At 31.5% G+C, this 141,726-nt stretch overlaps 12 protein-coding genes, 1 long non-coding RNA gene and 1 pseudogene across 25 annotated transcripts in view; 6 read left to right on the top strand and 8 right to left on the bottom strand.

Annotated features, from left to right (window-relative positions):
- The window catches only part of LOC105173627, a 10,389-nt gene extending 9,028 nt beyond the window's left edge, over positions 1 to 1,361 (top strand). For 8 of the 9 annotated variants that reach the window (XM_020698037.1, XM_020698036.1, XM_011095441.2 and 5 more), the window contains 2 exons: positions 757 to 959; positions 1,038 to 1,361. In XM_020698037.1, the coding sequence (XP_020553696.1) occupies positions 757 to 937 (181 nt within the window). In that variant the 3' untranslated portion in view covers positions 938 to 959; positions 1,038 to 1,361. The remainder of the gene's footprint in view (positions 1 to 756; positions 960 to 1,037) is intronic. The other variant, XM_011095438.2, reaches the window with a different exon arrangement.
- LOC105173625 (CRM-domain containing factor CFM3, chloroplastic/mitochondrial) lies at positions 3,755 to 8,491 on the bottom strand. Its single transcript, XM_011095436.2, has 9 exons — positions 7,334 to 8,491; positions 6,545 to 7,016; positions 6,328 to 6,458; positions 5,709 to 6,059; positions 5,466 to 5,622; positions 5,104 to 5,396; positions 4,957 to 5,016; positions 4,591 to 4,689; positions 3,755 to 4,240 (listed from the first exon to the last, which is right to left on the bottom strand). The coding sequence occupies exons 1-9, from the start codon at positions 8,408 to 8,410 to the stop codon at positions 4,217 to 4,219; spliced, it is 2,664 nt and encodes an 887-aa protein (XP_011093738.1). The 5' UTR covers positions 8,411 to 8,491; the 3' UTR covers positions 3,755 to 4,216.
- Positions 10,269 to 13,706, bottom strand: LOC105173823 (cytokinin dehydrogenase 3). Its single transcript, XM_011095704.2, has 5 exons — positions 13,104 to 13,706; positions 12,560 to 12,687; positions 11,537 to 11,794; positions 11,128 to 11,384; positions 10,269 to 10,701 (listed from the first exon to the last, which is right to left on the bottom strand). The coding sequence occupies exons 1-5, from the start codon at positions 13,663 to 13,665 to the stop codon at positions 10,407 to 10,409; spliced, it is 1,500 nt and encodes a 499-aa protein (XP_011094006.1). The 5' UTR covers positions 13,666 to 13,706; the 3' UTR covers positions 10,269 to 10,406.
- LOC105173822 (cytokinin dehydrogenase 4-like) lies at positions 18,499 to 23,709 on the bottom strand. Of its 3 annotated transcripts, none has more exons than XM_011095703.2 (5): positions 23,007 to 23,707; positions 21,919 to 22,046; positions 20,859 to 21,116; positions 19,830 to 20,083; positions 18,504 to 19,095 (listed from the first exon to the last, which is right to left on the bottom strand). In XM_011095703.2, exons 1-5 carry the CDS (start codon positions 23,617 to 23,619, stop codon positions 18,801 to 18,803), a joined length of 1,548 nt encoding a protein of 515 aa, XP_011094005.2. In that variant the 5' UTR covers positions 23,620 to 23,707; the 3' UTR covers positions 18,504 to 18,800. The 3 variants fall into 3 exon arrangements, with proteins under 3 accessions (XP_020553289.1, XP_011094005.2, XP_020553288.1); XM_020697629.1 differs by having other exon boundaries at positions 18,973 to 19,095; positions 19,768 to 20,083; positions 23,007 to 23,709; XM_020697630.1 differs by lacking the exon at positions 20,859 to 21,116 and having other exon boundaries at positions 18,499 to 19,095; positions 23,007 to 23,709.
- On the bottom strand, positions 33,295 to 36,479 carry LOC105173624 (cytokinin dehydrogenase 3). Its single transcript, XM_011095435.2, has 5 exons — positions 35,734 to 36,479; positions 34,619 to 34,746; positions 34,258 to 34,530; positions 33,923 to 34,185; positions 33,295 to 33,713 (listed from the first exon to the last, which is right to left on the bottom strand). Exons 1-5 carry the CDS (start codon positions 36,344 to 36,346, stop codon positions 33,401 to 33,403), a joined length of 1,590 nt encoding a protein of 529 aa, XP_011093737.1. The 5' UTR covers positions 36,347 to 36,479; the 3' UTR covers positions 33,295 to 33,400.
- Positions 48,834 to 51,411, bottom strand: LOC110012799. Its single transcript, XR_002287979.1, has 3 exons — positions 51,290 to 51,411; positions 49,846 to 49,985; positions 48,834 to 48,961 (listed from the first exon to the last, which is right to left on the bottom strand). It is a non-coding gene; the product is annotated as an uncharacterized LOC110012799 (long non-coding RNA).
- On the top strand, positions 55,226 to 55,618 carry LOC105173821 (LOB domain-containing protein 27-like). Its single transcript, XM_011095702.1, has one exon. The coding sequence runs from the start codon at positions 55,226 to 55,228 to the stop codon at positions 55,616 to 55,618; it is 393 nt and encodes a 130-aa protein (XP_011094004.1).
- Positions 59,510 to 60,498, bottom strand: LOC105173623. Its single transcript, XM_011095434.2, is given in 2 exon segments — positions 59,510 to 60,234; positions 60,236 to 60,498. Coding segments are annotated over 2 exon segments (687 nt in total). The 5' UTR covers positions 60,374 to 60,498; the 3' UTR covers positions 59,510 to 59,685.
- LOC105173622 (receptor-like serine/threonine-protein kinase ALE2) lies at positions 75,712 to 83,503 on the top strand. Its single transcript, XM_011095431.2, has 12 exons — positions 75,712 to 76,363; positions 77,323 to 77,556; positions 77,622 to 77,744; positions 78,137 to 78,265; positions 78,358 to 78,528; positions 78,634 to 78,702; positions 78,778 to 78,852; positions 78,927 to 79,298; positions 79,389 to 79,685; positions 80,142 to 80,522; positions 80,601 to 80,844; positions 82,428 to 83,503. The coding sequence occupies exons 1-12, from the start codon at positions 76,285 to 76,287 to the stop codon at positions 83,107 to 83,109; spliced, it is 2,856 nt and encodes a 951-aa protein (XP_011093733.1). The 5' UTR covers positions 75,712 to 76,284; the 3' UTR covers positions 83,110 to 83,503.
- LOC105173621 (transmembrane 9 superfamily member 7) lies at positions 86,656 to 90,565 on the top strand. The gene is made up of 7 exons (XM_011095430.2): positions 86,656 to 87,025; positions 87,590 to 87,754; positions 87,845 to 87,954; positions 88,210 to 88,318; positions 88,407 to 88,519; positions 88,831 to 88,981; positions 89,060 to 90,565. The coding sequence occupies exons 1-7, from the start codon at positions 86,897 to 86,899 to the stop codon at positions 90,212 to 90,214; spliced, it is 1,932 nt and encodes a 643-aa protein (XP_011093732.1). The 5' UTR covers positions 86,656 to 86,896; the 3' UTR covers positions 90,215 to 90,565.
- Positions 94,933 to 98,137, top strand: LOC105173620. Of its 2 annotated transcripts, XR_848760.2 has the most exons (3): positions 94,933 to 95,961; positions 97,240 to 97,304; positions 97,821 to 98,137. XR_848760.2 is itself a non-coding variant. In XM_011095428.1 (2 exons), the coding sequence occupies exon 1, from the start codon at positions 95,373 to 95,375 to the stop codon at positions 95,919 to 95,921; it is 549 nt and encodes a 182-aa protein (XP_011093730.1). In that variant the 5' UTR covers positions 94,933 to 95,372; the 3' UTR covers positions 95,922 to 95,961; positions 97,240 to 97,776. The 2 variants fall into 2 exon arrangements, 1 of the variants encoding a protein (XP_011093730.1); XM_011095428.1 differs by lacking the exon at positions 97,821 to 98,137 and having other exon boundaries at positions 97,240 to 97,776.
- LOC105173619 lies at positions 99,306 to 101,212 on the bottom strand (annotated as a pseudogene).
- LOC105173618 lies at positions 104,264 to 108,550 on the top strand. Of its 2 annotated transcripts, XM_011095426.2 has the most exons (6): positions 104,264 to 104,600; positions 104,726 to 104,915; positions 105,374 to 105,563; positions 106,285 to 106,488; positions 106,847 to 107,146; positions 107,235 to 108,549. In XM_011095426.2, exons 1-6 carry the CDS (start codon positions 104,409 to 104,411, stop codon positions 108,196 to 108,198), a joined length of 2,040 nt encoding a protein of 679 aa, XP_011093728.1. In that variant the 5' UTR covers positions 104,264 to 104,408; the 3' UTR covers positions 108,199 to 108,549. The 2 variants fall into 2 exon arrangements, with proteins under 2 accessions (XP_011093728.1, XP_011093729.1); XM_011095427.2 differs by lacking the exon at positions 106,847 to 107,146 and having other exon boundaries at positions 107,235 to 108,550.
- Positions 109,503 to 114,879, bottom strand: LOC105173617 (beta-galactosidase). Its single transcript, XM_011095425.2, has 18 exons — positions 114,700 to 114,879; positions 114,506 to 114,601; positions 114,282 to 114,394; positions 114,096 to 114,162; positions 113,929 to 114,021; positions 113,686 to 113,829; positions 112,678 to 112,766; positions 112,406 to 112,511; positions 112,206 to 112,293; positions 111,975 to 112,093; positions 111,696 to 111,860; positions 111,333 to 111,508; positions 111,098 to 111,207; positions 110,900 to 111,009; positions 110,682 to 110,792; positions 110,333 to 110,443; positions 110,029 to 110,234; positions 109,503 to 109,937 (listed from the first exon to the last, which is right to left on the bottom strand). Exons 1-18 carry the CDS (start codon positions 114,877 to 114,879, stop codon positions 109,829 to 109,831), a joined length of 2,193 nt encoding a protein of 730 aa, XP_011093727.1. The 3' UTR covers positions 109,503 to 109,828.

Raw genomic sequence — 141,726 nt, 5'->3', positions numbered from 1 at the left:
TTTTCAGGCAACCATAGATGGAAATAAGTCATATTATTTCTTTTTTAGACTTGAATGCAATGCTCGCTACAGTACAACTCTATGAAAGATCATGGTTGCATGGGGTTGCTACATTGTATCGCCCCTTGTGACTAATTGCAAAGACCAAAAGGATTCAAGGTTTCAGATGTGTTACTGATCTACAGCAAATTAGCTGGATGATGAGCATACGAGATCATTTGAACTCATTGGAGTAATTGAAATTGGTAACACCTTGAATGATGTTCTTGATCTGTGGCTATTTAGACAAGCATCTCCAGAAAGAGGCACATTTAAGTGAGATACTATCCCAGTGTTCTCCAAGCCTAGTTGTGATCTGACAGCCCAGATCCAATAGCTGGTAATGTTCATCTGAATTGCCAGACACTTGAAGTCAGTTCTGTGTTATAATTCTGGCTTCACGAGATTCAACAGTTCTATTTCATTGCAGCTAATGGACTCATTGCCCAATATCTCTTTAGTAGATAGAAACCTGCTTAGAAATGGGTAACGCCCTAAACCTGTTTCAAAGGCTTATGACTTACTTTGAGTTATCGAAGTATTTAGAAACATACGTATATCTTGGTTTGTCATCAGAGTGGTGTAACTCCATGATATTGGTTCCTTTTCTATCTGATAGTCCACGTTTCTGTTGTACCCAGTTATGTACTACTTTCCATAACATTACTGTAACTATATACAGAAAATTTGTGCTAAGTTGTCAAAATGTATATACAGGGTGTTAACAGTTCATGGATCAGCCGATAAAACCATCTCAGTACAAGATGCACTGGAATTCGCCAAGATCATACCAAACCACCAGTTGCAAATAATTGAAGGGGCTGATCATAAATATTCTTCACACCAAGATGAATTAGTTTCAGCCGTTTTGCATTTCATAAAGGAATGCTTGCAATGAGGTGAGGATTATCTTGCAACAGGTAAATTAATTTCTGAAACTCATATACTTCAATATGTGCTGTGATAATTCTGCAAATTTACCTCCCATTTGTGAACAGATGGAGTCTTGAGATTTGCAATTAGGCTCTCCATCTGGAAGGTCGTATCCAGTACTGATGGTTATCAAGTTCACCAACCATAAATGTAAGTTATTCTTTGATCAACTTCTAGCCGTTAGTTTGGCTGATCAGGGAACGAATGAGATAGAAATACTCTGCTGTGCTTAGCTGGCTTGAAGTTGAAGAGATGCTTAAACTTTTTCTTGGTTGTACCTACCTGCATTGTGCTTTCAAGATGCTCATCATTACCCCAGTTCCCATTGAGCGGGGATCATTCATCGATTAATTCATATTTGCCAAATCTTATGTCTTTTCCAGAGAAAAGGTATCTCTTTTTGTTGGTTAACTTCTCTTGCTGAGATCATGCCTCATCTTGAATTTTAGAAACTCAATTGGGGCACAAGCATATGATTGGTTGGTCATGTTATGCGACAATATTCATGTTCATGTATACATAGGTTTTTGCGATGCATCCAAATGAGTTTATACCCACATCAATTATGGCCATTTGATCGCAAATAATATCATCCCCATATGTTAATCTTACTATTCATAATACATGTGGGTACAAATTCATATGAGCGGAATCAAATTTCCCCGTATATGTATTGGAGATTATATTTGCATACCATGAAATGACATAAATACTCTGAATTTTTTATTGTTTAATGTCTAAAATGCTTTGGATCTGAACTTCATTGATTCAAGTTGCACCGGTTCGGTATTGAACCAATTTGAATTTGAGTATAAACATTAATGGCTCATGCATAAACACAATTCAATCCCGCCTATAAATACACGTTCTCTACGCTCAGAGATAATTTTAGCTATCCTTGATATTCTTTTGAGCTTTCTTCCTATTGGTATAATTTTGCTGACTTAAGCATTAGAAATTATAAGGAAGGCATTCTCGGGGTTGTTTTAATCTATATTCTGTAGACTGCATATGCAAACTCAGTGATACCTAAGCATTTTGGACTCAAATGTACATATAAAAGAAAAAAAATAAATAAGGAAGGCAATAGAAAATTAAATGTATCCCTTTTTCCGAAACTACTTGTTCCAAATATTTTGGCTCCTTTTCTTTTTACTTATCCCCAATTAAAGTTGATTTGAGCAAAAATTTATTGGTGTATTTAAAGGTATAATTGGTGTATTTCAACATTTAGTATTATGGTGTTACACATTGCCGCTAAAAATTAGGGACAATTATACGTTCCTTCCCTGAGGTTCAATTACGTAGACCCTCTATGGTTTGAGAAATTATATTTAATATTCCTGAGGTTTGTTTCCGTCTAACAACTAAGTTTTTTCGTTAGATAAAATTTATTGAATTTATTGATATTAATAAAAAAATGAATTGAAAATATTTTTCTTGATTGACTTATTATTGATTCATTGCAGGTAAAATAATTTTTTTTTTTTAACTAAACTATGCTTATAACGGTGAAGATATACCTTCTCACATGCATTAACGAGTGAAGACGTATGAAGGTAATTTCGATATAAAAATATGCATTTTAACATGCAATAAATTAATAATAAGTCAATCAGAAGTAAATATATTTTTTTTTATTTTTTTTTTGTTGATATCATGGAGGAACTTATTTGTTCATAAGTAAACTTTAGAGGTACTAGATGTAATGTTTTAAACTACAGAGGATTTATGTGTAATTAATCCAAATCTTAAGAGAGGGGAGTGTAATTATCCTTAAAAATTAAGTGGTCTAACAAATTTCACAATCATCTAACACTGCAATACTAAATTTTGGAATACGCCAATTATATCCTTAAATATAATATAGTTATTATGATTGTAATAATAAAAGATAATTGATGAAATTAAAAAGATAGTCAGCAATTATTCTAATGTTTCGTGAAAGCCGCCATAATCAACTCAAGAAAATAATTAAGCGAAGGTTTTTATGATGCAAAATCATATAACAAAGAAACAAAACAAGGTTTTCTTTTATACCATAATCGCCTTTTGTATTTTTCTAATTCAAATTTTGTTGCAACTTTTCACGTGTATTTTTTCTTTGGAAAAATAAAATTATTAATTTTTTTTTAATTTTTAAAAAAATAAACAAAATTATAATTCATGGGCATTTTGGTTAATTTACTATTTATCTATATACATAACCGAACCCACTCTTTTTATTTAAAATTAACCGTTGTGATACGTTGTTTATGTATGTATATAATAAATAATCTTTTATGTTTTAAAATATATTATAAGTAAAAGTCAAATATATAAACGGATACATTACAATTTATAAAAAGAAAGAAAAAGAATTATCAATTAATACAAATTTTAAAAAGTTGAAATAAATTATTTGTTTCATCATAAAGAGTATTTTCAACTTCATGAAAAATTGATATGGCAATATCATTAACTGCCGTTTGTGAAGGTGAAGGAACTTTTCTTTTTTTATTACTATAGATATTGACATTTAACAAAACTATCATTCTTATTACTCTTAGATGCATTTATATTAATAAGTATTCATATTTATTTTTTTAATAATTAAAATTATTTTAATATTAACTTATTTATTTTCTAATACAGAAATGGACTAGATTGTAAATTTACAAAATTAATCTTTCATTTGCAGTTTATTTTGTCCGAACCCAACAGATTAATGTATTTGATATTTATTTTTGTCTCCACCGTTCCAAATAATTTAAAAGAGAAAAATATATTCTTTCCCTTCGCCTTTTACTTTACCTATCCTTTCCCAGTTCCCAAACGAGGCCTAAATTAGCTATAGCAGAGGTGAATTAGTAGGGACCTTTTTTTGCAATTATCCCACCAAAATGAGTAGAATGCATCACTAAAACCACAAACATTCTGTGCAAGAAACTTGAAATGCACCATTTCTTTCAGAAAGATATGGCGATTTAGTCCGTTTCCGTTGCTCTATTCACAATAGTTGTAGTAAATCTCATTCAGAAATTGTGAAGAGCCAAACATTTAAGCTACCTGTCCTGATAGCCCAAAACATCGAGGCATTGGATGACTTCACAAAACGTTCCTATTTTCCAAGGACCAACCCTGTTAGAATGCATAAGAACGTGTCTTCGTTTTGAGCATGGGATTTTATGTACATCTTGTCCCGTATCTTCTTTCCGTCTCCTTGCCCAACAAAAGCGTCGATCTTGTACCAAGGGACTCGTCCTTAGGAACTCTCGTAATTGTACTCCTGCAACATGAACTAAAATTCTTTCAGGCAATAGCAACCATCTGAAAGTCCAGACTTACATTCTGAAAGATAATCGGCAATTGTGCTTGAACAACTCAATAAACAGAGGACCGATGAAAGCAGAATAACCCGGACAATCCAGTTCTAAAGAGGAGAGAAAAGCAATCAAACTAAAAAGCTAAAGTGACTCTCATCTACCAATTATAAGACAGCATTTGCCAAGGTTCAACTGCAAGAAATCAGATTTAGCTGTCAACTACTAAAAAATCTAAAGAACAATGTAGGAAGCGTTAACAACTAGAATCAGAATGAGTGCCTATAAGGACATAGAAGTACAAATTGTCTCTCACCGTCTCCTCATCTTCATCATCATTGCAATCAGATGCAGCTGCATCGGTCCTCAAAGCCAAGGCCTCCCCGCCATTATTATTTGCAGTCACCATTTCTTCCTGTAAGTTTGTTGCCAAAGTATACTAATTATGTGTCAAAAATCATAGGAATCATGAAACTTAACATTGTTAATAGATTTCTAAAGAATAGCAAGTCATACTAGCTCCTGCTTTAGCTTCTCAAGGTCCCCCCCCCGCCATTATTATTTGCAGTCACCATTTCTTCCTGTAAGTTTGTTGCCAAAGTATACTAATTATGTGTCAAAAATCATAGGAATCATGAAACTTAACATTGTTAATAGATTTCTAAAGAATAGCAAGTCATACTAGCTCCTGCTTTAGCTTCTCAAGGTTTTCTTCAAGTTCCAGGATGTGGTGCTTTAGTGCCTGCAGAAATTTTAATATAGTTTGGATCAAATTAGTTATCAGTACACACAGCTAAAGGTTTAATACAGGCTATCTAACAGATACTACCTCGCGTCGCTGAAGTTCAATAGAACGGGCTAAGGCCTGTCTTTTTGTGAGAAGATTTCTCGGCCTAAATGTAAGAGGGCGTTGGTAATTTTTTCCACGATAGACTATTATAGCATAGCCTTTGGTAGTTTTGTCCATGGATACCAACACCCCGCCACTCTCGGCTTCCAGCGAGACTGCAATATGCTTGACTTGTGAAAAAGTTTTGCGTTCTACAATTATTTTCACCAACTCCCGGTACTTCCAGTGTAAGTGCATATTTTCTATAGTACCATCAAAAACCTCTCGCCTCCCTAAGAGTGAATGAAGAAATGAGATACAGTCCATTTAGATGAGCCATAAATATAGTACATGAATCTTACCTAAAAGCAGATAAGGTTTCATGCTCAAACCAATCCGACGAAACAAAAATCTTTCCTCGTCGGTTAATGTTTCCAGATCTGTGGGTAGACTCTCTGGCTCTTGATTCTGTAACACTTTTTGCAAGGCCCTCTCAGCCTTCCCGATCTTACTTTTTGCCTACAGATATCATATTGGTAATTAGTGTGGCAACTGGATGTATTTGGACAAACTTCATTAACCATATCTTTTATATAACAACATACAATAGCTAACTTCCGCTGAAGAGAGTCGACCATAGAAGCATGTCTAGCTACAGCTGCATCTCTCATCATCTTCTCCTTTTCTGCACTGTTAGGGTGGGTCCCCCATCGTGAGGTTGCTGCGATAGTCTCAGCAAGAGTCCCTGCAACTAATGGCTGTTTAGATGCTTTGGCTTTTGGATCAATCAGCATTGCAGCTCTTTGCCGAGCCTGCTCTTCCTCATCCTGTTGGAGGGCCGTTGATCTCTCTGCTTCAATTAATGCACTAGAAACACCAGGAGGCAAGAAGTCATTGCCCCTGTAGAAGACAATAAATTCTTTATTCCTGGAAACTAGCGTTCCTCCAGTCAATATCTGCATGAAAATACAAGTTGAGAAGCTATTTAGCAAAATAATGATGGTCGTGAAGTATTGCTGCCGAAATTTGTTTTTACTCCCAATCACTTCCATTCCAAAATTTTCTGTGTTTTTTATGTTGTAGCTACTGTTGCTTTTTGTTCTTTATTTCTTAGTTCTTTTTTCTTTCCTCTGTTCTGCTTCCAGAAATAATTAGAGGGAAATGAATTGAAGAAAGTGCTAGTAATATGCGATATAACTAAATAGTTCTTTCTTTATTGCTAACCTTGAGTTCTTCGGCCATCCTTTCATTGGAAGTATTTGGAACACCACGCTTGATGGCTATTTTTGCAATAGCACTCTTTTCCCATAACTTTACCATGGCCATCGCAAGACCTTGCAGATCTCTGTTTCTCCCTAAATTAATGAGAAACATACAGCCACTAAAAAACCAAAACTAGTTAAATGAATATTACGAAATATCTTATATACTTCCAACATACCAAGGGCAAAATGTGGAGGCAGTAATCTTGCTGTCCTACGTAAATAAGTCATTTCTTTATCTCGCAAAGCTTGTCTAGTCCCATAAGGAAGAAGTCTAAATGGACTCTTAAATCCAGGAACAACAGCTGGCAGTAAGTCCGCATCAACAGGAAGTGGTTCACGACCCGACCAATCTATGAACCTTGGGCCAAGCTCATGCAACAGAAGGTCAAGCTCACTTAAATCCATTTGTTCTTCTTGAGATAAACTGTTATAATACTTTGAGTTATACACTCCGAATGATTCTGCAGCTCCATTTAGGCGTTTAACTTTGATGCTTTCAGGAGAATCTTCTTGAGAAGACCCTGATGCTCCAGCATCACCTTGAACATGCTTGCTATATGATTTTACACAATCAAGCTTGTACGTCATCCCTCTGTATAAGACTACTGAACTTCCAGATCTCCATATTACCAAACCTCCAGTTCTACTCTGACATATAGCACTCAAGTCAGAACAATATAAGAAACGAAGGATCCAGCACACAGATCCTAGTTGATGAAAACGTTATAGATCAAAAAGCAAAACAACTCTTTTTCATCCACAAGGGAATAAAACATTCTTGGCCGTGCACTCAATATAACCAGCAGCTACCGTATAAAGGTGATTCCACTAATATTTATGAACATGATAGATACTCAAATAAAATTCACCAACAAAACCATGAGCTCGAATTAGCCATCACTACTATACTTTTTTGATATAGATACAGTTATATCATTTTCCAATCAAGGATAGTGGAAACTGACCTCAAGAATTTCGTGTGTTCTCCTCATGTTCTTCGAAGGAGGACCTTCAAATTTTAATTTCACCACTTCCTCATGCTTCCACTTCTCATGGATAGCATCAACCAATGCCTGTGTCACACCAGCTGCTCCAACTTTCATTCTCTCCACCATTCTCAACGAAACATTTCTAAGCCTCTTTAACTCTGGCTCGGGTATTAATCTCTCTGCCAACTCTGTGTTCCTATTCCTTGACTTCTCCTCTTTCACAAATTCCTCATCAATCTTCCTCTCCCATGGTAATCTCATTAAATCATTTGCATCATTAGAACACTTCTCACTACTGATTTCTAGAGAGATAGTTGATAAGTCCTCCATAGCGGCAAAATCTTCACTCTCCTCATTACCCAAAATCTCATTTTTCTCCGACAATCCAATTGGGATATCATCAAATTCGCCAACTTCTTCTTCACTTCTGCCATTTTCTGTCACTTCCTTTACCAAATCCTCATAGCCCACGACAACACTGACCAAAGGGTCCTCATTCGGCCAATGTTCTTGAATCCCATGAAGGCCGTCGTCTTTTGGATGAACATTTTCTTGAATATTTCTCGAACCCTCAGAATTGAACACATTTTTTCTCCCATTTCCATGAACCCAAGGAGCTAAAATTGACTTATTAATTCTCTGAGATCTCTCTGGCTCACTCACACAACTGCTTTTTTCACTTTCTTCTTCAGAAGAAACATCCCTGGAAAACACTGACCTCTGTGCTTCAAATTCTTGATTTGTACCACCACTTTCTTCTTCCTGCCAAGGAAAATTTTCCCTCAAAGGCGGGGTTCTGATGGACCATTTGCTCTGAACTTGTTCAAGAAAACTTGGCCTGGGCTTTCTCTTCTTTTTCACCGGATAAGCCTTTTGCTTTGTTTCATTTTCGAGCTGAACCGTTTTCTGACAGCACGAAATTCTAAGTTTCCGAGGTCTGAAGCTTTGTAACGAACGGGTCTGTGCACCCAATTCAAGAAAGAACAGAGATTGTGAAGGAGAAACTCCAGAGGAAGGGGACAGGAAATTCGAAGCCACTGATGAAAAGGCCATCGCAGTGTTATAATTTTGGTAGCATAGCCAAAAACCAGAGAGAAATGACGCAACGAAAAACACCTCCCGGAGTTTGGCAGTAAAAATATCAATTTGCTCCTTTCAATTTTGTCCCTGTACTGATTTAGTCAATTTCTGAAAATCGGTGTAATGAAATATTAGATATTTGTTTTTATTTTAATTAAAATGTCACAAGAGTTGTAAAAAAATAAAAGAAAATTATAAGGTTAAATTTTAATCAAACTTTAATATATTCAATTTATTTCATATTATAATGGCATTCTAATATTTTAAAAGAACTTACTCTAATATGCAATTTCATTTTTATTTATTACTGCTAATTTATATAGCTGTATTATATTTAAAAATTATGAGTTTCCAATAAATAAACAAAAAAGGTAGATAGAGCAAATTAAATATGAAGAATCAAGAATTTAAGTTGTTAAAATAATTATAAAAAATATTATATAATGGAAAATTAAAAAAGTCCAATTTCCAACTATATATTGATGATTGGTTTATTTTTTTCATAGCAATATCTCGTGTTTAGCGATATATACGAATGTGGCTAATTTAGATGTATAATTCTATCATTTTTTTAAAAAGAATATTATCAATATCATAACATCTTCATATGCTCACGTCCGGATATCAAATATTATGTGTGTATATATATGTCCTAATGCTCATCAAATTTTCTGCAGAAAAGCATTTATAGTATGGGAAGAATGCCCTCCAGAAAATTAAGGGAGAAGGTTGTAGCATTTTGAAACTCAAGAATTAGGAAGAGAATTATGGGATAAACAAAATACTTGTGTAAAGGATAATGCGTGTAGAATTTATGAAGCACTATTTCACCTAATTATTTATGAATGAAACACTATTTTAGTTGAACAATTTCGATAAGAATATTTGAATTAATTAACAAAGAAACAATGGAGTAAAAAGTTGAGATGAAACTGCTGCCGTGCTCCTTTGGATGCTTTCAAAAGTACAAAAATTAAGGATTCAAACAATAGAGATCACATGTTAATATTGAAAGTATGATAAAATGGAAAAACAATGAAGAAAAGGCCACAGCTACACAACCAGAATAGAAAAGGCGATGGGTGGTAGAGCAACATTGTCTCCCTGCAATAACACAGAAAAATATATATTGTGGTTGTCCAAATGGAACCTCAGCATTGCAAGAATTTATCTATTATTGCATTCATACAATTAGTTCTCAGTAATATACCTCAGAGAATAATTGTGAAAAACTTCAATACTGAATATAAAGTATATTTATAATTATAATTACAATCTTAAAGCACCTACTTTGAACTCTCAAAAGGCAAATAATTATTTAATTTTGTAAATGTAATTCCTCATAAATATGACCTTATATATATAGGTTTTGCTTATGCTAACTTCTTGTTTAATTTTTTAATTTTGTTAATCACTTTGTAGTTGTAGATGTATTGAATTAATCATTAACCTAAATCTTGATACGAAAAATTACTTCTCTGAAAAAAAAAGAAATTTCCATTCAAGGGATTTTGGGTATTCATATATTGAGATAATTATATTTACATTTCTTGATTTATGATTTATTTATACAAATCAATCCTATTTTTTGCATAATCATGAAAACTGCCCTAACTGCCAAAAGCGAGTATAATTTTGTGTAATGTTGTTGATATTTTTTTAGATGCATGTACAATTTTTCAGAAAAGCAGCAGTGGTTTGTGTAAATGAAGTACGTTTTTTATGAGTGTATGTGTATAATTATACAAAAGACATGAATGCTTTGTAAATGAATCACAAATTAAGGGCATACATGTAATCACCCCTTATATATATACCATGATATCTAGAATGACAAATCATAGTTTGATTAATTAACGTTGTATGAAGTTACTATTAACGCATTAAACATGAGCCAAAACAAGTACACAAAGACCTTCAACCTTTTTATTCCACTACTTTAACCCAAATTGGCCTAAATCAATCTGAATCAGGCAGAGTTAAAAATTCTTTGTCCTGGTGATAATATGAATTTGGGGTCAAAGGTTGCTTTCCTTTGTCGGAAAGTTGGCCATTTGGAGCCAAAATGCTGTATCCACTCTCCCTGAGATTTGTAATTAGGAAGATACTGCTTCACCTTGATGCCAGCTCTTTTGCAAAATCCAAGAATTTGGCTGTTGAATTCATCATAAATCTGGTATGCATTGGGCGGGCTTGAATGCAGAACTCCAAGTGTGTAGAACACATCCTCCTCTGGTATTACTGCAGACATTCTATCATCCCATCTGCACAAATTTGAGATTGATTATTATAAGTTGATGATTGATGAATGTTATGTAATAATATAGGAAAATGGTATTTTTCATCTTCTATCTTAGGGTTATTTACATTTCGTCATTCTATTAATTATGGAAGTCTCATCAATAGTTCAATAAATTACTAAATTTCTCATTTTTAGCCATTTCCTCATATTCTATTAGTATTTCGATAGAAAAACACATGATCGTTAACTCTAAGACCTTTTGGATGACAGCCATGCATGTGCAGCTGCCTTCTCCGTCAAAATAATACAAAATTTGATAAAATGACTAAAATTGAAAATTTTTGTAATTTATGTCGGACTATAAAGTGTTCTAACCCTAAAATATCTAACGAAAAATACGATTTTCCCTAATAATATAGATGATCGGCATTTGAGAAAGGGGGCGTACTTATTCCGGTTGAGTGGATAGAAAATTAAGATGGGGGAGGACTCATTGAGTTTGGGAAGCAAGGTGGCCAAGACTCCAGCATTGAAGTCAGAAATTCGGGACTTGGGAATGAAGAGATTGAGCCATGGATGAGAGTCCAATGGCGCTGTCGGGCTGTCCAAATCTCCAACTCTATGAAGGAAGTCGAAGAGGGAGGTATCTGCGCTGAAGATGAATTCTGGATTGTAGTTCAACTCCTTAAGCAACGTCTCAAAGTCCTGCAAACAGCAAAAACAACGTTACGTGCATGTCGTCCTGCATACGGATTTTTCAAGACAACTGCACATAATGTTGAAATTGAACGAGTCGTACGTACATATTAATCATAGATGAAATAATTGACGATGAATGAAATATATATTGTGCACACCTTATCAATGGTTGAAGCCGTCCGGTTGTCGTAATACTTGACCAGTTCAATGGAGTAGAGGATGCCTTGCTTCTTTAACAATGCCGCGATGTCGGATTGACGGGAAGGGGAGGAGAAGGAAGACCTCCAATCATTTGTTATATTCTCATCTGTGATGAGGAAACCTTCCACATAGTTTGGGGAATTGCTGGAGATAAGATGTTCTTGGTCTCTTGAGAATATGGAGAAATCACTGTAAATCAATCTAACCCATTTTACCTATGGCCACAACAAGAAAATTAGTAAGCAGAAGACATGGAGGATTTTGCACAAAAAATTTCAAAATTTAGTGAATATAACTTATAGTTTGTTCGATATTTAGTTCCTCGCGTTAAGGCTGGGTAAAGTGTAGTTCTCGTTCTCTTCTGTATTTTTTGTATTTTGGCGTTTTAAGCTATTATTTTTGTAGGATAACAAATAAGTCATGTAACTATTTTATTTTTTGCGATTTTGATTTTTCAATCACCAGAGTTTGCAAATGTTGTTGCCAATCGCATAAAAATTAAAAGTTAGATGATTTATTAATTACTATCCTAAAATAGTAAACGATTAAACGTCAAAATTGAAAAGATATAGGAGGGGAATTGCATTAAGCTTGTTAAGGCACATAACATATAAAATGTAGTAGAATGCGGACTACGTTTCATTAGAAAAGATGTTTTGACCCGATTGATTAGGAAAAGTTTAGTAAAACCTACATTTCAGTGATCATGTATCAGCAGGATCAGATCTTCTATTACAAATGGATACTACGACTTATATTACAAAGCACATATATATATATATATATATATATATATATTATTATATGTATTAAATGTTGGGCCGGCTAGAACTCAGGTGATTTGACTTAGATTTATAATTAATATTTGGTAAATAAGTTGTGTTGCCCATGACTTGTAATAATAAATTTTTTGATACACATACACATATGTAATTGGCCTGGGATCATGAATATATATGTATATATACATTTATACTTACTCTTGTTGGTGCTTTCTGTAAGATAATTCTTGCTCTGGTTATGATGCCGAATTGTCCCAGACCACCTAAAACTGCGAAAAATAGCTCGGGTTTCCTCTCTCTGGAGCAAGTCATAAATTCCCCTTTACCTAATCAAAAGGGTGGAAAATTCCATTAGTTAAAACTGTACAAAAATTACTAAACCGAAATATATATATATATATATATATATCATTAATATCATATGCATTGAAAGAGAGTAAATGCATCACAAATACCTAGAGAGAATAAAAGATTTTCTCTTTGGTTTGATATGGTTGGATCTCATGATGCATTTTCATTTCATATATACATGCTTTGTATATTATAAAGATCATGTTATTAATTTTATTTAAGGAAAAATTTTATATATATGGCGTATATATGTGAATAGAATGGATGGTGCAATGACAGGAAATTCAGTCTGTTCAAAATTCTGAAAATTTTAATTAAGGTCAAACTTTAATAAATAATTATAATTTTCCTAAAGTCTGAATTTGAAATAATATATTTTATAAACTTGTACCAGTAATAACGTCAAGTTCAAGAACATTGTTGATCTGAGGGCCGCGCTGAAACGACTGCCCGCTAATCCCAGCATTAGACAGCGTTCCGCCAACACTCAAGTACAAATAATCCGTCCACGACACCGGCGCCAGCCCACGTTTCAGCGTCGCCCGCAGCACATCAATCCACAACTGCTCAGCCCCAACATCCGCGTACGTCCCCTTCCTAGAAACCGTAATCCTTCTACGGGTTTTACTCAGAGCAGTCATGTCCACCACCACCCCGCCGCGCGCCATCGCCTGTCCCCTCACCGAATGCCCACGCCCTCTTGCCGCCACCGTGAATGGAGGGGAGCGCTCGTTCGACGACCTGATGAGACCAGAAATCTCCTTGACGGAAGACGGGAAAAGAACTGCTGACGGGATTTCGTGGACGATGTTTCCGTAGTCGTTGGAGGCTTTCTTGATGGAGTCGGAATCATTTCGCAGCACCTTTTTGTCGTAGAATGATAGTGCAGAAGGGTTTGCTGAAATTCGAGTGAAACAGCTTATGATGATGAATAAGAGCAGAAAGATTCCCATTTTACAGGGAGAGAAGATCAGAGAGTTTCAATGCCTTTGATGAGATGCAAGACAGTTTTCATTCATACTGAAGAGGGTCTATATATACATATATAGTGCAGGAAATGGATGTATATAATACAAGAAAATCAAGATTAAACAATTATTTGACCTTACATGCTATAACTGATTTATAGATTGAAGAATTCTTTGCTACTTGCATTCGATAGCATTAATTCAAAGTTCTGCTTACTTATAAAATTTTCATGTATTTTAATTTTCAAACAATCAATATCAGATATATATAATTAATAAATGACTACTATATTACAAAAACTAATTAATGTATATTAAAGTTGACCAACACTCATAGGACAAAATTCTTTTTGGTCCCATTCAAAAATGTCATTTTTGTTATTATTGGATCCATAATTATTGCGAGTGTCGTCTTGGTACCATAAAATACAAAAATACATCTTTTTGGTCCCAAGTTAATGCCAGAGGCCTTTTGCCTCTCATGTAGCCGTTAACTCCTATTGCCTCACGTGACTTTGACTGATTTTAATTTCAAAAGCACTGTTTAATAGTATAAAAAAAAAAAATATTTTTTTGGGACCAATAAAAGAAAAAAATATATTTTCATCAACTTTGGCCACAAACTATAAGAAATTTTATTATTTTTTACAAAAATAAAAATGTTAAGAAAATTTTATTTTAATATATATAATAAATATTTCAAAAAATATAATTATTTTCATTTCAGATAATTTCTAGGATCTATTTTACTATTTTTTTAAATTAAATTATTATTTAATCTAAAAATATACTAATACTTGAGCATAAACTATTAAAAGTAAAATTCATTTTTTGACTAAAAGTATTAGATAATTTTTATTAAATAATAAATTAATTTTTACATTAAAATTATTTACATTCGAGATAAACTGTAGCAACTAATAATTTTTTTAAATTAAATTTTATAAATGATTTAATAGTATTTTAATAAACTTTGATCATAAACTATAAGAAATAAAATTTAATTTTTTAAAAATTTAAAAAATAAATAAATTTTATTTTAATATATATGATAAAATAGTTTATAACTTATTATATTTATTTTAGAAAAATTCTAGCATATTTTAATTATTTCTAAAATTAAATTATTATTTACTCTAAAAATATTTTAATAAATTTTGACTGAAAAAAATAAGAAATAAATTTTAATTTTATTTCTATAATTTATCTCGAATTTAAATAATTATAATTTTAAAATAAATTTATATTTAACAAAAAAATTATCTAATACTTTATTCAAAAAATATATTCTAATTTTTATAGTTTTTGCTCAAATATTAATATATTTTTAGATGAAATAATGATTTAATTTCAAAAATAGTAAAATTTATCCCAAAGATTATCAGAAATAAAAACAATTATAATTTTAAAACTATTCGTTATATACACTAACATAAATTTTTCCTAACATTTTCATTTTTTTTAAGAAAAATTCTTATAGTTTGTGGCCAAAGCTTGTCAAAATATATATTTTTTTTAATGGTACAAAGAAGATACATTTTTTTTATACCATTAAATAGGGCATTTGAAATCAAAATCAGTCAAAGTCACGTAAGTCAATAGGAGTTAATGCCATTAACGACAACATGCAAGGATACGAAAAGCGCCAGTCGTCATAATTATAGTATCAAAAATAAAAATGCCATTTTTTAACGAGCTATTAGAAATATATTTGACAATTTTATTAATATAAAGGATCTGAAAAAGCAGTAGTACAGGCTAAGTAATCATTGATTAAGCCTGTGATTCTTCTAACAAACGATTCAAGTAAGCATATTGTAATATCATATTTGAGAGATGTGCGTGGAACCTGGAAGGATACATGTGTGAAATCCTAGGCTATCTCCAAAAATCTATCTTTGACATTCGATAGATAATTAAATTCATTATAAAATCAAATGATATATAAGAAAATTAAGGTTGCGTTTATCCTCATTTCTAACTGCACATGACGACATGAGAGATTCTCACGCCAAAAAAAAATTCAAACGACGACTTATAATCTATATATATATATATATAAATAATTAATTAATATAATCAAATAGTCAGAAATTTGATGCGTTTACCCTTTATAGTTTTTTTCCCAAATGACATGAAATTTAATATATGGACATTTCAATGATTTTTCTCATGCCAAAATGAAATTTAAATGATTTTTCTTTGTTTGGTACTCAATTATTTATTTATATATATATATATATATAATATATGGACATTTCAAAATGAATAGGAGTTTCATGTATCTAACAAATTGTTTGAATATAATACACCAAGAGGGAAAGGAAGTATTAGTAATAAGATTTTATCTGAAAATGTCAAAATTGAACAGAACATTACTTTGAAGCTCTGTGTTGCAAACTGAAGCTCAAAACCAGCTGAGAACTCAACTCTCAACATTCTCTCCCTGTAGAATGGGAATCTTTCTGCTATTGCTCATCATCATAAGCTGTTTCACTCGAATTTCAGCAAAAACTCGATCGTCGTAGAATGATTGTGCACAAGGGTTTGCTGACATTCGAGTGAAACAGCTTATGATGATGAGTAAGAGCAGAAAGATTCGCATTTTACAGGGAGAGAAGATCAGAGAGTTCCAATGCCTTTGATGAGATGCAAGACAGTTTTCATTCGTACTGAAGAGGATTTTTATATACATAGACAGTGCAGGAAATGGATGTATATAATTCAAGAAAATCAAGATTCTTTAATTTTTTCATCTTACATACTATAACTGATTTATAGATTGAAAAATTCTTTGCTATTTGCATTTCATGGATTGGTTCTCAGATAGCAAATAACTGAATTTTCTGATTATTTCTTAAAGAATTTTCATGTATTTTAACTATCAACCATCATTAATATACTGATTATCAATATCAGGTATGTATAATTAGTAAATTACTGCTATATTACAAAAAATTCACTGATTTTATTATATTAACAAAAAAAAAAAAGAATAAACATTATATAATAACAACAGATATTGACTTCGCCACAATAAAAAATCTACACAAAATTTAATAGCAGGAGCATTTGTTGTGATTATTGAAAGTTCGAATCATAACTTTTGTTATTTCCTAAAATTATTATTTGAGTAATAAAATAGAAGTGATTATAATTTATTAATTATAATTGATGACAATCTCAACATTATTATATTTAATATCATAATTTATAGCTGATGAGATGAATCATCAACAGTTATTATGTCAAAATCAATTATTATAATTTAGACAGCAAGAAGTGGTAATTTGAGGTCAACTCACCTTTAATTATCTAAACACAATTCCACCCCTGAAGCAAGGGGATTGACTTTTTGAGTTTTGTCAAAGTAGGTATTTTTCCACATAAACAAATCTTATATTATTAATTAGAAAACACTTAATTCCTTAATTGTCTTTAATTTGTCTCATGTTAATAAAAATATAACTCCTTTTTTTAAGTAAAAATTATGAATTATTATTAATTGAAATAAATTTATCACAATAATTCTTGTCGGATATCAATATTTAACAACCATTACAATAATCATCTATGATCAATAATATCAAATACACTAAATCAAACCACCGTCTTACAGTAGAAACACCACCTACTATTAAGTAGAAACAACATTTGACACATAAAGTGGAGTTCGAACACATGACCTCTACTATCATGAATCGCAACTTTATCGGTTAATTTAGACCTCATTGGCTAATGAAAATATGCTGCCCGCGGTCAGATTTTTAATCATTTACAATGCTGGCCCGGGTCATTTTTAATGCATGAGATCTTTGCAAGAAATTATCTGATTGATTGATTGATAGTCACCACCTTCTGCTCAAATTCCCTGATCATGCTAACCTTTTGCTATACGCCTGGAAATGTGCTTACTTTCATCCTTCTCCTCTTTCTCATTCCGTGAATTTCCAGCTTTCCAGGTCCACTCCCCATGCAACCACCATTCTCCTGGAAGGCCACGCAGTAACTTGTGCCCGAGAAATCCAGTTCAATGATGTCAACTACCGTCGCCGTCTCGATCAAATCATCTGCAACGGAAAGGTGCCTCGTCGGGACTTAAACCTCTGGGGATATCCAGTTCATATTAGTGTCATCTATTTTATTGAATTTTTTTTGTAGTGAGAATATAAAAAAACCTTGATAAAGGCTTAGGTAAATTTATTTTTTCTCTTTTAAAATGAGTATCATTGAAGCGAAATGGCTTGTTGAGATCCCTATATTGACATCCGCTAGTGTTTCAACTATAATCATTTGACATTTCTTAAAATTATTGTAGAAATAACAATTACAGTTGAAAAAATACAAAATATCTTTTGGTTGACGCACGGGTATCTGGCTCTTTTTAAGAAGATTCAAGCCCACTGTAATATAATATTCTTATTAGTCTAGTAGTATTACTCTAGACTTCTCTCTTTCAGGATACAATAGTTTGACAATACCGTATAACTCTAACTCACTTTACAAATATTTTAGAGTTGAAAGCTGCACAAGAAAACAACTTTGTTCACTAATATCTCTCTCTTATAGCGTAATTGTATATAAACTATCTTGTATATATGTGTGAATCTCAAAATAAGGAAACTGATGCCTCCTCTTATAGGTGTAGAATTCATTCACTATTTCAATGTGAATCAATGGACAATAATGTGAAAGTTACAAGAGATAGTAGGATAAATGGATAGTAAGTGGATATAATATTGTGTATGATACGGTATAGTGGGATGTGGAATTGAAGAACAGTTACAAATATTAAGGCCATAATCATCCACCAACACCACTAACCAGAAAAATGAAGGAACGTATGTTACAATTTAAATATTAAAATGCAATCATGCTGACACAAATTTTAGTTTAGACAAGACAAGGTGGCTTCTTGGTAAGAACACCTTGCACTTATGACTTTGGCCATGGGTTCGAATTGCTTGGAGGATAGTTGGGCCTCCTTAAGAAAAAAAAACACAAATCTTAGTTTAATTAACGTTGCATGAAGTTACAATCAACGCATTAAACATGAGCGAAACAAAGTTCACAAAGACCTTCAATCTTTTTATTCAAACTATGGCCTAAATCAATCTTATTCAGGCAGAGTTAAAAATTCCTTGTCCAGGTGATAATATGAATTTGGGGTCAAAGGTTGCTTTCCTTTGTCGGAAAGTTGGCCATTTGGGGCCAAAATGCTGTATCCAGTCTCCCTGAGATTTGTAATTAGGAAGATACTGCTTCACCTTGATGCCAGCCCTTTTGCAGAATCCAAGAACTTGGCTGTTGAATTCATCATATATCTGGTATGCATTGGGCGAACTTGAATGCAGCAGTCCAAGTGTGTAGAACACATCCTCCTCTGGTATTACTGCGGACATTCTATCATCCCATCTGCACAAATTTGAGACCTTAAACTCTTTAGGAAATAGCACTATCTACCATAATAAAGCAAAATGCAATTTAACCCCACTGATGTATAAGAAAATGGCCTGTGAAGAAATGCCCCCAGGAAGCTTAATTGTTCTGATTATGAACATAATGGTAAAACTGAAGTCCCAATTTGATGTTATGAATTCAAGTTTCACTAAAAAGTTGTAAACTTACATCTGTATTATTACAATAGTTGGTTAGCATAAATTGATGACTACAGTTGTTTATTTATTAGTAGTTGGTTAGCAAAAATTGATGACTAATGAGTGTTAGGTAATAATATTGGAGAAATGGCATTTCTTGTCTGTTATATTAGGGTCAGTATAATTTTCATTATATTAATTATGGAATTCTCATTAATAGTCTCATAAATCGCGAAAATCTCACTTTTAATTAGTTCATCAGGTCTCATTAGCATTTTGACAGCGAATACTGATGGAAAAAAACACATGCTAAGTACGTGGCCATTATCCAGATGGACAAAAATTTATGGCCATATGCTTAGCACATGCCTTTTTTGTCAAAATCCTAATAAAATTTGATGAATGATTAAGTGAGAATTTTATAACTTAAGGAACACTTAATAAGAATCCCATAAATAATGTGATCAAAAGTATACTGACCCTAAAATACCTCACGAAAAAATGATTTCCCCTAATAATGTAGATGATCGGTATTTGAGAAAGGGGGGGTACTTTTTCCGGTTGAATGGGTAGAAAAGGATGGTGGAGGACTCGTTGAGTTTGGGAAGCAAGGTGGCCAAGACTCCAGCATTGAAATCAGAAATTCGGGACTTGGGAATGAAGAGATTGAGCCATGGATGAGAGTCCAATGGCCCTGTCGGGCTGTCCAAATCTCCAATTCTATGAAGGAAGTCGAAGAGGGAGGTATCTGTTCTGAAGATGAATTCTGGATTGTAGTTCAGCTCCTTAAGCAACGTCTCAAAGTCCTGGAAACAGCAAAAACAACGTTACGTGCATGTCGTCCTGCATACGAAGTTTTCAAAACAACAGTGCACATAATGTTGAAATTGAACAAGTCGTACGTACATATTAATCATAGATAATGTTGGGTGGATAGCAGAAATACCTGTTCGACTACTGCAGCGGAATATAGAGTACAAAACTCTTTAATAGACCAAAATAATTACACAAATTATAAAGGTTACAAAAATCATTAGATATGAATAAATCAAACGAAAAGAATACTGCAGTATCAATTAGGCTCAGATTCAAATCAGATCCTCTGAATACATAAGAGTGTCACACCCACAACCTGATTCACGGTTGCACTACTACCCAAAGAACACCACAAAAGTTTTGTCCCTCGATCACACAGATCTCTCTCTTTCTTGGTCACCGAGATCTTAATCACAAAAATTTCACAAAGAAGGTTGGAGAATAAGAAAAAAGGCTATTCAATTTTTCTCTCTGTTTTTTGGTGCCTCTTAGTTGAGGAGGAAGAGGCCTTTATATAGGATGAAGACACGCTAGATAAGGACAACAATAGAGTCATTTCTTAAGTCATTTCGTTGACTAAGGAAGACTCCCATGGAAGTTGGACACCGATTAAATGGTGGAGCAGTCCGGATTGGGTCGAACTGGGTCGTGGGTTGGATAGTGGGCCATCCGAGTGAACCGGATAGTGGGTCTCTAAAACTTGGCCACAAAAAAAATATAACAGATAAAATAATTGACGATGAATGAAATATATATTAATGAGACCTTATCAATGGTTGAAGTCGTCCGGTTGTCGTAATACTTGACCAGTTCAATGGAGTAGAGGATGCCTTGCTTCTTTAACAATGCATCAATGTCGGATTGGCGGGAAGGGGAGGAGAAGGAAGATCTCCACTGATTTGTTGTATTCTCATCTATGATGAGGAAACCTAGCACATAATCTGGGGAATTGCTGGAGATAAGATGTTCTTGGTCTGTTGTGAATATGGAGAAATTACTGTATATCAATCTAACCCATTTTACCTATGGACACACAAGAAATGAAGTAAGCCAACAAAAGGAAGAAATGCACAAATATTTCCAAAATTTAGAGAATATAACCTATAGTTTATTATAGGAAAAAATGCAAGCAACCGCAGGTAGTTTATTATAGGGAAAGTTGCAAGCAATCGTCCCGTGATATTGTAAATAAGCAAATTACTCCATATGAAGAAAAAATAACAATTTTTTCCCCTTTATTTTTTAAAATGCAGCAATTTATCTCTCTGTATTTTTTAAAATGAAGTAATTTACCTCCCTGTTGAGAGAGGTAATTAAACTGCTTCATTTTGAAAAACATAGAAGAATAAATTGCTATTTTTTTTATAGATGGATAATTTACTCGTTTGCAATATTACATGAAGATAAATTATATTAAATCCGTTTATTATATCATTAGTCTCTCACCTTGAGGCACGTAATAAATTGTAGTGGACTGTGGACGACGTTTCATTGAAAACGATGATTTGACCAGATTGATTAGGAAAATTAGTGAAACCTACATCTCATACTCATATATCAGGAGTTCAGATCTTATAAATTATTACAAATGGATATTATGTCGGCTTATATTACACTGCATTTATAATATATATATATATATATAATATGTTTGGCCGGAACTCAAGTTTCCGTTGGATTAGTAAATGATTTTACTTAGATCTATAATTAATATTTGGTAAATAATTTGTGTTGCCCATGACTTGTAATAATAAATTTTTTGATACACATACACATATGTAATATATTGGCCTAGGATCGTCAATATATATATACATATGCTTACTCTTGTTGGTGCTTTCTCTAGGATAATTCTTGCTCTGGTTATGATGCCGAATTGTCCCAGACCACCTAGAACTGCGAAAAATAGCTTCGCTTTCCTCTCTCTAGAGCAAGTTATAAATTCCCCTTTACCTAATCAAAAGGATGGAAAATTTTATTAGTTATAAAATGAAAAAAATGCAAACAACCCTTATGATATCGTAAATGAGCAAATTATCCCTTAAGAAAAAATAAATAATGATTTACTTTTCTATATTTTTTAAAATACAACAATTTACTTCTCTATGTTTTTTTAAAATTAACCAATTTACCTCTCTATGTTTTTTTAAAATTAACCAATTTACCTCTCTATGTTTTTTTAAAATTAACCAATTTACCTCCCTATATAAGGAGGTAAATTACTTCATTTTAAAAAGTATATGGGAGGTAAATTGCTATATTTTTTTCATAAGAGATTAATGTGCTCATTTTCAATATCACATAGGAGTAAATTGCTATTCACTTATAACTGTACAAAAATTACTAAACATATAATTATATATAACTATTCTCATATGCATTCAAAGAGAAAATTTAATTTTTTAGGAGGTTTTTGAATTCGGATTGGATTCATGAATTCTACAAAGATTATTTTATATATCAATTTTATTTGTAAAAAAAATCATATATATAGGGTGTATGTATAAAATAAAATAGATAATGGAACTAGAATCCAATTCTTTCAAAATTCTCTGCATTTTAAGCTAGAACTTTCAATGAGTAATTATAATTTTTTCAATAGTTTGAATTTGAAATATTATATTTTGAGAAAAATGCAAGCAACCCCTTTTTAATATTGTAAATAAGCAAATTATTTTTTATGAAAAAATAAATAGTAATTTACCTCCTTATGATTTTAAAACTACAACAATTTACCTCCCTATGTTTTTCAAAATGAAGCAATTTACCTTTTTAGATAAAGAGGTAAATTGTTTCATCTTAAAAAATATATTGTAATAAATTGTTATATTTTTTTCATAGTAAAATAATTTGGTCGTTTAGAACATCAAAAGGGGTAAATTCCTATTCACCCATTATATTTTATACTTGTACCCGTAATAACGTCAAGTTCAAGAACATTGTTGATCTGAGGGCCGCGCTGAAATGTCTGCCCGCTAATCCCAGCATTAGACAGCGTTCCGCCCACACTCAAGTACAAATAATTCGTCCACGAAACAGGCGCCAGCCCACGTTTCAGCGTTGCCCGCAGCACATCAATCCACAGCTGCTCAGCCCCAACATCCGCATAAAACCCTGACGACTCCTTCCCAGAAACCCTGATCCGGCTCCGGGTTTTATTGAGAGCAGTCATGTCCACCACCACCCCCCCGCGTGCCATCGCTTGCCCCCTCACCGAATGCCCACGCCCTCTCGCCGCCACCGTGAACGGAGGGGAGCGCTCGTTCGACGACCTGACGAGACAAGAAATCTCCTTGACGGAAGACGGGAAAAGAACTGCTGACGGGATTTCGTGGACGATGTTTCCGTAGTCGTTGGAGGCTTTCTTGATGGAGTCGGAATCATTTCGGAGCACCTTTTCGTCGTAGAATGATTGTGCAGAAGGGTTTGCTGAAATTCGAGTGAAACAGCTGATGATGATGAGTAATAGCAGAAAGATTCCCATTTTACAGGGCCTTTGAGGAGATGCAAGACAGTTTTGAATCATACTTAAGAGGGTTTATATGTATATAGTGCAGGAAATGGATATATATAATACAAGAAAATCAAGATTGTTTAATTATTTGACCTTACATACTATAATGTATTTCATAGATTGGAATATTCTTTGCTACATGCATTTGATGAATTGGTTCTCGATTGCAATAATTGAATTATGCTTAGAACATGTATTTCTATAATCAACAATCAATATAAAAAATAAATTAATACTATTATAGACAGTTATTATATATTAAAATAAATTAACACCTATATATTGATAGGATTCAAATTCACGATGAGTTTCATCGACTAAGTCTTGTAAAATAGCTTACGATGAATGGAAGTAGAGAAATCTAGCTAGATCATGTTAAAAGGGAAAGAATGAGAGCTAGTAATTTTACGTGATTGTAATTGTTTGATCTATATCTTAATTGTAGCTGATTATTGACTCAACAAATCAATAATTATCATAATAATCCAAAATTTTCAGAATAGTGATTTAAGGCTGTAAATGATTTGAACCAAGTCGAATATATCATTATGCAAGTTGTTTGAATTATTATCAAGCTTGAAAAATTACCTCTGAATTTGGTTTGAGTATATATTAATTTAATCAAGCTCAAACGAGCTTTAATTGAATCAAACATTAATTGAACCTGAGTAAATTGATATTTTTAATTTTTTTTATTTATTTTTTTTACACTAATTAATTGAGCTTGGAAGCTTATCAACAAAAACGACATTATTTAAAGTTTGGTTTTATGGATTAATATTCAATTAAAATTGTGTGATTCGATTTATTTTTCGACCCTAATTACTTAAACTAGAATTTACGGCAGCGCTAGCTATATATAATTTGCATGTATTAATTAACGTTTTTGCCATAGAGATATATTTGACACTTTTATTAACTTAAGGTATGTGAAACAGCAGTAGTACAGGCTAATTAATCATTAATTAAGTTTGTGATTAATTCTTCTAACAAACGATTCAAGTAAGCATATTGTAATATCATATTGTGAGGGATTTGCGTGGAACTTGGAAGGATATACGTATGAAAATCCTAGGCAATCAGGAAAAATATATATATATTTGACATGCATTCGATACATAAATTAATCATGAAATCAAATGAATAAGAAATTAAGGTTGCGTTCAGGATGAGATACTCATGCCAAAAGAATTGAAACGAGGACTTATAATCTATATATGCATAAATAATTAATTATATAGTCAAATGATAATACATTTGATGCGTTCACCCTTTATATATACATATATTTTATTTTTTTCAAATGACGTGAGATTCTCATGCGAAATAAAAAATGACTTTTACTTTTGATTGGTAGTCAATTTACACATATATTGACATTACACCTAACAAGTTTGACAAATTGTGTGAATATAATACATTAGGGGCCATGACACCTGGTTCAATTAGTGAAATTAGAGTCTCTAAGGGTAAATTACATTTTTTGTCTTATAAGTAAACCTGTTTTTAATTTTAGTTTCACACTCAGGTCAATTCGCACATTTAGTCTCATATGTGATTTTTCTTTTTTTTTTTATTTCAGGACCAAAGGGGGGATTCCATTAAAAAATTAGACTAAATGTGGATTTTTCTTTTTTTTTTATTTCAGGATCAAAGGGAGGGTTCTGTTAAAAAATTGAGGCTGACGTTAAGTTTTTAACGAAATCCTCCCTTTGGTCCCGAAATTTAAAATAAAATCCACATATTGGACTAAAATGTGCGAATTGACATGAATGTGGAACTAAAATTGAAAACAGATCCACTTATAGGACCAAAAATGTAATTTATCCACTTGATGGATAGGGCATTTGACAATGGGGTAAATTACATTTTTGGTCCCCATAAGTGGACCTGTTTCTAATTTTAGTCCCACACTCAGGCCAATTCCCACATTTAGTCCCATATGTGGATTTTTTTTTCAATTTCAGGACCAAAGGGGAATTCAGTTAAAAAATTGAGGCTGGCATAAATTTTTTAACGGAATCCCTCCTTTGACCCTGAAATTGAAAAAAAAAATCTACATATGGGACTAAATATGCGAATTGGCTTGCGTGTGAGACTAAAATTAGAAACTGGTCCACTTATGGGACCAAAAATGTAAATTTACCCTGATTCTAAAGTTATGATTTTGAATTCTACCAACTTATGGGATCTCATTCTATTTGAATAGTATGAGTTATTCTATTTTAATAATGGGTGTTGATTAAATATAGTTATTTGATATTGATTAGTATATGTTTGTTATAGCTCTCATAATATTAGACATAGATATTTAATATTAATGATGTGATCGGCTTTATGTCAAAATGTCGAAACTGAATATATTTTAGGGTAAGTTACGGCTACCTTGTCTAAATTTTGACATAATTTTAAATATATCTTTCTGTTTAAAAAATTATAAATGCCCCCTTAAATAAAAAATAATTATGTAACCCCTAGATGGTGAGGTAAAAATTACTAATTTACCCTTGCAAAGTTCTTTTTTTTTTAAAAAAAAAAAGTGTTTGAAAAAATGTTAAAAATTCTGAGGGTAGGTAAAGTAAATAATCCATATAGCATATTAGTCCATGAAAATATTTCATAAAATTATAAAAATGTATACAAAATTATATTCTGAAAAAGTTATTTTGGGTGGTTCACCATAAAAATTAGATAAAAATCTAACGAAAATTAATAGAATAAGCTCATTATTGTACAAGCGTTAAAATTAGGGGTATATATGTAATTTCTCAATTTTTTAAAAAAAAAGGTGATTGTAATATAACCTATGTTTTATGATTAAGTGAAAAGGAATATCATGTTGTTGATCATAAAATTAAACATTGTTATTACTGAGTACAAGTGATCACAAGCGTAGATAAAAATTGCAAATAAATATTAATTGCTAATAACTAGATAGATGCTTGCCATGGCTTATATCTTTTTGTTGAGCGTCTCACTGGTCTTGTTTTTAGACAATAAATAATTTTATTTTTAAATAAATTTATTTAAAGATCGAAACACAAAAAAAAGTATATATTTTTTAATAAAATGTATAATTTAAATTAAGAAATTAAATTAATACCACAGTACAAAAAATAATATAGTAAGTTCATTTTTAAAAATTTAAATATTTATTAATATAAGTATTAATGAACAATAACAACAATATCTTTTAACTAATTTAAATATATTTTGATAAATTATTTACTATAAGTAATTTAAATTTTATAAATGTATTTACAATTTAAAATTTTAATACTTTCTTTTACTATTTTTAAATTTTAAAATTTTAAATCAAAATATCTTATTATTTTTAAATTTTGTTTTTTTCTTAAATCAATTTTTAAATTTATTAAAAATATAAAAGAAAAAAATTGGGCGACGGCCAAATTAGCTTAGGTGACTGCTACAACGCTGTCGCTCAGAGATGATCAGGGCGACCGCGACCCCCACGTCTCACCCCTGTACCTTTGACGACGTGTGGGGTTAATTTTGTTATTTTTTATTTTTTATAAATAAAAATTTATATTTTATATTTTATAATTATAGATATAATGTATATCAAAATTGATTAAATCTTAACCCTTAATAATTTAGTTGTAACGGTTGAGATGTATTGATTAAATTCTAAAGCTATTATGCTATCAAACAAATCCAACGGTCATGAAAATAAGAAATAATATATAATAGATAAGGATATAATGGTGTTTTGACCGCAAATTAATGTTGTTATCTTCAACTAACGGTGAGGGGCAAATGTGTTATATTTAAAAAAAATAGAGGAACTTTTTTGCTTATTTTTAAATCATAGGGAGACTTTTAGCTGAATTTTGAAAACACAAGGTAATATTCAATTTGGCCGAATGTATTCATCTGTCATTACTCTAAAACGCGCGGGATGTTCACAGTATGAAAGGCACATCAGTCGGAGTTGCAGCGCCTAAATCAAGCGAGAGCTGAATCATCAACTCAAGTTGGGGAGGCTGCCGGGATACTGGCAGAGATTATGGATCGAATGGTTCCACCGAAAGTCATCAATTTTGGGTGGTGAATCTGTCACAAGGCTCCTAAATCATCGCTAGACGAAGAGGAATCCAACCGAATCAGTGCCCATTATGCAAAGAGGGAAGTGAATCCATCCTGCCAATCCTGTTGCGGTGCTCTTTCGCCCGACAGGTATGGGCATTATCTAACACCCCTGGCCTTGGGCTGTAGTCTCCCTCGAGCGAAACCACATCTTAATGAATCATTTACCAAAGGAATTACTTTATGCGTTGGTGTCCAAATCCAGAGCGACGTTAAAAAGGAATTGCCAGGAAATATTTAGCTTTATACAAATGGAGGAGTGACTGGTCATTTTCGATGTGTATAGGATCGCGTTGCTAACTCAAGTTTGAAATTAATGAAGAGAAATGGGTAAAATATAGATATATATTACTGGGTCAACCCGATAGCAACGCTCATGGGTGATGGATCTATTTGTATCTGGGTCAAGTGGGCCGGGTCCTTATTAGTGCATTCAATTGGGTCGACGTTTATCACACATACAATAGATCTGTTCAAAGTGTTTAATATGTAATTTGCCCTCCAAAGTCAGTGTAATTGTGCTCTCTAAACGTTCGGAAACTTGTCGGGCATGTTTTTTTAAGAGCACACTTTAACTCAACACACATGAACTTGTATTAGTAATTGTGAATTAAAAGATTATTATATATTAGATTATTGGTTCATACGAAATTACACTTTTCGCCAATTCTTTTTTAAAAATTATATTTGCATCTCTTTTAAAAAAATTTATTATATCATTTTCGTTAGTATTTGAACGAAAAAATACAGAAGTTAGCAAAATATTTACATAAATTTTTAATTTTATTCATCTTCAGCATTTCATATAATTTATTGATGAATATAATATAGTAATAACTTTATATTTGTAAGCGGATAAATATAATATATATATAGTCAAAAAAGTTTAACCATAATAAAATACTATTCCCAAATTATTACTGCTGAGTAAAATTAGCAGTTGATGAGTAAAAAGACAGCTATGTTGTTAATAATTAATTTATACGAAATGCTGAATGAGACATATAATTATAAATTTATGTAAATTTTTTTAAATATCAATATTTTCCATCCAAACTTCATGAAAACGATACGGTTATAAATGAAATTTTTTTGAAGGGGTGTAAGTATAATTTCAATTTTTGAGGCCATCTAATGCCATATTTATGATAATTTTGGTCCCAGACCATATATAGAGAAAATAATTATTTTAAACATTAACTTTGAGATTTGATAAATATTTCAAGAAAATTTGAAAGATTTCTATCTAGTTATTCGATTTCTTATCCAATTTTGAATAATAAGTTAAAATGAGTCCAGATTAATGAACTCTTTATTAGGGTTTAATATAATTTATTCATGATAATATTATAAATAAGTAAATTATACCCTCTATCGAAAAAAATATCAATTTATCTCTCCATATTTTTTAAAATAGAGTAATCCACTTTTCTGTCTAAGGAGGTAAACTGCTTTAATTTAAAAAATATAGGGAGGTATTTTGCTAATTTTTTTTTATCATAGGAGTTTAATTTGTTCATTTGTAATATCAAAGAGAGTTGCTTGCAGTTTTTCTTTTTTTATGAAAGACGTTGGTAGTTCTAAATTAAGTGACATATTATTATTACAACATTCAATACACGATACATTAATATCTCTAAATTATTATAAAAATCTATATGCCGATGATTGCGATTCAATTTTTGAAAATTAATTGGAGAAAATGAAATTAATGCCTATATGATAATAGTTAAGAAGGAGGTGAATAATCACCACATTAGAAGAATTATAACATTTTAATTACAGTTAATTGCCATGAATAATAATAAATAATCGTAACATTTTAACTACAGTTAGACACATTTTATTATTAATAAAAAATATATATTTTTTAAAAAAAGAGATAATTACACTACCATCCTTTACGATTTGATGTAATTAATTACACGTAGATCTCCTGTGACGTTTATATTTGTCCAACAATTAGATTTTTTTTGTTAATCAAAATGTACTGAATTGTAATGAAAAAAATCGAATAAAAATTCAAATTTATCCACCAATTGACTTGTTACTAACATAATGTAGGTAAAAAAAAATAATTCTGATCAAACTACCCTTATTATAAGGGTAAAGATGTACCTCCTCCGTTCATTAATTAGCATGTGAAGATGTATAAGAATAGTTTAGTTAGAAAAGATTTGTGTGACTTGTAATAAATTAGTAAGAGGATAATACGAATATTTATTTAACTAATATCAGCAGATTAAATTAGTAAATTTTGATTAATAAAGTGATATATTTATTGGATGAAACAAACGTTATGAAAACTATATATAATTGGAAAACACAAAAAAATTATATCATAATTATAGCAAATAGCAGGAAGAAGAGTGTATAATTATCCCTTGAAATAATATCATCATAACAAATATATATTACATGGAAATCATTGCACCTATCACATTAAAGTTGATAGATTAATCATACCTCTAATCACTAATCACGTGTTAACTTAGCAAAATCATTATGCACCCAATCCAATTACTTTAATTTATTTGCAATCTTCCGTTTTCTGTCTTGTGTGGTTGCACCGCACGCATGCAGAAACCAAAAATCATTATGTTGTTGGAATCATTTCTTCGTTGCACGAATGTCTAAAGTGAAATATACTTATATAACAATTTTAGCAAAAATACTTAACAAGAAAAGAAAAAAACAATAATTTGATTGCATCTACATATCTCTTTTTAGCCGCCTTGCAAATCAAATTCGTGGACGACATCATTAGCATGAGCTGTTATAAAAGAGACAGCTATGTCTTTCACTATGTTAGCCCTGCACGAATAATCATCATTCATGATGCATGATGACCAGAATTCTTGCAAATTGCAGCTAACATATATATATATATATATATATATATATATGTATGTATGTTAGCTGCAATTTGCAAGAATTCTGGTCATCATGCATCATGAATGATGATTATTCGTGCAGGGCTAACATAGTGAAAGACATAGCTGTCTCTTTTATAACAGCTCATGCTAATGATGTCGTCCACGAATTTGATTTGCAAGGCGGCTAAAAAGAGATATGTAGATGCAATCAAATTATTGTTTTTTTCTTTTCTTGTGGAGTTCTTTGAGAATGCGTGTGATTTTAAGTCGGATGTATAAAAGGAATTTTCTTTTAGAACATATGGAAAGGGAGCCGCACGATTAGATTAAAGGAAAAAATGCGAGCAATTTACTCGTAATATTAAAAATTAGCAAATTATTTTCTATGAAAGAAATAGCAAATTTATTTATTTATATTTTTAAAAATACAATAATTTACCACCTTATATTTTTCAAAATGAAGCAATTTATCTTTTTAGGCATGGAATTAAATTGCTCCATTTTAAAAAGGATAAATTGCATAAAACCCCCCTGTGTCTTCAAAATTTAGTTAAAAAAACCCCTTATGTTAAAAGAATAGGCAAAAAACGACATGTATTTTTTAAAATATTGCATACTCTCCTCTTTTGTTAAGTCAGCCTACGTTCACTTTTTGCTAAATTGTTCGTTATCCCCTTTTTATAACAACCATTCAGCTCTAATCGTAAAAAATAAATGGTTCAATTGTTTTATTATTTTAAAATATATTTTATTATTTATTTATATATTTATATATGTATATATTTTATTATTTATATTTTTTATTATTGTATGGGATCGAAAATGCAATTTTTTCACTTATTGACATGATCATTTTGAACGAAAGTTTATAATTTTCTTAAAATTTGAGTTGGACTTATTAGAGACATCAAAGGAGTCAGCACAACAGTACTCACACAAACTTATGATTGTCTTGATGAGAAAAGTTTCTATCTTATTGAAATTGAGAGTTATGAACTTTCTTCGCCAAATACAACAGCTTCAAAATGAAAAGGCACATTTAGTATGAGCCCTTGGTCACAGCGGATAACTCGGAAAGCCCTAAGATGAGACGGGTTGGCTCCTGTTGAATATATATGTTTCATTGTATTTACTGTCCCGTATATTAGGGGGTGGCAAAACAAGAGCCCTAAATATAGAGATGGAAAAAAGTACCTCGAATTTTTTCTTTTGTAATTGTAGGACTCTGGCCACCGAATTTTTAAAACCCCCACCCCACTGCCCCCTACTAGGCCACCACGTTCTCCCCCAATCCCCGTCTCCATGGACGTCGCGTTGCCTCCTGAGGCCAGCAATGCCGTCACCCCCTTCTACTAGGGGACGGTGGTGGCGTCGGGCCAGATTGGGGATGGATTAGGTAGGTGGATAGCCGATTTGGGGATGTTTAATTTTTTATTTTAATATATATTATATAAAATAATAATATTATTTTTATAATTATAGACATAATACAAAATTCTATCATTTTACTTTTTTTTCATGCAAGTGCTTACATGGAAAATTTAATTTTGAATACTTTTTATCATCCCTATATTCAGGATTCTTATTTTGCCACCTCTTAATATACGGAACAGTAAATATAATTAAATATATATATATTCAAATGAATTAAAATTATTGACGCTACTTAAATTGTATGTGAATCATCAATTCATAATACATTCATCATATAATTAATTTTAATTTAATCAAAACCAACATGAACTAGAAATTCCATTAAGATAATAATAATAAATAGAAGCTAAATAAAAAATATAAAGTAAACAATAAAAATCATTTTTCCATTTTCAACCGAATTCTCGTATCAATGAACAGACTGAATTGATTCATCACTTTGAAACTCCAAATTCCTAAAGATAAAAAAGTGTAAGGGCAAATATTCCCATTTATCTCACGGGTCATTGTTGTGCTTTAAATGTCAAAATTATATCTATATATATATTATATGTATGTATATAATAAAGAGCAATTTGATTGCACCTACTGATCTACATATCTTTTTAGCCGCCTTGCAAATATAAAAATTGTGATAACGCGACACAATCATTAGCACGACCTGTTATAAAGGGACACCAATGTTTTTCACTATAGCGATATATACATATATTATATATATATATGTACTTTGTAGGTATAATCATCATCATGACCAGATTGCTTGCAAAATTGCAACTGATATACGCACCCTTTTTGCATAAGAAATAAGGAACAATAGATAACGGCTTGTCTCTCTATATATTTTTACCCCGTGTGAACAAATTTTTTTTCCTAAAATAAAATATGGACAATAAAAAAGTATAAGTAATTTACAATGTGAAATGCATTATTTAAAAAGGAAATGACGAATATTTTTAATATATAGTGAATTTTGAAATAAATGTATTTTGTTGTATGAAGTGGAATTGAAATTAATTATAATAATAAAATTTATATACATTATATTAAATATTTACTTTTAAAAAATATAAAAACTTACTATGTAAATTTTTTGGTATTGCCAGCATTTTCCATCAAAACCTAACAAAATGGCATAATTATAAATCGAGAATTTTCAAAATAAGTGCCAGTATGACTTCAATTTTTTTTTAAAAAAAACGATAATTTCACATTTTCAAAAGAAATTCATGCAATTAACCCCTTTTTTTTTGGGAAAAGAGTTAGACTCTTGATAACAAGTGTGACTTTAACTAATTAATGCATGCCTGGAATAGCTAGACTATTCATACAAACCTACTTATTCTGCAAATCTAAATCCTATGCTCAACTCATGATCATACATCAGAGTAGGCTATTGCAGAAGTAAAAATCCTCTGGCCCGGAGATAAAATCATTCTTGGATCGAACTTGTTCTTCCTTTCCAGAAAAGTGTTCCATTTGGGACCATAATGCTCCATCCAATCTTCCTCGGATTTGTAGTGGGGAAGATACTGTTTGATCTTGATTCCATCCTTTTCACAGAATTCAATTATTTCATTATTTAGTTTATCATACTCCCCCGGCTCCTCGGCCCCACTCGACTGCAGTAGCCCTAAAGTGTAGAAAACATCCTCGTCTGGTGTGACAGCAGACATTCGTTCATCCCATCTGCAAACTCAACATGTTACCAATATTTTACAGCTAAATTAAAGTAAAAAATACGACAAAAGACCTTCTAACACATTTTCGAGCCACATTAATAAATGTACATGGCTTTATTTTTTTTGATTCCAAAAAGAACATTTGTCGCGTTAATGCGTGACACAAAAATATGGCAAAAGATCCGCACAGAAAAAGTGAAGTTTGAGAAAGAGTACTTCTTTCTGTTGAGTGGGTAGAAAAGGATGGGCCCTGAGGTGCTGTTATGCCTCCCAATTATGTCGACGAAAACGCCGGCATTGAAATCCAGTATTCGGGATTTCGGGACGAATAAATTCAGCCATGGATGAGCTTCCAAGTGATTATTCTCGTCGGAAGCCGCGCTTCTCCCAACTCTACCAAGAAAATCAATGAGGGCGACGTCTTTCTTGAAAACGAAGCCCGGAATGAAGTTCAAATCCTTGAGCAACACCTCAAGTTCCTGAAATCAAACCAAAATTATGAATTTGTTATTGTATATCTTTTATGAAAACTAATCAACTAATTAAAGTACCTGATCGATATAGTCGGCAGTCTGATCGTCATAGTATTTGACGAGTTCAATGGAGTAGAGGAGGCCTTTCTTGGATTTGAGTAAAGAAGCGATTTTGGAGCGATCGGAGGGTGTGTAGAAGGACGATCTCCAGTTATTTGGAGGGCTCTGGTGCGTGATCAGGGAACCCTCCACATAGTCTGGAGAGGGATTGTCGACAGTGCTGGAGATGAGGTGTTCTTGGTCTCTTGTGAATATGGAGAAATCACTGTAAAGCAATCTCACCCATTTTGCCTGTGCGAAATTACATATCATGAATAGCCAGCTAGCAATATTACACACTACACGCACTCATGGAAACACGATATATGTTCTTACGTACTCTTGTTGGTGCCTTGTCCAGGACAATTCTTGCTCTGGTGATGATGCCAAACTGGCCAAGCCCACCAAGAACTGCGAAAAAGAGCTCCGAGTTCATCTGTTGGGAGCAAGTGACCAAGTCCCCTTTGCCTATATGATGGGAAAATTCGTATATGAGTAATTCAAAGTGTGTGTATTCCTATGCCTAATACCATACAATTATGATAACAATACATCTAAATTACTGTTTATTCACAGTTTAAAATTTTATTTTAATTTAACTGAATATATCATTCTCTCAATTAATAAGCATAAAAATTTCAATTTTCCCTTATATTATTATTGATGATTAACTGCGCATGCACTACATGTGATTCTACTTTACTAATTAGAAACAATATTATTGTTTATATATAACTAAGATATAGTTCGATGTGCTCAACTGTGTTAAATAATATTAAATAATGCTCTTCTCTATGAGTTTAAATTATTAGATTAGTTGATCGTTTAACATGACGTCAAAGTTAGGCCGGAAAAAAAGTTTTGTGTTGGGTGAATCTTATTGGCTCCGTTTAAAGGAAAAGAAAAAGAAAAGTTAAGATATTAATATTAAATAATTAAATTTTTTATTTTAGTTTGAATTTAAATCTAAATTTAGAAATATGACAACCTCAATCTCTTTTGCAGCCTATGACATATTCTAAAACCAAATTGGCTTACACCTATAATTAAAGATTCTATCACTCTCGTGATAAATCAGACAGACTGGTCAAGGTCTGATATAGTTCTATATGTTGTTGTGTTCTGTACCTAACACGTGGTGTAATATTACAATTGAAAAATCTTACCTACAAGATCTCTCAACTGCCCAAATGGGCCTCAAGAGCATAAATATAAACTGGTTCCTATATTCTTGCAAATATCATAAAAAGAAAAGTACTTTACTGTAGAAACTTGTGAACGTAGGTCCACAGAAAATGCTGATCCTAATCCTAAATAAAGTTCCAAAAGCGACAATTTTATATGTTATACTATGTAATCTGGTTCTGTACCTGATACCTAGTATTCTCGATGGTATGCATGATCATGTCTATTTACACAACGAAAGAGAAAGATGCAAACACATGATTATAGTACCAGTAATAACATCCAGTTCAAGAACATTGCTGATTTGAGGGCCATGTAAGAACGACTGTCCACTGATCCCAGCATTAGAGAGTGTCCCACCCACACTCAAGTACAAGTAATCTGTCCAAGAAACGGGCGCAAGCCCGTGTTCCAGCCCGGCCCGGAGAACGTCGATCCACATCTGTTCTCCACCAACATCTGCATAATACCCTAAAGAGGGGTCCCAAGAAACCCTTACTCCAATCCCATTTTGGCTCAGGGAAGGCATGTCGACCACGACACCGCTACGGGCCATGGCCTGCCCTCTAACGGAGTGGCCACGGCCTCTGGCGGAAATGCCGAACGGTGTGGAACAGTTGTTGGAGAATTTGATGAGATTAACAATGTCATCAATTGATGAAGGGTAAAGAACCGCAGAAGGGCTTTCATGGACAAGATTTCCATAGTCATTAGAAGCTATGTTGATGGAATGGGGATCGTTACGGAGTCTAGTGGCAAGATCGAGGGAAACGATGTCGTTAGGGAGTGGACTAGTGAACTTTCCCAAGCTGCACATTGAAATACAGCTGAGAAGGATGACTAGAATAGCAACATGAGAAGAAATGAGACAAGGGTTTGGCATTTTGCAAAGTGATTAGAGGGAGAAAGGGGTTGGTGTTGTGTGTATGGAAGAGATGAAGATGAGGGTTTATATAGAGAAAAATTTGCATGAGGACAGAGATCTTTGACATGGGGTGCATGAAATAATTAGCATAGATACGAAAGGACAAGCTGGGCTTGTAACATTTCTCCATTTGCTCCAAAAGTGAGTATATTCTCCTCATAAAGATTGAAAACCAAACCAGCTGTGTTCACATTTCATTACTTTGGAATTACAAGAAATTTACACTCTTGCATATGTGTATTGCCCTCTATTACCCTCCACGCTCCACCAATTGGAAGCAAGCTAGTATTTTATTATATATATATATATATATATATATAAGTATAGAATGTTTTGAGATATATAAATCACTCAAACTTTTCATTTATATCAAATATGGGACATTTGTCTTCATTATATAAATATAATGTGTGTATGTGTGCGGTGCATTGGTTTCTTTCCCAATTGGGATGAAGCTATGATGGCCACAACTCATAATTACGTACGCCGCGAAGAATCTTTGATGTTAGCCAATTTAGATTTGACATAAGCTATTTATGTATGAGGACAGTGTTGAGGGTTAAGATTCACAATTAATATGCTGGAAAGGAATTGGGAAAGCAGCAACAAGATTTTCTTTCTTCATTGTGAGATCATCTTTGTAGGTAGAGGAGGCAACACCCAAATCTCTAAAGTCAAATTCTAACTATCATTACCAAGCCCGTGTAGCTAGTCATAAAAAAATTCTAGAAATTATTGATCGAACCGAATTTGGTTAAATCGGAATTAATCATATGATAAGTATAAAACATTTATTGTATAATTAGTGTACAATTTAAAGATTGTGATTAGTTATACAACAAATATATTATACTTGCTATGTGATTGATTTAATTCGATCAAACTTGATTTGAATAAAACATATACTTAAGGTTTGAGCCCTCAATTTTCTCCATGGTTGCATTCGAAATGGAGAATGTTAATACCTACACGTTGGTGGCTTAATTGCAATTCGGATCCTATGATTATTAGGGGTTAGCATTTATGTTTAATTCGTAGAATATATATAATAGAGAGTAGTGTTAAGGATATTAATATTAAAAAAATGATAAATTATAGCCATCTTTTCCCAAGTTTGGTATAATTACCAATATTCCTTATTGTTTAAAAAATTATAAATATCTATTTAAATAAAAATAATTATATAGCTCCTAATTAAACAACGAAGGAGAAATTACTACTTTGTCTTTGTTGATTTATTTTATAACAAAACAGTGTTAAAAAAATTAAAGAAAAATCTGATGGTGGGTAAATTGAAAAAATACATAAGGCATTCGTCAATGAAAATAATTTGCAAAATTAAAAAATATTATATAAAACTATAATTCATCATCCAAAATGATGTTTTGTCTTTACCACAAAAATTGAATAGAAACCTATAAAGACTAAAGGGTAAAAGTCATTCTTAAACGAACATTAAAATTATAAAGGTATTTGTAATTTCTCAAATTAGAAGTAGTGTATCACACCTACTTAAGAAAAGACCTAAATAACCCCCTTTCCAAGACAAAATAACACTTGGACCCAGGATTCACATCCCCAGCTTCGGGTCGAGTCACTTGGTCCAACCCGTCACATCGACCGTATTGAAGCCCGCTCCAAGGACTTGAGATCTTGACCATACAGTGTCTGACAGTTCAAGGCTTAAAATGATGCCACATGAATCAAGCATGTACAGACATATGGTCCTATAAATACCCCCATGTTATTGTTTTTATGCTGAGACGTGTTTATTACTCGCTATCCCATTTAATGCTTGAGATCGATCGCTATTCACCATCTCAAACTTGAATTGACTTAGACATCAGAAGGTCATTGCTGGGGACCATCCCGGCTAGCCTAACGTGCTTTCCTCTTCTCAGGAACCACCAAACATTTGGAATAATCATTCAGAATTCCAAACCTCCATCTCTTGAAAAATCGTCCGTCCAATCTTGATCATAAACAACGATAAAATATTTATAATTCACAAACTTTAGAGGAAGTGCCTGCAATGTACTCTTAAAAAACTGCACAATTAGTACAAATTTCACCGAAAATTGTACAGCTTGCTGGAAAATTGTACAAAATGAAGAATTTGGATTCTCCGGAAAAGATGTTGGATGGGGCCTTTTGAAAATCCGAACAGTAAAAATTTTATACTGTCTATATATATAATATTCCACATACGCATGCATGAAGTGTCTCATCTTTAATATTTAAAAGTCCACATTAACAGTGTATGGTCGGAAGATCGGAAATTCCCAATCCAATGATCAATTTTCAGTAAGTTGTAATTTTCTAGAGAAATCGGTCCTAAATGTGCCCCTTTTATTTAATTGGTGCCATCAATCCAATCCCTATGTTTCATTCTTTTTTTTTTCTTGGGTAAATATAAATATCATAAGCAAAAGAACTCGCATCATAATAGATTGATATTAAATAAGATAAATATTTATACATCTGGCGAGACTCGATAATTCCTTTCTTTTTTAGAAAGAAAAATACTTTCTATTTTGACAGGACCAAAATTATAACTAAGCATGCTCTATCGTGATGATTTTACTAAAATAATGGACCAAAATGCTCATCTGTCTTGATAAACAATTTTAGCATTATATCTCTATCTAATAGAGTAAATTACATCGACAAATTCTAAGTTTAGGTCTATTTACATAAATACTCCTTATATTTCTCATCCCATAATTCAGACGGTGTACACTTTTAATCACATTGCTTATAGAATTATTGAAAATATTCCTCTACCATTAAAAACTTTTCACTTTTTGTACTCCACTAACTTCATTATTAAATTGACGGAAAAATAAGGTGCAAGTCATGTGACCATTTTCCTCAATTCTAAAAAGATAACTACGATATGAGTTGCATGTGGCTTTTTTCCATCAATTTCCTAATGAAAACTAGCAGAAAAACTAAAAATAAGACATTTTACAAGTTATGGAGTTGTTTTAAAAAAAATTTGTGAGAAATAAAATCAAAAAATATAATAAGCCTAAGTTACGAAAAAAAAAAAAAAAAAAAAAAACACGACTTCCCACCTTAGAAGAACCAAAGAAAATTATCCACTGCCAAGTTGCTAGTCATGACCAGTTAAAATAAAATAACAAATATCATACATAAAAAGATTATAAAGGCAAAGAAAAATCTCCTACATTCATTGTTCCCATTCTACTTTTAATTATATGAAACAACAAATAATTTAGTTAGCTCCATATTTTCAAACACACACACATACATATATATGTATAATATTTGTGAATTAATTAAGGAACAACACATATATATTAGTGTTATATATATGTATAGATATTAAGATAAAAATAATTACATAATTACCTGATTAATTAATTGGAGAATGCAATTGTGAAATGGACAAAAGAAGAAAATTCAAAGTGGAGCACATTTCATGAGTTTATGACTGCAAACATCATGTCCACAACACTTTCCAAAGTTTAGTACATGAGCGAGCAATGGTGTGTAGTAAATTACTGACATGCATGCATGGAAAATCTCTCCTTTTCTCCTTTTCCTCAAACCACCATGCATCTCACACCATTATGAACTGTATTGTCAATAAATGGCAGTGCCCATTAATTTGGATAGAGCCAGCCACACATATCCAACTCATCACTAGCTAGTACTCGTGCAAAAATCTTACATGTGTGTGTGAAATCTTGCACTCAGCTCGATCTCATGTATGTGTGTGTGTGTGTGTATCATGCTATATTACTACTAATTTGTGCAACTACAGTGTTGCAATAAATCCCTTGGATGCTATATGTTTATCCAAAAATAAACAAGGCATGGATATATTCTCAGGTCCCAAGCAAAGATTTGGGCTGGAAGTGGACAACCTATGTATACGTATTGTCAAATTAAAATGATACTTGTGGATTTCAACCACATATAGTATATACATATATATATATATATATATATTACAAAAACAGTGCATAATCATGTGATTTTTTTTATTCATGATTACACAATTTAATATATTTAAACTCAAGTGCTAATTTAATATATAAATATTTTTAAATCAACGAACATATTCAGATGAAATAATAAAACAAGACACTACTGTTACAAATACACTGTATATACATTCATGTGAAATACTATTGAAAAAGGAAGTTCAAGAAATGAAATTTGGAAAATTTGAGGCGAAATGTGACTCCTTTGGCTGATTGAAAACTACTTTAGCTGGAGGAATTTATTTAGGATATTAATTTTACTTCCTTAAGTCTTTTAGTTCTAGTAGAATTAGGTAACTAGTTAGTATATATATGTGATGTAATTCACAATGTAGATATCTTTTGATCTCTCATTATGGGGGATATTCTCTGCGTTTTTCTATAATATTTTCTCTTCTTCTTTTATTTGTTCTCTCATTAGCATGCTAGACTAGTTCTTTTATTTCCGGTTAAAGACTTGGTGAATGTTTAATTTCGATGAATTGTGAGATCTAATTTATGCTTTCTACTTTCATTTATATTGGTATTTGTGTTGGTCTCTGTGCTTTTATTACAAATAATCTGATTTATGAATAATAGGTATTGTAATTCATTGTCAAGAATATTTGCCTAGACAATTGAAGTTGTAAATTTGTAATTATTTATTTAATTCAATAACTAGTGGTAACAAAATATAATTGATCATGTAGAAGTTTTCGATTATATTGTGGGGAATGCACAATCTAACTCAAATAAATTATTGTAGGAATTTATTGGTTAGAATTGTGTATTTCTTAATCCTTAATGTTGTTGGTAAATTAAATCTTGAGGACGTTCCAAGGTTATTTACTGACTAGGAATTTAGTCAACGGGCGTAAGAAAATGTGAGGTTGTTAAGTTGTACCAATAACCATAACCAATTTATCTATCATGAATGATTTTCGTCTTTGCATCTATGATTAACTGTAGAATTGAGCATAGTTCCATCTTTAAATTGAAATGTCTTTCTCATATTTATCCTCTCTCTTTCTCCTATTTAGCTTTAGATTTTAAACAACCCCCCCTTTTTTCTACTCTTAAAAAGAATTAATTTGAAACCAATCTCTGTAAATTCAACCCTACTCATCACTTTCACAAGTTTTTAGTAGAAAAATATATCCGGTAGATTCGACACTCATTATTTATCATAATATTAAGAATTATAGCATTTCTTAATTTTACCTGATCAATCTCTCCATATTGATATTCTACCTCGAATCTTGATGTATTTTAGACATCTTACCGTATTTATTGTTGAATGAGCCAAGTATGTTCAAATCATTTATTGAAGTAGTGTGGTTGGAAGAAGTCCAAAAAATCGAGAGCGTGAAAATGACGGTAAGCGGTCAAATCAAGGTATGAAATTTATGAAAGTTTAATTTTATTTCATAAGCATGTTAGGCCTGAATAAGAACATGCGATAAAACTATTAAGCTTTTTTCTTAGTTACACTTACAAAAGGACTGGAATACCCCCCTCCCTGACCCCAGTTAAGCTAAAATATCTGAATAGGACTGAGATTTGCATATTATTTATCTGGTCAAGTCAGTCAACAAACCGAAATTAGGATCGTTGATCGCTCTGTCTTGAGAGCTTGAGATCATGCCACGTGCACCCATACAAGCATTTTATTACTTTTACACTAACATTATAAAGTATCAAAAACTTTTTTATGAAGATTACCCGACAAATCTAACGATCTTTTTAAATTCCAAACACCTGATCTGGACTATCCTCAAAATGACCTCGGTCCCTCGTCCGGATCAGTTACACTCAAAAATTATTTCAAAATTGTGTTACACATGCAAGTCCATGTAGAAAACTAGCACCGACAGTATAGAATAGGTTGTTTATTGAATTAAAGAAAAATAGTAAAAACGTGGTGGTATTAATAATTGACTTGGGGTGACATTTCGTTGAACCTTAAACAAAGAACTTCATGAGACGAACTCATAATACTATAGAAATAGTGATGGTTAGGTTCGATTCAGACAAAAGAGAAAGAACCGAATAAATGGGTATGGAGGGTTGGTCTTTCTTTGGTTCCATATCCAATAGGTTGTACCAAGAAAATCTTGGCAATGGAAAGAGTATCATGGCTGTCATTGTGCACGTGAAACATTGCTAGTTAGAAGACATTTGAAATTTTATTTGGTTGGACTTTAATTATCTGCACCACTTGAAGCACAACTGTGCAAAAAGAGAAAAGAGTAAATAATGTTGTAACTAATTTATATGTATTAATTAAGCAATAAGAATTTATGATTTGTCACTATGGAGACTGAGTTTTTTAATTTTAATAGTTATAACTAATTAGTAAATTACAACGAGCTCTTCAAAAGTTTGTTGTATAATTATAAAAACTCTCTCATTGTTTGAAAAATTACCAATACTCTCTGATTTTAATGATCGTCTAACATTTAGTCCCATCCGTTAGTCTTCATTTGCTTTTTATTCATTTTTTATGATGAACTGACAGAATATTCTCGTAGACTATAAATTATAATTTTATTTATTATTAGAATATTTTGAAAATTTTACGACTAAATAATTATTTTACAATTATAAAAATTTCCATCTACCTTGCCCGATATGTTTTCAAATTTTTCATCGAAAAGAAAAAAAACACCAATACAATAAAAATAAAATTGACAATTCTGAGCTTCCATCTAAGAATTACATAATTTCATAAAATATTAAAAAAATATCATCCATAATTTTTTAAAAAATAAGCGGGTATTTATAATTATGCCAAATTTCAAAGATGCTCCATGTAGTTCACCTAATTATTTTGTAAAAGTTATCATTGGTTAGTAAAAATTAGCAACAAAGAAGATGTTGAACAAAAATTATAAAAACACAACTAATTTGTGAAACATAAATAGTGGCAACCAATATTGTGGTGTCACTATAAACGTATCACCAATTGTCCATAGTGATAATTTTATACACAAGTTTTATCGTTAATGATTATAGTGTGACGTATCAAGATTCTTATAACTTGATATATATACTTCATAACAATTTTAAGATTGTCACTTGATTTTTTCACCAATATTTTATGTGAATGTATTATGAATCAATCCATAATGCTCGACTCAATGGAGATTAGGTCTAATATACCTATTGTGCTGGTGGCGTAATTGTAACGAGACACTATTCTGAAACGAGAAATAAAATAATAATAATAATAATAATAATCTTACAAAAACACCTTTCAACTTGCTAAAACTTAACAAATTCACAAATCTCAAAATATAAATATAAAATTATGATATATAATTAATAAACTCATAGTTATAATTTATTTTACCTCTTTAACCTCACTCAGCCTTTCTTTCTTCTTACGGACTTCTCTTTTTCTTCTCTCATCACAGCATATTTGTTTATTTTTCACAATTCTATATCACACTATAAATTTTTTTATATACTCGCAAATATCGCATGTGACGATGACCATAATTACAAAAAAGAATACTTAAACAAGTGGACGTGGGTGCATCTTATTTTTGGTGGGTCATAAAGGTAGCTTCCGACTTAGTTAAAATCTTTCAATATGTTTGGTTTTATTTGTTAGAATCATTTTCACAATCCAAGTTAGGTCATAAAGTTAGCACCCAACCTAATTAAAATCTTTCACTATATGTGTTGGGTTTCTATTGTCAATAAAATATTCTCACTTTCTTATATAATGTTTTTTCTCAAAATATATACTATTAAAACACATAATCATAACTATATTTATATTTAATTATTATTTATATTCTTATATAATTCTAGTACGTTTTTAATTTAACTATTTCTTAAAAAAATATCTCCCACAATTCCTTCATATTTAAACAAAAATGACTTCCTCAACTAGGAGCGACCATGCATCAGAAGGAATATGACTTGTCATAGTCAGAAGTAAAAAAATTATAATGAATATTAATTAACCATAATTGCATAAAGATTATTAATCGTTGTTTTTGTAAGTAGTGTCAAATTATTTGGCATAATAAAAAATTATGATAAATATTTTAGCCATAGCTAAAATTATAACAAATTTGGAATGATCGTGGTCAAAATCTAAAATTTATATTAATTTTGTTTGACTGTAATAAGTCGTTCTATAAAATGCCTAATCCTATGCTCGTTTTGTTAAAGGAAATGTTAAATATGTTGATTAAATTTGGTTTACACTAAAAGAAATTTAATTTCTAATCATGATTAATTATCATGATTAAAAATAAATAAATCTAGCAAATAGTCATTGACTCTGGTCACGCAACAGTTGTTGGGCGTGATTTTTATGAATATGACTAAAATATTTATCATGAGTAAAAACTAGGACAAAAGTATTTCCAATGGTTCATAACCATGGCAAGAACATAGTTTTCATGGTGGATATATAATTTAAATTTTTGTATTAATTTTATTTTATTATAATTAATAATAATTATTTACCACGATTTAATCCATAATAAGTAAAATTGAAGTAAAATATAGCTATCTCTCATGAGATGTGACATAATTGTAAATATTCCCTTATTGTTTGAAAATTACAAATACTCCTCAAAATAAAAAATAATTATGTAGTTACAGATGGTGAGGTAAAAATTGCTACTTTACCTTATGATTTTTTTTTTTAAAAAATAAGTATTTGAAAAATAAAAAAATATTATTAGGGTGGGTTAAGTAAATGATTCATTAAGAATATTAATTTATAAACATATTTTATAAAATTATAATAAATCATTCAAAAGGGTATTTTAGATATTTTATCATAAAAATTAAATAAAAACCTAACAGAATAGAATGAGTTTATTGTTACACGAATATAAAAATCAGAAAAGTATTTTTAATTTTTAAATAATAATAAAATATTTATAATCATACGAAATATTTGAAATTCATACATAAAATTGAAGTGAATTGCAAATTTTCTTTTAGTTCAAACAGTATTTTTTTTAATGAGTAGATAGATATATAGATAGTGCATATCTTTATGGGGATGAGATGATGGAGAGGTGTAGCCCACAAAAGCTCATCAGTGATTCAGAAACAGTCCCATCACTCACACACAGCATCAAAATCTATTCACAAGATTTTTCACATTAATGCACATGCCATCCTCTTCCTTCTCATGTCCAACAAAAGCAACCTAAGTACAAAAATAGCTTAGACACACTACCACAAATCTTTCCATACTTCCACACAATCTCCACATACACACCTCTTCTTGTTTTGTATACATAATAGGATTATATATATTTTTTGTTATCGTAATTTAGATTAATTCATATTTTCGTCTTTTAATTTTTTTCAGAGTAGCATTTGATTCTACGTACTTTTACGTTTTGCGATTTCAATTATTCTGTTTGTCGAAGTTCAATTTCATTGACCAGAAGAGTGAATTAAAAAAAAAGAAAAGGATTGAAATGGCAAAAATTTAAAAAAAAAAAAAGTACAAGATCAAAATTTTACCCGAAAAAGTCAAAGGATAAAAATGCTGGTAGAAATGAATTAATAGGAACAAAAGCCCAATTTTAAAATATCACATGAAAGACATATGTACTTTTCAAGCGAAAACAAAACTAAAATCACCAATATTTTAAAAATATTTATAGGAGCAAATAAACTATTTTAAAAAATTAGATGACGAAAACGTTAAATAACTTATATATTCAAATATGTATATGTATATATATATACGCAAAATGGTGCAAAAATAAAGAATCTACGTATATAACTATAGATACAGTAAAACAGGAAAGAAAGCATTGCAATAAAATATAATATTCATGATAAGGTATCTAGTATATTTTTAGTTTTATCACTAAATGTATATACAGATATATATATATATATATATTGATAGTAATTTTGATTTTTGTCATGATATAATTATTAATAATAAAAATTATATATGAAGTTATTACTATAAAAAATAGTAACATATCTATAATGATAATTTACTATAGTACAAAGTATATTGACAATAAATATTTATTATCACTACATCTTACGTTATTGTATATGTGTCACAAATTATATACACAACTAATTATCACATATTAAAAAAATGAAATTCATTATCAAAATTCTTGTCATTAAATATATATTATTAGTATCAAAATTACCACTTAATTTGTTTTATCACTAATCTTCTCCTTTTTATAATAAAACTTAAATATATGTATATATTAGAACACATAATTTCTTCCTTATTCATAATTACTCGAGTTTCTTACTAAAACAAGTGGTTTTTTATTGTTTTTAGTGAACGTCCACATCAACATTTAAATTGTCATTTTTTTTTTTACTAAATAAATTATAATAACACATCTCAATTCATTAAATAATATTTTAATTCAATCAATACATTAAAATGACTAATAATAATAAATAAATTACAATAACTCACAAAAAATAAATACTCACACATTCGATGGAACTCAAATCCATGATCTTGAATTAATTTACAAAACTTTAATATGAACCTTAATCACTAAATTAGAATATTATTGATGAATTGTCATAATTGAAAATTACTAAAATGACGTGGCAATCTTGTCCATACGACAATTTTTGTCACTATCAATAGTAATTGAACACTAACTTTTGTCACTACTAAACTTGTTCATTATGATCATATATTATCATTTAGTACATAAATAAATATATGGCAACACTTAGTACATAAATCAGTGATAACTTTTGGTGGATACCTCATATTTCGATAAAATTTGTGTTTCAAGCAGATTTTGTTATTAATATACTATTTTATTTTAAAATTACAAGGCTTAACCATAAAATTGAAAATCAAACAAACAAAAATTATCACTATTTAAGTTACACAACCAAAATTACAATTTTTCAGCATTTAATATTACTACAAAGAAAATGGTTTAATAGTTGCGGAAAAAATCAGCATGGAGCTATCTAATAAGTAAAAATCTTCGTACTAATTTATATTGTTTAATGCAAAATATGTATTTACTTGCTAATAAATTTAGCAACAAATTGTTTAAAATATATACTAAATCATGTAGGTTAGCCATGAAAATTTTACTTGCTAATTAACTCGAAATTGATTTTAACACTAAATTTTTGGAGCTATTGAGTCATTTTATTATAGTGTATTCTACCATAAATGTTCTGCTCCCTTGTAATGTAAAATTTGTATTATCTTCTGTTATACAATTATCCGGTATACATCTCAAAAGAATTAATTATAATTTACCCGAATATGATATGTGAAATAAGTAAAAATTCCCTTGTAAAAAGAGAATGAGCAAGTTATCTCCATGTGTTTTGAAAAATAATGCAAATTACTTCTCATCAGCCATTTAGATAGGGAATAATTTGCTTTATTTTACAAAACACGAGGGATAATTTGATTTTTTTTTTTTAATTCATTTTCATATCATAAAGGGTAACTTGCATTTTTTTCCTATCTCACAATTATGCTTCTTCTTCGATTATGCGAACATTCTTAATCGAAGGTAGACCAAACCGACATGAACTTAGTACCTCATAATTTAAAGTTTTACTTTTACTACTAAACTAAAACGACAACTTTCATATTATTATTTCATATATTGACAGTAGCTAATATTTTCTTTCTTGTAGTATTATCTGATATCTTATCTCATGTGAAGGGTGTAAGCTTTGACCAATTTATAAAAATAGTAAATATACAACATACGAGTAATAAGTATTTCTTGTCCGCGAGTTGTTGTAATCAAATTGTACGTCATGTTCAAAAGTGTTAGTCGAAAAAAACAGGGTATTAGAGACTAAAAATTAGGGACGGAAAAATATTTGATTTTAATTTTGATAAGGTTGAGACAAATTTAATGTGGGGAAACAATTTTTTTAAATTATTAAATAAAATTTAACCATGGACCTTCAGCTACAAAGTACGGCGATGAAATTTTCTACGGCTATTTATTTTAAAATTTTCTACAATTATTTATTTTTAGCGACGGTATAAATTATTGTTTTAGAGACAAAAGTTTCCATCTCTAAATCCTGATTTTCGTGTAGTGATGCATGATCCACGTAATAAGAATAATTAAGTATGTGTAATATTTTTGAGAATTTTCAGAAAGTTTAATTGATTTGTTTTTCATGTTAGTGAAAAATGAATGTAATAAGGTAAAGTACCTTAAACAGAAAATCAGACAGACATTTGTGACACTATTTATTATTTATGCAAGAGGTAATAAAAAAAAATAGGAACTCACAAAACGCAAATGTCTACAAACAGAAAACGTACTACAATGTGTGGAAATTTTAATTTGGACTGTTTGACCAGATTTGAACTGTCAAGTGTAATATATTTGTCGTTCATATACTTTATGTATAATTAAAAAAAATATAATTAAAATTAAATTGAATTTAAATAAAAGATTCTTTATAACGTGATTGAAACACATGTTGAATTCATAGGAACACAAAGGAAAAATCCAATAAAGCTATATCTTTTGAGTACAAATATGTAAAATCTTGATGCCCCACTACCCAATCTTGAACTTTGTCATCTTGTAATTAGGTCCTACATCGTTAAAAGACATGTGATTAATAATAATAATAGTAATAATTTTTGTTTTCTAACACAAAAAACAATTGCATAATAAAGTAATTACCTTAAAAAAATCACATAATAATGTAATTATACAAGTAACGGGATATATTTGACTTAATAATACAAAAACTTAGAAGTTTGAGCATCCATTTTACCATGTTTGATGTGTGTATTTTATCTATATCTATACTATTTATTATGTGTGAGGAGGTTAGAGTTATTAAGTCTTTTTTTTTAAAAAAAAAGATATTATAATAAAAAAAATTAAAATGATGTGGATGAAAAAATTTTAAAAACATTATAAAAAAATAATAATCCACTTAGTCCATAAAAAATTCATAAAATTTTAAAAAATAAATAAAATTACAATTCTTAGTCTACAAGGGCATTTTAGTCAATACACCATATAAAATAGACGAAAACCTAACGAAGAGTAAGGAATTGGGCATTGTCAATTAGACGGTCGTGAAAATCACGGATGTTATAATAATATAATACTGTTATAATAATACTATTATGATTTATTAACTTAATGTGAGAAGAGCTACCAAGTAAAAGGGCTACGAAGTGGGAGTGTACGAGGAGAACACAAAACATCTATGGCCTGAGAGAAAGCTAGAAGTATATGACCTGAGCAAACACAAAAACATCTACTACCTGAGGGAGAACAAAACATCTTCGGCCTAAGGAAGAATTAGAGGCATACGAACTGAAGTGAGAACGAGAAACCTATGACCTCAGTAAAAGCAAAAATTTACGACCTAAGGAACGTGATCAAGTGGAGAAGGTCTTACAAACAGAAGTCTACAGAGAAGCAGGAGTCTACAACTTGGAGAAAAGCAAGAGTAGCTCACCAACACCACCAAAAGAAGATCTCTCTTGAAGATTTGCATACGAGCTGCTCGCTCCAAGCCCGTCTATAAATAGCTCACCAACACCACCAAAAGGAAGGAGAGGAGAAAAACACTAAGCAAATAAGAAAAGAAAGCAAGACCTGTAAAAGAAGAAAGAAACATTTTTTCATCACCATTTTTCCTTGAGAAACCATTTTTTGTAACATCAATAAGGTATTGATAATTTGTCAATAATAAAATAATATTTATAATTATACCAAATCTCAAAAATTCTTGTTGTAATTTACTCTTCATAAAAACCAACTACATTGTCCCAAACTAGAAGAATATAGCTTCAATTAGCGTAGCATTCCAAACTAAAAAAATGTATTTTTTTTTGTACAAATACGAAAAAAATCATAATAGCTTGTAATTAAGATATTTTATTTCAAAGTATTCTTGCAACTCATATACTATAATATATAGAATTAATTACATTTAAACTCCCTCTAAAAATATAAAATTATATTTTTTAAAAAAAATTATAATTATATTTACACCCTTTTAGAAAATTTAGAATTGACGCTTGACTTTCTTTCATTAGGAATTGGACGAAAAATGCTAACGTCAACAAAAGAATTATATAATTTACTAATTTTGACAATCAAAGGAATAATTGGAACAAAGGTACCGAACAATGCCATGCACTTTACCCTTGAATTAATTATACTTCATCTGAATCCTCCGGGTGGATTTCCATTAGAAATTTATGAATGCAATCGTCAATACATAATACAAACCTATCATTAAGATTCCTTAGTGGGGCTGCTACGTTCATCAACTTTTATAACATTAAGTATTCATTATAAATTTGTGAAAAAAAAAAAATTGCATAGTATTTTAATCTTGAATTTTTAGCACATATTTTTCAATGTGTTTATTGATGATTCAGCTATTAAAATTTTTAATTCAAGAATTATGATGAAAAGTGAATGAAAACACAAACAAACAGGCACACAGTGTAACTTGGATAAGGCTTAAATAGCAAATAAACATCACATATAGCAGTGAAATCTCAACTTCACAAATCAGCCGACACGATGACTTGCAAGTTCAAACCAAGTGTTTTTGTTTTTAATTCATTTAAGTCATTCAGTATTTAATAAGATTGATTACATTCAAACAAGAAACTATGATAACGGCAGACATACGCGGATATTGTGGGACTCAAACCCACAACCATACCAATTGAGTAAGTTGGACGAAGTTGTGGTGATCTAAAATCAAAATGTTACCAAGTTAGTGGTTACTCAATGAGGATTGAGCTAAGAGAAGTGCTAATTCACTTTAATTAACAAAACATTAAAAGAAGAAACAATGATATCGCAATAGCAAGTCATAGAATGTAGCATGATGAATATGAGGTGCAACAACTTACATTGAAGTCTAGCAGTTTAACACATACCCGGAGCAATTTCAATCAGCAAATTAAGATCAAAATCTGGGGATAGCACTGTATGTCACAAGACATTCGCTTAAAACTTTGCAGAGGCAACTCCCACCACTGGAAAAAAACCTACTTGATCTTTAACCCCTGAAAGTTGCAACATTAAAGAGCTATTTTGTACTAATTAACATATAAAAAGAAGCAAAATGCACACAAATTCAGAATACGATGCAATCGTAGATGTAGCCTTTCACAGTAGTGATGCATTTCCGCTTGTTTGGGATCGTCTTTTCAATAATAACTTGCAGCTTCTCCTACAAAATCATCGTTTCCGCTTGTTACTTCAACCAGTATGCTAAGTTTGTTAATCTCAACGGTTACATGCTTACAAGCCGAAAAAGCCTAATTATACTTTATCAATTCAATGATCTCAACTGCGCCTGGTACTATCTTGAATTTCTACATCCAGCTTAAATACAGCTGAGACCGGAATGGGGAAGTCAAGTTTGGGCACAACTCACAAATTTCGTGCTTCAGTGATAGCTTGAAATCATGAGCAGAGGAAGACCATGAGTTATACATGCTTTGGTAGCTTGCAATCCTATAAGACATAGGCTACACCAATTTATCATGAGCTGCTCACAGATGCCATAGGCCCGACAGGCATAATAGTCCTCAACTTCTCAACAACTCAAAATAGAGCCATATCATCTTTAGCAAAAATCCAGGAGGTAATTGCCAGGACAAGAAGGCTAGAACTTCTATTAATCCGTGTGTTGCAGGGTCCTGTAAGGATCCCACAAAATCACATTGTGGAGGTACATCTTCTTAACTATTGTACATGTGATAAACTGCTGGTGCAGATACAGGCAACACCAATAGTGGATGTGCCAAATCCCAGAATTTATGGACTATGGTTAAAATAAAGTCCATACATGATATCCTATCTCCTAGAGAATGTGCGGAACTTGAAGCTGATCGGAGGGGTGCGCTCAGTCTAACTTCTAAGGCGGATCCAAGGAGATAATAATTCATAGTGTTCCTGATTTCAATCCCCGTGAATAATTCTCAATACTTATTTCATTGTGTTGACAAGAATTTGTAAAAGAAAAGGTACAAATTAAGGCCACTTCTCTTGCTACTCAAATCAAATCCTGGTTATATTCCTACAGGTACAATGTTTTCAAAGAACTAGAAGTGATCTATATAGCGACATGACATGCAAAGATTCTTCCGGAAAAAAATGAATACACAGTTTCAGCAGAGTTCCGTATCCATTTAATTCTAACAAAGAACGAAAGAAAGTCTTTTTCCACCTAAAAAGCCTTGGTTAAAGCAAGGGGCTACCCACTTGATCAATAATGTTCAACTTACTCTGTAGATAAAACCACAGAAGGTGAGGTGAACAACATCAATTGCAAGTCCCACCACAAGCCACACAGCATGCAGGCGTAGGCAACCGAATTACCCTCCTCTTTCTATTCGTACAGACAGAAAAATGATGGAGAGGCAACCTCATTACATGAAGGTTGTATAAAGCTTCTCTTAACAGCAGACTACACAAAATCTTATATTATTCGGGTGCAAAATCCTCATGAATTAGATTGAACATCTTCTGGATACTAAAAATCAACTAAATTCAAACACTTGTTTCATGACTCTCTACTATGCTGTAAAGAATTCCAAAATATAACTGGGCATCGGATTATCATATGTGGTGGTCGACCCCCAACATTAGCAGCAAAAGTAAGTCAACTACTACGGATAAATACATCAAAAGAGAAAACATTAAACACAAACCAGAAATTCCAAACGCGCACACACACACACACCAAGCATGTACATATGTGAGGGTGTGGATACATACATATACCCATCCACGTACTTTATGTGTGTCCGTGATATATATACCATGGGAGACAGAAGTGGACCGGAGGTGTTCGGATAGTTTATCAGCGTCTACGTACGTCACCAGCCTCTTAAAATCAACCACCAATTCAGAGTTAGGAAATCAGATCAGAAATATTTCCACAATAAATTATCAGCTGGCAGTAGTTTTGGGGAACTTTTGAGAAGATCCGCGTAAACATGAGGCGCATTATTGATCAACCAGGGCTTGCATTTCTCAAAATCGGGTCCAAACTCACAGTACTCAGCGGGTAACCCACAAACGTCGCAGTATAAACCCCGAACCGGTCGGGGCTTCTCTGCCGTTACTGACGAACTCGCTCTCTCTTCCTCTCTTGCCGGTTCGGAAAAGTTTCCTGTGTTCGGAATATAGTTAAGTCGTAGAGATTGCAGTTCTAGTCTAATTAAAACAAGCCCGAAACAGACTAAATTTTGAACTATTTAAAAAATAAAAGAATTTCGACCCAAAAATATCCTAACATCCTAACAATAATTTATACTATTATAAAAAAAAATATTTTATGGCATCAATTTTTGAATACTTAAATTTACCCTTTATTTCATTTATTCCCTTTGAAAATTTTGGTCAGATTAATAATTTCAATATTTTTTAATAATCTTATAATATATTTTTTTTTCTCTTAACTATACCCAATACTCCACATTTCTCTCTCAACTTAGTTCTCCATATTCATTACAATTTATAATTATAATTTGTTCTTTTTTCTTATCATCTTACACCAAAATTCTTTTTATATGTTTGCAGGAACCGTATGTGTGACGGTAACTAGCTTGTTAAATATGAGGCCCGGAAGACAACTATAAAAAGTATGAAACTTAATTGAAGTCAATTGAAAATAAAAAAGTTCAAGGACTAACGTCCATCAGTAATCGAAATGAGAATTTTGTGACTAACAGTGGCCCCTCAACCAAGGATTGGGTTCTCCTCGAGAAGATGATCGAAACAATAGGTGAATCACGTTGCAACTCCTTTCAGATCAAAAGTTATGATCGTTTGAAGTTCCATCTTCAAACCACGCAATCAAGGCACTTCGCTTTCGACTTCCGTCCCAATGCTCTTAAAATATATCCATCCTTTATTCCATACCACAAACATTAAGAAAATAATTATAGAAATCAGTATTACATAACGTACTTATAACTAATTAATAATTACTATCAATATTTATTATTAAAATAGAACAACATTCATATGTTGACAGGACTATCATGATAACCTTATAATTACTTACCGAGTTTCAGCTTCGGTCATTTAAGTTATACCTCATTGTCGCAACTGGCATGAAATCGTGTCTTCACCAAGCTCATGGAATTGCCCAAGCTCACAAACTTAATAAGAAAATTAAGAATACAAAATTCAATTCGTATTTCTGGTACTATTGATGACTTCAATCTATATATATGTTACTTAATTGTAGCTATGACTTAATTTCTACCATTTGATATTCAGTCAATAGGAGCATACATAACTATTCCCACACAACTCCTTAAATGCTTCTCCTGCATATCTAATTCTTGTTAGAATATTATTATCCCCATAATTCAAAATTTCATCTCTGTTTTACCATACCCCTCTCAATTTTCTTCAAGCTTAAATAGTATTATTCCTAATTATTACTGTTTCCACCACCCACTCCCTTTCAAAAAGTTAGCAGCCCTCTTGGTTTGAACGCAAATTTCTTCCATGCAAGTGTCATTTATTATTGGTCATTTTTCATGAACTATACATCCATCACATTATAAATATATTACACTTGTTATATAATTAATTTAAACTTAGATTAAAATTTCTCCATATGCATTTTACATGAAAATTGCATTTATTTCTCTAGAGTGCATGTCTTTATGGCCAGACATTCAAGAATTAAATTAAATTAATTAGCTGCAATTATTACAATGACGCTGTCTCCGCGAAGGAAATCAAGAAAAGAGAAAACCAGGATTCCTTTACAGCACAACGCAATCTGTCCATACATATAAAAATCAATTCTCCGCAGAAGAGAAGAAAAACGTACGTGGCAGAAAATGAATGGGGAGTTTGATATGCCGGCCGGCGCTTGCGCTGCGTGCAGGTACCAGCGCAAGAGGTGCGACGAGAGCTGCGTTCTCGGGCGGTACTTTCCGCTGGAAAGGGCTGAGGATTTCGAGAACGTGCAGAGGCTGTTTGGGATTCAGAACGCCGTGAAGATACTCAACTCGGTGGCGGAGAATGAGCGGGAGAAGACTGTGGAAAGCCTTATTCTGGAGGCGAGAATGAGGAGGGAGAATCCAGTGCACGGCCCCATCGAGGTGGAGATGAGGCTGCGGGCCGAGATGGAGAAGGTGAAGAAAGAGCTGGACATGGTCAAGAAAGAACTGAAGTTCTTCAAGGGAGATGATGATCATGATCATCATCAACCTGGTTCTTCTACTGTTTGATGAATGGTTTATCAGTACAAATCTCTATTTTTGTGTGAGTGTTGATGTTTGTTTGAACATTGGATCTGCATATGTTTTGCAGCAAATGGATCATGGAAATGTGTGTAGAATCTGTTGTTGAATATTTTATGGCGTATTCTTGATTTGATTGAGTAAAATTTTGTACTTTACTTTCTATAATTGGTCGTATCTTGTTTTCCAGAATTTGCTTGTCTATTTTTTTTTTTTTTTTGGGCAAAATTATTAAGAGTGTCAAGAATCTCAAATCCCGAATGATCATGAATAGGACCCACAAACGGATCAAGCATATAAAAACTATATACAACGTTTCCGGATTCAAAGTCTAGATTGTTATTAAGAATAACATTTAATTATGTTAGTCCGTTGTGCATACTTTTTTGTCAAATTAATTTAACAATTCAAGAACGTTTACGAATCGTTTCATAAAAATTTTTATTTTATAAAATTCTTATTCAAAATAAATCTGAACTTTAACGTGGTGACCCCACTCAAACTTCACTAAACTACCAAAACGTCTTTTAATATAATGTAAATAACTAAATTCTATTAGGATCATAACATCTTTTATTCAGGCTATTATAACTCAGTTCTAAATTGTTGACATTATAAATTACGACCGTTTAAAGTCAACGGATTTCAATAAATTTTAATATTTGATGATAATTAATACACAACCCCAAATGCCAGGTATAGTACCACAATTGCTGTAGATAGTCGAGTAGTTCTGTGTCAAATCCTTTCAGATTCCATTTTCATTTATTATAAACATTACTTCGATGTTTCTACATTTCTGTGTCCTTTTATTGCCAAATATTTTCTGGCTTGTAGTATCTCAAAATTGTTGTTTAGCTATTTTGAGATAATAAAGTACGGTTATATCTTGATAGACAAATTATTAATAGATTAACACAATTCGTACAAGATAATATTATCTTGACAGTTGGAAAAAGTGTTTTGACGTCCCACAAGTTAGTTTCATTGCAATTTGGTCCAATTGTTTATGAACTTGCCACATTGCATCTCAAAAGTTCCAAAAAACTTGCAATTTCAATCTCAAGCTTTAATTCCGTTAAATTTCTTACGGGAACAACACGTGTATGATACGATCTCTGTTATTGAAGAGAATTAAGGTTGTTTCCTATCAGAAATCTAACGGTATTAAGACTTGAAATAAGTTACAAATCGATTTTTTTATATTATAAAATGCTATATTGTGGTGAGTTAAAATATAACGGAACTAAAATTATAAATGAAATAACTTTTAGGATGTAATATGCAATTTTTCCCAACAAGTTTAACTCTTACCTACACTTATGTGGATATACCATTCAAGCACACTTCATTTTTACCAACAGTTTTGGCCTGAAATCATACTTGCATATACATATTCCATGTCTAGAAGATCCGACACTTGACAAAATATGTGATAGTGGAATTTACAGAAAATTCTAATCCAAATCGATTCAGTCAAATTTAAATTAATTATATAATAAATATAATATATACTCGCAGCGTCCACCCTTCACTCCCTGCCCTCCCGGCGCCCAAATCCACCCCCATCCCCGGCCCCTCCCCTTCGCTTTCCTCCCCAACCCGCAGCCGCCACACCCCTCCCCCGGCACCATCTTTCCTTCTCTCTGTTTCTAAACATACATACATATATATATATATATTCAAATTTAATTATACATAGTTTTAATTATTATTTTAGTTAAATTTAAACGGTTAATTCCAACGAATTGAAATCTAATCCATTAATCTATTAGTTAAATTTGAACCTTAAAATTAAAATCAAGATTCAACAACCTTTAAATAAAAGTATAAATGTCATTTTAAATTTTAAATTAAAAAACTAAAAGTAATTAACAAACCCGTGCGTGATTCACAAAACGCATCGACGAGTATTTTACTTTATTTTTTATAACAATAAAAAATAAATAATTATTTTATTTTTCATAAGAGAATAAATTATTCATTTTTCTTTAACACAAGGGTAAATTATATTTAACCCCATTGAGATATATAAATGAAGAGTGGAGTGGCAACCATAGACATTAGGAGACAAACCGACTGAAATATAGATAGATGGAGACAACCAGCTTTCCACCCATGTTCTAACCTATGATGAACCACTCCGGACAGTGCAAAGCTCAGGAAATATCGCACCTCAAACCCCCCACCGCCCTCCTCTATCCTTGCGACCTTAACCAATGCTACCTTGATCACTGCAACACAAATCTGCACTGCTCGGCATGAGAGCTCTCTCTCTCTCTCACTCTCTCTCTCTCTCTATATATATATAAATAACACTACTGGTTTTGTTTTTATATGTATATATTAAATAAATTTTAAAATATATAAACCAACATAAATTGTTATCACAGTGTTATAAATCAATATCTGTAAGTGAATCAATCTTTTTTCATTATATTAATTAGCCGCTGAGCACACTGTTTTTGAGTGTACGTAATAGATAATTTCTCATACTTTAAAATATATTATAAATAAGTGTCAGATAAATAAAACAATACATTACATTGAAAAAAAGAAAGAAAAAAAGAAACAAAAATTATTTAAATTAGTTATCTTATCAGTTGAAAGGCATTTTTTATTTCACAAAAATTTAATGAAATAGTATCATTAGCCATTATTTATAATTCAAAAAAAATTAATTAATTTAGATATAAATATATATAGAAGTATAGTATATACTCTCAGCATCTCAACGGCCTAACTAGCCAATGTCATCGTACGGGATATTATTACATGAAAAACATTAGACAACTTCCTTTCTCATTGACCCTTTCAATTTCAACTATGTTTTATAATTTATTTTTCAAATTGTAATTTTAAATTTTGAGTAAAATCATACCGCACTATTAATTTAGTTTCAATTTAGAACTTAAAAAAATCGTAAAAAATCGAATCGTAATAGCTAAATATATAATTAATTTTTTAAATTATGTATATAGTTTGATATATAATTCCAAAATTCATATATTATCAAATACCCTCGTTACAAATCCATTTTCGTAAAATTTATATTTGAACTTTATACGAAATAAAATATATTTAATTCTTTAAACCTATACAAATTTTAAGCGCATTTGAATATGCCCCAATTTTTTATTCATTTTTTCTCCCCCTTTTCCTCTTCTCTCTTTTCTCTCTTACCACATTCAATATTCAGTCTTTCCGTCATTTTTCTCTGTTCTCTTTAAAATCGATCATTGATCTTTATTTGATAAAATTTTTGTTGGATTAGTATATATGCTCTTATATTTTAATCTACTTAAAAATTGTGAAAAATGTTGGTGGTCTATGTACATATTGTTCGTATTTTTTGGCTTGTTACGTACAAACACTTATTTTATTTCTTGATTTTTGTTAGCCTCGACGTCTTATTTTTATTATAAATATTGAAATCGCAAATCACCAGAAACTACCAAAAAACGCACCATTGATTTTAATTTTAAAAATATCAATTTATATAATTATTTAATAAAAATCACCAATAACATATTTGAAAATAACTTTCAAAAATTAAAACCGCACCGTGAGATCTTTAAATATAATTTTAAGATTGTTAAATTACAGATAACATCAATCTCTACTATAAAATTATGTACTCAAACAATTTGATTTTTTATTGCGAAATATCTTTGCATTTCACATTAGCATTTGTTATATATATAGATCTATATAACTTAATATTATCTATGTATTTAATAAAATATTTCACATATATGATGTGTATATATTAAATAAAATGCGGTATGCAATACCACTATGTGTTTAATAAACATACTTGGTATTGCATTTTCGGCATTTTACTATACCAAAAAATTAAAATAAAAAAAATAAAAAATCAGCAATAACGAACTTGCTACAAATAAAAATGTTTGTGAAAGAAATGCATGACATCTTATTTTATGCAATGTTGTACTGTACCCTGAAGGTGAAAGGACCAATACACCCCGGAGGGCATTTTCGTCAACTACAAACGAGGGGGGTTTCCCCTCCCTGTTCCTGCATCCTGCTCCTCTTCACCTCCCCGTCCCTCTGTTCAGCATTTCCCTATACCTCAAAATGGAGTCCAGCCTCTGCAGCTTCAACTGCTGCCTAAACCTGTTGATAAAATCATCCGCCTTCGCGTCCACCGCCTCATCTTCCCCGCCCGACGCCGCCGTCCTCTCCCTCGTAGTCGCCGGCCTCCGTGGATCCTCCTCCACCTCCTCCTCTCCCTTGCCCACCTTCTCACTCGCGCACTTCTTCAACACCCTCAATGCCGCCGTCGCCGATGCCTGTGTCGCCGTATCAGACTTGCTCCTCGTCACATGATGGGGCTCTTCAGTTTCGTACTCAGGGTCCTGCTGATGAGCCTCTTGTTCTTGAGCTGGGACGGCGTGGTGGACCGGGTCGGACTGCTCGGCCCTGTACCTGGAGAGGTTAATGGACTTGACCCGTTCGAAGAAGGACGGAACCCGGACGAGCTGCGGCGGCTGTTCGTCGTCGTCGTGGCCTCCGATCTTTTCTTGTTGCTTGTGCTGTTGATGACCCTCGACGGCGTAGTGGACGGGGTCGCACTGCTCGGCAGTCGTGGCCGGCGAGCTTTTCTTGCTGCTTGGGAGGCTTGAGGCTGGACGTAATGAATATGGTGCCGATCATTAGATTCAGAACGCAGAAAAGAACAGTAGGCGTAAACCAGCTCGCCACGAGCTCAATTCCGTTCATGGCTCCCGATGCGATGTCGTTCTTGGAATAGGACGCTTTATAGTTGCAGGGGAATGAGAGAGAAGACTCAGAAGAAGTGGAAACTAAGAGGACCGAGTAATGGAGGAGAGATGAGCGACTGTGATTTATAAGGGGCATGTGGTCAAAATTGAAAGAGTAATAAAATGGATGTCCTTGTTTCAAATAAAAGAAATGAAGGTCGGTTACTAGTAGTCTGGAATCAAGTAGGAATAGAGAGTGAAGAATTATAATTTGTATAATATATTTCGATTTCAGTAAGCATTACGTGAAGTTAGCAACAATTTTAATTTCTTTTGTTTTTCTTGTAATAATTTATGTTAATACTTATCATGAAGGGAGATTATCAAAATAGCTCGTTGGTTACACCAAAATAAAAATATTCATAAAAGCTCGTCAATGTATGATACTTATGTTTAAGCTCAAACTCAAATTCAAATTCAACTCCTATAGGAGCAAAAAGTAGTAATGTTCGGTTCATTTGGAGTAGAAAGTAATAAAATAAGTTGTTAAAAAATAAAAAAGTGTAAATAAGTAATGAAGAGAATATTATTTCTTGTTTTGCATGATAAATGAGAGATTGATATAAAAAAAAGGTTTAAGTAAGAAAATACAACGTTTCTTTCAATTAAGGCAATAACTTGAAGGTGAAAATTATAGTATGTAAGCTCAAAGTATAAAAACATCTAAAACATGTCCTCTCTCTCTCTCTCTCTCTCTCTCTCTGAGAGAGCTCTTTATTTATAAGCAATTCTAAGTTGGTTAGAGAATGACACAAATTGGAAGAGCATGATCTCGAAGTTGTCAGGTAATGCTAAATTCCCCTCAAATTCAGTGGAATCCTCAGATGATCCCCTCCAAATTCGGGTAAGGTTTATCTTTTGGCGGTTGCAGACTTGTGATTCTCAGAGGACAGTTAGAGTTTACTGTGGATGAAGACATCTTCTAGGGATAAAGATGTCTTCCAGGATTTTCCAAGGAGATGGTTTAGGAGACCCCTTCTCCCATCAGAAGTGCTTTTAGAGTTTATAGATTATTTCTCTCTAAAGGAGCCACGTGTCCCTAAGAGGATTGTTGGTCTTTATCCGATTTTATGAGGTGTGTCTCCAGAGTTCCTACGTGGATGCAACTTATGTGAGATAGACTTTGACTTTAGCTGGGAGATTTCAATTCCCTAAACTTTTTTGTGGGCATGTGACACTTCTTGGATTGGGGCCCTCGTAGATTTGAACGGATTGGGATTCTTTTGGCAAATTCATTTTTGAGGCTATCTGTCGAACTTTGTGGGAGCTCTACCTGGATTGGGTTTTTTGGGTTTGGACCTCCCTAAACTGGGTCCTGCATTCATTTCTTCTTTTCGAACTGCTTCGGCTTTTTTGGGCGGACTTTTTTTATGGGCCACATCAAACTTCATTCAACCTGATTTATTAGAATTTTGTTTGATAGAAGCAATGTGATAGGATCGCATTTTGTGCTTATTTCATGCAATATTTTGACCTATTTTATGAACAAATGCTCCTAATTAAATATTATTTTGCAGCATTATGACAAATGAAATGGAAAATGAAGAAGAGCACCAAACTGAAAATTCAGACAAGACTCAAACTCAATTTTTAGCAAGAATTTGGAGTTGCTTGGAGTACCTTTTGATGAATGAGTTTAACTAGGATTATAATTTTATTTCCATAAGTCTTTTAGTTCAATTAGGAATCTACTTTTAATCTTAGTAGAATTAGGTATCTAGCTATTATAAATAGGTGATGTAATTCACTTTAAAAGACAACTTTTAAACTCTTTTATTTCTCTATGTTTTTATAATATTTTCTTACTTTGATTTTCATACGTTTTTCCATTAGCATGTCTAGCTAGTTCTCTTATTCCGGTGGAAAATTTGGTGAATGCCTAAATCCAACGAGTTGTGAGATCTAATTCATACTTTCTACTTTTATTCATATTGGTATTTGTGTTGTTCTCTGTGTTTTTATTATAAATAATCTGATTTATTGTCAAGAATATTTGCCTAGCCAATTGAACTTACGAATCTGTAATTGTTTGTTTAGTTCAATAACTAGTGGTAACATAGCATAATTGATTATGTAGAAGTTTTCGACTGTATTGTGGGGAATGCACAATCTAACTTAAATAAATACTCGTAGGAATTTATTGGTTAGAATTTGGTCTTTCTAGTTCTTAATGCTGTCGGTAAATTAAATCTTGAGGACGTTCCCAAGGTTGTTTATTGATTAGGGATTTAGTCAACGGACGTTCCTTGACTATCCACAAGGTAAGGAAAGATGAGGCCGTTAGGTCGTACCAATGGCCATAACCAACTTATCTATCATGAATAATTGTTATCTTTGCATCTATGATCGACCGTAGAATTAAGCATGATCCTGTCTTTAACTATAATACTTTTCTCTTATATTTATCTCTTCTAATTTTATTAATTTTTTAGTTTAATTTAGTTTTTATTTTTATTCTTCTTCACAATCATAAACCCCTAATTATTTTTATTTTTATTTTTTTGAAGGAATTAATTTAAAACCAATCCCTGTGGATTCGACCCTACTCATACTTTTACAAAAATGTTCGTAGGAATTATTGTTGGTGGATTCGACACCCATCACAATAATTATATAATTGCATCAATGTTCCAATAAATTCAATAATTGAGTTAACATTTGATTAGATCAATACATTAATATAATAAAAAAAATATTGAACAAAATAATAAATTCACATATTATGAGACGAAAAACCTACACTTTCAGTGAGAATTGATCTCAAATTTATTCATGATATCATTGGTAATCCAACTTATTAGATTCATGAACAAACTCTTTTGACACTACAATCCTGATTGATAATTTTTTGCTCAAAATTGCACCGAAATCAGGGTAAAATTACAACAAGCTTCCATGAGATTTGACATAATTATAAGTACCTCATTGTTACTTAAAAAGTTACCTATACTAATTTTAATGTCATCCAACAACTAACTAGTTCCCATTAAATATCCATCCATTTTTTACTGTGAACTGATCAAAATATCTTTGTGAATTATGAATTATAATTTTACTTACTTTTTAAAAAAATTTGAAACTTTTTTTATGGACAAAGCGAATAATTTTTTACAACTTTTTCTAATTTTTTCATTTATCTTGTTCGTTTTTAAAATTTTTATTCTTTTTTAAGATAAAGAACAAACATTATAAATATATTAGTAATTTTTTTAAATAATTAAATATATATATAATTATTTCAAATAAAAATAAAGTTGGTTGTAATTTACTTCTAAAATGATAGAAATGGTGTCTCTTTTGAGTCTTGAACAATGATATTACACGACTTTGCAACCACTTGAAACAAAGTGAGGTTGATACAAGGAGGGAGTTTTTCGTACACAGAATTTTCCAGATCCAAACAAAAGGATATTTATACGAACCAATCCTAAATTCCCCATTATTATAAATAAATAAATAAATTGAGAGAGAGAGAGAGAGAGGGTATTGGAAAGAGACAAAGCTACAGGAGTTTGCAAAGCACAATCTCAAATCAGTGTTTGCATCATTGAACGTGAAGGAAGCAAATTACCAACTAATCTTAATTAATTTTGATGCCTATTTACTTTTTCCACCTCATTTTTGTCTATATTCCCATAAATTAAATTCGTAACTGTGATTGTTTGTAATTTCATTTTGTTTTTAATTAAAAAAAAATGCAATAGAATAAGTAACTCGAGATAAGATATTTTTTTTGGTTTGTTTTTGATTGAATGTGAAATAAAAATGATAATATTTTATATAATATGCAAAAAATCTTAGGTAAAAAAGAAATATTACATTATAGGAGATGCGATCGTTTTTTTTTAGAATAATGAAATATTTTCTAAAATTGTATTTTTTTTTTGTACGAAAAATATATTCCTACAATCAAACACTACGTCGACTTGATAGGTGGAGCGAGATGGAATACACGTCACAAGCAAACACAATTTATTTTCGTTTCTTTTGCTTTTCATTTGTGTTTTTCTTCTCAATTCCTGATTCAAACTAATATATATATATATATATATATATATTATGAGGAACATACTTTACAAATATAATATAAAGAATTTATTTTTTTAAAAAAAAAGAGGATATATGTATATGGTATTGTACAGCTTGATATTGCATAATTAATAAAATGATGTAATATATAAATAAATATAATTAAGGAATGATTAATTATTGTGGAGGGAATGGAATTGGGTGATTGAAGTCACATGGATGAGGCAGAAAACCGCAGCATATGTGCATGGAAAGCCGCAAGAGGCCAAAAGGGAACAGTGTGCAATGTGCGATGTGCGTGCCTGCGTTGCCTGCCTAGGTATCGTAAAGCAATCGCAGAATTACAGCCTTAGAGTTGCTGCAACTACCAAGTGGTGAGTGGTGTCCAATTTTCAAAGGAAAAAGTGGTTTGGAAGATAATGAGTGATGCCCAATCAACTCTTTTCTCTCAAACACCACAAATAATATGACAAATATGTACATATATGCTGATGTGAGGGCCACATTTGAGTTCCGACCACCTAATATGCACAGTTGTCTGATCAAAGATGGATTAACGGTTTGTAAAATCGTACAATTTGATAATGTTTATAAATACATACACTTCATGTTAAGTTCAAACTTTTACTACCCTTATTGTAGTTTTTCCTCTAAATAATCTTACTAACTTAAACTTTAAGGTCTCCGTTACTTAAAGAGATTAAACTTGATATCCTTGTCGGTCAAAGTTTATTTTTTATTTACTTTATTTGCTTCAAGTTCGGTATTAATGTGATTGATCAGTCATTAATTGTGATAAAAATATGATTAAAATTATAAAGTTATTTATCTTATTTTAATCTCATCATACAAAGTAAAAGAACCAGAAGAAAACTATGAACACGACCTTCTTAAAGTTGTTCTAGCTTTGTTTATAGTCGCGGAAGTACTTGAGGGGAGACTTGAACTCGTACTTAGGAGACATGCTATATTTACCTAAATTGATCAAATCAATATTGGTGTCCCTTAAAAATATAGAAAAGAAGGGATACTTATATCTTGTCATTCGGTTTATGATTGCTTTTATATTTTAGTATCTAAATCTTTTTTTGTATCAACATACAATCTCAACTTAACGAAATTTTGGACTTTATCATTTATAATTATTTTTTAGTCAAGATTTTTATCGAAAAAAAATCACATGTGCAATATTCATATTGATTTGTTGTCTATGTAACTTATTTTCTTGAATAATTTTAATATACAATTTACTATCAATATTCATTGTTAGTCCATCTAATGCTATGGAATCAGTGTTGTTGCAATATTACTTAGAAGTACGTAATTCCCTGTTCTCTTTTATTGAATCTCTTTATATATATATATTATTTTTTTCCTCGCAAGAGTTGCAAACGAATAAAATATCCACCAGAAAAAAAAATAATTATATTTTCGTGTCGGACGATAGCCTGTAAAATAACAATAAAAAAATAATGTGAACCCTGATTTCTTACAAAGATAGTGAAAGAAATATTTGATTTTTTCAGTACAATTTAATAGTGACTGATCAATCATATTGATTTGTTTCTATATGTTTCCGTGAATAATTCATGGTAAAATGAGGACTGAAAATATGGTGTTTTTCATGCTTTACGATTGTTTATTCAAACTTCATCTCAATATAGCCAACGACACTAAAACAAGTAAAGTCGTCAATATTTATTTTTCCAAAAAATACAAATAAGAAACAACGGTACGGTGCATGGATGGATCGGCCTTCTTCTTCTTGGTACTTGAGTTCACATGTCAATACTCTATTTTCTGATAGATTTATTAATTAATTAATTAAATATCCACTTATTAAATTAAAGTAATATTATAATTTAGTCAAAAAAAAAACAACAATTTGAAAACAATTATTATAAAAATAAAGAAGCACTTGTTCATCCAACCCCATATATTATATATTTTAGGGTAAAATTACAATAAATTTTTGTAAGTTAATTTTGAAAAATTACCAGTATTTCTATCAAATTAAAGTTGTCTAACAAATATTTCACTGCAATTTGTTATCATGATAGAGTATTTGTTAGGGAGATATTTATAATTTTTAAAAATAATAAAATATTATAATTATGTCAAATTTGAGTAGAGCTTCTGCAATTACTCTATTTTTTGAATTATTAAGATAAGTCCTCGTTGTCCTAATATATTTTTTTTTAACTATAATAATAAGAGCATGGTTTAACTCGTCTTCATTAGTAAATTTCGTTTGACTCCAACTCCTTACCCATTGTAGTTATATATATATATATATATATATATATCAGATTGAAAATAATAATTTATTAGAATGCAGGTATGTATGAACATGGATCGCTTAATTATTACATTATTATTATTAAATACATGTGTGTGTGAACACGAACCACTTGATATATTAATAGAACAAATATGAATAGGATTGATTGACAGTCAATGTGTATTTTTAGTATGAATGAACTTTTATGCTTTGTCCATCTCTTTATTTGTGCATTGCAGTGCCACTGCTCCTTTCACATGGGATCACTTAAATAGACACACATGGAATATAAATTTTAAAGGAGTTTCGCATGATTACAAATATTATTATTATTTTTGTTGTTTTTGAATAAAAATAAATATTTTTTGATTTAACGTTCATCTAACAATGAGTCTATTTTATTAGGCTTTGTTAGATTTTCATTCATTTTTGGTGATAAACTGATCAAAATGTCATTTTAATTTAGGAATTATAATTTATATAGTTTGTGGAAATTTTTAAAATATTTTATGGACTAAGATTTCGAATGGATTATTTATGTTACCCATCATCAATTTTTTATTATTTTTTTTTAAAAAATTCAATGAGTCTCATCGTCAAATGACTACATCATTATTTTCCATTTAAAAAGGTATTTATATTTTTTTCAAATAATAAAAAAATATATTCATAATTATGCCAAATTTTGCAAAAGTAGCTGTAATTTACTCTTATAAAACTGATAGATACTTTTACATTTCAGGTTTTAGTAATTAGGAACTCATGGATTCGTTTGAGTATTTTAATACAGAAATTTGTTAAAAATTTAATTATTTCAAGCTACACTTGAGTAAATTTGGAGACGATTCTTGCATGCAATTAGATTCTGAACATCGAACATGACATTGAAAATTCCTGACGCTCAATTGTATAGTTTGGGTATGATTTGGTAGGAGATTGGGTGAAAATATTTAATGCTGATACAAAAGTAATTACTGATAGACGTACATGAAGTAGTTTAATGTATTTATAGGACCAAATATATTCATTTATTCGGGTCACATGGCGTAATCCTAAGCCTAGCATTCTCAGATAGTCAACGAATTAAATGTCGAGTTGCTAAGTTGGGTCATTGAATCGGGTCGGGTCGGGTCGGGTCGGGTCGGGTTGAGTAGCCCAAACAGAGAATGGATATTTTTGTTTATTGGGGAAGGGGTATTTTTATCACTTTATCGATAAATAAGATGTATCGCTATCAGGGAAAAAGAGAAACTATAAAATATACTTGTAAAGATTTATGTTTTATGCAGAATATGAGACGAATGCATTGTAAAAGCATTTAGATCGACAGAGATTCAGAATATAATGTTTGAAATACATGATCTTACGATGGAACTTTTATACGACCATAACTCTTAATTCAAAAGGCATTATATGCAATCTACCTATGCACGTAATCAAGGAGAATCTAATCCCTCATGACTCCAAAATTCCATCGTATCATAAAATTAAAACCTTTTTTTATGCTTACTTAAACTTATACAAAAAAAAAAAAAAATGCTTATTTGTAATTTGAAAAATTATATATAGGACTCCCATCATTTGTTTCATCTAACAAATAGAGCTCCTCATTTGTCAAAATTCACCAAACTTGTTAAATTAGAAAAAAATATTCGAATGAAAATCCATATTTACTCCTGATTGACTTACTGCAAGTTAAACAATACATTTCTTATCAAACTAGCTACGCTTATAAGGATGAAAATATACCTCCCTGTATGCACTAGTATATGAGGATGTATAAGAGTAGTTTGATCAGAAATTCTTTTTTGTTTGATATACGACAACTCAAGAATTTTGTTTGATATACAATAATTTAGTAATAAGTCAATCAGGAAAATATAATTTATTTAATTTCTTTTTAATTTTACAAATTCAGTTAATTTTAACGAATTGAGTGATCTATTTATTAGGCAGAGACAAATATAAGGAGTATTCAATATAATTTTTCAAATTATAGGAGATCCATATATAATTATATCGAACTTCAAGAAGAACACTGTAATTATTATTTTTTAATAGGTGAATAATAAGTATAAAAAATCTTTTTCTATTTCGGGAAAAGAAACACTAGTTATTATTATTATTTTGGGAAACTCTCTCTCTCTCTCTCTCTCTCTCTATTGCGTATTATTTAATGTGGACAGGAAAAAAATGTCAATTTTAGAAAAACTTGCTGGAAATATTAAATAAAGACACAACTAAATTATAATAGTTAAATAAGCGCATGCTGCAAAAATATGAATTTCGTTTCTTGTAAAAGTCAACAACCATTTGGAGGAACCAAAGGCCAATCTAATTATTATATGCGATAATTACACGCCATCCCCTATTTTTTAGTGTAATTATACGTAATTTGAAAAAAAATATCTAGTATTCCTGATGTTTGTTTTCGTCTAACAAATTGAGTCATTTACTAACTGCAATTCAATGAATTTGTTAAATTAAAAAAATTATATTTAAACCCGATTGACTTAATACAGGGTCAAATAAAATTTTCTCTAACCAAATTACTTTTATTCATTTTCATACGCTAATGCATGTGAGGAGGTACATTTCATCCTTATAAGATGAGTTTGGTTAGAAAAAGATTTGTTTGACTTGTAATAAGTCAGTACTAAATCAATTGGAGTAAACATGAATATTTATTCAATCTTTTGCTAATATCAGTAAATATTCAATAAAATTTGATTAATGAATGGATTTATTTGTTAAATGATGTTTAATTATATTATATGAAATTTTATGAGAGGACAACGAAATTATCCATTACTATATATAATAAGAGTAAGATTTGTTTTTTTTAATTAAGTTAAGTATACAAACAGTCCAATTGGTGATATGGACCACTCAGTTACAATAAATATTATAACTATTGTTTGATGTGAGAGAGACTTTCTAATTTTTTAAAAGATAACTTAAATAATAATAATAAGGAATAATAAATTAAAATGTCAAACACAATTAATTAATTCAAGTGTTAAATAAATTAAATACGATTCCGTAGCTAGTACAACCAATTAATCAAACATACAAATATGAAAAGAGGAGTCATTAGACAAAAATAATAATAATAATAATAAAGATTATTTTCTATATTATGAATAATTTTTATTTAATAATTATAATAAATTAATATTACCGACCACGGTCAATAAAATTATATGAAATTTAAAATTTGATTATAATTTAACAACATTTGTCACGATTAATCTACGACTAAAATATTTACTTATAGTTTTTAGTTATAATAAATACTATTGTCATATTTCTAAACGTAGTTGTTGGACAATTATAATTTATTGATATTTATCATAATTTTTTATTTTTATTATAATAATTAATCATGCCAATTATAATAAAATATCATATCTCTTATAGACTTATCTAAAATATATATTATAAAGAAATAAGGTGTTATGAAAAAGCCCTTCGATTGATAAAATAAATAATTTATTCAACCTCTTAATTTTTACATTAATTTAATAGTTGAATTAATGTATTTTAATTTTATTTATGATATATTTTAAAATATAAAATATTTTTTATTATATGTACATAAGGAACTGCATGAGTTAATTAATGAGTATGGTTTCCATATAAAGTCCCATCAAACTGATATGTAATTACAGCTGCACTTTTCTAGCAAATTGTTAGGTTTGATGTTAACAATGGTAAAAGGGACACAATAACAACCCATACTAAAAGTACTATGGTTGTTGTGGGCTGTTTTCATCTAAATTTTTCTTTTTTCAATTTTTAATTTTTTTGCAGTGAGGTGTTCCCACGTTCGAAGCCCATTAAACTAAAAATTAATAATTTGTAATTGCCACGTTGGCGTCACGAGTCTTTTCACCAAATATACCATACGAAACATCAAGATTTTGATTACGTATTATGTAACACATAAGGTGAAGTTATGTGGTTCAATTCACTGATATTTTTGTGGTTGGATTTTCAAGTCAAGAGTAAAATCGCCAATTTTTCTATTAATTTCGAATATGTAAAAAAAGTCGGATCTACAACACTAATAAATATCTATTATTTACCCTTTTGAAAACGTAGAGGCAATTAATACGCAATTTTGGTGCAAAATTGTTTGAACAAAGTAAGCATATCCATTTAAAATGCGGACATATTTATCTTGTTGTAATGATTGTGGTGTTGATTTTTTATATCTAAAATAAGACCCTAATCTTTTGATGAAGAGATCCAACCACATATCTCACTTTCATGATAACTTATAGTTTTTCAATGGGAAAAAGACAAAAGCAAAGGTTGTTTCCTGGAAACTTTGAATATTAGCATTATGTCTTATGCTATAGATTTGTTCACACATATGTATAGCTGGAAACAAGTCATGAAAATGACTCGATTTTAAGAATTACACTTTTGGTCAAGGTCCACTCCTTCACACTTCATTTCTGGGCCAACCTCTCTTTCTACACTTGACTCTTTTCTACTTAGGTTCAATGAAATTAAACACTTGTTTTCAATTGTATATCAATTATATGACAAGTATATCATATTTGTAAAAAAAAATTATCTTTTCATCAGACGAGATGCGGATCTATATTTTTGGCCCCTTTTTTTTATACATTTAGTCCAACGGCCCAACTCTTATAAAAATATAGATAAGAACATCATGTGTTTTGCATGTGGTTGTTTTGTCGAGACGAAAAATGTATACTCCTGCCTGTAACTTTCCCTTGCGTAGTCATTTTTCATTGACTGGTTCATTTCTGTTTGAGTTAAATTCATTTTGACTCTCTATGATATGAAAAAATATCGAAAACCCCATATAAAAATTTAATATAAAAAATCACTCATTTATTATGAATAATGGCTCACACTACCCTCTAATCAATCTAAGTCTATTTTTCCTTGTCAACCTAGGGCTATTAAAATATATTTATAATATATCTATAATATATAAAATTAAAATATTATTTAGAAAAATTATTTATTTAGTCCGTTAAATATGCTTAATAATGATTTTAGTCCGATAATTATGCTCATTTTTTGTAAGTTCATTAATTTCAAAATTGATAAAATTTCGTCCTTCGATGGCCGAAATTTTGATTTTTAACCGAAAAATTACATGACATGCCAATTAAATATTTTTTTGGAGATTTTAGTCTTATGTCACTTTTAGAAAATGAGTTGGATGACATATTGGATGTAATTATATTACATGAATTATTATAATTTATAAAAATAAAATTATTATAGTTATTATATAATCATTATAATTTATAAAATAAAATTTTTATTAAAAATTAATAACCAAGGGCAGAACGAACGGCAATGGTGAAGAATGAAATGATCACTTTGGAGTAGACTTTATGGTGCTCCAGCAAAAAATGGGGAGAAGAGAAGGGATCACGGGCAAGAGTTATGCGGTCGGGAGAAAGCCGAGAAGGTGCCGATGGTGGGCTAATTGGCGATGGGTAGGGGCGCAATATGAGCGTCGATGGATGGGCTCTCAAATGGGGTAGTGGGCAGACAATATATGGTAGTGAATTTTGAGGAGAGAGAAAGTTGTTCATTACACAAAAGGGAAAAATATTATTTTAGTCCGCTAAATATGCCTAATTTTAATTTTAGTTCGATAACTATGTCCATTTTTGTTTAGGTCCAGTAACTTACGAAATTGCTTACTTTTAGTCATCTGATAGATTTTCGGACAATTTTACCCATATGCAACTTTTGAAAGGCAGTTTTAGCCATATGCACTCATAAGGGTAAAATTATCCGAAAATCTGTCAGATGACTAAAAGTAAGCAATTTCGTAAGTATAGAATTCAGTTTGTGCCCTTTTCAAAAAACATCAGATAGAAAGTCATTTTACCGAAACGAGATAAATAGAAAAATAAAAGGGAGAGTAAAATGAACTCATTTTAAAAATAAAAAATAAATTTCAAATACTTTTCCAATTTCTCTAGTTCATAATAATGTTTCTAAATCTACCAATTACCACATTCCTATTGTATATTTTTAGATAATACCGTAAATAAAAATTGAGATGAGGATATTTTTGTCTTTTGGACCTTATACTCTGTTTTTCAGTGTTATCTCCAACAGATAGATAGAGTAGGCCCAAAATCCTTCCAGCATTGCTTCATCAAACAAAGCCCAGAAGCTTTCTGGCCCAATTCCTTTTCTCTCCCGAACACTATTTGGGTTTAGGAATACATTTCTTTTCATAAATAAATAATAATAAATAAATAAATAAATTACATTTATCTTCATAATTAAAAAACAAAAATACATTTTTTTTGTTATAACTAAAAAACAAATATATTTTGTTTTCATAAGAGAAGGTTTTCATTTTATAGAAAACAAATCAATTATGAGAGTCATACAAATATTAATTTGAATTAGGTTCTACTAAATTAAAATTAATGTCTAAAATTTGAGTTACAACAATCATAATTTAATCTTCTATTTTATTTAATACATAAACGTCAAATGTATATAATTTTTTTAATAAAATAAATAACACAGTTTATATATATATAAATATGTATATATTAATTAATAAAGTAAATAAAATTTAAGGTAGAGCTTAGGACAGATGAGGGACCAAGATCCCATCACTATATAACTGCAAACCTGATAGTTATACCACTTTTTTCTAAACAGGAACTTTACCCTCGGCACAACAATTCATCTAGTAAAATTAAGTCTATATTTTTGGGGAGGGTAGAATGCAATTTAGCCCCATGTATTTTAAAAAATGTATAAAATTCCCCCTTGTGAAAAAAACAATAGCAAAAAAATCCCTTGTGATTAAAAAAATGTAGCAGACACCCCCTCTATCTCAAAAGCGTATTACACGCTCCAACTCTTTTTCTAATTTTAAAATAATATTTTTATCTTTATTTTAACACCGTTAGATCTTATCTTATATAAATATATGGTTCATATCTTGCCAATATTACTTAAATATATAAAATATTTTAAAATTATATAATATATTTAAATATAAAATATTTAAGTATATGTATATATATTATATTTAATGTGTACATATATATACATATACAAAACAGTAAAATTGGCGCCGGTCGTTGCCACGCCGGTGACAGCGGGACATGAGGGGAGGAGGGGACGCGGGGATGAGCGCCAAGGTTCGCAGATGGGGAGGAGGAAGAGGGCGAGAGGATGGGAGACGGGCGAACGAGGAAGAGGCGAAGGCGGAATCACAGATGGGGAAGCAAGGACGAGCATAAAGGAGGAGGCGAACCGAAGCGAGTGCGTGCGCAGATTTGCCCGTCTGGGAGGAGGAGGTCGGCGGTGAGGAGCGTTGGTGTGGTTAGGGAAGGAGACAATAATTTTTTTTATATATTTAATTATTTTTTATTTATATTTAACAAATAAAATATGATAAAATTTAATATTAAATCTGGACCATTAATATAAATTAGGTGAAATTATTGAATTGTATATTAAATCTAGACCTTTGATTCAAATTTAATGAAATCTAACCGTTGATTTATTTTTTCCAAAATTTCAACCGTATTAAGTAAGATCTAATTGTTCATAAATTAAGATGTAAAATTAATTTATTGTAAAAAATTAAGCCCAAGTTACATGAAGGGCGCATGTGATACACCTTCCGATCTGAGGGGGTGTTTTGCTATATTTCTGAAATCAAATAGGGATTTTTTGCTGTTTTATTTTTTACAAGGGGAGTATTTTAAATATTTTTTAAAACACAATGGGCTAAATTGCATTTGACCCATTTTTAGGAGAGTGTATTGAGTAGTCAAATCAAATAAATAGTAATTTGATTTAAAAAACAGTATATGAGATATTTATAATAGTCTTGAGAGTTTTAGGTATTGTAGGATGTATGTGTTTATTGTGCGCATATATGCAGAATTTTTTTTTTTACCATTTTAAATAAATTGATATTACCAATATATACATTAGATTTTTTATCAATTTTTATTTAATTTTTAAAATTTATTTAATTTAGAGGGGTAATTAAAGAAGAAAACATACTTCATGTACGCAAAATGTATCTCCCTTGGTATAATATAAGAGACTATCACCATCTAAATAAATGAGTGACGAGTCTGATGACATGTTGTGGTAGGGGACGAAGACTTGGACAGGTTAGTGAACAAGTCCACTTCGATCACCTCAAAGGTAGGAATCGGTTACGTATCGGTGTCAAAACATGAATCTACACGTGCACAATGTTCACTTATGCTTAAGAAGTGTCAACATCCATTTTAGGGAAATTATATTTTTAATTTCATACGATAGAATGTGTTATATTTTTTTGTCGCTTGATTTATGAGCTTAGTATATTTAATTTTATAGAATAAATATTATAATATTTTTGGTCCTACATAATAAAATTGTGGCACATTTAATCTCATAAGATATAAACAACTTCATATCCTATGAGACCAAATGTCCTACAATTTTTATAATTTTTTTAAGTTTCTACTTTTTAATATTAACAATTTTTATTTTTAATTTTATTTATGACTATGAAAATTGCTTTTGGTCTATATCAATGAGACAAATTTTGTGGACCAAATCGATATTGTAGCAATTGACCTCCATATTTATAATTAGTAGTGAAAAATAAATAATTTTTTAACAATAATATAATTAATACGATAAAATACTATTGGGATATTAATTTTATTGTCTTAAATTATTTTTCTATAAATAAGATGACATATAATTACAAATAATAAGTTTATTATATACTGCGTCATTGTAGTGCTACTAAATTATAAAGGAAAGAATAATTAAAATAAGTACATATACATATATATTCAGATATGGATATTTAGAATTATCTCCTCACGTGTGTGCATGTGAGGGTGCAGGGACAGAGACAGAATTGAATTCAGGTAAAAAACCAAAAAAAGAAAAGAAAAAAACAGTGATGTCTGGTTCAGTATACCAGTTATTACCACTGTTTGGCAAGAACAGTTGCTTGTTTTTCTTGTTTTTTAGCCAGAAAAATTTGGATGGTTAGCTTTAATTACACTTTTACCAGACCTTAATTGTTGAGATTTCAGTGGAAACGCTTGTTTGTTCTGCAACATGCCAATCTCGCTCTCTCTCTATCACTGCTCTGCAAAAATTCCCAGGATTTCTTGTTGCTGTTCCTCTCTTATTCTCTACACCCCTTTAATCAGAAGGAAAAGTTCGATTTTCCCTTTTTTTTGGGGGGGTATTGCACATGCTTCTTTCATGGCATCGCCCAACTCATTTTGGGCTTTCCAAGAAACCAAATGCCTCTCTCTCTTGCGTTTTTGCTTGCCTCTCACTCTTTCTGCTTGTGGGTCTCCATCTTTAGTCTAAACCCCTTTGTTATTGCTTCAAGAAATCGCCTTTATTGAATTTTTGTTTGAGGGGTTGATTCTTGGGAAGAGGAGAACGTGTTTTGGCCCTTTTAGCTTGTTCTGATTCTGTGATGTATGTGTGATTACTCTGCTTGAGAGGAGGTTTTTTTCTTGAGATTGTTTCTCCTTCTTTCTGGGTTGGGGATGGGGATGCTGCAAGTGCTTGGGTTGGTGCTTAAACTCTTTGCCTTTGCTTGTTGTATGGTGATTCCAGGATCTGCTGGTAATGCTTTCATATATGTTGGTTTAATTGAATTTTGTTGTCAGATATAAGAACCCTTTGTTCTCTTGATTTTAAATTTGCTGATTCTTGTTTGGAATGCCGGTAATGCTTGCACGGGGAGTCATTCTTGATTGGTAACAGTAGCTGTAGGAAAGGAACTGTGATTTGTGAACTCGGAAACTTTTGGTAAAATTCTAAGATCTGGGAGTTAGTTTTCTGATGTAATGTAACAGTTAATAGTTATCAATGCATAGATTGCAGCATCTGTTTCTCAAGTTTGTTTGCTGACAAAAAGCTGATCCGTGCTATTCATTGAAGCATCAGAGAGTCCTGCATAAGCTTGGCTTTAGAAAAGTTCATTTGGATGATCCCACAAAGGATTAGCCTCAAGTTAAGCTGTTAGGGTAACTAATGCCTTAATTTCACCTAATTGAATATTGGCTTGAGGGCTGCTTGACAAATGAATTTTCTGCTGAGTACATTGTCCATTCGCTGATTGAGGGAAATGTTTCTAATTGAAATATGTTCTTCCAGTGGCATAAGTTATCTTATGGCTGAAGTTCAATAACTAAGTTGTAGAGAAAAAGGCTCCCTTTGATCTGTATATAACTTGCTTGTTATCTCTCCCCCGGCCCCCGAGTATACGAGTTTGCTACTACTCCATTCTTGTAAAAACGGAATTCTTGAACGTATGAGGCAGTAATGGTATTATATGTTTGTGTTGTGAATTGAAAGAGGCAGCCACTTGAGTACTATCGTAGCTTTCCTAGTAAATATTTACCTTAGTTTTTTTTTTTTTGGCAGTAAATAATTACTTTATAGTTTATATATGTTTTTAATCTGTCAATTCTTAGACCATAGCAATCCTCCAACTCTATCTGCTTTTCTAATAGTTTTTAATCATTTTTCAAGTGTGACCTTGAGTCTAAACTCAATCTGGTTATGATTTATCATTTCAGGAGTGAGTTTGCGGTCTCAAGTCATAATGCCTCCTCTTAATTCTGCACCAGTTCCTCAAACGACAAAAAGTCGTACGGCTTCCCCATGGCCAAGTACTCCTTCAGTGCCACCTCCATATCTTCTTGTCCCACCACCAGCATCTCTCAAGGACACATTTCCAGCCATGTCACCTGTTCCTCCTCATTTGAAGCCTTGGCATGCAGGATACCCTCCGTTTCCAATACAAGCTCCAGGTAGCTAGTTGATCATCTCATCAGGATGTTTATGGTTCAAATTGATTCAGATTTTCAGTATGCAGCACCCAGTGAAGCACCATGGAACGAGCAAATTGTGCATTCATTGGCTCCAGGATCCATGTCACCAAATTCCCATCAAGCCAAAGGACATGACAGTAATGCTCATGTCTCTCCAATTTCTCCAGGTCCTTGAAAGAAAGCTGAGAAATTTGTTCTGCTATTTTTGTTATTTGTCCTGTGTGAGGTTTATCTCTAAATAAACACTTCATCTGTATTACCTGATCATAACACTTTACAAGTTAATTATACTGTGCAAATGTATGAACACTTTAAGCATTCCCTATAATTCGCCATCTGTAAACTAATATTACCTGAGGAATCTCCATCCAGTCTTCCTGGTGAATATGAGAGAGTGTTTTTTATTTCAGATATTTAACACAGTGCTACTTGAGAGGCCTTATGCTTGGTTTTACTAAAATCTTGATTTTGGATGGTTCTTCTCACTGTTATTATTACATTTGTTTTCATATCGGTACATCTCATGTACAAATGCTCACATTGCTAGTCTTTCTAATAGTACAAAATGGGTCACCAGTGTCGACGCCCCATCCGAGCATTAGCCAGAAAATTGCCCCCGTGCCAGTTGCAGCACCAGAAAGTAGAATTGACAACCCTTATGCACCTATAAGCCACTCCCAAACAGAAGGTTTGTTGAAGATCTGTGTGCTACTTTTGTCAAGATATCCTTCATGAGCAATGGACATGTGAGTAATGTTATTTGCTCTCTTTCTAGTTCAGCTCCTTCTGCAAGTAAACCTCGGGGCCATCCTAATTCTGCTCCGACTCCTCATCCATTTTCCAAGTCAACCCCAGGGTTCTATTCCCCTAAGAAACATCATCATGGTAGGAGTCACAAGATCACTCCGGCCCCATTGTCACATATAATTCCTCCTGCTTCAAGCAAACAAGGTTTATCTTTCACTGGAAAGCTCATTCACGTAATTACTTCACAATATTTTATGAATGTTCATATTATTTCTCATATATTCTGATGCTTATCACTTCACCATTCAGGTCCTTATCACATAAAATCAGATCCAAAGGCTAATCTTAGGCGCAGTGCTCCACCGCCCACAACTGCAGGTATCAGTTTGTACAGAGTCAGAATATAGCGTAATACAATGTTTCATTGTCAAGTTCACAGTTTGATAATCCCAGGATCATCACCAACTAATCCCAAAATGCCGTTGCTGCCACCGGTTCAAGCACTACCACTTCCACCTCCTCATAAAGGTAGAAATTCTTCTTTGTAGGTTATACGTCCTATGGTACTGACACCAAAACTCAAAATTTGTTCGATTTTACAGATTGTGCGCCACTTACATGCACTGAGCCATTGACATATGGTCATCCGGGATTTTCCTGCATCTGCGTGTTGCCAATACAAGTGGGGCTCCGTCTTACTATGGCGTTGTATACATTCTTTCCTTTGGTTTCAGAACTAGCAGCGGAAGTTGCTGCTGGAATTTTTATGAAGCAAAGCCAAGTTCGCATTATTGGAGCAAATGCTGCTGGAGATAATCCAGAGAAGACCATCGTCCTTATTGATTTGGTACCACTTCAAGAGAAGTTTGATGATACTGCACCGTTTTTAACATTTGAAAGATTCTGGCACAAACAAGTGGTTATAAAACCTTCACTTTTTGGTGATTATGATGTACTATATGTTCGATACCCAGGTAATGATATCAGCCTTCTTGTCTGGAATTCAGTTCATCTAATACATGTTCATAGCTCAACCTGACTACCTGAGTTGACCCAAAACATAGGTCTTCCACTGTCTCCACCTTTACCTCCATCTGCCATTGGCATTATTGGGAGTAAGCCATACCCAGGTCATGATAATAGTTCAAGGACTATTCAGCCCCTCGCTGTTGACATAAGGAGAAGGCAGCAGGGGAATGGGCTTAGCAGAGGCATGCTTGCGGCAATAATCGCTTCTGCTTCTGTGGCCATTGCCTTGTTATGTGCTATTGCATGGGTGTCATTGCACAAAAATAGAGACTCTGTCCACCAAACAGATCCACCTCCACCAGCTACAATCCGTTCCCTTGCAAAATCATCAGGTAAAATATCTTTTTCTTTTTTCACGTATATTCATTTTGTTGTTTCTGATGCATGTTATCTTGTCATCCTTTGTCTTTTTACAGTGCTTGAACAATTTAATCCCCTAAAATTTTAGACTTCTTAGTCACTTCAAAATAATGCTAAAAAAAGCCTCTAGCACGAAAACTGAAAATTGAAGGATTTGGTCGTTGACTAAAGCAGAGCATTTTCAGCATGGTGATTATTGGTTATAGTTCTAGAAATCTTACTTGGTTAAGCTTTCTCTTAGTATCCAAGCTGAGGATGAAAATAAATGCTGAATATGAACAAAAAATTTAGTGGGTTGTACTTGTGCACCTCCACCATGTCAAACTGACACGTAAATCTCCATTTCAATGGCTGAAAAGCATCTATAAGTTTTATCTACCACTCCAAATTTAAAAACTTTGCTGATCTAAATGTATGGTGCATGGCAGTAGCTATGCTTGGAAGTGGTCCCAGTTCTCCTTCATTCTCCCTAGGTTCAAGTATGGCAGCTTATACTGGCTCCGCAAAGACATTCAGTTCAAGTGATTTAGAGAAAGCAACAGATTACTTCAACGAATCAAGAATACTTGGTGAAGGTGGCTTCGGACGTGTTTACAGTGGTCTGCTTGAAGATGGTACAAAAGTTGCAGTAAAGATACTCAAAAGATATGATCAGCAGGGTGGTCGTGAATTCTTGGCTGAAGTTGAGATGCTCAGCCGACTTCATCACAGAAACTTGGTCAAGCTGATTGGTATATGTGTAGAGGATCGCACTCGCTGCTTGGTGTATGAACTAATACCAAATGGTAGCCTGGAATCTCATTTACATGGTATGAATTTCTGACTCTTCAGTCACTATTATTTTTCCTTTCTGGTTATATAATCTCTACCGATGATTCTTGTTACAGGCATTGACAGAGAAACTGCTCCGCTCAACTGGAGTGCCAGGTTAAAAATTGCGCTTGGAGCTGCTCGAGCTCTAGCCTATCTGCATGAAGATTCAAGCCCCCGTGTCATTCATAGGGACTTCAAGGCCAGCAACATCTTACTGGAAGATGATTTTACCCCAAAAGTTTCTGATTTTGGTTTAGCACGTACAGCATTGGATGGGGAAAACAAATACATCTCAACCCGTGTCATGGGGACCTTCGGGTAAATCTCCTTCCTTATAGCTCACAAATTATAACTTTGTCACTATTCGAACTGAAAAGGTGGAACTTCAGACTTGCCCATGTTTCGACTCATTCTGGTGACGTCCCTCTTCTTAAAATCCTCCTAAGTGCACTTAGTGCATTGACTTTCACAAATAAGATGGGGTGTAAATTTCTGAATAGGGAAATATTTGCATTATTCACCACAATCCTAACACTCTTCACAGAAAAGGATAATACTGAACAGACATGGTGTTCTAATCATCCTCTACTTAGTACTTTTAAGTAAATAAAGATCGAACTTAAGAATGCATAGAATTAGTTGTCCCTTTATATTTTGATTTGGTATACAGAGGGATAGAGGAACTTGAAGTTTGAAATCCACTAATAGTTGCTTGACTACCACAAGATTTTTTTACCATCAGAAGCTATAGATCATCCCCTATTCGGTCTAAGATTACATTTTTAAATATTAGATTAAATAGAGATGAGAAGTCGACTTCACTATATTAAATATTTGTAAAGATTAAAAAAATAATATTGAAGTTTCTTAATGGTAATCAACAGCGTAAAAATCTATGAGAGAAAATGGTAATAAAAAATTTGTGTGAAAGGAAAAACGTGCAATAAAAAGAAGAAGGATTAAACTAATAGGTCTTGAGGTATTAGAACAATGTACAAATTATTTTCATAAAATCAGAATGACGATATAAGTAAAAATTGTCTCTAGAGGGAAATGCAACAAAGAAATTAGGGCCTTTACTTTATTTTATCTTTTGGATAAATAAGATCCTGATAATACAAGTCTAGAGTAAAAGAAATTATGAGAGATGTTTGGTACTCTGTAGATAACTAAACCAAAATAGAACAAGTCTGTCTAAAATCAACTAGAAACTTGAGGATAAATTTGGAGAAGAATAATAGTAGGAAATTCTTTAAGAGAGTTTCTCTTTAATTTTTCTGTTATTGCGTTTATATCTTATTTTGAAAATTTTCAATTTTAAATGTTGGTCTATTGAAAATTTAGCGATAAAAGACCTTTCGGCCCTTGAAAAAATATCTTCATTCAGACTCCTCTTGGCCACTCGACAATCGACTTGGGGCTGCTTTGCTGCAATAAGCGCATGTACCCTCTAGTGCTTGAGTATGTGCTTGGGCTTGTGCACTGCATGAAAAATGCTGCTTTTAGTACCTTGAGGCATTTTGGCGCACCTTGCCTCATGGTGCGTCCACAAATGTTTTCCAGAACAATAATGCTTAAAAGGTCCTTAAACTTATGAGTGTCGTGAGGGAAAACAGTAAACTGACTGGCAAGAGATTCGGTCACAGTCCCCACAAGGGCTTTGCATTTACTCGAATTTACTTAAGTTTCAGAGATTCAGTCACATCGTTGTTTAAGATATTAGAGCTGAGAAGTATGCGCAATTTATATGACTTCCCCCCAAACCATGGAGCTAGCACCAAACATTCAGCCAATTTTTATGGTCAATTTAATGTTCTTTCTTGCTCTTTTCCCCATATTTCAAATGAATTTCAACCATGAATCTTTCATATTCTAATCTTTGTCTTCATATGTCAAACCAGGTATGTGGCTCCAGAGTACGCAATGACAGGGCATCTTCTTGTGAAAAGTGACGTTTACAGCTACGGTGTAGTCCTCTTGGAGCTCCTAACTGGAAGAAAACCAGTAGACATGACTCAGCCGCCTGGTCAAGAAAATCTAGTTTCTTGGGCACGACCTCTCCTAACAAGTAGAGAGGGTTTAGGATCGATCGTAGACGCATCCTTGGGGCCCGATTTTCCATTTGATAGTATAGCAAAAGTAGCTGCTATTGCTTCAATGTGTGTTCAACCAGAGGTATCACACAGGCCTTTTATGGGTGAGGTGGTTCAGGCCTTAAAACTCGTACGTAATCAGTGTGATGAAACGAGAGAATGGCGTTCTGGAAGTTGTAGCCAAGAGGATATGTCGATAGAAATGGGAGCTAGGAATAGTACCAACTCAGACCAACTGCCAGATCATTTACTTACTCAATCTCCTGTCTCTAATTATGATTATCCAGTCGATGTCGAGATAAATCTTTCCATGTCAGAGCTACTGAGTTCTTCCGCTAAGTTTGATAGACAAGATTCCGAGACTTTTAGAAGGCATTCTAGCTCAGGACCTCTGAGAACAGGCAAAGGAAAACGGCTGTGGAAGATGATGAGGCGATTGTCCGGGGGCAGTGTAAGCGAGCACGGGGTTCCATTCAGGTTCTGGAATTAATCCCACTAGTGTTGCGTCATACGAACGGAACACATAACGCCTGTTACCTTCAGAATGTTGTTAGTGCAACAAAGCAATGAGATAGCGACAAGAGGAACGATTTTCATTCCTAGAATTGGCAAGTACTGCCCTTCTCACAGGGGTTGAAGATGAGTCTCGTGTAGGATGCATTGGATTGCAATGCATGGCATGCAGCCTGCTAAAGCAGACGTCGCCAAGATGCTTGAGAGTTTTTGGAAGGATTTGAAACTGAACTTCCATCGCCCGCCTCTTCTGGCAGTAGTAAGTGTGATTTAATGTAATAATTTTGAACTTCTTAAGCATAATTGTACAGGAACTGGTCCATAATTGTCTATTCTCTGTTCCTTCAAGGCATGAGATGTTCTTGTCCAAATATGCCTTCTTATGTACATCACATCTACTAATAAATAGTTCAGATCTCTCACATTTCTTGACTGCATAATATTCTCGCCGGAATCCATAGGTTAAGACAGCAGATGGATGGCTGCAAATGTTGCATTTTTGGAAGGGATCTAAATGTAATTTCCAACATTTGACTGGGGTAAAGTATAAATATGTTATTTAAGAGGATGTAATTAACCCAAATCTCTTATTATCTGTAAGGTTCTACTGGGACGAAAGGATTTGGATTTGAACGAGTGATCAAACGGTTTCAAATTAAACCATATTAAATACAAATGAAATTCATTGCAGTATTTTTTTCTTTTTCTTTTTTTTGGAAAGGAAATCATGGAATACTATAAATGAAGTTGGGCATCCGCCCTCAAAGTATCAAATAAAGACATGGGAGGTTCGGCACCCTCCTGAACAGGACATCGTGCGAGATAGCGAGCAACCATATTAGCTGACCTACGCACAAAAGAAAAAGAAAAGCTCCTACAAGCAGGAATAATAGGACTAATATGAGATGAATCCAATTCTGTGGAGCGAAATCTTTTGGATTGATGCAACCAATGTTCTAAAACTCAATTCGGACCACTCGAATCGCTGGCTCGCCAACAAAATGGGTCCGACAAAAGGCAAAAATGGGTGGAAGCCAAAAACTGTGTTATTTTGAGAGAATCGGCCGACCCGATGGTCCGACCGCCGAATCGGTACCAGGTCATGCGAACCAGTTTGGTCTTGGCCTGTTTTAAAACATGCTTAAATCCCAATTTTCTTCCACTTTCTTTTTATGATTTTGATAATTAGAATAATTAGTGTTGGACGCTTATTAGCTTTTTAATGTTTTGGAACTTGTATTTTGAGTGTGCCTTGACTTTTATTATTTGAATTTTTTGTATTTTTATGCTACATTTATTGTATTAGGCTATTACATATCTATTTTATTTATTTTATAATTATTTATTATATATATGACATCATTGATTCGACCACGATCGGACCAACGGTTGAATCAGTAACTCGTAACCCACTGAATTTTCTTATTTGATGACTGGTTCGAATTTTAAAACACTGGATTCAACAATCCCATTGAAATTCACAGCATAAATCCATAGCTAGCCTAGCACTGAGGGCTTCTCCATGTTCCGCGTATTACTAAAATTACCTCAACTAAGAGCCCTTGGAATAGTATGTTGAATGCAATTTACCTCCTGTAATATTTGAAATGAGTGAGAAAAGAATTAATAAATAACTTTCTTATGTTTCAAAAAATGAAGCAAGTTACTCCTTTATCAACAGTTTAGATATGAACTACTTTGCGTCATTTTAACAAATACAAGGGATAATTTGCTCTTTTATTTTTTTATAGAGAGTTTTTTCCGCTTATTTCTCATATGACAAGAGGTTAAATTGCATTTTTTCGAATACAACTACTATTGAAAAAATCTCTGAGTCATACTTATGTTTTGAAATCAACAGCTAACAATATTAAAAAATTACTATTAACAATTTTGGAAATCAATTTGCAAAACAAACATGGTAGAACAAATCAAAATAACAAGAAGTTAGATATGTCGTTTAATAGAGATGTAAATAGAGAGCTTAGCTAAAGAGTTACAACTCGTTGTTCAATCCAGACATCAACCAAATCAGAAAAAATTCTGTTTACCTTGAAAAAATCATACTCTTGTATAATTGTGCACTGGGTATGAGACAACTGCTTTCAGGATAAAAAGATTTTATTTTTAGTATTGCACTATACTGAAAAACCTCTAGAACAGTACCACTTCGCCACAAGAGCTTAAGAACAACCTTGGATTTGTAAAGAAAACCTAGTAGTAAATGAAAGAGGATTTTCGGGTGAGTTTCATATGTTGGTGTTTGAGTTCTATTTTTCAAAATTATTTTGAACGTTGGTTGAATTAGTGACCTGATTCTAAATTAAGTGAATAAGCCAATTTCTTAAACTCATAATCTTTCATATGAACATTGAAAGAAATACCAATATCTCAATGAAAATTCTTACAGATCGAATTTAGCAATATTTAAAATAATTATATAATAGGTATAATTACGATATTATTGATCTAATCGTTGTTCACTCGATAATTAAATTTGTGACCCTTCATCCAATTAATTTTTTGATTCGATGATCGGTATAAGGTCCTTGACTATTCATGCACTAATTCAACGTCTTATATTGTAAGCTAATTGAATCGAATTCATTTTCTACTTCTACAATCTTTTAATTTAAATAATTGAGAGTTGACTTAACTATTAATTTTACCATATATATATATATATATATATATATTGTTGCCCTAAACCCAATGCCCCAAGTTGTCACTTGGTTGGCTTCAAAATTTACCAATATCAATATAATTTGTGCACATTAATTACGAGAGTGTTTAAGTCAATTTATAAGCTTTTAAAAATATTTTATAAAAATATAAAAAAAATTATAGATTAAAAATATGATGTTAATAATTTATAAACTCTTTTACAAAAATATAACATGTTCCCATTTTTTTTTAATATTTTAATAAGTTACCTCGATTTTAATTCTATTCATTGTAAAATTATCATTACTAATATTTTACAAATTTTATGATTTTATTTTATTCAAATACTTTAAAAAAAATTTATTTATAAATAAAATTTAACTTCTTATATATTCTAAAAATATCTTATTAAATATTTATGAGTTTATAAAATATTTTAAATAATTTTACCCAAACAACCTGTAAATTAAAAATACCCTAGCACCCCAATGATGAATTTTTAATTTAAAGATTATGGCTAAGACGGAGGTTTTATAAACAAGTTTGGGATCATGTATTTGAGTCCCATCGAACGTGTGAATATTGTGAATTATTCTATATATTATTTTCAATAATATTGATATATTAATTGAATAAAAATATTACTTAATATATCGAGATGAGTTATTATAATTTATGTAAAGTTATTTGTATAAAAAAAAATACCCAACACCTTACAAACGAATATAAAGGAATCAAATTGGCAAAAACTTACTATAAAATAATTAAATTAGTGAAGGGAAGGGAAAGACGTAATAGTTACAGTAACATGGAAATGAAAGAAAAAGCGCGTTTCCCCATATTCGCACACACCAAGACAGTGAAAAGAAAACGCCGTTTACTCCACGAAGACACCAGCCCACCAGCAGCTTGAAAACTGGCGGGGCGTAAGGCTTTCGTACAATTCATTCAATGCTAACTGGGCTGGCTCCAAGAAATTCCCGCATAAGCATGCTTTACTTCCACCCGTAGCTGACCAGCCCACAAATTTTCTTCCCCTTTTGTCACGGTTATATACACTCCAACTCCTCATTGCTGTTGTGTGTGAAGTGAAGTTGGTAATGGGAGAAATTGGGCGGATGATGATGATCAACACATTCTGGGTAGTAGTAGTGGTGGAACTACTGATCAAAGCGTCGCCGGCAAATGGGTTTTATCTTCCCGGCGTTGCGCCGCGTGATTTTCAGACGGTGAGTCTCCTCTTCTTTTTATGCACGCCCAAAAGGCATTTGCATAAATTCTTGGTGTTCTCGATTTCAAATGTGGGCTAGTGTGTGTGTGTGTGTGTTTTATGATATCTGTTGTTGATATGTGGGTAGTTGTTTGCATATTGAGAATAGAGTGCGAGTTTTGGAAATTAATGGCTGTAAGAGTGATATGTGTTTTCAATTTTAGTAGAAAATATGTGTTTTAATTTTGTATAGGTTTTCATGTGAGATGAGAATGTGTTTGGATTAGTTAACAAGATTGTAGTTTATATTGAAGAGTAGTGTTAAATTAATATATTGTCAGTGAGAATACATATTATGTATATGATTTTACTTCAAGTACTGTCTGAAAAAGAACACAAAAAACAGGCCCGTGTTTTCACTAGTCATGCGACGCCGCATTTCACTGAGCAAATAAATATTATCAGCTTGATGAATCGTGTTTGTGGGTGCTGATGCTGCTTGTGAAGTTTCTTGATATCAATCTATTGATTTTTTCCGTTCATTGATAATTTTGATAATGATTCTATTTTAAATGATATGCAGGGGGAAGCTCTTGAAGTGAAAGTGAACAAACTTTCCTCAACAAAGACACAACTGCCGTACGACTACTATTTCTTGAGTTATTGTAAACCTCCAAAGATTAGGAATAGAGCAGAAAATTTAGGAGAAGTTCTTCGAGGTGATCGGATCGAGAATTCTGTATATAGTGTGAGTATGCTGTTTTATTCATAAAAAGGACTTCTCTTTATAAGCTTATGGTTTCGTTTTGTATCTAATTTTGTTCAATATCTACTCCAGTTTAGCATGAGAAAACCAGAATCATGTAAAATAGCCTGCCGAGTGAAACTTACTGCTGCATCTGCAAAGAGCTTCAAAAAGAAGATTAATGATGATTATCGAGTCAATATGTAAGTTCTTGATCATTCTGGAAACATTTAGTTGTAGAAGCGTGTATAAAGTCTCTGTCATTGAACTTTTCATTCTTCTTTTGAAAAGGTTAAACAGTCTAGTTAGTTTCCAATGGACAAGCTTGCTATGAATTTCAGTTTTATCACAATAATTTTCACTTCCCAATACACGTAGATTGGTAGCTCAGGTCAGATTTTTGTTAAATTCATTTCTTACAGTTTTTGTATAAAGTTTATTTCTAAATTGCCATATAGGATTCTGGACAATCTTCCAGTTGCAGTTGTTCGGCAGAGGAAGGATGGAGGTGAGCGGAGAATTTATGAACGAGGGTTTCAAGTTGGATTTAAAGGGAAATATTCTGGAGTAAGATTCATTTATGTTTACCAGGACTCTTATTATATGAACTTCTTGTATTTTAATCTTGATTGGTGATTGTTATATTTGGCACCAGAGCAAAGATCAGAGATATTTTATAAACAACCATCTGAACTTCAAAGTTAAGTATCACCCTGATCCTGACGCTGACGCAGCTCGTGTTGTTGGTTTTGAGGTCACTCCTCTAAGGTTTGTTCTATATCTTCAGCTGTTTCCTTGGACAATGAAATGTGTGTTGATTATACATTCTTTTTCAGCCATTCCGAGTGGTTCTCCTATCCCAATTCTGCTTTTATCTTTCTTATGTTAATTTGTAAAGAACTGCCGCAGACTTCAAGTCTAAACAAGCAGCATGATCAAGTTATATAATTATGAATCTATCTTTTGGTAGGAAGTTTAGAGAATTGACTCCGTTCACCATATAGCTAATTGGAGATTAAAGCTTCTGTTTAGTATTCAAACTCCTTACTTTTCATTTTTTACTTGACTATTGCCACCAGTATCAATCACCACTACAAAAAATGGAATGAAAACAACACAGAGTTGTCAACATGCAAACATGGTATTCAAACAGTACTTCAACCAGGTATACTTCCTCAAGAAATTGATGCGGACAAGGAGATAGTATTCACCTATGATGTTTCTTTCGAGGTTTGCCATCTTAGTATTTCCAGTTCCAATAATTCCTTGTTTTCCTTTCTCAAGTTCTTAGAGTTGTTCCTTTGGCAGTCTAGTGATATCAGATGGGCATCTAGATGGGATATGTACCTTCTTATGAATGATGATCAGATTCATTGGTTCTCCATTATCAATTCCTTGATGATTGTCCTTTTCCTATCTGGCATGGTTGCTATGATCATGGCAAGAACACTATATAGAGACATTGCCAAGTATAATCAGCTGGAGCAAGACGAGGTGCAGGAGGAAACCGGGTGGAAGCTAGTGCATGCCGATGTCTTCAGACCACCATCCAATTCCAGCTTATTGTGTGTGTATGTTGGGACGGGAGTCCAAGTCTTTGGAATGACCTTTGTGACTATGATATTTGCAATGCTCGGATTCCTTTCACCTTCTAATAGAGGGGGGCTGATGACGGTTATGGTTTTCTTGTGGGTTTTTATGGGCTTATTTGCTGGCTATTCTTCTGGTTACCTCTACAAAATAGTCAAAGGCACAGACTGGAAGAAGATCTCTCTAAAAACAGCATTCATGTTCCCGTCTGTTCTTTTCGCCATCTTTTTTGTTCTGAATGCCCTGATATGGGGGGAAAAATCTTCTGGGGCTGTGCCTTTTGGGACAATGTTTGCTCTTGTACTGTTGTGGTTCGGCATATCACTGCCATTGGTTTTCTTAGGCAGTTTCTTGGGGTTCAAAACCCCTGCACTAGAGGACCCCGTCAAAACCAATAAAATTCCTCGGCCAATTCCCCTGCAGCCATGGTATATTCACCCACTTTTCGCCATGCTTTTTGGAGGAATCCTTCCATATGGTGCAGTCTTTGTCGAGCTCTTCTTCATACTGACATCTGTGTGGCTGAATCAATTTTACTACATCTTCGGCTTCCTCTTCCTAGTGTTTGTAATTCTTTTGGTCACTTGTGCTGAGATAACCATAGTATTATGCTACTTTCAGCTATGTAGCGAAGATTACAGGTGGTGGTGGAGATCCTACTTGAATTCTGGAGCTTCAGCACTATACCTTTTTTTATACGCAATCTTCTATTTCTGCACTAAGCTAGAAATCACAAAGCTCGTCTCAGGCATTCTCTACTTCGGCTACATGTCTATCATTGCTTATGCCTTCTTCATTCTTACCGGGACAATTGGCTTCTGCGCCTGCTTCTGGTTTGTTAGGAAGATTTACTCGTCTGTCAAGATCGACTAGTTGGCTGGGCAACATATCTGGTACATTGTTGATAGAGTAAAAGAGCAGATGTTTAACTAGGACCAAAGATGGAGGAAGCGATGCTGCATTCAGTTTCAGATTTTTGGTAAGATTACACCATTACAGCAGATTAAAAAATCATCTTTATCTCTCAAGAACCTGCAGTTTTTCCAATGCGTTGAGGATCGCTTTCTGTTGTCGAATTGAAAACCCTCTGTTGGCATACTGTACTGGAGTATCTATTTCTATTCATTACATGAACTTTGATAACGCTTTTCTTGTAGACTGATTAAGTGAAATAGTTGCAATTGAGAAGGCTTCCTTACTCAATGAATTCAGGTTTAATGATAATTTTAAGCTATATTTGTATACAAGGATTTGAATTCGAGGTAAGAATTTAAAAAACGTATTTTAATTGAGTTCATATCACAAGAATTTGAAATTTATCATTATTTCACGAGACATACTTCAAAATGGAGTTGAAGAACAACTATATTCTTCGTAATATAAAAAATTATCCAAACAAAATCGAATGATTTCACATTCAAAACTTAAAATCTACATCTTTAGATCTATCAATCTAAGTACAATCTAAAATTAGGGATAGAGCGTGATGTGAGGAAGGGGCATCAGGATATCGAAGTAAGCCATACTTTAGCTATTGTATCTCATCTTTTCTATGCAGATTAGTTAACGATTTGGGTAAATTACAACGAGCTCCCAAAGGTTTGATATAGTTTTTAAATATCTTTTGTTGTTTGAAAAATTATCAGTACCCCTGTTTTTTATGATTATTCAACATCTAACTCAATTTCTTAGTTTCCGTTAGGTTTTCATCCACTCTTATGATAGAATTGATCAAAATGCCATTGTGGGATATAAATTCTAATTTTACTTATTCTTTAAATTTTTTTAATGGATTACGCGAACAATTTTACAAATTTTCAAAATTTTTCATCCACCTCATTAGATTTTTTTTTATAATTTTTTATTCTTTTTAAAATAAAAATAAAATATGACAAGGGCAAAGTTTATAATTCAAAATCTCAATCCAAAGATTATATAATTTTATTAAATATTAAAAAATTATTAATACTTTTTAAAATAATAAAATTTATAATTACATAAAATCTCAAATTAAATTGTTGTAATTTATCCTAGCAATTTTTGTGGAGCAGTGTGGGAGATGCCATTAAATTATTTGTTGGGTTCTCTTTTTGGGGTTCCCAGAGAGGCCTAAAACGTTCCAATTAACAAAACATACGCATTCCTTTTTGTCAAATATCTTCCTCCAAATGTTGTTTTAAAAAAAATCCTAATCATAACTCATCTTCTGATTATTTTATATTCTTAATTATATATTTAGATTAATCTATCAATTAAAAATATATTTTAAAAAAATTTTATATCGAGAAATTTGATATGACATTAATGGATTAAAAGATTTCTCAAAAACAATTTAAAAAATAAACAAAAATCACTAAGATTTTTTTAATAATTTCTTTTAAAATACCATGTGTAGAACAATTAAGACTAGCTGCAATTTAATTGGTAAAAGTGAGGCCTCTTGGATTTGATCCCACCAATATATGAGTATTAGTTTACATTAATATTAAATAGTTATGATATTTTATATTGATACAATGTTATTGATGTTAATCATGATATATTAATTGTTAATAAATTAAAATTGCGATATAATTGTAATCGATATTGATGTACACAAAAATGGGCTGACTCAAAGAGGCTTAAGTAGTCCAAAAAGAAGAAAGTGATCATAAAAGTCCAACTGAATACAAGGCTGAAGCTGCCCTTGGAAGGCCTAGTTCGAACAAGGACCCAGGGTGCCCTTAGGTAGCCTAGTCTGAGTAGAGCCTTTAGGGAGTTCAGCAGAATGCTTATGGGAAATCGATTTTTAAAAAAAATCTAATCGGCTCAGACCCAAAAGAGCTTCATAGAGCTTAAGTATTTGGAATCCCCTAACCAAATTCAAGCCTCACATGGAGTCCACGAGTAACATAGGTGGCGTCCACGTAAAACCTCTAAGGGCATACCCCATAGAATCAGATAAGGACGTGCCGCCTTAACAGTGACACGTTACACCCCCAATTGGAAGTAACCTCTAAACTCAAAAAACTTGGACTCTGTCATGAGAAAGACGTATTCTCAGCCACCTCACCGAAAATTTGGAAAGGTATTCTTCAAGATACACTTATCTGCATCGGGCTCGCAACCCCCTCCCCCCCACCTTCCCCCGAGCACCAACGGATCCTCCAATCGGACCAACCTTTTGGAGATAACCTTCCACCAAATTTGTAAGGAATTTAGCGTTACCTATGCTACAACTCTAACTGAAAGATAAAAAATATTTATCTACTAAAAAATATACTTTAATATTAATCTCTTATTTGTATATAAAAAAAAAAGGAAAAAGAATAACACTATCGATTTCACTCATTTGCACTCTCTTAATGCCTAACATTATATTTCCTTACTATCTATTTCAAGTGTACCCAAATATTATTTTTTTTCCTCTCGCATCAGATATAAGAAAACAAAAAAAACAACCAAAACTAAAAAAATTATAAAAATGAAACCAAACCGGGCCCACAAGCTCTCTACTAAAACGGATATAAAATTACGTATGGATGAAGTTAAATAGTCCAATTTGACATAGAAGAATAGCAGGAATAAGTTGTACTTTTTGTCGTTTGTGCTGCAAAATCCCGTTATTGTAAGTTGCCACATTGAACACGCGTCTTTGGTTTCTTTTAAACGCGCTTCTAAGTGATGAATTTGGGCGGTGCATGTGAGCAAGAAGACAAAAGAAAGAACACAAAGCACAAAAAGAGAAAAATAAGCATTACAATGGGAATATGACATTATTTTGGATTATGTATAATTACTTTATCAAATCTCATAAATCATTTATTTATTTATTCTTTTAAAATAAAACTGACAAAATCATACGGAAGTCGCGTTTCCTCTTAAATCTGATATAAATTATTGAGATTCCATATATTTAAAACAAGATAAGAAATTATTTTTAATTGTGCATTTAATTAAATAATAATACCAATCGATCGTAATATATGAAACGTGTTGAATAATAAATTAAAATATTGATGCTACCTATTTTATTTTTTTTAATAATGAGCTGTTAAATTATATTCATATAAGAATCTGAACAAATAAATATATATTTTAATATATATATATATATATATATATATATATATATATATATATATATATAAAAATATATATTTATTTGTTCAGATTCTTATATGAATATAATTTAACAGCTCATTATTAAAAAAAATAAAATAGGTAGCATCAATATTTTAATTTATTATTCAACACGTTTCATATATTACGATCGATTGATTTTACTAAATTTACTGATATTAATAAAATAAAATATATATTTACCTCCGGTTGACTTTTTACTGATTTATTGCAGGTAAAATAAATATTTTTATGAACAAATTACCCTCATGTGTGTTTACGCATTAATGCATATGATGAAGTATATCTTCACAGTTATAAAGAGAGTTTAGTTTGAACAAAATTATTGACCTGCAATAAACTAGCAATTAATCGAGGATAAATATCAATTTTAGTTCAATTTATTTTGTTAATATCACCAAATCTGATGAATTTAACTAACGGAGGAACTTATTTGTTTGACAGAAGTAAATATTAGGGGTTTTAAATATAATTTTTCAAAGTACAAGAGATCTACGTGTAATTACACCAAATCTCAGGAGAGAGGAGTGTAATTATCCCTTATTTTTATTCTATTTTTACAAGATCCATACATAAATTATATTCATTTATATATATATATATATATATATATGTTTATCTTTAAATTTCGGGAAATATGCTTTTTGAATAAAATGCATGTTTTTAGATTCCTCTCGATATAAGACCTATAAAACAAAAAGAATTATAAGAATCATATTGAGATGATCCTAATTATACTCCTTCAATACCTAAATTAGATAGCTAAGTTAGAATAAACGTAAAATGGCTGAGGTCGTAAGAAATAATAAAAATATTAAAATTGTAATTGAAGTATGAAAAAAGACGAATATTTAGGAATATTTTAAAATTTTATGTGAACTACAAACTTAAAAGTTGCTCAATTAATTACTGTCAAACCATACAAATTTAGATTTGGATCTTATCAAAGCGGTTTCGAAACAGACACAATAAAAATGTGACTTAAACCTATCCACAATTTGAAATAGGTTAGGAGTGGTAGATTATTGTACGACATTAAAGAGATTATTCCCACGTCATGTACACTACTTTTTTATTTTCAAATATAATGTAATTTAGGGTAAATTATAGCTACTTCTATCAAAATTTGATATTATTATAAATACCTCATCATTATTTAAAAAATTATAAGTACTCTTCTGATTTTAACATAGGGTCCATTTTGTTAGCTTTTATTAGATTTTCATAGAATTTTTATGATCAACTAAGCAAAATGCATTTTTGGACTATAAATTTTTTATCTACCCTTAAATTTTTTTATACTTTTAAATATTTTTATTTTTAAAGTATTTCAATTAAGGTAATGATATTGGCCAATTTACTATTTAGGATTTAAATAATTATTTTTAATTTAAAAAAAATACTTATAATTTTTTGAATAATAAAAAAATATTTATAATTATATCAAATTCAATAGAAGGTGACCACAATTTTACTCTATAATTTAATTTTAAAAAATGATACATGTCGTCAAGGAGATACACTAGGGTGAGTGAGATCGCCACTTCTTTCTCTCCGTCTTCCCGCCATTTTGCGCCTTTGTTGCCACGTCATCACATCGCCATCTGCCCGGACACGTGGCAATCCAGCGTCCACCTGCTCTCTGACACTCCATAAATGAATAACTCCCAACCCCACCCCCACCCCCACGCAGACGACACCCACTTTTGTATTTTGCACTCAAACCGACGCCGTATGCTCCCAGTGCCGCTGCAGCGCCATTCTCATTTCGAAAATGCACACCCCCTCCTCCTCTGTATGTATTTTGCGTGAGAGCTGAAACCCCAACTCCAAGATTCAAGAATCCTCTCTCTCTCTCTCTCTCTCGCTCTCTCCCACACACATACACAGAGAGAAAGATCGCACGCGGATGGAAATGGAAGAGGGTAGCTGTAGTACTACCGGAAATGGGGTTGTCGTGGGCGACGAGGCGCAGGAAGACGACAACAGCGTGATGGATTCGTGGCTTATCGTCGACGACGACACGGCTTCGGAGCTATCGAAGCTTCTAGACTTGTTCGGGACGCCTCCGCCCCCCATAAAGGTGAGGTTCATCGACGACCCCTACTCCACGTCACTGATATTCCAGTCGTCGTCGGCTTACGTCACCATCAACGGAAATGAGGAGTCATGCGGCTCCTCCTTCTCCGACTCCGATTCCTCCGTCATGGCCAGCATAGACATCGGCGGAGCCAGGAGGTGCAGAGGCCCGTGGGTGCTTGACTGTGCGGAGGCTCGTGAGTGGTGGATGGAAGGGGGTATTGTCGGGGAGGCGGACTGGGACGTGGAGTTGGAGGGGTTTCTCCCCGGGGGATGCGAGTATGCCGATGACAGTGAAGATGCAACGTGGGTAGAGTTTCTTGAAGAAATATTCGGCCAACTGAAAGAAGAAACAGCAAAAGAAAAAATAGTTGACTAGGGTTTTGACCCATTTAGGGAGAAGAGGGCAGAATCAGAATGTGAGTACAGCATTTGTTGTTAGTGGTTTTTGCTTTGAATACGCATTTTGAGCAAACGAATTTGTGAAGACAAAAGTTGAAGTTTCTACCAAAAGGGCCCTTTCATTTGGTTCATTCTTTATTTCTTTTTAATCTTTTCTTTTCTTTCTTCTTCTTCTTCTTTTTCTCTTAATCAATTTAACATATCAAAATTCTTCATATTTTGGGTTTGCTAAAATATACTGCTCTTGGGATGATTGTGATTTTGATCCTTAAACTAATTTGAGATTGTAGCTTTGATTATTAAACTATTGTTTTTTTTTAGGTTTTTCATTAATAAAATCATTAAAATTAATGAAAATTTCATTTGAAAGAGAAAAGATAGCAATTTTTCCTTTGTTTTGTGGTATTTCTTAAGTTCTCGTCCAATGAGCCATTCTTTTCCATTTTTCTTCAAGTTTTAAATAGAGAAAAATCACAACAATGAATTTAAGCAACAAATTAATCTTAACCAATTTTCTATATGCTCTTAACTTTAACTTTCTTTTATTTATTTTGTCTTTTTTTTTAAATTTTTAAGGCCAAATTATTTTATCCCCTTATGTTTTCCCAAATTAGTTATCCCAGTGTTTTAAAAATAAGTTGAAAGACCCCATGATTTAGAAAACCCCGCATAAAATCCCTCTTCAGAAGGTGGATTACACGTGCCCTTAATGCAAAATGGATTGATTTTTGACGGATTTTAACCCCTTCTTGGAATAAAAATGACTAATATACCCTTTTTGACTTATAATCCTAATTCAAGAGGCCGCTACAAATAATCCTAATTGTCAAATTCAGTGCCTACAAGTTGGAAGAAAACTCTCCCGACCATGAAATGCCTAAAATTTCAAGAAGTTCTACTCCTAAACCCTTTTCTTACTCGAAATTTATTACTTCATTTAATAAGCATTACTATGTTGAACTAAGAGTGGTATTCGTTCCCGTGCTATATTTTGCACTAATAAAAAGTTGATAATTCTACTGGCTACGAACCTTAATAAGTTGCTCTCAGGAGCACTCCTACTAGTTTCGAGCCCTAATAAGCCACCCTTAGAAGATGCACTCGGGCCTTAGTAAGCCACCCTTAACTGGCATCTTCTAGGTTATAAACTTTAGCAAGTTCCCATCGAGCAACACATTTTCTTAGCTTTGAAGGCTGCAAGTTACTAGCATACATATGATGGATTACCAAACCGTATTATCTTTATACTCGTATTTTTCGCGCTCTAACATTTGCTTACTTCAATTTTACAACAGACTAGCTAAGCTGCCTGGAAGGGAAGCCCATTACATTGTAGCTTAAGAAGGGAGGCTTGAAGCAGGTAATACTCCTGGATAGAATTACCTTGAGGATGCTGGCAATCCTGCTTGAACAACATAGTAACGCATACAAGAAAGCATTGCTTCAAAACATCATACCATCTGGCAAGTCATGCGATGTTGCTCCTAGCAAAAATATGCTGCCTAGCTAAACTTAGCTAAGTGTTGCTTGTTATATTACACCAACTTATTTGCTAGGAATACTCATCGAATGGAAACACCTAATATCTACTTTAAAGAAAAACATATTTTGCATGCCAGATGGGCATATTTGACTTTTTATTTGATGAGTTTTTTATGCATGTATTAAGCATATTGAGATATCCCAATATCCTACTGTTGCAGAAAGTAGTACAAAAGGCATACCAACTGCCCCCATATTTATATAGAAAATACATCAACAACATAACATGGAGATAAAAACACAAGTAGCAAGGCATGTTTACAACAAGTGAGTAGAAGAAGTAAAATTAGTCGGGCATAAACTAGTTATAAAAATAAATTGTTTTTCATGACAGGAGAGAGGCTGATCAAGAAGACCCTGCTACCAACTTAGTCCCCTTCATTTCGGAAAAGGGAATATTTTCTTCACCGGCAGGAGGTGCAGTCCTGCTTAGCACTCTAGCACCAAAAGAAAGACGACTTCATCTACAAGATGGTCTGCTCCAACTGAACATGCTGCTGCCGATTAACCCTCTCTAGCTCCTCAACTCTCTTAAAAACATGCTCGGGCTAGGGACGATATTCAGGCCACAAAGCATTTGACTTACACTTGATTGAATTAAATTATTTTGTTGTCAATTACCTTGTTGAGGTGGGAAGGTAAGAGAGTAAGAGCTTTGGCTCAAGCCAAGTCGTCCACATAGGTCCTACTAGTGGATTTGGACCCTTTCACACGTGGGCTGCCACTATTTAGTGGGTGGCAAGTGGTGTCACGTTTTAGTATTATAATATATATAATAATAATATGGGTATTATATATATATAATAATATAAATGAGAAAAGAAAACAGTACGTATACAACCTTTGGAGAAATAGAATTGTTGAAACAGTACATGGATTATGTGCATATTATATGTATGTATTAACATGATTTATTTTAAGTGTAATATTTAGAAAAGATATAGTTATAGTTTCATTATAGAGTGTTACACCTTTAATCTTAGAATTTTCGTGAAAACCTTTTAACCATTGTGGTACGGGTAGATCTTGATAACCATCAATGTGAATATATATATATATATATATATATATACTTCCATATATATATATATATATATATATATATACTTCCTCCAATTTACTTTCAAGCCCTATTTTGAAGTTTAAGGAGATATATGTCTTTCTAAATTTTTTTAGATTTATTCATTCTTCCAATTTGAAGTAAGATATATCAATTTTTTCTTTTAAATTACAAGCTATTTTCATCAATAGAACTCTCAAAAACATTAATTATATTTCAAAAAGACTCTGTTTTAGAAGATCATAAAATACATATCAGCCAATATATACATATATATATATATTGAGCGAATCAAATATAATTACAATATGGAATTCATTTATCAACAAGCAATATATCAATTATCAATATAAAATAGGGATAGTTTGGTTAGGAAAAGAATTGTTTGACCTACAATAAGTCAGTGATAAGTCAATCGAGAAACAATATGGATTTTCATTCAAATTTTTTTTGCTAGTATCAACAGATTCAATAAATTGTGACTAGCAGCGAGATCTATATATTAGACAGAAACAAACTTAAAGAGCATTAGATGTAATTTTCTATATTACGAGAGCTTTACGTGTAATGACACCAAACCTCCGAAAAAAACAATGTAATTATCCCTATAAAATATTTATAACTAACAAATAAAATAGACCAACGTACACACGTTGATAGCAGTAAAAAATCAACAACAACAACTAAACTAGGCCTTATAAAGCATATCAATCATTATATTCAAATTCCAAATTTACTAAGCACTGAATATTTATATCATTCACAATATCATGATATATATAAAAACAAAAGCGAAAACGAACAGCATTTACTAGTTTCTGATGTTGCATCAACATGCTATTCATACAACATCACAGTTACAGTGTCTAAGAAGCCTGTTGGCTTCTCTGATCCCACTAAGGTAAGCTCCATGAGTAGTGGAGTAGTGTGTTCCGTGTGTGGCTTCTCCTGCAAAAGGAATTTGCAATTGTGATGGAAGGGAATCAAGATAACTGCTGTTTTGTGGCAATGGCTCTGCCAATGCATCCATATCATCTCTACTTGATCCAACTGCTACGTAGCTGTATGATCCCAAGAAGAGAGGATCACTCCCCGACTCACTCATCAATACTTTATCAAACTTCACTTGCTTGCATTCTCCAGAATCCTCACTTCCATCTAGTGATTTCTGGCAAGTGGAGTTCACTTGGGGATGTGATTTTGATGATAACAGGTTTGAGACGGTGGTTGAGAACCCGTTGATGATCTCCTCGTTGCTCAGAGATTCGACTTCAAGGGCCTTCTTCCCTGCAAACCATGACAGCACAACTCTTGAATTGCAGTAAATTGGATACAGCCAAGATGCCGCCCTCATCCATCTGGGAATCTTGGGGTCCCTTGACTCAGAATCTGGTGGATGAAAAACCATTTGCAAGAAGGGGAATTTGAAATCATTGGTTTCTTGATAATCGGATTGCAGTTGCAAGAAGACCTTATCCACAAGCCCATATCCAAGCCTGGAAATCGCTTGAATCTTGTGACTACGCAATGGAGGAATGAACATATTGCAATCTTGGCGAATCCCACGTTTGAGAACTCCAAGTGAGACAGTAACTATTACATGATCAACCGATATACTTGATCCATCACTAAAACGCAGCTTCACCGGCCTACCGCCGTCCCCATTTCCCATTCGCAATTCGTGGCTGCAGCCACCCGGTTGCCATTCGATTTTCTCCACTATACGGCCTAACTGAATCGTCCCAGCAGGTAAAACAGAAGCCAAAGAATCAATCACTCTGGAGTAACCTCCAGCTATAGTTATCTCTTCCCCTGAGAGCATTTCATACTCGGTCTCTGCATTGTAATCCAGAGTTCCCAAATCATCTGCTGCCGAATAAGCCTTGCGAGCGCGTTCATGCATGGCAAAAACCCCTTCTTCCAGCGATTTCCTGCTCCAATTCCCAACCCCATCGAGTGGTTTCTGATCTTTCACAAAACCCCAATAAGCCTCCAGGCCCCCCCTAAGGAAAGATCCAACACTCAGATTTCCAGGGCCACAATTGCTCCAACAACGCTTCACTATTTCAGAGCTTAAACCATCTTCATCAACGGATCGTCCTTCAATGAATTTCAGCAGATTCTTGAAAAGGGTCGAGATCGGTTGAAGAAACGACGGATCAAGCTCATATCCACCTTCTGCTACGTGATTTGCTTATGAGAAATAAGCCATCCATGCCCTCCCAGGGCTGGTGAGAGTGGAGCAAGGCTGATTCTTGAGCGATTTTGTAGACTGGGCTGCCTTGGATTCCGTAGATCCAGGTTGCCCCTAGCTCAATCCGGTCACCGCAGAACTCCGACGAGTTAATCCGGCCGCCGACCCTGGTTCCACCCTCCACGACGCAGAGCTCGAAGAGTTGCTTCGAGTTTGTACATTTGAAGAGCTTGTTAGCGGCGACGAGCCCTGCCATTCCGGCGCCAATTATCACAATTCTCGGCTTTCTGCTCACCATTTTTTGATCTTTTTCTTGGTACGCTATCTCTGACTGGCTTTGCTATAAAGTATACATATCAGAGACGGCAAAAGGGACTTTGTAGAGGTGAACGCTTATTGCACCATGACTTGGGTTTTAAAATTTAGCTCCATCTGTGCAGTAGACGTCAACGAAAAGGGTGTTTAGCTTATTTAAATTACTTCATCGTCATAGTTATATGATAGTATTGCTTGATATTGAGTACCATAAATGCCTCCCGAACTAGGGGTCTAAGAGAAAAACGAGGCAAAGTATCTTGAATATTCCATATTAATGGAAGTAGCAATTGTTGCTTATCTTGCTAGTACATTCATGGGCTCAGTTGGACTTCAGACCTACTAAGAAATATGATTTCTCGATACCCCATAAGAAGGTGACCGAAGTTTGATAAAATAGTGGGAGATATTTAAAGAATAAAGATATTTTTATAAATGAATGCTTACACTATGCTATTTGTCTCTTGTAAATACTTTTTGAAAAAATTAAAATATCCACTTGCATCAATTCTTGACACACACTAACTCACGAGCTCTAACTATATTGATTGGCTTTGAAATCTGAAAATTCTCATTGAAAGCAAAAAAGGAACTTATGTCCTCGAGTCCACACCAAAGCCTAATCCCCCTGAAGGTTGATAGGAGGAAGAGCTTAGAGAATATCACAAGCAAGTTGATGATAATCTTGAAGCTCGGTACTACATGCTAGCATCCATGTTAAATGAGCTTCACAAACAAGTGAATTATAAGCTTGTTCTCTTGGTTGGTTCGTCATCAACCCCTAAGGCCTTAAAGACGAAAAAGGAGAAAGTGAAGAAAGGGAGACATTCTCTGAAGAACAACAATAACAAAGACACTCACGCTAGGGTTAAGAAACAGAACTCACAAGAAAAAGTATCACAATTGGGGAAAATTTGGGCATTGGAAGAGGAATTCCAAGAGTACCTTGCAGACTTCGGATTTTTCTGATATATTCTTTATTGAAATTAACTTATCAGTTAATGATGCTTATAGATATTAGATACTGGTAGTGGAGCTCACATATACAATGACATGCAGATGATGACAAGGATAAATGAGTGATGTAAAGGAAGCACCATCCTTAGGCTTGGAAATGGCGCAACCTTTGTTACAGTACCCATAGGAATGGTTTACTTAGTAGTAGGAGAAAATATGAGTTTAGTTCTAAATAATTGTCTTTATGCATCGAATTTGATTATAAATATAATCTCTATTTTCATTTTGAATCAAGAGGGACTCTTTTTCTATTTCTAATGTAAATTGTTCCATATATAAGTCTAGTTCTTATTTTTGCAAAAACACATTAGACAAATAATTTGTATACTATTACTCCTAACATCGCCATGTTGTAAATTCAACAAAAAAAAAGATGTATAATCAAAATAACACACAATATGGCATGCACGACTTGGACATAGTTCCATTCAGAGGATCACATGTTAGTCACAAATATGTTGCTCAATATTGTCCCTTCAGTAAAGAAATCTCGATAAATGAGCTCCCCATCTAGAAGGAGCCCAATCTGTCGGAGTACGATGAAACCACGGATCCGAAGGACACATGTCCTACTTCAAGAAATAAATTTCAAAATATTTGAAAAAAGAATATTAAAGCTTATAGAATATTTAACATCTTGTGAGATGTGATGAGGGTGTGATATGGGAAGCTTTTTCTATTAAAAAATTAGTCGTCGTTTCACGCAGTCCTCAGTTTGATATCTAGTTTTTGAAAAATATTTTTATCAATTTTACATATTAGCTTATTTTATGAAATATTAATCATACAGAATTTATAAGATCATTTTAGAAAAAGTTAAGCAAAGTTCATCCGGATTTTATAATAGTAAGTTAGTAACCCTCATGAAATAGTTACAAGTCTTAATAAAAAAGAAATGACAAAAGTTCAAACTCCAAATATGCAGAATGGTTTCCTTCAGGTTGTGAATTTTTGGTCAAATTAAGAATTACTCTAACATTTATTTATAAACTTATCAGAACATCTTATAAAATATTAAAAAATATTTAATTCGAGCCCTAAGCAGGTTTGAATTTTTTTATCATTTTTTTTTAAAAAAATAAAAATTGAGTATCAAGTAACATGATACCCAATTTTAAGAATTCGGATCAAGACTGGGTAGTAGAGTCCTACTCGAACTACTCGATCAAGTACCCAATATTAAAAAAAAATCTTTTTTTTTTCGCCTTCCTTCAAATATTCTTCTTCTTTCTTCCCAACAAAAAATCCTTTCCAAATATTCTCTTATTTTCCTTTTCTTCAATAATTTGTAGTTCTCTATCCCCAAAATATCTCAAGAAAAAGGTTAAATCAATCTATCAAAAATCCAAAAATTAATATTTGATGTTTAATTTTCTTATATTTTAGTTTACAATTATTAATTTATTTTTTTTCAATTTATTTAGTATTTTATTATTTAATTTAGTTGATTAAAATTAATTCTTTTAGTTTTAAAATTTTCATTATAATAAACTATCCATCGTGGCGTGTCGTTCCTACATACTTATAATAAATAATTTTTTATATTTTAAAATATATTATAAATAAGAACAAATCATACAAATTAATACATTACATTAAAAAGAAAAGAAAAAACTAATTTATTAGTTAATGTATAATTTAGAAAGTGGAATGAGTTAGTTATTTTATTAGTTGAAGGACATTTTTTTATTTTACAAAAAATTGGTCAGCAGTGTCATTAACTGCCATTTGTGAGTATGAAACCCCTTTCTTTTTATATTAATATAGAAATTAAAATAATATATTGAACGGCCTCTATTTTGTAAAATAAAAAAGAGTACTCAATCTACCCGATGACCCGATTAAATCGAGTATCCAAATTTTGGGTACCGCAAACTTCAAATCGAGGTATTGTGGGTTGTAAAGGACCCGAAATTGGTTTGGATCCTAAGTTTCAGTTGGAAAATAAATTAAATTATTCAACTCTCACTTAAAATCAATTGATAAAAGTGTATTTAATTTAATTTGTTAAACTTAACAAACTTAACTCGAACATATATATATATATAATTCAATTAAGAATTAATTTAAATTTAATTTAAGTTAATAATTAAATCAAATTCAGACATAAATTCGTAAACTTTTCAATAACTCAAATAAAATAATAATACATTTTACTGGACTCAAATTATTTGGCGCCAAGATAGGCTAAAGTTGGTTGAGGAGCTAAGCCCGTCCGCAGCGTCTCAGACCGAGGCGAAGACTGCCCTAAGCTCAAATTGCTCGCACTGTCACTCCATTCTTCACCTTTTTTGGCGGGAAACTCTCTCTCTCTCCCTCCCTCTCTCTACGATCCAATGTCGAGATTTGCAGAGATCACCTCTCTCTTCGCGGCACTAGCATCCAATCTCCAAACCCAAGATCCGACGGCCACAAATGAAGTCGACCTCTCTATCTCTGATCTAAACCGTTCGCTCAACCTGAGTGAAGCCCCCAGGGTTCGCATTCTGGACACCGCCCTCTCTCTCATGTGCTTCACTGCTCCACAGGTATGCCCCTCGCCCCCCGCGCGCGCGCCTTATCCGCCACTAATTTATCGGAGTTCAATGCTGTAAGTTTTTTCTTTTTCATTTTTTTTTCTTATTGTTTTTTGGTTTTGGATTTTTTTTTGTAGGTCTATGATTCGGTGATTGAATACACAGTAAAAACAATTGTCACTATATTATCTTCTTCTGTTGAGTGTACGGTGTTGAGAACCAATGAAGAGCGGGTTTTGAGGGTAGGCGGATTGGTTTCCAGAAGCGATTGTGCCAATGTTATGGAAAGGTGTGCTGATATTTTGGGGAAATTGGAAGGACGTAAAGGTTAGTGATGCTTACATTTTCCATGCTTACTCAGTGCTCCTATCTTTGGTTGAATACCACATTCTATGCTTAGATTAATTTCAAACTGACTTTCTTGGTTTTTGCCTGGATGATTTGGGTATTTCTTACATTATGTTTGGCATTCAAAGAATTTGGTCACAGACGGAGATTGGTTGAACAGGAAAACTGCCTTACACAAAGCATTTTGTAGATCACATGATTTGTATGAACTCCTATACATCTCATAACGACCAAAAGGGAAATGGAAAATTGAAATCATAGCTTGTATAATCGCTCTTGAGATTTGGATTGCATTAATTTTCATTTTCAATGACTTAGAATTTGGAGCATGCAAAAGAAAAACATAAATGCTTGAACTGTGTATTAAAGATGTCTATGAGTTATGCATATACACAGCACTCTCAAAACTAGAAATTTATTGAACTTATGTGCTGCAGATGATCTTTGTGCTTTGCTTTTGTATGCTGTTATCAGAGTGGCAGCTCTTAAGCCCTGCTTTCCGCGTCCAATACGATCAACTTCTAATCTTGAAGTGAAGTTTAGTGATTCCAGCACTTCTGCTCTTGCAAACTTATGTTGCCATTTGCCGGATGAATTCAAAGTGAAGGATGGAGAAGTACCTTTAAGGTGCGGTGCATAAGTACTTTCATAATGTATTACCATTCAACACTGGTTTTCGTTTCTTCTAAACAAATGTCATTGCTAAAGTATATTCTACATGCTTCCATTCAAGTTTCGTGCTCATAGGAATCTTATGCTTTGGTTATTTTCCTGTTGCTTCTTAAGTTATGCTTTCTGATTGCTTTATTTGATTAGTAATCCTTTACTACCCAGTCAATGAGATCAGGTTCCTTTTCTGCTTGATCATTTCTCCTTGCTATCCCATGCTGTACCATCTGTTGATGCTTTAAGTTTAGGGTCAAGTATTAGCATTCAGTGAACAACCTCCCAGAGTGCCTCTATTAGGTCCCTTTTCATGTCCTCTGAATTTTCTCCTTGATGGACCTTAAATATTGTTTTGATTCTACCTTTCTGTTTTGTGGATATCAGAATCTTGAGGGGTTGTGCATTCATCCTTTTCTGTATTGGAACAGGGACCTAGTAGTATTAAGCACCCAATAGCCATAACTTTGCCAAATGGATGTGAATATTAAAGGCTTACTCAGGGTATCTCAAAGTGGCTCCTAGAAGCAATGACTAGCAATTGGCCTCTTGCCGAATTTTAACCTGCTCTTAAATCTGACAAATAGATATATTTTAAGTCTTTAATATGCCCTCATTTGGTTTATTTTGACTGTACCATGAGGTAAGGATGAGTAATTATCACAAGCTTGTTATTACTTTGCAGGTTGTTGTTATGGCACTTAGATCCCATGATTTTGAAGCAAGACGTATTGCAAATTCTGGAAGAAATCATTAAAAGGCCGTTTCTTCCACTAAGTATGGAATTTTATGATAGGACAGAGTGGAGATCCAAAGTAATTTGCCTTGTACTTTCCCCATCAGTGTTTGTTGAGACAAGAGCCTTGTTGCATGGGTGGTTCTTGATGACGTAAGTATTTCATCCCTATATTGAATTTCTTAATATTTGTACCTGAGTCATCCATCCTCCAATTACTTTTTACTGGACAATTTCTGAGCATGAGCTTCAGTTTATGCTATTTTTGCACCAACATCGTTCTCGAAATAGGTAAAATCTAGTAACCATAATGCATATCGCATTGTCTGTGAAGTACTTAACCTTGTTCTTTGGGAATAAGATGGGTACAAAGCATCTCTTGGCGAGTCCAGAATCTTATAGTATCCTGTTTTATTTTTCTTTTTGTAGTAGTAACGCTCACTAAAATTATAGTCAAATTAGAAAATCTGATTACTGCCACTCAATTGGTAGGCTTGGCTTTACATAACAGGGGTTTGGCTTCTGTAATGGAGCTTCAGATTGAGTTTGTAAGGCAAGTGCTAGATGTAATTTCGAGACCAATGTGGTGGGGCATATCCATGGAAGTTGGGTCAAAGCTCCCATTTTCTCATGCATATTTTCCCCAGGAGCATCATTTATTGAGAATTTTGGCTGGACCTATATCTCAGGAATATTTTCAGAATTTGATTGACAATATAAGTGCTGCACGTTCTCACACTGGAGTTCATTCAGTCACATCTTTTAAGAAAGCTGGAACCAAGATCAATATAGTAGATCACAAGTCTATGTGGTATGTTATTGTCCATCCCATAATAACCATATCATTTGAGCTGAAGTTTGTTTATTTCTGGAATATTAATGTTTATAGTGACGTACAGGGCTATGGTGATGAACTTCCCCGGTTGGTTCTTTTTTGCATCTATGTTGCTCTTTTGTGATAACAGTCCTGTAGATAGTTTCCATTTCGGATCCATCCCTGGGTCAATCAAGCGTTATCTAATGCCTGATGCAGAAGTATCTTCTTCCACAGCAGCAGCAAATGTTATTGCATGGATTTTGAACCCCATCAGCGAATCTGATCAATATCTCATCGTTGATCATCTAGTTAAAGTTTCAGAATTATGGACTCTGAAGTGCTCCAGCTTAAGTGAATGTAATGACATAAAAAGGGTTCACATGAAGGAAACTAGTAGGCTTAAATTACATGATAAGGATGGAATAACTTCCCCTGAGCTGGATGGTTGGACAGTTTGGCTTTGGCTCAAGGAATTTAGAGACATGTACATTGAGGTTTTTGGAAAAAGCGTTCACCTTATGACTTCCAATACAAAAAAATTCAGCATTCACCAAAACATGTTGTTAAGGAGGATCCCGTTAGGCATCTTGCTTGTGTATGCTAATCACCTGAATGCAGCAGGATGTGCCCTGCTTTTGCACTATGCTGCTACTGGGACTGTCCAGAAGTTTTCAGATAAACAAAATTCTGGATGGAAATATGATCTGCAGGGAAACTCAATGACATGGATTGAACAGTACACGGAAGCTGAGGCTATTGCAGGATGTAAAACTGTCTTTGATATAACAGATGTAACTGAAAGGATTTCTCCTTCTATGTTTGAAACTGAAGAGGAGGGACTGAATTTTGTCTGCCAACTGAAATTGAAGAGTGGTAATTATTTCTTGAAGTGTATCAAAAGATTACTTCAAGTTAAATTTGATGGAGACGGCCTCCAGATGCAAAGAGATCTTCTCACTAGAGTAATCAGGTGGAGACATCAAGGGAAAGATGTTTTTCAAAATAACAAGGATCTGGATTATGTATGTGATGCTTTGAATGTGTAATAGCTTCCTTGTCTGAGCAGAAAGACACGCTCTGCCTCTTAAAACCTTGCTGTCATGTAATGAGTTCTGACTGCTATATTTGCAGAAGTGTTTGCAGCCTCGATAGATCTGATCTGTGTGTATAGATGTAAGACAGTCCCATGTATGAAATTGTAGATAAGAAAGTTGCAACTGAGAGATTGAGTTATTGTTAATGTCGATCTCTTTCTCTATTTGTAGGGTGGTCTGGCTATTGTGTGGGGAGTGGGGGAGATAATTATGATGATGCAGATTCTTTATCTATGCCTGGGTGATACTTTAGTTTGTTAAGACTGGGTGCTCATTTGAGACCTGATACTTGATCATAATTACAAGTTCTTTTGACTAAATAAATTTGCAGTGTGACCGCGTCATTCTTCAAAAACAAGTACAACAGAGTGCCTATTAACTTTCACCCAGAAATGTGTGTAAGATTTCACTGATTTACCAGTGATGTGCAAGCTTATTTCTGTAATTAACATCACCTGTTAGTTAAGTGCTAGACGTGTTCTTACCCTTCCTAGATGGCTTTTGGCAATGGCATTTCTTCTCCTTGGGTCTGTCAACATCATTACAGTTATGGCGGCTGCCTTTTATCCATGTCTCACCCCTTCCTGGGTGGCAAACTGAATGTAGTCTGGAGAAACTTCACCAAGAAACGGAATAGATGGTAACTGAATTAAAAAGATGAAGCCACCTCGTACCATGTGACAGACTGATTAACAATATGGTAGTTTCCAACATCTATAAATTAATACTTGAAAAAATTAATAACTTCTCTAAAATAACACTTTTTCTCGGTCCGGACTTGGGGTCAATGTGTAAATTAATCATTTTGATAAATTAATAAGATGATAATTTTTAGAAAGATTCTTATATAAATTTATGGTCCCTTCAATATTATAAATTAATAATTATATTAACTTATAAATGTAACTAGTACAACTTAGTAAAATATGATTCTATTACTCTTTGTTTCTTCTTAAATTGAAATCTAATTGTATTTTATCTCTGACTTTTCTTACTATATCCAGAACCTTACTGCAACAAAAAATTGCAAAGAGTTGTTGCCGCTACTAGTGCTTCCTTTCGCATAATTAGTTGCTAAGGCATTTTATTCATCGAGAATAACATAGGTTCATTAAATCGGAATAAATCTCTTTAGATTGATAAATTATTAATTTATCAATTAGTTAATACATCTTTAAATTAATAAAATTATATAATTCTGATATTATTAATTTATAAAGATTTTAGTGCACTTGGATATTTCAACTCACAATGTCTTTTTTTCTCCAAGCATATTCCAATAAACCTGGTACTCATTGACATGTACTTTAGCAAGTAGCTTCATTACATTCGAGTTCAACTGACTCCTACACAAGTATCGTTGTCTCGACAAAATAGGTTGAGGACCAGATATGCATCTTTACATGTGTTTCTGTTTTCAAGTGCATTATCTATATTGCAGGCTGGAGAATGATATAACTTTACAATTTGTCATCCCCCAAAGCAATCAGTGGGCTTCTGGATGAAAGCTTGAAGAGAAGTTTTTGAAGTAAAATCCTCCATTCAGGTATCTTCACTTGAACGACATTGTGCTCGTACTTTGTTATGTTGTTCTCTTAACCAAAGAGATTTGAGTCGGGTCACCACCCCATTCTTCGAATACAACCAACAGATTCCCACTTGATTTCAGCCATGAACGCGGAAGATGGTACCTGATGTTTCCAGTTTTATATGAATATTTTGTAAGATTTGCTCATCAAAGTCATATAGTGACGCGAACAAAAGTGTGGATATGCATTTTACCATCTCTGAGAGGGCTGATCACAACCCCTTTGGCATTTCTTCTCACTGAATGTGCCAGCATAGTTACACTCACCACAACTGCCTTTTGCTTTATATCCTGGCCAGTGTCTGCCTATGCTTTGGCCGTTTATCCATATTTCACCTTTCCCCATGCTGATCATATCTATAGCCAATGGATCACTTCCTTCTGGTGCATCAAATGTCGTCTGCAGACAAACAGACGTAGTCGTATTAGAAAAATGTATTAGGTCTATTAAGTTAACATCTAGTTGAAGTTCATCATTAATGCTAAGCACCACTTGACCTTATACCACGTTAGAGGTTGCTTTTGAGCCAAGAGCAATCCCTCTATCCATTCGACTGAAGAACTTCCACTGACAGTGTCAAGGCTGAGTGATTCGCCTTTCAGACCAGCCTATACATGTAGAATAAACAAAACGTTACTCCCAGCTTTCTGTCTCATTAAATATTTACTTTGCAATACATTCTTTCCTGAATCATGACAATGATTACTGGTGCTGACAACTCTTGCATAGCTTGTAGAACCGTTAATCATGTCTTTTCTGGAGGGGTATACCGTCAATGGCTCTTAAGAATTTCAAGTATTTTCTGCAGAAAAGGGAAGGAAGCTGTAATGATAGAACGGCACAAACCTTGTAAGACCATCTCTGCTTTGTCAAGTCCCTCGTCCCCTCATTGAGACCCTGCAAAGTGACGGGACCAAGAACTCCCGTATTCCACCTCTCATAGTGCATACCGGCATTCTGTGATTGATTAAGTAAAACAAATGTGAACTGAAAACTTGATTTGATATAAACCCTGTAAGGATCAACAATCTGAATGAATGACATGAGAAGAAGGTTTGACCAACCGGTAGACCCACAGCAACACTAAGTAAAGATATTTTGTTAATTCCAGCTCTCAAATCTACATTGCCACCATATGTTAATTTCGTACTATCCAGGCTCCCATACACAGTTCCTACAACAAAACCAGAAGCACGTAAGACATTCATTGATGGAGCATGAAAAAGATATGCGTGATTAAAAGATAAAGAGTGCTAACTCACCTGATAACAGGCCATTGATAAAAACATGCAAGGCATGACCGGCTGACATAACTGTGAGAAGGGGCCACTGTCCACTCTTCAGAAATCCTTCATCAGAAGCTATACCAACTCTGTAAAGGGTAACAGAACTTGTATAACAATGACATAAGCTAACAATAACCAATAAAGATTGGTATTGTCTCTCAAAAACATTTAAAGGAAAGACCCTAGTAAAAGATATCACCGAAAGACTTACTCTGTTAGGTACCATAAATAATCAGAGGAGTCTCTGGTAACATTTATTTGCTCCCACAAGCCGTCCATTGCTAGTGTGTCACTGTCATCAGCAGAAGGAGTTTGTTCGTTATATGATTGCCAACTTAGATCACCACTTATAGGTACCATCTTTGCCTGGGAACTCATGGAGCTAATCTGCCGAGAAATACATATCATATCAAATATTAACACCCATGCATGTAATTCATTTATGTCTACATGGTTGATTTTGCGGAAGATTTGTTGCATGAAGCAACACTGTCCCCATTTAAATTCAACAACACTATGCAATGAGACAGTAGGGAAAACATAGGAAAACCCACTGAAGAACCAGTTTCCTTACTCTCGCAGTGTTGTAAACTTCAGTCTTGCAGTCGGGCAGAATGCTAATCGACCAAGGGGGCAGATCATATTGAATATTTCTAAAGGTCAGCTTAGTAGGATATGTACGGTCATAGTTGGAAAGAAATGCAGCACAAGCCCCGGATTTTGATCTGAAGACATGAACCTGGGGATGGGATGACGAGCTGAAGTAAGTACCACATTTTAATAGCAAAAAGCTAGTTTCATGACAAGGGTGAAATTTGTTAGTTGGATTAACGTAAGTTAATATCTAATTTACCTCCTGATTCTTTCCAGGCCATGTGACCGTGGGATAAGATGAAACTAAAGCTGCTTCGGATTGCTTAATTGCTTTGTGTAAATCTCTCAAGTGCCCCCATTTTGGCTCATTCAGAAGTCCTATTTCATATTAGATCATGTACCAATGAAAAATATCAGCAAAATACAATGAACAGATAAGTTCTAAAACTTAAGCTGGGCAAGAAAAATATCTGATGTTACACACAGTTACCATATTCATCTATTGGAGCATCATAGTCATAGCTGGTGGCAACAAAAAGACCAGCTGCATTTCGACCAAAATTTGTTCCTCCATGGTACTGAAGCCAAGAATATAAGCAAACGAAACATAAGATTTTCTTATCTGCGAATTCTTCACCCCATTCTTCCACTAAATCGACCTCTTTCAAAGAGGATGAGAAATCATCTTACCATGTAATAATTGAAGAATGAACCATTATTCTGGACAAATCTAGCCACTGAAAAAGCCAAGTCTTCAGCAGGTCTGTGAGGAACAGGGCCACCAAACTGTGTATACCTAAAGGAAATATAAGAGGCTTAAAGAGGGATATTATTAACAACAAGACATCTTGGACAGAATTGATCAGATTTAAACCCCTGACTAATAAATGACCTTATGTCTGAGAGCAATATGGTGTATATATGAAACAGCAGTAGAAATATATTCAAGTGCATTAACTCACCAGCCACTCCAGGCTTCAGTCCACATTTTGGGCTTATAGGGCTTGTTTGGACGGAAGCCTTCACAGTAGAAACCATTGCAGGTATCTATCTATATGAGTGAAACAATGTATTAAGTCAGCTGTAGAACCCAAAGGAATTCTAGCCAATAAGTAGAAGTCAGTACTTTGTTCCTATCACCTCCAAGGAATATTTTAAACTGTAAAAATTCCAAAAATTTGGTGAATTTAGTCAGTGCTTTATAATGAGTAATCTTTATTAGATTTAAGTGAGTAACTTCTCTTCGGTAAAAACAAATTTCATGTTTTAGAATATAAATATTTGGATGAGTATGCATTGTATGGTTCGGAAGTAAATTTTTATGCCTTCTCAAAAACTTGATTAATACATGAGTATGATAGAAAAAATTAAATTTAAGTTCAACTAATCAGAAAATAATTTCTTAAGCTTTAATATTCTCTTTGCATATTATATTAATTTGTTGCTTTGATTTTAAATTGCTAATTAATATTCTTGAATCCCTTAAATTATTAATTATTTTTTCTGGATTACAAATAAAACATTATTCTTTTAATTAATAAAAGGATTTAAAGTTCTCTAAAAAAGAATTTGTTGAATGTAGACTGCAAATTTCTCATACACATAACTAACTATATAAAAAATATACAGCACAAGAGCATTTTCATCTAAATATTTACTAACGCTGTGAACTTTTACAAGTAAATTTAGAATGTGAACAAGTCATATATATATATGTGTGTATATATATATATAGTTTTTAATACAGACACAACCAACACACTTTCACACCCACCCAAGTTCGAACTCAAAACTTCTGTACAAGATCTTGAATCCAAGCCGCTGGGCTGTCCATTAGGGGATAAGTCATAAATTTAACTCCAGACTCCCGCTTACCTACCCCGACCCCACACCGGTCCCAAGTCTTAAAAAAGGGAGGACAAAAGAAATAATGAGGAAGAAAAGACATTGTAACAATAGGAATTTCTTACAATGGGATCAGGAGCAGTGTCTTGTTTGCACATTATCCATGGAACACCAGTATCCAGTCCCACAGCCATTTTCGCTGCCCATGCAGTATAAGCTTTACCAGCAGCTCCAAGTTCCCACTCTACTGGTCCATACTCATTTTCTATCTGCAAACATCCCCACAACACACATTTGGTCAAAACAAAATTACCAAAACGTGTGGATAAAACAAAAAGAAATCACAAGTAAAGCACTCTCTTTTGGACCTGTGACATGATAATTGGCCCTCCTTGAGGTTCAAACAAACTTTCTGACTTCATCATGTCGACAATTTTTTGGACGAATCTTTGCATAGCAACCTTCACAGTTTGAACAGTAAAGATAAGAAAATTGTAAGTTCACATGGTCAATAAACTACCCACAGTGTTTTAACCTTGAAAGGCTGATTGTCTGTTCTGAATTCTATTCCTGGTACATATTTTAGCCAAACAGGAAATCCCCTGAATCAGAACAGAGGATGAAAGTAGAGTCAGTGGTCAAGAAGCATTTGCTCAGCTAAGCCAAACTCAAGGTTTAAGTAACATTTGAACATAATCATCTGTATGAATGTTAGCCTCACCCAAAATTCCACTCTGCACAAACGTAAGGCCCGATTCGGAGGTGAACATAGAGCCCGGACTGGTGTACCAGCTTGATGAACTTTACAAGATCAAAACGCCCTTCAAAATTATACTACACAGAAAATAAAGGCAAAAGAGATTGATTTCTTGAAAATGCCCATTTCCTTTTGCATAACAACAAGAGCAATAGACTAATACACAATGACAAATTTTTCTGTATTACTTTTCCAGGAGAAGGCTCGTGCCCATTCCAAAACACATATGTCTGTATAACATCTAACCCTCCATCTTTAGCCTTTTGTATAAGATCAGGCCACATCTGTACCCAACAAATTAGTGAATGAATCAACTGTAAATATCCATAGCATTACCCAGAAATCAAAAGGGGCAAAAATACAAAAGATTCGAAACTGCTACCTCAGGAGTGCTTCTTGGATAGTGAATAGAACCAGAAACAAGAATCCTCCTTTTCCCATTAATGATAAATGCTTTATCATCATAGGAAACGTCAGCTCTAACTGAAGAACAAACCAACGAGAGGAACAAGACTGTGAAAACCAAACCGCTGATTCCCAACATTTTCCAGATTGAACCCATGTCTCATTGGGAGTCCCAGAGCAATATATATAGAGGGTCTCTTCAATTTTCTTGTTTGTAACCAGAACTGACTTCAAATTTCGAAACTTTTCCCCGCACTAGAAAACAGAAGAAAGAACAAAAGGACAGCAGAAATGAGAGGGAAAAAGATACGTCCAAACAAGCTGCCCTTCTTCTACTTTATTTGCTGCTTTTGAGAATGAGATGAAAAATGTGTGTGCATTTCTTGTTGTGTGTGTAGCTGATGTTCCTCAACCCATAAAGAAAGAGAAGGTGAGTGGAGCTTTTGTTATGTGTGCATGAGAGAATAGGGAAGCTCTCCTCCAACTCTTCCAACTGCTTTCTAAAAAAGAGATTTTGGAGGTGAGGGCCCAAAGTTTCAGACAACTGTTAGCCTTCTTTAAGTATCCTTAATTTCTTTCCTTTCTCCCATTAATTTATGACTTGAAATTTGACAGACTGATAAATACTTGTTTTTGTTTGAAAAATTTATTAATATCCTTAATTGTAAACATTGTCTAACAACTACCAATTCATTAGAATTTTATTCATTTTTTTCACAATCAATTGAGCAAAATATCCTTATGGACTATTAATTATAATTTTATTTATTTTTTTAAAATTCTTTATGGATTAAGTAACTTTTTTTTTTTACGTATTTTCAAAATTTTTCATCTAGCTCGTCCAAATTTTTATACTTTTTTTATTTTTTTAAAAATTAAGATACAACAAAAACAAAGTCGGCAATTCGTACTTCTTCCATTTAAGAATTACATAATTTCATTAAATATTAAGAGTATTTTATAATTTTTTAAATAATAAAAAATATTTATAATTATACCAAATTTCAGAAGAGCTCATTGTAGTTTATCCTATAATATTCCACTTGAGAAGAAAGGCAAACTTGGTTTCTTAAGCAAATATTTTGAACTTCTTTATTTGATTATTGCTACTATCAAGGTATTTTTGCATAATGAGGTTTTCTTTTTCTTCTTTTGGTTTATAATTCATAGAGCTATAGGGTTAAGATGGTCGTTTCACATCATTACTATAAATTATTGAAAATTTTGGAGGACTAAATTTCACAGGACTCCTAAATGATATATGGGGCAAATGTTTTTTTAGTCTCATAAAATAATGGCAAAATTTATTTTGGTACTACAACTTTGGCAGATATCGCTTTTTGTCTCATAAAACTCATATTTACGTATTTTTAATCTCCAAAAGTTACGTGTATTGTGGTTCTGGGACTAAAAAAATATTGTAATTTTGGGACTAAAAAGACCCAAAATAACATTTTTTTTAGGACTAAAAGACGTAATTTTGTGTTTTATGATACTAAAAGCGTCACCTACAATAGTCGTGGTACCAAAAAAAATTCTACCCTTATTTTATGGAACTAAAAAAATATTTTGCCCTGATCTATTACACTCATTTCCAGGCTATTCTCGCTCTAAATAGTCCTAGAATAGGAGAATTTATTAATCTCTATTACGATTCATTTTTAATTTGGTACAACTTTCTTATTTACATCATTCACATTGCAGGTCGCTTATTTACATTCATATTTCTAATTTGGTACAACTCTCTGTTACTCATCATTTCTAATATGTCGTAGTCCAGTTGTTAAGGCTAAAGCTGAGATTCCATAAATAAATTCAAGGTCTCCATCGAGCGTATGAGTATTTGTCTCATTTTATGTGAATGATTGTACTTTATTTAACATTCTTAATCATATTGATGAATTGATTGAATCGAGATATTGCTCGGTTTATCAAATGAGATATTATCGTTTATTTATAATTATTAGTAAACATAAATATACTCAACAAGAAAGCATTAATTCTTCAACTCTTATACATTCTAACAGAAACAGTCTAATTAATCACATTAAAGAGAAAATTTCTCACTTGTTTCTGTCTTCAACTTCTACGGAAGTTTAAAAATACAATTAAATGCATTTACAAACTTCTTGTTGTAAATTTTGAGGGGAAAAATTATCGTTTTTAAAATTTTTAATATCGAGTGTAGTTTCAATTAAAATATCACACATAAAAACAAGCCATTTAATTATATAAACATTATTTTATTTCTCTGGCTAATATGTACTTTATTATATAGACGCTTGTACTAATTTTTAAATATTCCCAACAACATTGTCCATGTAAAATTGATTGTATTTAAGAAATTCAATAAACCTGCATAGTACATTTTTTAGTTGGCTTGAATGCAATTTTAGTCCCGTAACTTAGGTTAGTTGGTGTTTTCGTCTTTTAATTTTTTTAAGTAGTATTTTGTTCTTGCATCTTTATAAGTTTTGCCGATAGTTCACCCTTCTTGCGAAAAATTTATGTGCATCTCACTTGATTTTTTGAAATTGGTGGCTATTGTTTCTATTTGCTCATTTTTGTCAGTGTTTTTATCCTTTTAACTTTCTGGTATTGCATTTTGGTCCTACATTTTTTTTTTAATTTTTGCGATTTTAGTCTTTTTCTTCCGCCAGAGCTTACCCGTTTTCCTTACGGTTTAACATAATTACAAATACCCCATTATTGTTTGAAAAATTACAAATACCCTATGTTTGTTGAAATTATGTAATTTTCAGGTGGAGGTCTGGAATTGTCAATTTGCCCTTACTGTATTTTTTATTTAAAAAAAATTATAAATTTATAAGAACAATTGGACAAGGTGGATAGAAAAATTTTAAAAAAATATAATAAAAATTAAAAAATAAATAAAATTATAATTCATAGTCCACAGCAATATTTTGATCAATCCATCACAAAAAAATGGATGAAAATCTTATGAAAACTAAAGAATTGAGCTAACTATTAGACAATCGTTAAATCAGGGAGTTATTGGTAATTCTACAAATAATAAAAAAATATTTATAATTATACAAAATCTTAAAGAAGCTCGTTCTAATTTAAACTTATTATTTTTCCTATTAATAAATAATGGTCCACCCTCTCAAAAAAAAAAAAAAAAAAAAAAAAAAATGGTCCAGATGTGGTGTAGCGTTGACAGTATTAATTTAGGTAGGAAGCATAAATGAGATGCATGTGAAAGTGGATGCGAGACAAGTACTAATGAAAGCGTGTTTTAGTTAGATACGAGGACGCTATTTTCAGCTAATAGAGAATAATGTAATGTATATTACAATGTTGTATCATTATTCCCCTAAACATTTATGTTGGTTTGAACCAGCTACATGGATACTATCACTTAAACAAAATTAATGTAAATTACAATAATCTGTTTTAAAATTTGGTGTAATTACGAAAATCTCTTTATTATTTGAAAAATTATAAATACCTTTCTGATGTTTGATAAAAGTATATAATCCTTGGATGGAAGTATGAACTTATCAACTTTGCCCTTACTATATTTTTTTCTTTTAAAAAAATAAAATTTTATAAAAATATTGAATAGGGTGGATGGAAAAAGTTAAAAAATTATAAAAAGAATCATCCACTTAGTCCATAAAAAAATTAAAATATTTTTATAATGTTTACTCCACAAGGGAATTTTGGTAAGTTTAATACAAAAAATAGATGGAAACATAACGGATTGGACTAATTGTTAAATGACTGTTAAAATCAAGGGGTACTGGTAATTTTTCAAACAATAAGAGGATATTCGTAATTATGTTCAACCTCAGGAAGGTTGTTATAATTTACCCAAAAAAGTAATCATTCCCGACTTTATAAATTACTATGATTTAAAATCCATAACAAAAACAATACGATTTACTACGATCAGACAAAATCGATGAGAAATTTAAGTTCTGACAACAGTTAATTAACATTCGCAATGGATTTACTTATCTCCAAAGTATTTTTCATATTTTTTAATTGCAGCAAATGTTTTGATCCCAATTGCTGAAACAACGGTTAATAACTGTTATGCAGTTGTAGTTAATTAGTATCTGTTACTTTTATTATTTTTAATTATAGTAGATTATCATAGCAAAAAGTCGTATTTATTCTAATATATAAATACCTATTATTTCTTATTAGACATGTAAATAAAGATAAATAATGAGATAATTTATAATTATAACACACCTAGAAAATGTGTCACAAATTACTAGTAACTGACTACCGTAGAAATAGACAAATGACCATACATACACAACATGACACACTGACGGTTCGAACCGAAACCTGAGTGCACGTCTTGGGGTGCACTTGACCTCTGCTTCGTACGGTGCATGTCCTAATTTGTCAAAGTATCTGCAATAAAATTGTTTCACATATGGTCTCATTTATTTATAAATTTCAGGTCGAAACTGAGAATGTAAGAAAGATTCTGTCATTCTGATTCAATTTTTAGACCCCAAATATATATTTAAACTGGCAGCTATATATGTATATATATTCGTATATTTTATTATGGATCACTCAATTAAAAAGGTGAAGCAGTACATATGTTAGATATATTAACGGAAAAAATCACGTGCTAAGTCTTCACACTTTTGGTTCAATTAGTGACGAAATTCACACATTTCGTCCTATAATTTTCAAAAAATGGCACTTTTGATTGAATGCAACTTAACGGCCACGTCACATTTTCTATTAAATATCTAACAGAAAAATGCATAGGACAAAAACTACAACTTTTTGAAAGTCATGGGAACAAAAGTAAGAATCTTTTAACCAGTGGGATAAAAGTAAAAAAAATTCTAAATTAGGGGATAAAAAATGCTATTTCCCCAAAAAGAAAATGTACATCAAATTTTCATATATCACATCATTATTCTTAGTCAAATCATAATAATCTATGAAAATGAGGGCATTTCTTGTAACTAATCTTAATATATATAGACTAACAAACTAAAAATTGAAAGCCAATTATGTGTTTTGGTTGAGATGGGTGTGTAGTGTAGCAATGACAGACGTACCAGCTACCATTAAATTCAGCACTAGGAATCCGAGATTGTGAAGCTTTAAGTTGGATTTTTCTTTTCTTCGTTCGATCTTGCATATAATCAATAAATTCAATATGATATGGGAAAAATTCTTGTCCCTACTAGGTTTGATAGTACCAAATTATCATATGAAAAGTGCATTGTATTTATCATATGATTAATTCAGGTTCAATCGAGTTGGATCCGAATTAGAATTTTTCGTATGAAAGAAATAAAAGTCTAATCAAATTATAAAGTTAGCATTAACTATCAACGTAATTCGTCTTTTATTATTAGAGTGCAAGAACTGAGGAGACTGGAAATTCATGAATCACGATGGGCATCGAAAAAAATCAAAGGAAATTACATCCCTAGCCCTCCTCCATAAAGCATGCCATGTTTAGCACAATACAAAGGGATAAGGGGCAAGGTCGTAAAGAGGCATAGTTTCTTTTCAACTTATGAGTTTATTGTTTTTAACATTGAATTAGTATATTTTTGCTCGTTTATCAAAAAACACAAATAAAACATGGTGATAGAAAACATCAATTTGATAATACACACACATCAACATTTTTCTCCAAAAAGAAAAGAAAAAAGGATAAATAGCTTATATTAGGTTCAATTACACAAATACCCATTATTCTTTATAAAATTATAAATACACTAAATTAAAAGATATCGATGTAAATTTAAATTACAACCTTAAAATATATAATTATAATGTTTTACAAAACACAATATATTTATGTATTATAAACATAACCTCAACAAGTGTTGACATGATCTACTAAAAAGGAGGAGAAGACAAATGCTAAGGTTACAATAAAAAAAACCTATCAGATAATAAATTTCAATAGGGGGGGAAGGGTAGTTCATGGTTTAATTATTTTTTAATTATAAAAAGAAAGAAATTCTAAAAATATATTTAAATTAATTAAAAATACCGTTAAACACGAGGGCTTTCTCTTCCTCTGATTCACCTCCCATATACTTGATTTGAAAGCAAATTTCGAGTTAGATACCGCATGAAGTGGAGCCAAGTAGCTTTTATCTGATATAGAGCCATCGTCGGTCGATTGGCATAAGGCTTCCCTCGGTAGAAGCTAGGAGTTCTGGATTGGCCTTGCTAGGTTAGGCTACAGCTTTTAGTTCATACCTGCTATCTAGCAATCATAGTCGTCTTGTCCTTACAACGATTTATGGTAGTTTTTTTTGCTTTGTTCGGTTCAGCTGTTCTAACCCCTTACAATATCTTCTACTGCTCCCTTATAAGGTTTCTATGATCACCTACAGAAATAGTATAATTGAAGCTAAGCTAGGGGGCAGCGGATGGGAACAAAGGCTTCACTGTTAATAATGCGAGTCGCGGTAACAGACTCCACAAAATTTTACTTTTTTGTTTAATTTTCGGCTTGGAGTCACTGACCCAGTCCGCGACTCCGATTCAGAAATTAAAAAAAGTTATTTTTTTTGCGATCGCAATTCGCATTATTATTACATGAATTAATTTGAATATATTAAAAAAAATTCTTTTTTTATAATAAAAAATATTTAAACCGATATTTCAAACTATTATGGAAAGAGGTAAATTATCAAGAACGTTAGTGAGTCTTTTCAAGTTTTCTGTTAGGTGGGTACGAAAATGACAACTTTTGTAATAATTATTTAAAATTGCTACTTGAGTTCTTAGCATAATACATTTATGACCATCGTTTTGAACAACATGCAAGAAGGAGAAAACGTCATTTTCCATCTCATTCAAACGCTTTAAAGATTACATTAATCGTGTAACTAAAAGTGTCACTAATCTCAAATATCCATCGAATAATGCGACTAATTATTAGAGAAATCAAATTCATAGACCCTATACCCCATAGGCAATCCTTTGCATTAATCTCGGATACTTGATTTTCTTTTCTCCCATGCAACCTTAAAAAAATTATGAAGTTGGTTTTAGAATTAATTACACTTAGATTTTTCTTTAAAAATATAAAATTACACGTTTTCTTAAAAAATTTGAAATTACACTTAAACCCTTTTTTTACACATAACCTTCTTTTGTTAGAGTTTGGACGAAAAATACTAATATTATAAAAAATATTACATAAATTTTTAATTTTATCCATTATTTAATATTTTTATATAATAATTTTGTACTTATAACGAAAAAATGTAATGACGTTAACTTCACTACATTTGTGTACAATACATTTATCCCTTTATAACTACAAAAATATGCTTGAAAATGTTGCATAAGAAGCAAAATCGAAAATTTATGTAATTGCTTTATTGCTAATGTCAGTACTTTTTGTCCAAATTCTAACGGAATGGTGTCAAATGTAAATAGAGAATTTTTGAAGGACGTGCAAGTGTAATTTCAAAATTCTTTTGATAAAAAATTTAATTTTGTATTTTAAAGAGAGGTTAAGTATAATTAATCAACCCTTTAATTTAAATATAAGTAACTCAATAATTTCAAATTATTTCCCTATATTTAAAAAGAAATACGAATATATATCATAGTAGAGACTAGATATTAATTTGTTGGACGATCGATGACAACTGGACATACACACATGGATTGTGAAATTCATGCATCATTGTCTAATCCATGATCCTTTGATCTTTATTTAATTTTAAAAAATAGGTATGCTTTTCTAATTGATACTTTATAAAAACTTATCCAATTAATAATTGCGACATCTTTATTAATTTTGAACACTGAACTTGAATTATTTTACTAATATATTTCTATTTATTACATGTTTACGGAATTAACATCCACTTCGTATATGAAAATCTTATATTACGCAAAAAGGATAATTTCATTGGATATTTCAAATAGGGTTAATTACGCTTAAATCTCATTTAAAAATATTAAATTATACTTTCTTTTAAAAAAATTTAAAATTACAATTACACTCCTTTGGAAATTCTCAATTTATCCCTTTTTATTAGGTTTGGACGGAAAATACCAATATAAGCAAAAATAATTACATAAATTTTTAATTTTGTTACTTATTTAACATTTTGATGTATATTTTTATACTTATAAAGAAAATGTGATATATACATACATATATATATATAAAGAGTGATGTTAACATCATCATATTTTTTCCTTCATAAGTACAAAATTAATATATGAAAACGTTAAATACGGGGTAAAAATAAAAATGTATGCAATTCTTTTTGCTAATATCAGTATTTTTCGTCCAAATTCGAGGGTCGGATGTAAACAATGAATTTTTAAAAATAATAAAAGAATACTTTCATATTTTTAGAGGGGGTTTAAATATAATTAACCCTTTGAAATATCTCCTTCTAAATTAAAGTTGTACCTAATTTTATATGCCATGCAATTTGCAGATGAAATTGTATTGGAACGTAACAATCAGAAAGAAGGGGTATGTCTCATAATTATTGTTATAGTGATAAGAATGAGATATATTGACAAGTTGAGGTATGAGTTTGATCTATGGATGAGAATGCCACATAATTTGCTGGATTTGGGTCCCTTTTTTGCTCCAACAAGAATGCTTGTAGACCCTAATGTACTTTGGATGATAAGCCCCCAAACTCCTAGTTCAGAACTGATTAGCGGCCTCGGATCCGAGAATACTCCGGCCTCCTAATTTTCAAGAATTAGTCACTTCAACAACCTTCAATGGTTATATTGGTATCCAAAGTACGAACGAGTTGAGTTATTGAGTTGTTGGTGTTTGATTTAGGAGTTTCTTTATCTTCTTTTTTAATTCTATATGTAATAGGTCACTCGAGAGCTTCATATAATTTTAAAGAGTAATAAAAAAGTATTAGAACTCAACAGAACTCGAACCAGGATCTTAATAGCTTCTCAACAGCTGTAATAGTGAGGATCAAAATCTGCTTTGATTCACTTCCAGGAAGGCTTGTTTTTTATTGCAAAATCATGAATGAGCTACGCGTTTTGCCTAAAAGTTGAAGTTGTAGCTAGGCTGCCAGGTAGGAGTATTAGGGCAGCTTAAAGGAGGTTCGTAGGCAAACTGGTAAGTAAATTGACTCTAATAAAAGAAATAAAAATGGATCATTCTAATAAGGGACAACAATTAATGAGTTTCTATATAAATGGTTAGATCATATATGATTATTATAATATTCTGTAATTAATTGAAATTCTGTTCAATCACGCAAGTAAGTCGTTGAAATGGAAAATTCGAGTTCTTCGGACAAATTATTTTGCAATTTTGGATAAAATTTTATCCATCTGTTGTTTCCCGACACATACTAATCTTCTTAGGTTGGCTATATCATCAAGCTGTCTTGTTTTCCTCTCCTCATGCGTCATTGTGAATATGACGTTTATTTAATTTATAAGTATGATTTATCCTTAAACAGGAACGAAGTCGTATTAATGTTGTTTTAGTCTAGTGGCTAAATTAAGTTGATGTTTCATGTACAATTTTAAAGTTATAGATTTGAGTTCAATTAGACGTTGGCTATTTGTCACATAATGTCGCACTTTATGCGAGTTTGTTACCATTTATTATATATAATATACTTTCATGATTTTTTTGGTTATATAGATATATTTGTCACATAATGTATATTCAATTTATTAAAATATTGATATAATTAGGTAATTGTCTCTTTTATATATTAAAAAGAAAGAAAATTGCAAATAAATAAGAAAGAAAGAATAAATTTAGGACCACATGACAATGATCTTAATTTATTTTGACTCCTCAAGTCCAAATGTCCTCATCAATTATCATTATTATAGGGATAATTACACTCCCCTCCTTTAGGTTTGGTGTAATTACAAATAAATTTTTTGTAGTTTAAGAAATTACATCTAACACCTCTTAGGTTTCCTTCCATCTTATAAATAAGTCCCTCCGTTAGTCAAAGTTTACCGAATATGCGAATATTAACAAAAAATCAGAAAAAAATATATATTTATCCCTAGGGGTGTAAAATAATTTGAGTCGAGCCGAACATATTATTGTTCAAACTTGTTTGAATTATTATTGAGTTTTCAAAAATTGTGTTTGAATTTGGTTTGATTATTATTCTAGTCGAGCTCAAATAAGTTTTAATTGGATCAAATTCGACTTATTACTGATTTATAATAGGTCAAAAAAAATTTTATAACCAAACTACAATCATACATTTTCACGCGTTAATGCATGTGATGATATCTATCTTCACCGTTATAAGGGTAACTAGTTCAAAAATAATGTTTGACCTGCAATAAGTCAGTAATGAATAAATCGAGAGTATATATTAATTTCATTCATTCGTCTTATTAATATCAGCAAATTTAATAAATTTTGACTAACAGTGGGACTTATTTGTTAGATGAAAGCAAACTCAGGGGTGTTAGATGTAATTTTTCAAACTACAGAGAGCCTATACGTACTTCCACCAATGCACGAACCTCAGGGAGGCGAGTGTAATTATCCCTATATTTTATAGGAATAAAAATGTGTTCCCATTTTTTAAAATTTGAAAATTCAGACTTAGAGGGTGTTTGGCTAAGCTTATAAGCTCATAAAAATTATTTAATTTTTTGTAAGAGTTTATAAGATTCTAAAATAAAACGTTTTAGATTTTATAAACTCTTTAAAAGAAATTAACTTTGCCTAACTTTTTTTAGAATATCGTATAAGCTATTTAATTTTAATATTCAATAAATAAAAACAGACTCATAATTTTATTTGTATTTCACTTTTACCCTTCATATAATCGATATTCTTTCCTCCAATACAAAGATATCTATTTCCATGATTTTAAAATTACAACAATTTGATGACTTCTTTAGTCATTATTACAGAATGGAAAGTTTATTATGTCAAATACTCTATCATTTTATAGGTTCTGACATCTTATGTATCTAAATATCTTAAGAGCTTATTTTTAAAATAAGATTAAATATCTTTAAGTTCTTATAACATACTATAAGACATTTTGGTAAACATAGCCAAACACACTCTTAGATGGTGTCTGGTTGAACTTATAAATAAATATTTTATAAGCTCATGCATTTTATTAGACGTTTCTGAAATTTATAAAGTGTCATATCATATTCACAAAACAAGAACTTGAAATGTTTGGATAAAATAAGATTGTTGAGCTTACGCTGTATTACTAACGATAAATTTGTAATTAATCTTAAAAAAATTACTAACTTGTTAAAGGTTTAAATTAAGTTAAGAACTCGTTGTTACTTTTTAACAACTCCATAAACTTACAATATTTTATTTTTAAATATTATAATCTTATTTTCTTAAAAAAATAACCAAATATATTGGAATATCATATACGATATTTTTTTAAAATATCTTATAAAATATTTTAAAAATTTTATAAGCTCGTCCAAACACCCTCTATTTATTGCTTCTAAAGTGGTCCTGCTAACCTCTACTTCCTTTATTTAAACATTAAGAAAAAATGAAACCCGAGAATACAAAATTTAATATTTTAAATAACTTTTCGTAATTAATCTTTTTATATTGCAAACAAAATTTTCTGTTAAGAAAATAGTCATATTGGTCAATCAATTACAATAAAAGAGGTTAAATTACCTTTTTTGTCCTATAAAAAATGAACTTTTCCGTTTTAGGTTCACGGTTTACACGATTTCCTTTTCAATCCCATTCCTTATTAAAAAATTTCAACTAGTCCCAAAATCCATTTTCTGTCAAATTTTAACAGAAGAATGGAGAGTCCGTTAAAATATAGGACTAAAATAGAAATTGCGTAAATTGTGGGATTGAAAAGGAAAAGTCCCTTCTTTATGGGACGAATAAGGTAAGTTACCCATTGTTTTTAAATTTAATTAAAAAATATTAACTATTTATATATTTACATATAAAAGAATATCTTATTGTTAATAAATATCTATATATTATTTTAAAATTTGTTGAATTATATAATTTAACAACTTTAACATTGCATATATCTTATACAACATCTATAATATTATATATAATAGCTTGGAGAGAAGGGTAAAATTGTAAAAAAAAAAACTTTTAAAACCCATAATCGCAGTCAACGTGCATCTACCACTAACTTTAGCCTTAGGGGGTTTTCTGAATTTTTTTTTTCATATCAAAGGGTGTGTAATTAATACTTTATTATTTATAAAGGGTATTTTGAACATTTTCAATATCACAGAGAGATTTTATATTTTTTTCATCTTTTTGGCCTCCCCCCCCTCAATTTTGTAAAGGTTGGTTGTTTATTTTTTCGTCTCCAATTTTTTCTCCAAAAGAGGGTAAAATAGTAAATTCTAATTGCACTAACGGAATCTCCATTCTTCCATTGAAATTTGACAAAAAAATGGGGTATAGGACTAAGTCGAAATTTTTTTGATACAAAATTTGACTAAAACGGAAATCGCATCATGGGACTAAAAAGGTAATTTAACCAATAAAAAACGTTAGTAATTGAAACTCATTATTTATATTTATTAAAATGAATAATATATTTCTATTTAAATCAATTTTTGTAGGGATGTGTCATTATCCCTAGTTAATAGCGTGCGAAAATCACCAAACAACTTCTTGTCAAATTAAAAGAGCATAAAGAGGGGTTAAGACTGAGTTTCAATGAATAAGTTGAAGCCATAGACTCAATTTTGATCAAAGGTGTGGATGTTTGTGTTACTTAATAGAGATTTTTATCGTAATAGATATTTATCTTACTTAATATTAATTTATTATACTATAAATTTTATTAATATAATAAATAAATATATATATATATATTACTAATTTATTGATATTGATATAACACATAATTCCTGTTTCTATAAAAAAAGTTCAAAAGAACATAAACAGTACATAGAATCATTGCACATACGTAAATGACATAAATATATTTAATCAGTGCAAGAAGAGCTTAAAAAATGCTTCGGTGATTTTTTTATGGTTTCTCAATGCCTAAGTTAGTAATTCGTAAAGAAAATAAGCCAGCTCGTAAGAAATAATTTAGAAAGCAAAAAATTGTACATGGACGCATATAGGGATATATTTATAGATATGGTCGACATGAACCATCGATCCATGTTGTTTTGGTCAATTCACCATAAAAGATGAATGAAAATCTATTAAATTAAATTAATTATTAAACGATCATTAAAATTAAAGAATATTAGTAATTTTTCAATTAAGGAAAGATATTCGTAATTCGCCCATTTAGCTGTTAAGCCACATTTCAAGGTTAGTGTCATTTTAGGGTATGTGGCTGTGACCCTCACATCAAATTCTAGAATCTAAATCAAACTTTCAATTATACCAATTTCTTGGTATTAAGATCCTCAAGTTTAATAGTACAATGCTCCATAAGTTAATAACTATTATTCCCTTTTTTTTTTTTTTTTGTGTTACCAAAATAGAAAAGTAGAGTTGACACTTACAGACTCGTCAAGCAGTATTTTGTTTGTGCCTTCTGTGCAAGTAAGGATTCCTATAAGCCACTAGTCTTTAGTTTTGTTTTTTCTTTTGCTTTTTTTTTTATGTTATAAAAATAAAAGTACAGTTGTGACTCCGTATACACCTACTACAAAGGATTGCATCCTGGTCAGGGTTTCTATAGCGTCATACTGTCAATAAAATTCAAAATCTAACAACAAGACGTACATTTAACCATACTAAACACTTCGGCAAAAGTTTCCAACTCGTATCACGAGCATAACAAACATCAGACCATAACCGTTAGCTCATTTTTCTCAACCGACTAGATTTTCAACACAACAGGTTTCTGAATTAAGAACGATCACAAAAATGATGGCATTTACAGTGTCACAAATCGTCAATTGTAGAGATGTTTTCCATGTTTTGGGTGAAAAATATATGATCCGAGACATTGATATCGTGATTATAGCCCATTAGCCCAACCGATTAGCTCTTTAGCCCAAGAGGTTACTTAAAGATGGGCTTTCCCATTCCCTTAGCCTTAGGCCTAGACAATAATAAGACACACACTGTCTAAAATTCCATAATTGACCAAATTTTGTATTCTTCGGTATAAGATATGTATTTACACAAAATCATATAGCTCAATCAAGAATTCCTTTTTTCAATTGAATTAAAAAAAATTAAATATCAACCTGCAATTTGATTTTTCACGAATTTTTTGTCTTGATTTTTTTATAGCGTATGATTTATTACATGATTCAATATATTTAAATTTAAAAATAGTTTTAATGTATTAATAATTTAAATTAAATAAAAGAACAATAAACTAATATAGAAGTAGATATACACTCACATTCGTGGGACTTGAACACACCTTTTGACTGTGTTTTGATTGGAAAAGTGATTGCAAAAAGTGCATGCTACTAACAAGTGCACTAACTATCAATATATTATTTTAATAAAATAATTGCCAAAAATTGGATGACCAAAAACTGAGAGATGAATTACTATTATTGAGATAAATTACTAAAGTTAGCAGAAGAACGATTTGGAAAAAAAAATCAGGAACGAGCAAATATTTTCATAAGCTAGAATTTTTTTCGAGTTAATCTGATATACTTTTTTAAGTTATACCAAATCTATCATTGCCGAGAAATTAGTGGATTCCTCTCTTCTAAGACTCGAGATAATAATGCATTAAAATCCGTAAAAAATATATGCAACAAATGAATGATGCTTATGTATGTCTACATATCATTGAGTTCACACCATGAATTACCCTGTCCACTGTACAAAATCCCTTCTCAGTTCATCAACATAATTGAAGCAATTTCAAAGCTGATCAAACTCTCAAATCATAGTACAAACACAATAACTCATGGACTAGAAAAATAACGCTGTAGATTAATCCAAAAATATTCAACACATTACCTCAATTAGCCTTACCAACTGCCTTAGCAAAAAATAAATAAATAAATAAATTAGTTCATGATATCAAAGTCTAAAATAAAGTAAGATGAATTAAAAAACTCATGGTGTGGATAAAGTAAGATTGAATGGTTGTCGCTCATGGTGTCAGATCGTCTTCCCCATGAATTCTCTAGAGGCTACGTAATTAGTTTTCACTAGATGGGGTATTTGAAAATTTTCAAACAAAGAGGAAATATTCGTAATTATATCGAATTATATAAAAAATAACTATAATTTATCATATATTTTATTAATAAGTTTATAAATAAATTGAGTGAGACAGCATGTAAATTGATTGGATAGTGATGGGGGCATTTTGACATAGCACAAAGTGTCATGTAGCTCAAAGGATAGGACCCTCTAGGATTTGAAGCAGCAACATGAAAACTACCTTAGTTTGGACATAACTCACAATATTTTTGCAATGTCCCCATCCATTTGTGTCTGTCTCCACCCATAACACCTACACCAGTGATTCTTAACCTACATACGTAGTCCCTCCCATCATCATATATATATAATTTCTTTCTCTTTTCTATCGTTATTTAATGGATAATTATACTTTTCTTCTCTGAAATTTAATATAATTATACATAAATTTTCTATAGTTTGAAAAATTATGTTTGTCAATCCTGATGTTTGTTTCTATCTAAATAAATCTCCATGTTAGTCAAAATTCACCAAATTTATTAATATTAACGAAAAAAATCTGTATTCATCCCCAATTGACTTATTATTGACTTATTACATGTCAAATAAATCTTTTTATGATCAAATTACCCTCGTAAGTCTTCACGCATTAATGCATGTGAGGAGGTATATCTTCACCGTTATAAGGGCAGTTTAGTTCGAAAAAAAATATTTGACCTGCAATAGGTCAGTAATAAGTCAATTTTCAATCATTTTTTTGGTTAATATCAACAAAGTTAGTGAATTTTGACCAAACGACAGAACATATAAGTTGGATAAAAGCAGAGTTCAAAAATGCTAGATATAATTTTTCAAATTATAGGAAAACTATGTCTCATTACATTAAATTTTAGAGGAGAGTATAATTATTTCTTATTTAATTAATAATACACCCAAACGTTCTACGACTAGCTAGTATGTTTCTTCACATGTGATATCTATACCCTGACCAGTTTATACAATATAATTATTAGTGAAAAGACCGGTGATCGTTCGTGAGCAAAATTAATAATAATTTAGGGGAAATTACTATAATTTATTGAAACTAATGAATTTTTGCAATCTAAAAGCAGTCCCCTCAAATTATTTTTCCTTTATTTTCGGCTAGATATTAATTTGACTATAACATTCTTGATTTCTTTGACAATTTTAATGAGTTTAATATATCTTTTTAAATATTTAAGTTGTTCAAATTAATTTGTATTAGTGATGATTTTAATTTCAAAGTTGTAGAACAAAATATATATATATGTGTATCTATATATTCTTGAATTTTTATATATGTTAATTACGGCAAATTAAGATAATTTAATTTGTTGGATAATTACACTACCTTCCCCTAAAGTTTCGTAAGAAAAATTTTATTTGATTTGCAATAGGTTAGTAATATATAAGTCAATCGAGTGTAAATATAAATTTTTATTTAATTTTTTGACTAAATATCAATAAATTTGATGAATTTTGACTATCGGAGGAATCTATTTGCTAAATGAAAACAAACAATAAGAATACAAACAATAGGTTAGTAATATATAAATCAATCGAGTGTAAATATAATTTTTATTTAAAGCTTTTCCACATCTATTTTTTTTCCCCTCCAAAATCTTAAAATTTTATTTCCTTCTTTAATTTGTAAATAAAGTGTTATTGTATTAAGAGCTAAATTTCAAGCCTTGTAGACTACAAAAAAAAAAAAGATATGAATACTAACGACCTAAAATAAAAGACGGATGCATTTTGAAAGTGTTTGAATCGACAAAAATTAAAAACATCGTGTGTTGAACTGCCTGGTTTGATGATTAGACTTTAACCAATTATAAATTTTAATTCGGGAGAAATTACGGAGTAATCTATCTATATATGCAAGCGATCATGCTTAGTCTATGTTAAAGCTCTTTTGTTAAATACCTGCAAAATTTATTGTCGGAATTGTTTAAAAAATTAAGTATTTTTTCCAATATCTAATTTTTTGAGATTGAAGATGAGTTTTTTTTAATTATTCTCTTAATTTTAATGCTTTTGCACCATCATTTAATGACGGGATATCAAATTACAATATCATAATTGTCCTTAATTATATCATGTTATAGGGAGTGGTTTCGCGAGCTTCACGAAAATGCTTTTCAATTTTTGAATCTAAAAAAATACTTTTGAAGTGTTTAGGATGCTAGTCTCTGTTTTTAAGGAAGTGTTTGCAAAAATTTTTATTTTTAAAGAAGTGATTTTTGCAGAAAAAGTTAGAAGTTGTAGCAGAATTAAAAGTTGGTAGTTTTTGTAAAAAAAAGTAAAAAGCAGATAAAAGTTAAATTGAATAGCGCTTGGAGAAAAATCACTTCTAAAATAAACTTAATTGATGAAAGACTGTTTTGTCACTATATGTTAAATAGATATTGTTTCCTGCTTATTGTTTGTCACTAATAATGATTTTTTTACAAAAAATTATAAATTTTATTTCGTGTTAGTATTTCATATTTATGTTTTTAAAAATATTCAAAAATATGTTTAATTTAATAATGCTACCACTAACTAATATATTGTTGATTCATACACAATAATTAGATTTGTATGATTGCAAAGAAAAATAATTATTTTATTAATTAATCAATTAATAGTAAGTGAACAAAATAATAAAATTAGATGATATAGCGCATAAAATATAAAAATTTAAAATATTAAATATGTGAAAGCGTAAATTTAATTATTGTTAAAAATCAAATTAATATTTAAATAACTCTGATATCAACTTTAAATATACATTTTTTAAAATAAATTGAAAACGATAAAGTTGATGTAAGATTATTATAATAAGGGTAAAGTAGTAAAAAATAAAGTTGGATTTATTTACAAAAGAAAAAACCAAAACAGTTAAAGGCTCTCCCAAGGTGTATCTAACTTTTGGCCTAAACGCACTTTTCTAAGTTGTTTCAGAAGCAGAAACTGACATTCCAAACACTTCGAAAGTGCTTTTTTAAACACATGCAAACACTCCCTAAAACTGTTAAAAAAAGTGCTTTTAGGCCAAAAGTTAGAAGTACGTACTTCTACTTCTTTGGCTTTTTATAAATAAATTCAACTTTATTTTTTTACTAATTTACTCTCATTATAATAATTTTAATTCCACTTTACCGTTTTTATTTTTTTTTAAAAAAATCATCTTTAAAGTTGTATTGAAATTTCTAAATAAATTGAATAATTTAACAATAATCAAATTCACACTTTTACATATTTAATATTTTATAATTTTTATATTTTATTTGCAATATTATCTAATTATATTATTTCTTTATTATTAAAAAACATAAACTAAATGGCTATGATTAATTAATAAACTGATATATTTTTTTCATTGATACAAGTTTAATTATTGTGTATCAATCAATAAAATAATTATTTAGTGAGAGCATTATTAAATTAATTTTTTATAGATATTTAAAAATATAAATATGAAATATACTAATTGTAATAAAATTTATTATTTTTTATGAAAGAATAATGATTATTGACAAACAAAAAATATAAATATAAGCAAAAATAGTATCTTTTTTTAATATATGTTCACAAAATGGTCTTTAATCAATTAAATTTATTTTATAAGTGATTTCTCCCCAAACACTATCTAATTTAGCTTTTATCTGTTTTTTTACTTTTTTTTACAAAAATTACCCACTTTTAATTCTGCCGTAACTTTAAACTTTTTCTACAATAATTACTTTTCTACAAGCTGAAATTTTCACAAACACTCCCCTAACACAAATAGCAATCTCATTTTGCCTGAATATATTTACTCCCAACTCATTCAACTAGTTGCACTTTGCCTCGAGCTCTACTTCGAGCTAATAAATTTATTAAGAACAAGAAAGTAGAGTTGACACTCACAGATCATACAGAGGATTGTGTATGCATCATATATGCCTATCAATGTCCTTATAGCTGATCTATCATTTTTTAAAATTAATGCCTAACTACATAAGAATCAACACATAGGTCAAAAAGTACGTTTAACCCTACCAAAGGCCTTGCCAAGAATTCAAATCCGTATTGTGGGTGTGACAATCCGTAACTATTTAACCATAATGATGGATGGAAATGTGAATGAATAGCATGTCATTATTTTAATTAAATTAATAATTTTTCACGGAAAAAAAGGAAAATTTTTATGTTAAATATTTGAGTCTTCCTTAACACATTGCAAGAAACAAAATGTTGTAGACAACAAAAATTAAATAATTATGCTAATATTACCATTATTTATAGTCTCACCATTCCATCGAGGTTGGTGTAATAATATTTAAATCTTCTACAGTTTCAGAAATTACATATAGTACATCTGATGTTTATTTCTGTGTAATAAATGGATCTTCCACTAATTAAAATTTATGAAATTTGCTAATATTAACAAAAAAGTTGAATGAAAATTCATATTTATGCCCGATTGATTTACTATTAGGGGTGGGCACGGGTTGGGTATTTTGGGTTTCGGGTTTTTCGGGTCAAGTACCCGACACAAACCTGATAAAATTGGGTACCCGATATCTGATACCCAATTTATTTATTTTTTATTAATTTAAATATGAAGAGAAATAGAAGTATCAAATATATATTTAAAAGCATGCATTTTTTTTGGAAAATTTTATACTTATAAATTATAATTTGTGCGCATGGTGTGACTTTATTTTTAAAATATTGTGAAAAAATTTAATATAAATTATGATATCAATTTATTAAGTTAAAAAAAGTATACATCACAATTAATTCAAATTAATAAACAAAATAATTCAATTTGTCGCATCAATAACTTGATAAGTAGATCAACTAACTCACATATCATTCTCTTTTTTATTTTATTAATAACAACAAATAATTCTATTTTCTCTTGTATGTTTTTATTATTTTTTAATTAGATGTCGGGTACTTAATTAACTCGATCGGGTATCTATCTCTACCTGATAACCGACCCAAATTTCATTCAAATTTTTTGTTAATATCAACAAAATCGGTGAAATTTGACTAATGGAAGGATCCATTCATTAGACAAAACAAACTTGTGACGTGTGAAATGAATAAATACTCCTGTGTAATAGGGGGTATTTGAAATATTTGTCCTATTTGAAAGAATAATGCAAAACACCCCCTGCGACATGCAAGAATAATGCAATTTACCCCATGTGATATATGAAATGAGCAAATATCCCCTATAAAAAAGAATTAGCAAATTATTCCTATGTATTTCGATGAAGCAAACTACCGCTCATCAATGGTTTAGATAGGGGGATAATTTGCTTCTTTTTAAAATATAGGGGGTAATTTGATATTTTATTTTTCATAAGGATTTCTTTGCTCATTTCTCATATTATAAGGGGGTAAATTGTATTTTTTCAGTGTATTAAGTGATCATAAGAATCTTTATCGTATTACAGTTTTTGGTTTTTTGACAGTTTATCTCATTACAAAATTGATACGATATTATATAAGATTGTGGCTATTAATTATTTGTTAGGAAGAATTGCACTTTTATTCCGAAAATTAAGGTTTTTTGCATTTTAGTTCTAACATATATTATGGGACTCGTCGCATTACTTCTAGAGTTGTAACACAAATATATGCACACGTCCGAATTTAGAGATAGAAAAATATATTTTTCCTATTAATGTAGAAACAAATAAGTATTTCAATTACCTTTAAAAAATATAAATTAGGGTGTTATATATTTTGCATCCCTAAACTGTACATGTAGTCGCTTTGTCCCTCTAAATTACGAGAGGTAAGAAGCCGCCCTCCCGACAAAAGAATTTGGCATTAACAGGAAAAAAAATCCCCTTTACTTACTCACTATACTTTTCATTTTACTACCTAAAGTATGTTTTATTAAAAAAATTCCTGCAAAACTACTTTGGTGATTTAAAATTTATTATTTACGAAATAATACTTAAAATTTATAGCTTTTAGAAATTGTGTAGGTTTAATTACACTGAGACCTTCTCTGAAAATGCAGAATTACACTTTTCCTTAGAAGTTCAAAATTACACTACATCTCTGTAAAAATTCACTATTTACACCTGACACCGTTTTGTTAGTGTTGGGTAGAAAAATGCTGATGTTAATAAAAAATTAACATAAATTTTTAATTTTACCCCTTATTTGATATTCTCATGTAACAATTTTGCATTCAAAAAGAAAAAAAATGTAATAATGTTAGCCTCACTTCATAGTATATATATATAATATTCATCTTCTTATAAGTATAAAAATATACATGAAAATATTAAATAAGGGGCAAAATTAAAACTTTTATGTAACTTTTTTGTCGTCGTCAATATTTTTCATTCAAACCTAATAAAAGGAGGCTAGGTATAAACATAGAAATATTGAAGAGGGTGTAAGGGTAATTTTAAAATATTGTTGCTAGAAAGTATAATTTCACATATTTATAAGTGATCCAAATATAATTAGCCCATTTATGTAGTACAAAAAATACTTACAAGCTCAATATATGCAAATATATTTTACAAAGTAAATTATTTGTGTTGTGTTAGAAAATACGTGTAAATATATATAAATACATAATGCATATAATTTTACAAAAAAAATATGTTATATAATTTATAAATTTTTATTCAATTATAGGTACACATAATTAAGATATATCATATCTTTACTCAAAAGATCATAGAATATATATTATAGATTAGCACGTCGTACGGTGTGTATATATATAAATATTTGATATAATATTTGAAAATTGTATTGAGAATTTATTTTTAGTAAAAGTTCAATATATATAATAATATAAGCAAAAAATATGTAAATTTTTTGAATAGTTATATAAAAAATTATAAATTTATAGAATTTAAACAGATTCTATACTCATTATATAAATCATAAATTTTGGGTAGTATTTATTTTTAAATAGTTTTTTATAATAATTCAAATTATGTTTTGAAGGAGTTATTGTAATAAACATATTTTAGGGGTGTTAATAATAAGGGGCAATGTCATAAAAAAAAAAAAAATTAGTCCATATCATGAGGGGGTATTTTGTAACATTTTATAATTTGGCATGTATAATTTAAGGGTGCAAAATATATTTAACCCTATTATTTACATATTTTTCGTTGTAAATCATATCTAAATTTACATTAATTATTTCTATTTTAATGATTGTACCAAAGTTGCAAATTTGCTCAATTTATCGTACCAAAATTGCACTTTCCAAGATTACATATATTTTTGTCTATAGAAACGGTAATTACATTATGGCAATAATATTTTTTATAAAATTGAATTATATATTGGGCCGGTCAATATATTAATATAATAAAAAATAATAAAATAAATTATAATAAATTTATAAAAAATGAGACGAATCATTCACACATATTCGATAAAACTCAAATTTATGATATCAAACTTATTGATGAGACCCCAATCAACCTTATCCTCATGTTTCTTGCATTCGCATGTCAATGCCAATGGCTGTGGGCCTGGAAATTTTACTCAGATCTCCGAAAACGAAACCACGCAGCTTTATATATTCACTCAATATTATTTATTCCCTCTCACAAAAATGTTGCTCTATATATCATATAAATGTGTATTATTTTTATATAAACATGCTGTTAAATTCAAACTCTAACTATTTTTTTAATATTTCATAATGAATATCTACAATTAACCCAAAATTAGTATTATAGCGTACGGACAACTAATTATTATTACCAAATATCTAGTAATGTGTTCGAATGCTTATAAGATATTGAAAAGTTTTTGGTAATTTATCTGTTCAGATAAGCTCATAAGATTTGAACATAAGATGTTAAAAAAAAGTAAAGGATTCTTAAGAGAAAATTTTATTTTTGGTCCCATACGTCAAATTTAATTCAATTTTGGTCCCAATCATAACGAAAATTTTACTTTAAGAATATTGTTATTTACAGTTTGTCTCACTTTAAAAAAAAAAAAAAAAAGAGCCTTTCACACCAAAGAGTGGGAATTTAGGGCTTCTCCCACCATTTTGCCTGTTCGACATATGGAAGAAGTGAGCTTCCAAGTATGAAATGTGGCGTCAATAAGTGATTCGACTTCTACAAAATCAAAACGAAAGAAGAGTTGCTGAAAATGAGGAATAAGGTCATTTCAGGTTTTTTCCCAAAAATGCAGCATGTGAGGTGCACATGCTAATGCCCAGTTGATGGATTTCGTCAGTAATTTTACGTCGGAGCTAAAAATGAGACAATATAAAATAATGTCTGTAAGGTGAGTTTTCTGTAATGATTGGGATCAAATTTGAATAGAGTATAATATATGGGACCAAAAATGAAATTTTTTGTAAATTTTAATTTATTTTTAAGATATTAACAAACTTTTATGATTTTGATCATATTAGTTACAAAATTATCATTATTGATGTCTTATAAGCTCTGTTATTTTATATAATCCAAACATTTTAAAAGATTATTTTAAAATAAGATCCGTCAACTTATAAAATTCAAAAATATCTTATAAGATGTATTGGCCGAACACCCTCTTCCTGCTACAATTAATACAAAGTAAAAGTTTTTAAACTTTTGCAGTATTTTATATTTATAATTATTGGATAAATTTCACATCCTAAACTTCATATTGGATTTCCTATTCCAAATATATATACAAAAAAATTTCTTAAATAAAAATAGACGATATAATCTATATGTACAATAATGATTTACTGTTTATGTTAAATGAAATAGAAAATGCAATTGAAATTCCAATCCATCAAATTTTTTAATCTAAATATTATTTAGTTATTTTTCCAATAAATATTAAATTGTCTATCATTTCAAAAATAAAAAAAATAATACTGAGCCTTTGAAATTTCAATATGAGACTCATATTTTGAGAAGGATAACGATGATGGGCAAAATTAATTTGAAATGTGCATGTGAGTGATGCCGCTTACAATTCGATAAGTGTATCATTGTATGACATATTATCTACTCTGATTTCGTATGATTCTCACGATTTTGTTTTGAAAAGGCGCATTGCTAAAAAAAAAACCTTTGAAATTTATAAGCCGCTTAAACTTCTCGTATGCAATCAATATAGAACGCTTATTTATATGTAGCAGTAGAAAATACTAATTAAAGAAAAATTCTTGCCCAAATCAAGTTTGGCCGAATCAAACAAATCACAAAGTAAGTATATCACATCTGCGATGTGATTGATCAATTTTTTTAAATTATACATAAATCACATAATCAATCCATATATTATGCTTGCCATATAATTAGTTCATACTCAATTTGAATTCGGATTAAAATTTCCCATAAAGTATGACAATATGATAAATGGGGTGTGGGATATGGCGAAGGTGTTGCTGTCCTTTGCCTGCATTCGCATTCAATGCTTTTTGGCAATACTAACCTACGTACTCACAAAAAATATTAAATTCTGTCATGCAAACCAACCATCATGCTGTAATATATATATCTACATTGTAAAAGGTAAATTATAATCTACTTTTAAAAAATTTGTTATAATTATAATTATTCTCACATTATTTTAAAAATTATAAATACTCATTTGATATTAATGATCATCAAATAAATACATATCCACTCTGTGATAATTCTTTGTAGTGGGTCTTTGGCATACAATCGTTAATTTTATAGGGATATTTATAATTTTTTAAAAAAAATGAGGTATTTATAATTATGACAAACTTTAGAAGAACCCTTGCGATTTACACACGTTTCAAAGAACAAATTTATTTACCAAGCATATGATTGTATTTTTGGTTACATATCTAAATATGAATATGATCTATCTAATTTTAAATCTTATGTTTTATCTCTTTTTTTATGTAAATTTTAATTTACCACTACCATATATTTTTATTTTTATGGTTGGCTGAAAATGCGAATATTTAAAATTATTTTCTGGTTAATTGTTAAGAATTTCCCTACGCTGATTAAATTACAAAAAGAAAACGAAATTTGGCATGAAAATCAACCCAAAAAAATCTAAAATTATAAGATTTTCTTAGAGAGTATTTGTAAATTGCATAAAACTTGCCTAAAGTTTCGGATACTCGAAAAAAAAAATGTATTCAATACGTATTTTTCGAATATACATACGATAAATGTTCAATACTGTATAGAGTGATTTTTGAAAATATCGGTTCATGAGAAAAGGTGGTAATTTTACATCACATAAGAGAGAAGTACTACAGGCATTTGGGCAAGTACAAAGTTTCACATGCGAGGGAGACTGTGATCAGTCTACTCTACTAAAAGCGTGTCTGAGCATGTTCAGTCATTTACGCATGCGCTTTTTAATGCTGAGACGGTTTGCTTATATTTAGGCAATTTATACTTACCCCCCTCATACATTAATTTCGAATTTTTTACATCAAACTCTAGGACAAAAGTTTAAAATTTACATGATTAAAATAGTGTAAAATTAAAAATTAATTTTTAAAAGTAAAATCAAACGCCCTGAATATTTTGGCAGATGACGATTGAGATGCCTTATATACCGACATAAAAAAAGAATGTTTCTCGACTACGGCTTAACCACTACAGCAAATTCAAAAAAATTATGTTTTGATCACGGTTAATGAATATGTTTTCATGATTTAATTATAGCCAAAGTATTTGCGATTATTTTTAATTGTAGTTAATTTTTTGGCCTCGTTAACATTAATAATAATTGATAGCCGTTGCGTAGTCATAATCAAGATTTGTGGTGTTTTAGATCTTTATTTATTTCCAAATGATTTTGACTAATTTTGCGTGATGAATGAAGCACTTGTGATTGAGCATAGAAGTGTGTTGGAGATATATAATTTTAATTGATGGAGTTATATGTATATATAGAAATGAGTAAAATATTAAAACAAGAAAATGAGAATGGATTTGAGTTTCGAAGGGACAAAAATTAACTCAAACTTTAAGGCATTGTCTAAATTTATGTTTTTGCATTTTTCGAGACAAGATAAATACACTCAATGTTTGCTTTTGTGTTTTCACACCTTATTTGTGTGTTTTTTTATTATTCAACTTTTTATATATAATATATATATTTATATATATATATATAATATAAAATAGATATAATTTGACAATAAACAGTGATTTTTGTCTTCTAAAAATGTAATATTAAACATAAAATATTTACATATACATATTTATATATAAAAATATATATAAAATTACTCAAGTGTAACATCATGTCTGGTTAATAGATATTTGTTTTATTTTTTTTTTAATTGTATTAATATTATATTATAGTGTGTGTGTGTGTGTGTGTGTGTGTGTGTGTGTGTGTGTGTGTGTGTGTGTGATTGGAGAGAGAGGTGAATGAGACAAATTTAAAATTCCATGGAGGAAAGATAATGGGATATGCTAACATTTCCATTTTTAATGTTCAAATTTGAGTTTATGGATTTGATTCGCATAAGATATATGGGTATTTATCTCAATTTATATCAGTGTTTATCTTATTTTATATAAATTATTAATCTTTGTTAGTCATATTAATCTATTAATTAAATTGAGATATTACTCAAATATCGATTGAGCTATTGTGATTTACATACTGTTATTAATAAAAAAAAAATCATGTCCAAATTGAAAAGGCAGGAGGTTTCACAATCAATAATTTGTAAGTTCGAATCATACGAATGTAGATATTTAGTTTATTTTTAATAATAATATGTTATTTTTTTGTTTATTTTAAATTTATTGTTTAATTTAAAAATATTAATATATTTGCGTGCTGGATATTATAATGATAGTACGTCGTTGATTTTAAAATACTAACGTATTTTAAAAATATTAAAATATCTTTTAGATTTATATATATATATATATATATATATATATATAGCTTTTAGGA

Source organism: Sesamum indicum, linkage group LG11, assembly GCF_000512975.1.
Source record: "Sesamum indicum cultivar Zhongzhi No. 13 linkage group LG11, S_indicum_v1.0, whole genome shotgun sequence".
NCBI classification, from domain to species: domain Eukaryota; kingdom Viridiplantae; phylum Streptophyta; class Magnoliopsida; order Lamiales; family Pedaliaceae; genus Sesamum; species Sesamum indicum.
This window is presented reverse-complemented; position numbering and strand designations above follow the sequence as displayed.

Bases quoted from the DNA above. Each gene is read 5' to 3' on its own strand.
- LOC105173625 (XM_011095436.2), bottom strand. From the start codon at position 8,410: ATGGCCTTTTCATCAGTGGCTTCGAATTTCCTGTCCCCTTCCTCTGGA. The intron at 6,060-6,327 runs GTTAGCAATAAA...ATTTTCATGCAG, and splicing joins GGATGGCCGAAGAACTCAAG to ATATTGACTGGAGGAACGCT. The intron at 5,017-5,103 runs GTAGTATCTGTT...AAATTTCTGCAG, and splicing joins TTGAACTTCAGCGACGCGAG to GCACTAAAGCACCACATCCT.
- LOC105173823 (XM_011095704.2), bottom strand. From the start codon at position 13,665: ATGGGAATCTTTCTGCTCTTATTCATCATCATAAGCTGTTTCACTCGA. The intron at 12,688-13,103 runs GTACAAGTTTAT...CCTTTTGATTAG, and splicing joins TGAACTTGACGTTATTACTG to GTAAAGGGGAATTTATGACT. The intron at 11,795-12,559 runs GTAAGTATAAAT...TTGTGGCCATAG, and splicing joins TACAGAAAGCACCAACAAGA to GTAAAATGGGTTAGATTGAT.
- LOC105173822 (XM_011095703.2), bottom strand. From the start codon at position 23,619: ATGATTCAAAACTGTCTTGCATCTCCTCAAAGGCCCTGTAAAATGGGA. The intron at 22,047-23,006 runs GTACAAGTATAA...CCTTTTGATTAG, and splicing joins TGAACTTGACGTTATTACGG to GTAAAGGGGAATTTATAACT. The intron at 20,084-20,858 runs GTCTCATTAATA...TGCTGTTTCCAG, and splicing joins CGACTTCAACCATTGATAAG to GACTTTGAGACGTTGCTTAA.
- LOC105173624 (XM_011095435.2), bottom strand. From the start codon at position 36,346: ATGCCAAACCCTTGTCTCATTTCTTCTCATGTTGCTATTCTAGTCATC. The intron at 34,186-34,257 runs GTACTTTAATTA...GTTTGATTTCAG, and splicing joins CTGCCGACTATATCGATCAG to GAACTTGAGGTGTTGCTCAA. The intron at 33,714-33,922 runs GTACTCTTTCTC...TTGAGTTTGCAG, and splicing joins TACCCACTCAACAGAAAGAA to ATGGGATGAACGAATGTCTG.
- LOC105173821 (XM_011095702.1), top strand. From the start codon at position 55,226: ATGAATGGGGAGTTTGATATGCCGGCCGGCGCTTGCGCTGCGTGCAGG.
- LOC105173622 (XM_011095431.2), top strand. From the start codon at position 76,285: ATGGGGATGCTGCAAGTGCTTGGGTTGGTGCTTAAACTCTTTGCCTTT. The intron at 76,364-77,322 runs GTAATGCTTTCA...TTATCATTTCAG, and splicing joins GGTGATTCCAGGATCTGCTG to GAGTGAGTTTGCGGTCTCAA. The intron at 80,845-82,427 runs GTAAATCTCCTT...ATGTCAAACCAG, and splicing joins CGTGTCATGGGGACCTTCGG to GTATGTGGCTCCAGAGTACG.
- LOC105173621 (XM_011095430.2), top strand. From the start codon at position 86,897: ATGGGAGAAATTGGGCGGATGATGATGATCAACACATTCTGGGTAGTA. The intron at 87,755-87,844 runs GTGAGTATGCTG...TATCTACTCCAG, and splicing joins TCGAGAATTCTGTATATAGT to TTTAGCATGAGAAAACCAGA. The intron at 88,319-88,406 runs GTAAGATTCATT...ATTTGGCACCAG, and splicing joins TTAAAGGGAAATATTCTGGA to AGCAAAGATCAGAGATATTT.
- LOC105173620 (XM_011095428.1), top strand. From the start codon at position 95,373: ATGGAAATGGAAGAGGGTAGCTGTAGTACTACCGGAAATGGGGTTGTC.
- LOC105173618 (XM_011095426.2), top strand. From the start codon at position 104,409: ATGTCGAGATTTGCAGAGATCACCTCTCTCTTCGCGGCACTAGCATCC. The intron at 105,564-106,284 runs GTGCGGTGCATA...ATTACTTTGCAG, and splicing joins GATGGAGAAGTACCTTTAAG to GTTGTTGTTATGGCACTTAG. The intron at 107,147-107,234 runs GTATGTTATTGT...AGTGACGTACAG, and splicing joins GTAGATCACAAGTCTATGTG to GGCTATGGTGATGAACTTCC.
- LOC105173617 (XM_011095425.2), bottom strand. From the start codon at position 114,879: ATGGGTTCAATCTGGAAAATGTTGGGAATCAGCGGTTTGGTTTTCACA. The intron at 112,512-112,677 runs GTGAGTTAATGC...TATTTCCTTTAG, and splicing joins ACTGAAGCCTGGAGTGGCTG to GTATACACAGTTTGGTGGCC. The intron at 111,509-111,695 runs GTAAGGAAACTG...ATTTCTCGGCAG, and splicing joins AAGTTTACAACACTGCGAGA to ATTAGCTCCATGAGTTCCCA.